The sequence below is a fragment of the Martes martes genome, assembly GCF_963455335.1.
Source record: "Martes martes genome assembly, chromosome: 12".
Lineage (NCBI taxonomy): Eukaryota > Metazoa > Chordata > Mammalia > Carnivora > Mustelidae > Martes > Martes martes.
In genome coordinates, this window is record NC_137900.1 from 23,715,108 (window position 1) to 23,859,286 (window position 144,179).

General features: G+C 40.6%; 1 protein-coding gene across 1 annotated transcript; it reads right to left on the bottom strand.

Moving 5' to 3' along the window:
* Positions 1-23,268: 23,268 nt before the first annotated feature.
* On the bottom strand, positions 23,269-73,478 carry LOC308353304 (spermatogenesis-associated protein 31D1-like; the record flags this gene model as incomplete). The annotated part of the gene is given in 9 exon segments (XM_080820177.1): positions 23,269-23,541; positions 30,854-31,129; positions 31,133-34,832; positions 35,083-35,143; positions 35,693-35,738; positions 65,330-65,770; positions 65,863-65,968; positions 66,845-66,908; positions 73,394-73,478. Coding segments are annotated over 9 exon segments (5,052 nt in total).
* Positions 73,479-144,179: the final 70,701 nt, after the last annotated feature.

Sequence of the window (144,179 nt, forward strand, 5' to 3'; positions counted from 1 at the left end):
TGACAAACAATAAAAGCAATTATTTACCGCATGATGTGTGTGTGTGTGTGTGTGTGTGTGTGTGTGTGTGTTAACTATTGAATTCTGTCTGTGGAGAAATAAGAAGATAAGAATCAAGATTCTTCTCCAAATGCTCAGGGAATATCATAGCTCATACCAAGAAAATGTAGGAATGGAATTTTCCACAGTTGTCAGAAACACATATACACAGACTACTTACTTCAACCACAAAAATTTTCAGGACAGAAATATAGACATCAGAGTTGCAACGGAATGATAGCTATAACTCTAATTTGTATCTAATATCTTTTTAAGGGCAGTCTAGAGATAGCAAATGAGTAGATTTGCAACCTTGTGTCTTAGGTCAACACTTTGAGACACCGCTCTGGTTCCATTTCTTTTTATAGATTTAAGGCATTTTTGCCCCCTCCAAACTACTTACCTTGATACTGTGAATGAATTTATTTACCCTAGAGAGCAGTTTATTCTTAGAAAACAGTGTGCTTAGGTTTCTATAACATAGCTATTAGCTAATTATTTTATTGGATATATCATTTGTTTTTTTTTTTTACCCCATAGTTTTCCTTCAAATGGGAATCAGTGAACTAGATGATATACTTAAGTGCACAGCCAGCAGATGGTCAGGCTGAGATGAGAACATATGGTTGAATATATTGTTTGGTTCAGTCTTCCATTGGCACAGAAGGCATATCCATCTTAATATTCCCCTTTAGCACCTGGGTAAAGAAGGTAAAAGATTTCCATCGATTCTAGGAAATTTCTATGGTCATCATTGAAAGAACTTTACTATTTCACATCCAAAAAATAGATTAGAGTTGGGCATTTTAAAAAACCAACCACAAAGAAAGTCTAGTATAAAGGCTTTTTTCCCTTCTTTTAAAAATCAACTTACTGATTTATACTTTACATATAATAAAATTCACTAATTTTAGATATTTCAATTCCAATGAATTTTGACAAGTGAGTAGTCATATAACCACCACTAAAATCAAAATATGAAATAGTTCTATTATCCCAAATTCTCTTATTCCCCTTTCCAGCCAATTCCTTCTCATTACTTTAGCCCCTGTCAACCTGTGAAGTGTTTTCCGTCATTATGGTTTTGTCTTTTCTAGAATTTTATGTAAATAGATACCATACCATATGCAGTCTTTTGAATCTGGCATCTTTCACAAAACAAAATGTTTTTGAGATCCATCCATGTTGTTGTTTGTCTTCTTTTATTGCTGGGTACTTTTCCATTGTATAGATATACAGCGGCTTGTTTATATATTCAGCAGTTGATGGGTACTTGGGTTTTGTCCAGTGTGGATCTATAATGAATAAAGCTGCTAGGAACATTCATGTACAAGTATTTGTGATGATAGATGGAGAAACATGTTTTTTCTTTTTTCCCCCAGTTCCCTTGAGTAAGTACGTTAAGAGTGGACTTGCTGGGTTGAATTAATTTTCTTTTTGATCTTAAGGATTTTTCAAATGTGCTATGGTGAGTGCTGTGAAATGCATAAGCCTGATGATTCACAGACCTGTACCCCTGGGGCAAATCATACATTATATGTTAATAAAAATAATTTTAAAAAATAATAAAATTGTTATGAGAATAATGAAAAAATAAAAAAATTTAATTGTAGGAGAATGTGAAAAAAAATGAGGTGAAATTCACATAACACAAAATTAACCATTTTCAAGTAAGCGAGTCAGAAGCATTTAGTATATTTACAATACTATGCAACCACCAGCTCCAGCCAGTTCCAAAATATTTTCATCACTCCATATTATTCATGAGTCACTTCCCATGAACTCAACAACCACTAGCAGCCTCCTACCTGCTTTCTATCTCTATGGACTTAACCTAATCTGGCTATTTCATATAAATGGAATCATTAAAATATATGACCTTTTGTGTCTGGCTTTTCTCAACATGATTTTGAGAATCATCTCTGTTACAGATATATCAGTCTTTTACTCCTTTCTATGGTTGAATAATATTCCATTATATGTTTATCCATTTATCTGTTGATGGACATTTGGGTTAATTCCACTTTGAGGATACTGTGAATTTTACTGCATTAATGTTCATGCACAAGTATTTGTTTGAGTACCTATCTTCAGTTTCTTTGGTTATATACCTAAACGTAGAAATGCTGTCATACGGCAATTCTGTTTAACGTTTTTAAGAACCACCAAATTTTTATGTACTTTATATTCCAACTTTATGTTCCCATAAACAATGTAAGAGGGTTTCAATTTCTCCATATTCTTATTGGCATTGTTGTTTTCTTTCTTTTTTTTTTAATTTTTACCTTTCTAGTAGGTGTGAAGTAGTGTCTCATTGTGGTTTTGATTTGCATTCTTTCAATATTTCCTTCATGTATTTTCTATTGTTTGGTGTACATGATCATAATTTTTATATCTTCTTTATAGTTTTACCCTTTTATCAATATATGACTTTCTGAATATCCTGTAACAATTTTGACTTGAAGTTGGTTTTGTCTGGTAATAATGTAGACACTCCAGCTTTCTTTTGGTTACTGCTATAGAATGTCTTTTCCATTCTTTCACATTCAACCTATGTTTTGGTTTTGGGCCTAAATTGAGTTTCTTATAGACTGTATGTGGGTGGATCATGTTTTTGTATCCATTCTACCAGCCTCTATTTTTTAGTTGGTGAATTTAATGCATTTACATTTAAGGAGATTACTGTTAAGAAGTCTTTCTTTCGGGCACCTGGGTGACTCAATCAATTAAGCATCTGCCTTCTGCTCAGGTCATGATCCTGGAGTCCAGGGACTGAGCCCTGAATTAGGGCTTCTCCCTCTGCCCCTCACCCCGCTCTTGTGCTTGCTCTCTCTTTCTCTGTCTCTCTAAAATAAATAAAAAATCTTAAAAAAAAAAAAAAGGTTTTCTTTCACCATCTTACTCTTCGTTTTTATATGTGATATCTTTTTTTTTCTTCATTTCCTTCAATACTATCTTTTTTTGTGTTTGGTTAATTTTTTCTAGTCTGTCATTTTGATTCCCTTCTTATTTCCTTCTATGTGTATTTGTTAGTTATTTTTTAAGTGGTTACTATGAGAATTTAAATTAATATCCTAAATTTAAATAATCTAGTTTTGAATTGATAACAACTTTTCTTCAATAGCATATAAAAACTGCTTCTTTGCACCTCCATTTCCCCACCCTTTGTATTGTTATTGTCACAGATTGCATCTTTGTACCTGTGTGCCCATTAACATTGACTTATAATTACTGTTTTATGCATTTGTCTTTTAAATTGTATAGGAAACAAAAAGAATTCTAAAACAAAAATATTACTAGCTTTTATGTTTACCTATGAACTTACCTTTACTAGAGCTCCTTATTTCTTCATATAGCTTCAAGTTATTATTTAATATTCTTATATATCAAATTGAAGACCTCCATTAGCATTTCTTGTAGGACAGGTAGCTAGGAACAAACTCCCTTAGTTTCATATATTCAGCAAGAAACAAATGTTTATTATTGCAAAGCACTAAGTTTCAGGAATATTTTTAAAGAGGTGGAAGCAATCTAAGGGTCCATCAATAGATGAATGGATAGGGAAGATGTGGTGTGTACACACACACACACACACACACACACGATGGGGAATACTACACAGCTGTAAAAATAGGGTGAGATTGTGCCATTTGAGACAACATGGATGGTCCTACAGCGTATTATGCTAAGTGAAATAAGTCATACACAGAAGACAAATACTGTATGATTTCATCATAGATGGAATCTATAAAAACAACAAATGAATAAAGTGGTCTCAATGGGTAGGGGTCTGGGAAAAATGGGTGAAGGAGACAGGACGTGACAGGCTTCCAGTTATGGAATGAATAAGTCAGGGGAATAAAAGACACAGCATAAAGGATACAGTCATGTAATAGGACAGGTGGTATCTACGCTTATGGTGAACATAGCATAAGGTATGAACTTGTCAAATCACTAAGTTGTACACCTGAAACTAATGTAATATTGTATGTCAACTGTACTAAAAAAAAAACAACCAAAACACATTATGCAAAAATTGGGAGTAAGAATGAAATACAGCCATGACATCAACCTAAAATACGAAGCACTGGCTTTGGAATGAGGGAACTGTTTAAAGTGGCCTGGGAATGGCAACCCAGGTTACTTGGGGTAAAACATTTAGTAAATGTTCCTTCGAATTAACTTGAGACATTAGGCATGGAAGTTTTGAGGCAGGTTGTTGATAGGATGAGTTGATTGTTACTAGTTTTATTTGATATATGGTGCCAAAAGAAAAAGAGGATCTCAGGAAAAAACAATTGAAAAAGAATATAGAATGCTCAGAAAATCTAGAATTTTTCAGGTTGAGAAATGAAACTCTTTCAAGTCTCCACCAGTTGAAGATAAGATTAAAAAATATTTTGAGGGTGCCTGGGTGGCTCAGTTGTTAAGTCTGCCTTCGGCTCAGGTCATGATCCCAGGGTCCTGGGATCGAGCCCCATGTCGGACTCCCCACTAGACGGAAAGCCTGCCTCCCGTCCATAAGTTGCTTGTGTTTCCTCTCTCGCTGTGTCTCTCTGTCAAATAATAAATAAAGTCTTTTAAAAAAATATTTTGAGTTTAAAAGGCCTTCTAAGCCCTGTTTGGGGCTCCCTGCTCAGTAGGGAGGCTGCTTTTCCCTCTCCCTCTGCCACTCCTCCTGCATGTGCTCTCTCTCTCTCTCAAATGAATGAATAAAATCTTTAAAAAAATAAAATAAAAAATAAAAGGCCTTCTAAGACTCAGACTCATGGGAAAAACCCAACCGGAACTTTGGTTTTAAAGACACAGCCTCAGAGCAAAGACAAAATATGGATGTGGCTATGAAAACCTTTGGTTAAGAACTCTCCACAACTTAAGTTAAGGGGTCAGTAGATCATTACAGTTGGGCAAGATGGCATCTATAAAGGAGACTAAGAGTATAATTTCAGTGAAGGAAGATATGGTCAAAGGAGATGAAATTAAGTCAAGAAAGAGAAAGAGACATTTCCCCCGCCAAAACTATGGGTCTGACTTTTGGCATAGAGGACTGATCAAATTGAGAGATTAAAAAAAGAGGGGAGGGAGAAGGGGTTCAGAGAGCTGTTATTGACAAAAGTACATCACCCTCAATTTAAAAATGAACAATGGAAGAACACAGGGATTTCAACTTTAAACAGGTAAGAAACAAGCTAAGAAAGAAAGGAATGTTCTCTGATAGTCTTTTTATACTTGATCTTAGCCAAAAGGCCGAGAAGCGATCTGATGGTCTTTTCAAATGTGGCCAAGGCTAACAAAAGAAAACATATCACAGTGGGTAGATTCAAGAACCATGGAGAACAGTGGACTAAGGAGTTGTTACTGGGAAAATCATCTGGGGCCTAATTATGACATATTTACCACCTTCTGTAGGATTTTGGTTACTCCTATGTGCCTCCAATTCTTTTCTTTTCCAAATGGGGATGTTAACTGTAGTTATCCTGCCTCTTTTCATCACTGTGTATGTGTGTGTATATATAGAGAGAGAGCGGATGGTTTGACATTTTAATTCTTAAGTCTCTGGATCATGAGTTGCCACATTTTGGCCTGATACAGATATTGTCTTGAGATCCTGGGTGTTGACTCTGATTGAATATGACTCTTGGGGTATTCATAATATGCATTTGGAAGGGAAAATTGTGATAATAGGAAAGACTGTGTTTTATTGCAGGAGTCAGCAAATGCTAGCTAGAACATAGGCAAGCATTTTGTGATGCTTTTTATTATTGGCCCCTTTGAGAAAACATTTGAAGATCCCTAGTATATTGTGTTATTTGTCAAAATTTCTCCTGTACTACTCCTTCCCTGCAATTAATGTCATATAAGCAGATTTACTTCCTGTCTCATTGACTTTGGATTTGACCATGTATCTTGCTTTAGTCAACTAAATGTGGTGGTGGGGGCAGGGGGTGGCAAAGGCATGTACCAGTTCTAGGATGAAGTATTAAGAGACATTGCCCATTTCTGTTCACACCTCTTATGTTTTGACCATCCACCAAGACAAAACATACACTGGGTAAATGCTGGGCCCAAAATAAGAAAATACATGGAGTATATCTCAAACCAAACCACAACCTAGACCAAGCTGAAATGATCCCAGGTAAGCTTAGCAGAGACCCAACCTACCTATAGAAATCTCCATGAGAGACAATGTTTGTTTTTGTAAACTACTATGTGGTATAATAAAAATAAACATTTGATCTTTGTTCCCAGTTCCTGGCACAGAGCTCTCAAAAAGGTTGGAATTTGCTGTCTTTTACATGTTAATATGATCCGTGGTGGTAGGGGCTAGATAACTTTAGAATGGGGACTGATCAACAGAAAAAACAATCCTGAAATTAAATCAACCTCCAGGGAGGGGAGAGAGGCTGGAAATTGAATTCAGTCACCAATGGCCAGTGATTTAGTAAATCATGCCTACGTGGTGAAACCTCTCTAGAAACTCTTGAACAATGAGATTTTGAGAGTTTCCAGGTTGGTGAACACATTGGTATGCCAGGCGGGCAGAACACCCAAAGGGGCATGGAAGATTTTCTCCCTCCCTTCCCCCATATCTTGCCCTGTGCATTTCTTCCACTTGGCTCTTCCTGAATTATATATCCTTTGTAGTAAACTGGAAATCATGAATAAAGCACTTTCCTAATTTCTGTGAGCCACTGTAACAAATTACCAAACCTAAGGAGGGGAGTTGTAAGAACCACTGAATTTGTAGTCTTCTGATCAAAAGTTGGGGTAGCTTGGGCACCCCACTTGTGGCTGACAGCTGAAGTGAGGGCAGTTTTGCAGTCCTTGACCTGTGAAGTCTGTGCTACCTCCAGAAGTTAGTGTCTAAAGTGAATTGAATTGCTAGACCTCCAGTTGGTATTAGAAATTGATGTGGAGAAACAGCATGTAGTTGGTGATAGTAGAAAGAGTACACACACTGAATTTTCGGAATGTTTGTTACATGTTACTACTGCAACGTAAACCTAACAAATATAAAAGTATCTTCCATACCGAATTTTTTAAAAAAGCTACATATTGAAATAAAGCATTTGGCTAGCTGATCATAAATTTAGGCATAGATTTCCAGTGTTTTTAATGTGACCTCAATGAACATAGATTTATGTAAAGTTAGCTGGCTGCTTAGTCACAAAAAACCCAAAAAACAAAACAAGACTCCAAATTTCAGGAGCTCTGAAGTTTTATTTTATTAATACAACCAAGATTTAGTGATGTAAGTGTTGTGTAGGGATAATGAAATAATAGTTAAAAGTATTTTGTTATTTAGGTTTTAGAATGAGTAAACTTACAAGAGTCTTTTTAAAGGCTTTTGTTTTTTAGCAAGAACAAAGGGACGTGAGGGCACTAGATATGAAACCAGAAGAAGTTTGTTAAATGGGTGTTTTATACGGAACTCTGCTATGTTTAGTAGAGAATCCCTCTTGCTTTCTTTACATTTTATGTTTTTTAAATTATTTTCCTCCTCATTTTTCCTAAAATATTGTAAGTTTTCATTGAATCTTAGGGGCATTTTTATAGGTACTGCTAGTGTCTAAAACAAGATATAGTAGATGGCTGGCCTACCTGGAGAAGATTCTAAGTGCAAGTGATTTTGGGCTATGAATATTCAATCTCAGGTATACTTTTCTGTGGCATGACCATTTTTATCTCTATGGTAAGGGGTTCTAGATTATCGACACAAAGGAAGCTCCTTTAAGGTCAATATTCTCAGCAGAAACTGAAAATTCCATACAATTTCCGAAATCCATTGTAAAAAACAGGAATGATGGAGTCAAATCTAGTCTATCCAGGAACTTCAAGATAACAGTTTGTTCAATATAGAATGGAATTTGCTATAAATTTGGTTGGCCATGGACTCTATTTGACACATTATAATTAATAAAAACCAAAATGGCCTTTGAAAAAAGTGGTTTCTACCAAATGATTATAATACATCCTAATAGCATTATGGGGCTGAAGGAGAAGAATGTAACATACATTTGTTGACTGTCTGGGCCAGATATTATATGGAATGAAGTTTCTGAATAATTCATTTATTCTTTATGATATAACATCGTATCCGATATGAAAATACACTGAAATATAGAGATTAGTGGCAAGTAACAAGTGCCTCTTGGTTTTGGAAACAAATCCTATCTATTTAGTACCTGAGTTAGATGTACTAAGAGGTCTGAATGAAGATGATTCACATCTAACCATACTTCCATAGTTCAAATTTTGAGTGTATTGTGTATCCAAAAGATACTTAAGGATGAATTCATGACTAATTTTTTTATTCTTCAAATTCTGTGGAAACTTCTTTGCTCCACTAATTAGGTCTTAGTCTTTTGTTTTAATGGCCTGCCAGTGGTTTTCTTAGTCTTTATTCTGCTCTTTGAAATGGTTCTCTTAATCTCATATAAATGTCTTTGCCTTGGGTCAACCCTTTTGGGCCCCTTTGGAGAATAAATTCCAGTCCCCAATGCAGGGGCTACTCATTCATAGAAGAGTCAGGCCCCAATTTGGACACCTGGATCCTTCCTGAGAAGTACTGCTAAGTGGCATCTGCTATGGACATCCTACCCAATAGCTACTCTTCTGAGATCTAGAAATTCATTATTCTCAAGATGTCTGTGAGAACCAAAACCAAAATTGAAATCAGGTTTATTTTCTTCTTTAGAAATCTAGAAATTTCTGCAGACCAAATCTAATACATGCTTCTTCTTTCCTTGACACAATCGGATTTGGTTGGCTTTCTCTGCTATAATCTTAGAGAGTCTTGTTTCTAGCAGCCCCTCTAAGTTCTATGCAGGGGGCAGGCAGTCAGCTGTCTCTCTATTCCTCTGAAGGGAGGGAGATCATTTATTCTTGTTTCCAGAAACACATTTGTATCTCAAAGACCCTAAGGTGAGGGCCAAAGAGAGCCTCTTCTGCCTTCTGAATCTCAGTGGCTCTGCTGCATATACCCACCTGCATGCAAAAGGAAGTCCTGAGATCTTTATCTTTTTCTGTCTCAATAGCAGTTTTCTCCACCCACTATAGATACCCCCAAGATATCAGAAGAGAGGCAAAATCCAGCTAGTTTTGCCAATTTTAAGCAGGTAAGAGGTGACTTTTTACCTTAAAAAAAGTTTTAATTTAATAGTTTAAAACTGGCATGCAGTCTCCATGGCTGGAGTCTACTTTATTCCTCTGACATAGATGACTGAGAAGCCTTGGAACATAAATATATGCAATAAGCCAATAATTCTGCCTGCCTTTCTGCTGCTCCTACAGGGTACCTCAGTGCTGGCAAACAGAAGGGTAATGGGAATTAGAAGGAGGGGGGAAACAGCAATAAAAATATAAATCAAAGAAAGAAGGAAATCCATTTGCTCCTTGGCAGCAGAGACAGTGCTCGGCTAATCCATGCTGAGTGCAATCCAATACTCCTTTATATAATCCTGTAGCAGTGGAAGAAAATTAAAGTTTGATGCAATAACGGCTGACACAAATCACTTTTGTTGCCCAGAAGCAGATTAAAGAATAGTTAAAATCATACAAATCTAATTTCTTTTTTTGTTGTTGCTTTATTCTGTAACATCTTGATGCTTTAATCCCTAGCATCAGTTTTTGATTATTAAACATATATTGCCAACATAAGAGAGATTGTGGGAAAAACAGTGACAGCTAGGAAATGATTTGTGCTCAAATGGTACATGTTAAAGCTCTTTCAAAATCCATAAATTTTTCGTAGGTTCATAGAGGTCCGTGCCTTTAATCAATCTGTGTCAAGGGAATTTTAAAATAAGCATAAAGGTAATGGAATGCTATCAATCATAATTGGGGCTGGAAAGAACCATCACAGTCCATCAGCTATCACTGTTGTGTTGTGCGTGTGTGTGTGCATGTGTGTATGTGTGGTGTGTACACATGTATGTCAGAATGGCATATTATCATTCTCTATTTTTGATTACTGCTATTGATGGGACAATTTGAGGACCTTGTATAAAGGTAGACATGAATTTAAAAAACAAACAAACAATTTCATTGTGGCTATAATTTCTACCTTCCCCTGCTTATTTTACAGGAATTACTATCTCTGCAGAGACAGTGACTTGCTTCATCTGTGAAATAGACTTCTTCATCAGAACAGAAGCATTTTTAAAAATTACGTCCCCCTAACTTTTAAACTATATAAATGTCCCTTGCTACATACAAATGCTGCAGAGGGGTTGGAATTTCCCTACCCTATCCAAATACCCAGGACCAACACACCAAAAGGAAAATTCACACAGATTTCTCCATAACAAAATTTGATGAGGCAGAGACATTTTTGCAGAAACTCTTGCTGGAATGAAGTCAAACTTTTGTTTTAATGCCATGGATTTCAAGTAACGCTCCCTAGGGGTTTTCCATAAAAGGTCCTGAAATCATCTCTGTCCCATTTCATGGGAACTTTGTGGTTAATGGGTATTATCCATATTTAGTCATAGTGTCAACAAAAGATTTCCGAGGAAGAACATTCTGGATGCAGGCTCCACTTGTATTATTAGTAGGACTCAGCTCTCTCCTTGAGCTGAATCTTAGTGTATTTGTGTATATGTGTATATATGTTTTAACTTTTATGATGGAAAGTTGCAAACATAAAAGCAGAAAGTATGGGGCACCTGGGTGGCTCAGTGGGTTAAGCCCCTGCCTTCGGCTCAGCTCGTGATCCCAGAGTCCTGGAATCGAGTCCCACATCAGGCTCCCAGCTCCATGGGAAGTCTGCCTCTCCCTCTGACCTCCCCTCTCATGTGCTCTCACTCTCTCTCAATCTTTCTCTCAAATAAATACATGAAATCTTTTTTTAAAAAGCAGAAAGTATAATATCATTCAGTTTGAGTAATTATCCATTGATGTCCAATTATGTGTCATGTATACTTTTATCCCATTCTTCACCACCCCATTTGGAGCAAATCTCTGATATCATATCATTTAATACATAAATATTTCAGCATATATCTCTAAAGATAAGGATTCTTTTTAGAAACCAACTTAAAAATTATCAATACTTTCTAAATGTCATTAAACATCCAGTCACTATCCTAGTTTCCATGATTATCTCATAAATGTCAATTTTTTTATGTTTACTGGCTCATATAAGGATTAAAACAATTTTCCAATTATGATTGGCTACTATGCCTCTTAAATACTTTTTATCTTAAAGCCTCCCCTTCCTCATATTTTCATCTCCCTCTTTCTGTCTTCCTTTTCTTGCACAGAATTTTTCAGTTTCTCATTACCTGAGTTTTACTGAATGAATCCCCTGATGTCATTTATTCTCCTTGGTCTGTCTCATAACTTGCCAGTTAGTCTAGAAACTTGATCTGTTCCAGAACAGGTGTTCCTGGTTCAGTACTCTTACTCATTCAGATGTTGACAGAGCTTGATGGGAAGTACTTTTGGGCCAATCCAAGGTTGGTTTCAGGCACAATCATTTAGTGACCATGCCAAAATAACCACAAATAGTGAAGTCTTTTATACCAGGGTTGGTTTTTTTGTTGTTGTTTTTGTTTTTGTTTTTTCAGAAGAACGCATGTGTTACCGGGTTTCAGTAGTCGGTGGTTACCCCATATTATTTCCTTTCTCACTCCACTCATCTAAGAGCACTGTGAGCACATTGTTCAGTGAATTTGTAGCCACTTAGAATTTTGGATCTGGATATAATCATAGAAATTTTAACCCACATTACTAAACATGTATTTTTTGGAAGGACACTGAGACCAAGAGAGAATATTTAACTTCTTCAAGATTGTATGACTTTAAAAATCTAATTTTTAAAAATTCAAAAACAATTTTATGTTTTTACCACCCATCTGTGGATGACTTGAATTTAAAACTTTGAGAGCAGACCATTCCTGGTGGTGATGCTGGTGATTAATGTTCAGTCAGTTCACAAACACAAATGAAATGTGACTTCGACAAATATAAAAAAAGAACTTCAATTGATTAAATGCCTATTGTATGTCATGCATTATACTTGATTCTTTACACACTTCACTTAAATTAACACATATAAGGACTGTAAGAAGTGTGTTGTTGTTGTTACACTTTATGTGTGAAGAATTAAGCCTTACAGTGTTTAGACAAAGTTGCCCAAGCTTATACAGCTAATAAATGGAAATCCTGGGGTATAACCAGGGTTGACTGAGTCCAAATCACAAATCACATGGTATCTCTGCCATGATAGATTGCATTTGTAATGGTGGGGCTTGGAGTCAGAAGATCACAGCTCTGCCTCTAATTATCTATGAACACTCAGCAAATCACTTGTCCTTTCGAACTTAAGTTTACCATTTCTAACAATGGATTATAAAAAGAAGTTAAGTTTGTCGTTAGAATCAAAGGGCTGATATATGTGAATAACATTTTATAAATAGTAATGTGTTATACAAATGCCTGTCATTATAATTTGCCTGTTTATCTCAAGCACACACATGACAATTTTGCCTCTGTGGGCCACTAAAGGATTAGAGAAAAATGAAAACTGAAAATCTCTGTCTCAAAATCTGGGCTGACTTCATACATCAGTAAACCCTTGTAAATCTGGTGCATGAAGACTTGAAGGGTTTTGTATAGGATGTGTGACAGACGTGGAGAATCATGGCCCAGATTCCCATTTAAAGAACGATTTGTTGCCCAGCTCCTGGGAATGCTGTAGACAGTCAACCTCCAGCTCTCATCCTGTTCACAATTGCCTCAGCTGCAGAAAGCTGCATCACCCAAGAGAAGGACCTTTCTGGAGCAGTCCAAATGCAATGACTGACCACATCAGAGATATAAAGCCCATGTAGCCCACTGCAGGATACTTTTCATGAATGTACACTCCCATGGGATTGAACAAGGGTTTGTGGGCCTACAACATAGTTTGACCTCCCACTTTGATCAGTTCTCCTCCCTTCTCCTTCCTTCCGCGGTATGGATCCCTAATCATACCTAATCAATATACCATTTTCCATTTCATTCTCTGTTTCCAGAGGACCTAACCTGTGACAGATGTGTTTCCAGAGTTATTTTCTTTTCATGTTCCATTCAAGGGAAACAACTGTCTATTACAAAGTTAGAGTCTCTTTCAAAAGTAACTCCTTCAGACTTCTAATACAGTGCAATGTGTTTGAAAAATGGCAGATATTTTCTGATTTAGGTAGGGCATTTGGGGGCTCTTTCCTTGGATGACTTCAATAGGAATAAAAAAAAAAAAAAAGCTTTTCTACTCTGTGCTGCAATGCTTGAATATATCAACTTGATATCACCAATAACAATGCCCATACAAAGTAAGCATGTCAGCATTCAGTTCTTCCTTTTGAGAAGAGAGAAAGGAGTCTCTGTTGGTAGATTCGATGTTTTGTTTGCTGTGTGTTGGATTTAACTTTAAGAATATGATATTGTGACTAAGAACTGAACAGTGAAGGGTGATGATTTCAAAATATAGTAGAGAAAATGAAGCATAGGAAAACAATTGAATTAGAACCAGGCTAGATCATCGCCAGTGCTGTAAAATGTGCTAAAATCAGGTAAATGGGACAGAAGAGAAAGAACTCATTGTACAAAATAAGGAAAAAGATTGTTGTAAGAAAGTTTGGTTAGAAAGTGTGTATTCTCTTTTTTTTCTTTCAGTCTCACAGATTAATTTTAGTTTTCATAAAATGTGTTATTTTTTTTAAAGATTTATTTATTTGACAGAGATCACAAGTAGGCAGAGAGGCAGGCAGAGAGAGAGGAGGGGAAGCAGGCTCCCCGCCGAGCAGAGATTCCCAACTTGGGGCTTGATCCTTGATCCTTGATCAGGGTCCTTGATCCCAGGACCCTGAGACCATGACCCAAGCCGAAGGCAGAGGCTTTAATCCACCGAGCCACCCAGGCGCCCCTAAAATGTGTTAGTTTTTTAAATACAGAAAACATGTAAGGAAGAGGCAGCTTTTCATTTCACCACCCAGATAAGCCTTCCAGCAAGAAAAGAAAAAGAAAAAAGAAAAATATATAAAAGTGCAATTACAAAAAGTAAAGTTCAAAAATATTTGAAGAGTAAAGATAGCCATATTGTGAAAAGGAAAAGCTTTCCTTTCTTTTAAGTTTCTGTCCCTTAAAGAAGCCACTATTTTTTTTTAAGATTATTTATTTATTTATTTGAGAGAGAGACAGTGAGAGAGAGCATGAGAGAGCAGGTCAGAGGGAGAAACAGACTCCCCATGGAGCCAGGAGCCCAATGCGGGACTTGATCCCAGGATCATGACCTGAGCCAAAGGCAGTTGCTGAGCCACTCAGGCACCCAAGAAGTCACTATTAATAGTTCCTTATTAATCTTTTTAGGAAAAAATCCTGGGCATATATGACTGTGTGTGTTTGGGTACATTCATGTATTTAGCTATCTATGTGTGTGCCTGTGTGTGTATAAATGTGCATATATTATTCTGTTCTGATTATACTACTCAAACAAACTACCCCAAAATGTAGTGGCTTAAAACAAATAATACTTTTACTGGATCTTATGATTTTGTGAATTAAGAATTTGAGCAGGGCCCAGCCAGGCAATTCTTCTGCTCCTGGTGGCATTGATTGGTTCTCTAGGAAATATTCCGCAGGCATCTGGTCTGGTCTACAGTGTCCTTTCACATTGCAGCTCAGGAATCTCAAAGAGTAAGACAGAAGCCAAAATTGGCATAGGGTTACTATATGTTCTTTATCAGTTAATAGTCACAGCCTAGCCCAAATTCAAGGGGAGGGTAATAAGATCTCACAGTGTAATATAAATTTATCTCTTAAATTTATAAGATATCATTGAACTATAACTTCATATTTTATTTGTTTTTTTTAAATATTTATTTATTTATTTATTTTAAAGATTTTATTTATTTATTTGTCAGAGAGAGAGAGAGAGTGCACAAGCAGGCAGAGTGGCAGGTAGAGGCAGAGACAGAAGCAGGCTCCCTGCCAACCAAGGAGCCTGATTTGGGTCTTAATCCCAGAACCCTGGGATCATGACCTGAGCTGAAGGCAGTGGCCTAACTGACTGAGCCACCCAGGCGTCCCTTAAAAATATTTATTTGAGAGATAGCACACATGTGCATGAGTTGAGGGGGACAGAGGAAGAGAATCTTCAATCAGACTCCCCACTTGAGGGTGGAGCCCAATGCAGGGTTCCATCCCACAGCCTCTGAGAACATGACCTGACCTGAAACTAAGAGTTGGGTGCTTAACCCAACAGAACTCAATGAAATAGAAACCAAAAGAACAGTAGAACAGATCAGCAAAACTAGGAGCTGGTTCTTTGAGAGAATTAATAAGATTGATAAACTCCTGGCCAGACTTACCAAAAAGGAAAGAGAAAGGACCCAAATAAATAAAATCATGAATGGAAGAGGAGAGATCACAACCAAAGAAATGCAAGCAATTTTAAGAACATATTATGAGCAAATATATGCCAACAAATTAGGGAATCTGGAAGAAATGGATGCATTCCTAGAGACATATAAACTACCAAACTGAAACAGGAAGAACTAGAAAACCAGAACAGACCCATGACCAGCAAGGAAATTGAAGCAATAATCAGAAATTTCCCAAAAAACAAGAACTCAGGCTGGATGGCTTCTCAGGGAAATTCTACCAGACATTTAAAAAAGAATTAATACCTATTCTTTGGAAGCTGTTTTAAAAAATAGAAAAAGAAGGAAAACTTCCAAACTGTATCTAAGAGGCCAGAATTACTTTGATACCCAAACCAGACAAAACCCCACCAAAAAGGAGAATTATGGACCAGAACAGGTACGCCAAAATTCTCATCAAAATACTAGCCAACAGGATCCAACAGTACATTAAAAGGGTTATTCACCATGACCAAGCTGGATTTATTCCTGGGCTGTAAGGTTGGTTCAATATCCACAAATCAATCAATTTGATGCCTACATAAATAAAAGAAAAGATGAGAACCATATAATCCTCTCAATAGATGCAGAAAAAGCATTTGACAAAAGTACAGCATCCTTTCTTGATTAGAAGTCTTCACATTATAGGGATAGAGGGAACATACCTTGATATCATAAAAGCCATATACAAAAAGCCCATAGTGAATATAATTCTCAATGGGGAAAAATTGAGAGCTTTGCCCCTAAGATCAGGAACACAGCAGGGATGGCCACTATCACACTGCTGTTCAACATAGTGCTAGAAGTCCTAGCCTCAGCAATCAGACAACAAAAAGATATAAAAGACATCTGATTCTGCAAAGAAGGCAAGCACCCACTCTTTGCAGATTACATGATATTCTACATGGAAAACCCAAAAGACTCCATCCCAGAATTGCTAGGCCTTGTACATGAATTCAGCAAAGTGGCAGGATAGAAAATCATTGCCCAGAAATCAGCTGCATTTCTATACACTACCAATAAGACAGAAGAAAAAGAATTTAAGGAGTTGATCCCATTTATAATTGCACCAAAAACCATAAGATACCTAGGAATAAACCTAGCCAAAGAGACAAAGGATCTCTACTCTGAAAACTATAGAACACTCATGAAAAAAAATTGAGGAAGACACAAGGAAATGGAAAAAAAAAAAAAAAAAACATGCTCATGGTTTGGAAGAACAATTACTGTTAAAATGTCCTTGCTACTTAGAGCAATCTATACATTCAATGCAATCCCTATCAAAACACCATCAATTTTTTTTTCACAGAGGAGGAGCAAATAATCCTAAAGTTTGTATGGAACCAAAAAAGACCCTGAATAGCCAACAGAATGTTGAAAAAGAAAACCAAAACTTGTGGCATCACAATTCTGGACTTCAAGCTCTGTTACAAAGCTGTCATCATCAGAAAAGTATGGTACTGGCACAAAAACAGACACATAGATCAGTGGAACAGAATAGAGAACCCAGAAATAGACCTTCAACTCTAAGGTCAACTAATCTTTGATGAAGCAGGAAAGACTATCCAAGAGAAAAAAGACAGTCTCTTCAACAAATGGTGTTGGGAAAATTGGACAGCCACATGCAGAAGAATGAAACTGGGCCATTTCCTTACATCACACACAAGATAGACTCAAAGTGGATAAAAGACCTAAATGTGAGAGGGATCCATCAAAATCTACAGGAGAACCAGGCAGCAACCTCTGGGGACCTCAGCCACAGCAACTTCTTGACACAATTCGACGTGGCTAGACACATCTCCAAAGGCAAAAATGAACTGTTTGGACTGCCTCAAGATAAAAAGCTTTTGCAAAGCAAAGGAAACAGTTAACAAAACCAAAAGACAACTGATAGATTGGGAAAAGATATTTGCAAATGACATATCAGATAAAGGACTAGTATCTAAAATCTATAAAGAAGTTATCAAACTCATCACCCAAAAAACAAATAATCCAATCAAGAAAGGCAGGAGACATGAACAGACGTTTCTCCAAAGAAGACATACAAATGGCCAAAAGACACATGAAAAAAATGCTCCATATCACTTGTCATCAGGGAAATACAAATCAAAACCTCAATGAAGTACCATCTCACACCAGTCAGAATGGCTAAAATTAACAAATCAGGAAGTGACAGATGTTGGTGAGGATGCAGGAAAAGGGGAATCTCATACACTGTAGGTGGGAATTCAAGCTGGTGCAGCCACTCTGGAAAACAATATGGAGCTTCCTCAAAAATTTAAAAATAGGCCCTTTGACTTAACAAATACTGGGTATTTACCCCAAACATGTGAATGTAGTGATCCGAAGGGACACCTGCATCCCAATGTTTATAGCAGCAGTGTCCCCAATAGCCAAACTATGTAAGGAGCCCAGATGTCCATTGACAGGTGAATGTATAAAGAAGATGTGGTACAGACACACACATGTGCGCCCGTGCGTGTACGCGCACACACACACACACACACACACACACACACAGGAATACTACTCAGCCATCAAAAAAATTAAATCTTGCAATTTGTAATGACATGGATGGAACGAGAGGGTATTATGCTAAGTGAAATAAGTCAATCATATAAAGACAATTATCATATGATATCACTCATATATGGAATTTAAAAATCAAAACAGAAGATCATAGGGGAAGAGAGGAAAAAATAAAACAATGAAATCTGAGAGGTAGACAAACCATAAGAGACTCTTAATCACAGGAAACAAACTGACAGTGGCTGGAGGGGAGAGGGAGGTGAGAGGATGGGGTAACTGCATGAGGGATATTAAGGAGGGCATGGATGTAATGAGCACTGGGTATTACATAAGACTGATGAATCACCGAACTCTACATCTGAAACCAATAATACATTATATGTTAATTATTTGAATTTAAGTAAAAAAAAATTGAAAAGTAATCTACTTTGAAGGATTGTAAATATTAAATAGGATTATATACATAAAAGCATGTCTTGCAAAATTGAAGTACAGCAAGCAGTACCTAATTTTTCTAAATTAAAATAAATCTGGCTCAGAGACCCCATGTTAAAGGAAGGTATACAATATTAGTCATTACTGGCAATGGGGATGGGGGAGAGGCTTTTGCTATCAGGCAAATATTCACAATCAGGCAAATATGTAAGAAAGAGACTCTGCCCTTGAGTCCGTTGTGGTTGCCACTGGGATTTTGATTGTGCAAGCTCCTTTGGCCCATTGAAAGGCCAGTGGTTGTATAACCTCTATGCCAACTGTGGGCAATCTAATATTTTGTTGCAGCTCCCAAGGTAATGCAGCGTGATGATCATTCATCTCAGCAAACATCATTTCATCCCTTAGAAAAATTGTGCTATTACTGAGTATTTACCCTAAAGATATAGATGTAGTGAAAAGAAGGGCCATATGCACCCCAATGTTCATAGCAGCAATGTCCACAAGAGCCAAACTGTGGAAAGAGCCGAGATGCCCTTCAACAGACAAATGGATAAAGAAGATGTGGTCCATATATACAATGGAATATCACTCAGCCATCAGAAAAGATGAATACCCAACTTTTGCATCAACATGGATGGGACTGGAGAAGATTATGCTGAGTGAAATAAGTCAAACAGAGAAAGTCAGTTATCGTATGGTTTCACTTACTTTTGGAACATAAGGAATAACATGGAGGACATTAGGAGAAGGAAAGGAAAAGTGAAGGGGGGGGGATTGGAGGGGAAGGCGAACCATGAGAGACTAGGGACTCTGAGAAACAAACTGAGGTTTTTAGTGGGGAGGGAGGTGGAGGAATGGGTGAGCTTCATGGTGGGTATTAAGGAGGGCATGTATTGCATGGAGCAGCAGAGCAACAATGTTACATATAACAGCAGTGTTATATGTAAACAGTGAATCTTGGAACACTACATCAAAAACTAATGATGTATAGTCACGAACATAACACAATAAAAATTTAGAAAAAAACTCACACACAGAAAAAAGAAAGAAAGAGAAAAGAAAAATTGTGCTATCTCCTAGAGACTTCCACACAGAACACACTTAGGAACTCATCTTTACACCATTAGTATCAAGTCACTAGAGCCCCTGGTACCTTTAGGTAACTCTCCTTTCAACCCAGTACCTATGTCAACCCCTGTCTCCTCTCTCCTGGGAACACCTGGTAAAAATTTTCCTCTCATGTAAGAGTCTGGACAGGACTATACAACAGGAGTCTCACAACTTCTCTTTGGGGTCAGGAAATATGAAAACCATTAATAACCCATAAGACCAGAAGCTCCGAACTTCCTCTAAGACAAAAGGGAAAGTTAACTTTTATTCCTTCTGGAGTCCCCTCTGGCAGGGAATAGAAGCAGTTATCAATAGCTTAGTAAATTATCCTACCTCAAATGAAGGCTGCTTAAAGGTGGGAAAGAATCCCTACAGAGGAAAATTACCCACTCTTGTCATTGCCTGCCCAACCTCCTCTCCACAAGGAAGCACTCCTACACTTATATAAGAATCGGTTCTGGGGTGCCTGGGTAGCTCAGTCGGGTAGGCATCTGCCTTGAGCTCAGGTCATGATCCCAAGGTCCTGGATTGAACCCCGCGTTGAGCTCCCTGCTCAGAGGGTCTGCTTGTCCTCCTCCCTCTGCTGCTTCCCTGCTTGTGTGTGCTTTCTCTATCTCTCTATGTCAAATAAATCTTAAAAAAAAAAAAAAAAAAAAGAATCAGTTATTTCCCTGCTTCCCCACCCCCACCAATGAAGGAAAGAACAGACCTTGAGTCTCCTGGAAGAAATAAGGAGGCAGCCTCTACAAGTCTCTGAACCTGCCACTTGGCCTTCCTAATAAAAAAACAAATGTGGCCTTGTGACCCCAGTAAAATAGCCTAGTTTAGGCTCTGATCCAGGGCCAGTGGAAGCTCTAGGCGAAAAGCCTCAAGAGAAGCGCCCCTTCAGATAGCCTGGGCTCCTTCACTGCAACTGCCAATTGGGGCACAAATCTGTGTTAATCCTTCTGATGGCTGCCTCAAGGAACCTGATTGCCTTAGACACCACCTGACACCAGAGAAATGCACAATGCTTGAAGCTGGGATCTGGGGTCCCCATGCCCAGTCAACATCAAGGTACCAATCCATGCATTTTTGTCCACCCTGACATTCGGTTTAGAGTTTAAGCTTGAGGTTGAAAAATTCAGGTAATCCATTCCCATTGCATTATATGTCAGGGACAATTCTTTGGGCACCAGACTATATCACTAATGTGTAAATGACACTCTCCTGAAATTTCATAACACTGTGATCCTGAGTGTGGGCACAAAGCACATCTTTTTCTAGAGAAATTAATCCTCATCTCTCCAATCATTTTTCAGCTAATATAATTCTTACTTTTTATGATCATGATGCTTTCCCATTGGAACAGGAATCTGGAAGAAAGGAAAACAATCCTAGAAGCAGAACAAATGTATGAGATCACTCGTGGATGGTATTATCATGTAATTTGTACAGATGACTTCCTATACGTTCTGAGTGTGCAAAGTCTGTCTCATTACATCATCCAGTGTTTCTCTGAATGGAAACAATAGACATTAGATATGACTTGTTATGTGACCCAAGGCCATTAACTCAGCCCATTTGAGCCTTCACATCTCCCTTGGTTAGAAGTCTTCAAGCCATAAAAACAAGGAAAATATCTCAAAACCAGAGTTACATACTCTGAGATCCCTAGTACTCGCTTTTCCATCAATTGGGTGACCCATTCTCTCTGATGTTCAAGCTATAAGAATTTAATTTGAAATGATGGATGTACTGTATTAAATATATTAATAAGAACAGAACTTAAACCTTGCAAACTGTAGGGTTTCCTTCCTCTATAAGTGTGGCCAGGTCTACAGAAGCTGAAGGTTACTTATGTAGACTTATGGTCTGTGACCTAGGGCAAAGTGAAGAGACTGTGATAGAGCCAGGATGAACCATATTACACCTAGTTTTTCCTCTCCTCTAAGTCTGAATACTGGTAAGTCAGATGGTTCTGAGGGCTTATTTTATTTTACCATTCAGGATGAACCCATACTAACTTTACCTCTCTGTACTACCTTTTCTTCCTTCTTTGGATGCTCCAGTCTCTTTGTTGTTTACTTGCCAGCTGCCACTCCATTTAGCCATGAAACAGTTTTGACCTTGATGACTTGGATATGAATGAGGACAAAAATCCACATGGCACCTTTGGCCACTTTTGCTTCAGCAAACTGAATAGGGTGCCCAAGAAGAAACCCTTGCATTAGGAAGATTTCTAAGAAGATTCCAATCATCCCCACTTCCTGATGTTCACACTCTTATGTAATTACCCCTCCCCTTGAGCATAAGCTGGACTTAGTGATTTGCCTCTGACTAATAGAAAAAAGGAAAGGTAATGGGATGTCATTTCCATTAGTTTACAAAAGATCATAACTTCTGTCTTGTTTGCAGACTCTCTCCTTGCTTTGATGAAGTAAACTGCCATGCTGGAGAAGCCCACATGACAAGGAACCATCGAGATCCAGCCAAGAGCCAGCAAGGTACTGATGATCACATTCCAGCAGACTTTGAGGAACTGCATCCTTCCAGCAACTGTGTGGATGAGTACAGGAGTTGGTCCTTCCAGAAGGATCTGGAGGTCCTTCTCATCAGCCTCCAGATGAGAATGTAGCTGACATCTTAATTGCAGCCTTGAAACAGAGAATCCAGGTAGGCCTTGCCTGAATTTCAGACCCACAAAAGCCATGACATAATAAGTATGTATTTTTTAAGCCACTAAATTTTGGAATATCCATTACACAGCTATAGATAATTAATGCACCCCTCAAATACTGTAACCTTGGTATAAAATGTTGCATGTCTGGGAAGGCAGGCACCATACAGGATGACAGTGTCCCTGGCAACATCCCTGGACGTACTCTCTTCATGCTCAAAGACTATACCATATGCTCATATGTTGAAATGGTATCATTGGGCTGTAATAAGCCTGAGTATCCTCCAGGAGGTGAGGTCTAGATGACAGTAACTCATCCCACTCAACAGGTAATTTGGGAGCTGATGAAAAGAGTTTGAGTCAAGTTCTACACTGTAAAGGTTTTTCTCACTATTTGTAAAGGCCTGAAGGTTTTCAGAGTTAAGCTCTTTGTACTTTTTATGAAAAAACAATACAAAACAAAGAAAACAAATTTTAAAAAAAAGTAAATGTTTTAAATATAGGACATCAGAGCAGGATCAAATAACCCCAGGATGAAACTGAGAAGGCTACTGTCTGGCTTCTTACAAGGGACTGGTGCACTTGTAGAAGCCAAAAGAGTTAATCATTAGGAGTTGAATGCACTGCTTCCTTTCCCTGAGTGCAAGCCCCAGCCCCAGTCTCTGTGCAACACACAGAGAACACCACTCTCTATTAGAAGAAACGTTTATTGAGGAGGATTAATATTCTTGCTTGTACTGAAGGTTGTTCTCATCAGAGGATATATTGTCATGAAAACTGTGAGGCTTTCTCAACAAGGACTGAATTATTTCTTTAGGGAAATTTTTCTCCCTGGAAGTGCTGGAGAAGCATTTTCTGCTTGAGTAGAAGAGTGAAATTGCTAAACACAGTACTTTTGTTAGGGGCACCCCTGGTGGCCCAAAGGACCTGGCATACTTGATGCACACAGGTGGGGCTTGGATGAGGCACAGATTCCCCAGAGGCCAGAGAAGAAGGGGGTTGACTCTGGCATAACAGCTGATCTTTGAAGGCCTCAGCTTTCTGGGGATGTCTGACCTTGTCTCTGTTCTGTCTGACACTTGTAAGATGGTTCTAGTCAGCACAGAGAGCTTCTTGGCTGCAGGACTTGATACTTGCCTGTTTCTCTTGCTGTGGGTCAGAGAGAGTCTGATAAGTGGAGGGATGTAACTTGTCAGGCCCTATTTGGGCCTGTACATCCTCCTGCTGCTGGCTTAACTCTGAGGCCTCACATCCATACATATGTGCCAGCTTCTTTTCTAGGACCTTCCCAAGTGAGCTTGTGAGCTTCAGGAAGCTGATCACTCCCAAAAGTAGCCACATTTTCAACTGGGTCTTGGTGCTGTGCTAAGGTGGACATGAACTTGGCTTTTTGCTAAGGACGTTCTTTTTTTTTTTTTTTTTTTAAGATTTTATTCATTTGACAGACAGAGATCACAAGTAGGCAGAGAGGCAGGCAGAGAGAGAGAGGAGGAAGCAGGCTCCCTGCTGAGCAGAGAGCCCAATGCGGGACCTGATCCCAGGACCCTGGGATCGTGACCTGAGCCAAAGGCAGAGTCCCCAACCCACTGAGCTACCCAGGCGCCCTGCTGAGGACTTTCTTGATGCCCTGTGATTTTTTTCTTGGAATTGATCCACTGAGAAAATTGCCTCATCTTTTTTCTGAAGTAACTTCAAAAGGAAACTGTTCATTTTGTGACAGAGTTGGGGAAGCACTCTCTCATTTTCTGTCCTCAACGCAGTGGCTCTTCTTTCTGCCTACAGATGTCCCTACTCCTGAGTCCTCACTTCTGCATTTTCTTGCTTTGGGATCCTGAGGTCTCACTTTCTTTGCACATCTTTTTTTTTTTTTTTTAAATTTTTAATTTATTTTCAGCGTAACAGTATTCATTTTTTTTGCCCCACACCCAGTGCTCCATGCAATATATGCCCTCCCTAATACCCACCACCTGGTTCCCCCAACCTCCCACCCCCCCCGCCCCTTCAAAACCCTCAGAAAAAGAAAAAAAAAAAAAACAGAGAAAGAGGGGAAGAATAGGTATAATGAATAGCAAAATAGTATGGACAAGGTAGAGATTTTAATCCAACTATATTTAAAAATCACCAAATGGAAGTGGTCTAAATTCACCAATTAAAAGAGGAGACTGTCAGAGCAGATTAAAAAAAAAAAAAGACAAGACAAAACAAAAAACAAGACCCAATTATATGTTGTCCATAAAATACCCACATTAAATACAAAGATATAGATAGATTAAAAGCAAAGGGACAGAGAAAAATGTACCATGCTAACACTAATGAAAAGAAAACAGGAGTCACTCTATTACTTTTGGACAAAGCAAACTTCACAACAAGCAAAATTATCAGGGGTAAAGAAGAGCATTACAAACAGCAAAGAGGTCAATTCTCCAAGAAGATAGGACACTCTTTAACAGGTACACATGTAACAACATAGTGTCAAAATATGTAAGGCAAAAACTATTATAATTGCAAGAAAAAATGGATGAATCCACTGTTACTGTTGGAGATTTCAACAGCGCTTATCAGAAATGGGCAGATTCAGCAGGCAGAAAACCAGTAAAGATATAGTTGCCCCAAACAACATCATCAATCAACTTGCTCTAATTGACATTTATAGAATACCTCATCCAACCACAGAATACACAAACTTCTCAAGTTCACATGGAATGTTCACTAAGATGGACCATATTCAAGGCCACAAAACACACCTTAACAAATATAAAATAGAAATCACACACAGTATGTTTTCAGACCATAATAGACTTAAACTAGGAATCAACTACAGAAAGATAGCTGGAAATCCCAACATGTTTAGATTAGATTAAAGGACACACTACTAATACACAGGCCAAGAAAGACTCAAAAGAATAAAACTATTTTAAACCAAATGAAAATTAAAATACAACTGAAGGGGTGCTTAGGTGGCTCAAGCGGTTAAGCATCTGGCTCTTGGTCTCAGCTCAGGTCTTGATCTCAGGGTCATGAGTTCAAGCCCTGTCTTGGGCTCTACACTGAGCATAGAGACTCATAAAATAAAATAGAATAGAATAAAAAAAAAAACAAAATACTTAGTATTTGTAAGATTCAGCAAAAGCATCATTTGGAAGTTGTTTTGAATTCATCTATTTGAAAAGAAAGGTTTAGTATCTCTGAGGGACTTTACTTACATGATTGAATTTCTGTTTCCAAAATACTGGTAAACACAGCTTCCTCTTTCGGTAGCACAGCACCAGGAGGAGGAAACCCACCCGACCCAGGAAGACAAGGATGGGAAGACTGAGCAAGTATAACTGGAGTTCAGCCATGGTGCAATAAGGCTTCTCAGACAAAGATGATTCACATCATTGCAAATGCACTGCTGCCTCAGGCCGCTGGGCATGGAGAATCCATGTGCTAGACTAGAGTTCCAGGCCCACATCACAGGGCTTTAGTACAGACACCAAAGACTCCTGAGTGTTGGGGAGGAGACAGCACAGGAGAGAGAAACTCACATGCAACCCTTCCCCCACTATCCAGCCCAACAGATGTGTCCATCCTTCCTGGCCTGTTAGATGCCTCCAGCCTACCTTCCTGCTCCATCTAGTCCCAAATCATATATTTACATTAGTGAAATGTTCTCGGTCCCCTGTTACCCTGATATTACCTGAGACCCTTCTCACTGCTTGGTGATCTCACTTTGGACCTCAATTCATCTCTGAAGGTTTGCTCTACCCCGGGATTTACATTCTCAAGATCTACTCTGCCTTCAGCTGCAGATCTCCCTCAAGCATTTTTTCCCTGTATGATGCCAGAAATAGACTCAGCAGCAGCCCCACCCCCATAGCTCCTCAAAAGTATTCAAAAGGTTCACTGAAAAGCATGAGAAAGCAGAATAGCCTGTTCCAAGGAACAGAAAGCATGACAAAGAGGGAGACAAGGACACGACATATCCATGGAACTGAGGCAAACAACTTAAAAACTTTTAGTAATTCTTTCATTTCCCCAAATCCCTCTTAGGCTATTCACGCCATATAGGTTCTCTTCTACACATATAGTGTCTCTCCCTGCTGCTCCCTCTTTCCTCTCTGTCCAGTGCACCTTCTCCACCCAACATTTTTTTTTCTTTAAAGATTTTATTTATTTATTTGACAGGGAAGGAGATCACAAGTAGGCAGAGAGGCAGACAGGGAGAGAGAGGGGGAAGCAGGCTCCCCACTGAGCAGAGATCCTGATTTGGGGCTCGATCCCAGGACCCTGAGATCATGACCTGAGCCGAAGGCAGAGGCTTAACCCACTGAGCCACCCAGGTGCCCCCCCAACATTTTTAAAGGTTCCTTTATTTTACAGAGCAAGTGTGCTGCATCACAGCAGACCAAACTCACCTTGATTTAGGAAGTGGGCTCCTCTATCATAATGTCTAATGAGCACAACTGTGACGATACCTAGCAATACCTTTTGGATTTTTGAATGACACCTATGTTTATTTCTTCCATGAAAAGTGTTTTTCCCACATACCTTCTACCTTAACTTTTCACCAAAATACCTTATTGTCATCTCTACCAATTTTAAATGATAATGTCATTTTTTGATGGTTATATGTATTTATTTCTTCTCCCCATGCTACCTAGTCATTTAATAGTTGAAACCATTATGGCTTCATTATTTAAATTATAAATTGTTGAGATTAAGCCCTGTATCATTTCCTTACTTGACTTGCCTACATTCCCTCCCTGATGAATCAGTCTTAGCCCTAGACACCCAATCCTTTCCCTCCCATATGAGGAGGGTTTGCCAATAATGACAGCCTTCTTTTCCTCTCTTAACCTGTGTCCACAGCTTCACCATTGTCTCTCCCAAAGGAAAGTACACTTCTAGCCCGCCCACTTCACATACACTCCCTTGACTGCAGGATGCATGTCTGTTAAGAAAAATCCCTCCACATATTTTTAAATTACTGGAATTGTTTTCAAATAGGCCTCTAGGATTCACAACTATAAAAACATACTTTAAAATCTGAGCAAGATAAGTTCCACCCAAAAAAATTTCCAGGTATGAAGGGGTTATAAATATGGCACACTGAATTGATTTTTCAAACCTGGCCTTGTTCTAAAAGAGGCTGAGAAACTGATCCCAATTAAAGGAAACTAAAGATACACAGCAACTGGATGTAGTATGTGATTCTAGACTAAATCCTGTAAGGAGGTTTACACAAACACAGACACACACATGCACAGGACATTACTTGATAAGTTGATAAAAATGGAATTGGAGTGGGGCAATAGTTAAAAGTTTTACATCAATGTGAAATTTACCGAAGGAGATAATTGTGCTGTCAGAGAATATTCTTTTTCATAAGGAATACACTATGAAATAGTCAGGGAGAAAGTGCATGATGCATGAAATGTATTCTCAAATATTCAAGAATGTATGCATAGTTTTCATAGACATATATATGTCTTCCTATATGTAGAGAAGGGGAAGGAGAAAAGGAGAGAGAGATTGTAAACTGGTCAAAATCTTAATAGGTACATCTGGATAAAGGGTATATTGCTTTACCATCTATGGCTTTTCCATCTATGCAACTTTTCCACAACTTTATTTTCAAATACATTTTAAAAATGAATTTAACCCAACCTTTGAGACTTCTGGCTTTGATTCCAGAAGCTACTGCCTCCACCATACCCCCAACCCCAGATGTGTGCAATGCCAACTTTAGAATAGTTGTCTCAAGTTCTGTCCAATGCAAGAAACGTGGAATCTTCTCTGCACATTTGAAACATGCTAACATTTCAACAAGGTTTTACAAATTTGGCAAAGAGCACCCCCACTCAAAAAAAAGATTTTAGACATTATTTGCAATATAAAACAAACAACAAAGAACAAAAATTCAACATCAACATTGCTTACTAACATGGCACACTTAATTTCCTTTTTCTCTAGTGCCAACAGGTTGCTCCTCACCTGGGTTTTGCAGTGTGGATTGATTTGCCAGCACTTTGTTTGCTCTGCTAGTCAATTACCAGTCCTCCACTAGACTTCCATCTTCCAAAAATGTGTTGACAACCTTTGGCCTTTATGCTCCCCTTCTTGTCATCTTTAAGCATTTATTTTTAAATGCTTTGTTTTAACAGCTTCATTGAAATACAACTCACATATCATAAAATTCACCCATTTAACATGTATAATTTCTTAATTTTCAGTATATGCTTCACCACAGTCAATTTTAAAACATTGTCATGACTTAAGAGAAACAAATTTGCAGCTTTCGCTATTATTCTCCTCTCCCCTCCTCCGTCCAGCTCTAAGATGAACTACTTTCGGCTTCTAGATTTCCCTATTCTGAATAATTCATATGAATAGAATCATATGTGGTCATTAGTGACTGGCTTCTTTCATTTAATATGTTTTCAAGGTTCAATCCCTGTTGTGACATGGATTGGGCTTTTTTATTCCAAAAAATATTATATCAAAGGGATATGTTATAATTTATTTGCCCATTTCTCAGTTGACAGATGTTTGAATTCTTTCCATCAACTGCATCGACTGCAGCTACCACATGTCACGCTGTTACAGGACCATGGACTCTATTTCCTATGCTGGACTGGTGCTTTTTACATGTTGGTTACCCGACAAGCCATCAGTGAGGAAAGGAAGAACAAGGCCTTGCTGGATAGGCAAGAAGTGGAAAGTGGATGATGTGGAGTCGAAAAATTAACAGGGACCTATAAGCTGGAAGGACAGGGGCATGAGGCAGAGGCACAGAGTGTCAGACTACGTGGTATTCCCGATGGCAGAAGTATTGCCGGGAATAAGCTCTACAGGGTGGCACAAAGTGCACTGCATTGGCCATAATGGACTCTAAAACGAGATTATGTAGGAACCGGCAGGCTGGGTTACTGGCTGATCTGTCCGCATAGATGTTAGAGCCTCCTGTACCCCCGCCTCACCTCTTCGGGTTCCCTGCCCGGGGCCCCTTCCCATCTATTGTCCCCCTCAGTGACTCCACAGCGTCAGATCTGCATTCTTTCTGTGACCCCAACATTCAGGTAGTGTAGGGCCAATGATAACCGGGACAAGAAGCTGCACGTGTGGTAGTGAGAGAGGTCATGGACATCTGGCTTTTTGTTTTAGCACTGAGCAGTCCTGAGACTGTCCAGAAGACTACTCAGGTGTTCTCTAGCACACTCACCCCATTTTGAGTCCCGGTCTGAGGTGGAGTTCCCTTCCCTCCAGAGCCCTGTTTTAAGTGTGGGAATGTGTGCCTTCTTGGCTACCCTCCTCCCCCCAAAAGAAAGCATTCCACGGAGTTCCATGATAAGTCTCCAAACATCTGTATCCTGGTACACAGTCTAGAACTCACCTCTGGTTCATAAGTTGCACGTCTTCTGGGGAAGAGCTACCAAGGCTCCACTAAGGCCGTGAATATTGAAGGTGGCATACCGCCAGCCTAGCCATAGTAAAGGCAGTATCTTATATATTGCCATCGAGTGTGGATGGAAGGCAGCCACCGAGATCACCTTCCCCCAAAGGGGATGCCATGCCTGACAGCCTGCAGGTATTGCTTGCATACTCAAGGAACAGAACCATGCCTTTTTGGTATAAGGCATCGGTAGGCTGTGCCAGAGTCCAGTCTGCCTTAAAGTGGCGGTGCCTGGATCAGACTGAGGAAGGAGGGGAGCGGGACAGGGTCCTGAGAAGGGGATGATTAGACATAAACTTTTGTTCTACCAGCAAGGTCCCTCTTTCACCTTTCACTTCTTCAAAGGTGTCTTATCCTGGAAGGTGGTAGCTGCCTTGTCAACATTGCTACCACTAACAGCTAAGTGATGCTTTTGTTCTGCAAAAAACATCCTCAGTCCAGCAGCCTGAGGACACACCCAGGGAAGGGAAGCACTTCCAGTGGGAAACCTCAATGTCAAGTGTAACGTGACTCACAGGACAGATTCTTCAGCAGCATCTAGGGTATTCTTTGACGCTACCCCAACCAGCCCAAGATCAAGCTGAACAACACCCCGCCCCCCGAAAACACTCCCATTCAGAGTTCATCCACCTGTGGGATCCTCGGACCACTGACTTCTAAGTAATGATTAAGCTACTGTAACACAATAACAGTGAAGTAACAACTGTGTCTTAATCATTATTTTCTGATAACTATGCCTGTCTTTGATCCTCCTCAGATATAGAAGACTTACTGTAAAGGGTGTGAAACATTCAATGAGGGGAGAGGTGTGAGCTACTATACATTTTCAGTAAGGCTAAGCCATGGGACAGGTGAGCCCTCCCATCTCCGCAAACTTCATCAGAGAGGGAATGGGCTTTTGGGGGCTTTGGGGAGCACATGATACATATTTCCCAAGAGGTCCAGGAGATTAGATTGGTCACCTTTTAGAAGCCGAAGGAAGCAATCAGTAACAGCTGAACTGATTTACCCCAAACCCATGCTCCCAAGACAGTACACACAACAGACATCAGTTTACTAGAGAAATATTGATTCCTCACAAGGGATTATTTTGGGGTAGGAAATGCCCCCCCCCAACCCTCTCCCTGGAAATTCTGGAGACGTTTCCTGTGTAAATAGTAGAGATGCAGTAAATGGTAGAGACACATCTTTGCCCACAGTGCCTGCAGGAGTCGTGAGAGTGGCTGGAGGCCACTGGGCAGCCTGATGCCCGCAGGTGGTCTTTCGCTGGGGCGCAGGCTCCCTGAGGGGCACGGAGAGGGGATACTTCTGATGCGGTAGCTGCTCCTTAAATGCCCCAACGTTCTGGGGCTGTCTGTCCTTGTTTCTGAGCTGTCTGTTACTTCCAATAAGGCCTTGGCCAGCAAAGACAGCTTCTTGCTGGCAGGACCTGGTATTTGTCTCCTTATGGGCGGGAACCCGGTAGTTGAAAGGATACCCCGGGACAGGCTGTGCCTGGGCCGGCACTTGTGCTTTCTGCTAAGTTTTCCCAAACTTGGTTGGGGAGGGAATGGGCTGCTGAGGGCAGGTGCTGCCTGTTGCACGCAGACGCCCCATTCTCTCCTCTTGGAACTTCCCAACAGCTGTCATGATTTTCGGAGCTTCGGGCGTCCCGGGAAAGGCAGCTCTACTGTTAAGTAGGCCTCTGCTTTCCACAGATGATAGGGGACTGCGCTTCTCCTGGGAGTTTTCTTGCCGTCTGTGTTTTATAACAGGAGTAAGCCATTGTACAAAATCCCTCATCTTTTTTCTGAAAAGGCTTTCAGAAGGAGGCTGACCCTTCTGGGAAAGGCTTTCAGGAGGCAGCTGACCCTTCTGTGATAGGGTCTGGGAAGGCTGGCTTCCCAGCTTTACCTTCCATACCGCGTCCTGAGTAGGGAACCTCTTCTTCGATGCCCCATCTTCAGTAGGGAACCTGTTCGTCCTCGGTTGGCATGTTCCCAGTCCTGCATCCCCTCCACCACGCTCTTGTGCCTTGGAACCCGGAGGCCACATGGTCTTTGCAGCCGGTGGGGGATTCTTATTCTGGCACCTCCTTAAGACATGCTTAGGGACCCAGGGCTCCTGATGCTGTTCCATAGTAATTCCTGTGTCCTCTGGATGGACATGCAGCACCTGGGAAGCTCTCGTGTCCCCGCGGGAGACACCCTGAGTCAGTGAGGCCTTATAAGGCAAATGATCTGAGGCAGGGGGCAGGCCAGTGTATGGGGCTTGGGCCTGGCTATGCTCCCTGTCCTCCCGGGTAAGATTGAACTCATGCAAGAGCGGTTCTTTGACATGCGATGATTTAGGATCGTGCGGAATGGGTGTGTTTGGTGGGATGGTGGTTTTGACCGGATGCTCATTCCCTTGTATAATTTGGGAGCTAACTGGCTTGTCGGTTGTCAAGATGCTAGGTTGAGATTGATGTGTATGAAATTCCTTGGTCCTGAATATCTCCCTGGACTCTGGGGGCACAACAGCAGGTTCTGGATTCTTCAAGTTTGTGTCTTGTTGCTGTCCTCTTCCCGCACCAGAATTGGCACTCTTACCCTTTGGCCCACGTCTCAGTGCCCCTTGCCTTGTAGGCAGCCTTGGGGGCTGTCTGTTGCCTATGGTGTCCTGTCTGACCGATGTAAGAGCCTGGCTGCCGTCCTTTGTTTTCAGAACATCCTCTGCCAACTGATGGGTGATATTAGAGGGCGATTGCCTCCGAAGTCTCTGTTCTTCCTTGCCCACAGTGGAGGTGGCAGGGAGAGGATGATCCGGGATGGGGGCTGAAGTTGCTGTTCCTGCTTGGTCTCCATGGAGAGATTTCAAGCTTCCACCAAGGGAGTATGTGGACTCTTTCGATTTAAAGTGCTGTGTGGATTCAAGGACCCTAGGGGGAAGGCCCCAAGTCACCCTCTTCTTAAGCCTTTTAATATGGTCTTCCAGCTTCTGGGCTGCACTAGGTTCAACAAAGGGACGCTCCTGGAAGGAATTCAGGGAGTAGTCCTCAACCTCTGATGGTGGCAAACTTCCCCGTTTTATTTCAGTCTGGGATCTCTCAGAAAGAAGTGGTGTCTGCTTCAGAGTATGCCATGAATTATGCACAGTCCCAGGCAACTGACCCTCACTGATTTCCTCAGACTTTCTGCGTAAATGTATCTTCAGGGCATTTTCAAGTTGTCTCTGACCCATAGTCTCCACAGACACCGTGGAGTTTTTCACGGATGGGCTTCTAAGTTCTTTCTCAGAACCATACCCCATATCATTCTCTGGGTTGTGTCCCTGATCCTTCTCCAGGTCATCTTCGTACTTTGCCAGGCCACCGTCCTCTGGCAGAATTCCTTCTGGGTCCTCCACATACACGCTTTTTGACATAGTCCATCTGATCTGACTCTTATTAGAGATCTCCGAGCGTCCGCCATGGCGCTGAGACTCAGGGAGCTGTGGAAGAGTCCTCGGACCGCTCATCAGTGCGAGACACTCATAGATCCTGCGGGGCAGGCGCCACCGGTGTTGGATGAGCCTCTTTCGAAGGTGACTCTCTAGTTTTCTCCGAAGCTCTTCATTCAGGGGAAACTGTCCGGGAGGGACAGAGATGACAACTTGGGCCTTGGTGGCCTTGTGGCTGAGGGAAGGGTTAGGAGCTGAAGGACAGTAGTCCTCCTGGGATCTTTGGACTACAGTGGGTAAACCCCACACATGTTTCTGTACCTTCTGCAACACGTTCCATTCCCGATGGTGCGTTTCTGTTGACGTGAGACTCTGGGGTTCATTCTGAGGTCTGTGAACACGCACTCCACAGATCTTGATGTCGGGTAGAGGGCCAGATGGCAGGATTGGGAGTGGGGATTGAAGGTGGGCCTGGGGCTGGACATGAGGGCTGGGTAGGGGCTGGGTTTGAGGCAGGAGTTGAGGCGGGTTCTCAGGCAAGGATGGAGGAAGTGGATGGGGAGCTACTGGGGATTCCTGCTCTGGGGAGACATTCGAGATGTTATCTGAGGCATCAGCAGCAGGGGGAAAGGACTCACTGTGCGGGGTTTGGAGACCCCAGAAGAACTGGATGGGGGTGTGCTGTAAATGGCCCTCCTCCAAGGTTGTAGGATATGGGCGCTGCTGATGCATAGGCAGCTCCTTTGATTGGTCTTTGCTGCTCCAGAAAGGAAGGGGGGATGCCAACTCGTGCTTATCAGCAATTCTTTCCCTTGGAAAAGAACCCTTTGTTTCCTTCCCCCTGACGAAGTCACACCTCTTTTGGACTTGTTTCTCTAGAAGTGCCGGGGCATCAGGGCTGAGAAGCGAGAGGTTACCAGGCTCTACAAGGTTGGCTGCAGGCTCTCCCCTGGAAGAAGCCTCTGAAGAATGGAGGGCTTGATGGAAATTACGTGGAGCCAGGGTTGAAGGGAAGAAGTCTTTGGCATGAGTTTGCCAGTGAGGGAGGTCTAAAACTGACAAGCTGGAGGGGTCAATGCCTGTGATTGCTGGGACATAAGTAGACAACCCACCAGAGCTCTGTGGGGGTGAGCTCTCTGGCACAGGCTTCCTTGAGATGGAAATCGGTTTAGATTGAGTCACAGTTAAATGACAGTCTGGCGGTGGTGAAGCAGACCGGGTTGGTGGTGCTTGATGACGAGCAAAGGTCTCGGTGGGATTCACCCTCTGGGACAACTCCCGTAAGGGGCTGACAGCTTGGGAAAGGGTAGGTTCCGGAGAGAATACGGTATTTAGAGCCACTGTCTCTGTTTGGACACCACGGTCCACTGAATGGGCATGATGGAGTGGGACAGGAGGTGGAAAGGCAGGGGGCTGGGCTGGGAAACGGTCCAGTGGGAATTTGGAATCCAAGGGAGGACAGGGCTCTGGTGGCAGAGAATCACCCGGTGGTGAGGGTGGAAAGAAATCAGCCACAGGGATCACTGGGTTAGGTGAGACGATGGAGGCAGGTGGTGGGGAAGGCTCAGGCAGCGAAGCTGGGATTAGCTCTCCTGGAGGGACTGCTGAGAAGTCAGGGGAGAGAGTGAACGATGAAGAAGTCACAGGAGCTGTGGAAGCCAAGGGAGTAGACTCTTCCAGAGCCTGCAGGAACAGCAGCCGGTTGATCTCAGCAGTTGTGCTATTACATACCTCACAGGAGGGGTCTGGACATAACCGTTGACGAAACTGGATGGTATCATGATGCCGGCCAAGGGGGCTGCAGGAGACAGGAGGTGCAAAACTGCAGCCAGGACCAGAACAAGGGGAGGAGGCCATGCAGGCCTGACAAGGGAGGGGCCACCTGAAGCCTGCTGCCCCTTCACAATGCCCCACCTTTATGACTTGACAGTGCACTCAGTAGCCTTCTCCCCAATATCTGTTCCTATGGCTAACCCCCCCACCCCCCATGGCTATGACAGACTGCAGTGAATCCTTCAATTGCATAAAACGTGCTCTAAGAGGCAATAGGATCAAGGGGAAAAACTGGTCACCTTCTTAAAATGGAGATCAGCTTCCGGGTCTCCTCCACTTCCCGTTGGTACCATCTGCCGTCTGGGGAAACAGAAGAGTGAGTTATCCAGTGAAAGTAGACACATAGGTATTAATACAGGAGTCCCCTTACAGCAAAGCCTTGGGATGTTGGACTCTGAAAGCCCCAATAATCAATCGATGAGGGCAAATGGCCAAGGATGTGAAGCTGGCTAGTAATCTAGCTTCCTGTATAAGGTACTTTCATGTAAATTATCCATGTGATGATCGGACCACCTCTGTGAAGCAGAGAGGTCGGGGAAGACTCCTGAGTATCCATGATGTCACAGAGCTTTCACAAAGTCAGGAGACAGAAGTTCTGACTCTTGTCATCTCACACGGCCACCTACTGGGCAGCACTCATTGTCCAGATCCATCACTGCTTCATGCTCAGTCATGGTCAGAGCAGGGAATCTGAGAAGGGTTTTGCATTCTGCCTGCACTTCCATGAGCCTCTCCTCTGAGGGAATGTATCTAGCAGCTCGCACCCTCAGAGATCCTGGACTGGGCCCTCATGGAGAGGACAGCAAGGATCAGCCTTGGAGAGCTCAAGTGGAATAGGTAGAACCTTACCTTCCAGAGTCCCACCTTTCCTCCTCCTCTTGGCTCTTCCCTGATGCTAGAAGAAAAATGAAAAGAATGAGGGCGGGGGGGGGGGGGGGAGGGTTGGGACCGATGTCTTACTCTTCTCTCGGAAATGGAAACATTCTTTATCCAAGAATTCTAGGACTTTAACAGAACTTTGTGTTCCTTGCTTTTTTCAGTTTTTATGGTGATAAAATGTTGTCAAGCTTTACTTCTTCGAAAAACTGAGGGGACGACTTTGTCTGGGAGGCCCACACTTGGTATTGCCAGTCAGAAGTCCTTTGTTCTATGAGGACATGGAAAAGGACGCCCAACAGTCACATCTGTGCTGCCTCAGGTAGGACCCTGTATCCTAGGTCATAGCTCAGACCCCACTCTCTTCTCAGAGGCTTAGCAGTGTTCTCCTGATCAGCCCAGCATGAAGGAAGGCTTGATCGAGTGATGCTGGACATGGGAATGTGACTCGATATGATCGAGTGCTGGGAAACTTTGTTCACTTACACAGACCCCATCCTCTCAAAATACCCCAATCCAGGACTACAGATTCCCTGTGTTTGGGATTTTATCCATACCCAGATAGACTGTAGTTTCAAGTAGAAAGCTTCGTCCTTTCTTAACACTTACCCCTGCCAGGCCTCTTTTCCTAGAGGAGTGAATGTCTGTTCTCTTAAGACTTCCCGTTTTAGGTGTTTCTCCCACTCTACCAAACTCCTTTTAAAACCTGGGATTAGGGTTCCTGGATGGCTCAGTTGGTTAAGTGTCTGCCTTGGGCTCAGGTCAGGATTCCAAGGTCTTGGGATCTAGCCCCACATTGCACTCCCTGCTAAGCTCTCTGTCTGCCCCTCTACCCCACTTGTGCTCTCTTGCTTTGTCTTAAATAAAATCTTAAAAAAAAAAGGTGGGGGGGGAAATTGGGGATTAGAAATGGAAACCGTAATAATCTATGTTGAGTCCTCCCCACCCCCGGCCCAAGAATTTCTTACCTTTTGGGTGGTTTTGGTCTTCCAAGTTGGAAATGGAATCCCCACCAGGTAGCACAGGAACAGAAGGAGCAATCCCAACCCACACAGGAAGGTGAAGTTGGGATCAGTCTCTAAGCATGTTGAGCCAAAGCTCAGACATGGTTTAGTATCGCTATTCAGAAATGAGAGAACATTCCAGTGTTTGAACTCCATTGTCTGAATCGCAAGACAGCCTATACTGTGCACACGCTGAATATATATCCTCCCCAGGCTTACATCACAGAGCACTGTCACAAAGAGTTTCTGAGGGTGAGGGAGGGGACAATTGAACAAGGTGTGTCCACAGCCCCTCCCCACCTGCTAGCTCCGAAGGCCCCTCCATCCTCCTAGTCCTTCAGGTCTGCCATCCTGTTTTCCTACTCCTTTTCCTCATCTATGAAACTTGTGAAATTTTCTGTCGTTCCATGTATAATTCATATATTACCTGGGTCCCCCTTTACCGTTTGAGACCTTGACTTGGGTCTTACCAGGTCCGTGCCTTGAAAGTCTGCAAGACTACCTGGAAGTTTTGCTTGTACCCTGACATTGACACTCAGGATCACATAGGTCCTCAGATCCATCTTTCATATAGAATGTGTTTGCCTGGGACACCCGGGTGGCTCCGTCAGTTTAGTAACCGCCCTCAGCTCAAGTCATGATCTGAGGGTTCTGGGTTCAAGCTCCACATCTGGCTCCTTGCTCCACAGGGAGCCTGCTTCTCCCACTCCCTCTGCCCGCAGCTCCCCTGATTGTGTGCTCTCTCTCAAATAAATAAAACCTTTAAAAGAAAATGTTTTTGCCTTCCGTGAACCCAGATAGAGACCTTAAAGTTCTTTCACACTCACTTAGTTTTGTACATGTTGCACAGCACATTTCAATTTGTGTTTCATTCGGCCTTTAGTATCTTCTGTCAGAGAGGCTGACTCAACGAAACTCAATAATGCATTATTCAATAATCCCAAAACTAAAATCATTATAAAATGAATGTAAATAACTAAACCTTCAAATGGTCTTGGGGGTAACTCTAGCACTCGTATTCCTAAAGTTAGTGAAGCGAAACTGCATAAAAGGTTTGGGGACAAGCTAACACACACACACACACATACACACACACACACCCTTTGACAAAACAATCCAGTATATTTCATATTGAAGAATAAAGTGTTTTCTCCTTTTATTTCAGTCTTTCATAAAATATTGACCCCAGGTCTTCTTACTCTACCTAAAATACTGTGTCCTGTACATCAGTACCCTAATAGGTGTACAAATCCCTTCTCAGTGAGTTGCAGCCCTGTAACAAATGCCATAGACCGGGTGGCTTAAACGACACGCATCTATTTTTTATAGTTCTGGAGGATGGGAATTCCAAGATCAAGGCACCGCAGATTCAGTGTCTGTTGAGACCTTCCTCCTGGTTCACAAGCAGGTGCATCTTCTCCCTGCAACCTGACGTGGCAGAAAAAGTGGGTGAGAGGTTTCTGGGGTCTCTTTTCTAAGGAGGCTAAACTCATTCATGAGGGCCCCACCCTCATGACCTAATCACCTCCCAAAGTCCCCATCTCTTAATACCATCACATTAGGATTAGGGTTTCATCATGTGCATTTGGGGAGGAGCACAAACATACAGTTCATAAACTCCCCAAAGGCCAGGAGAGGTTACAGGCTGCTAAGTAAGCTATCGATCCCCTCCTCTGGTGGCAGGGTGGGACCCAGGAGTGTCACAGCCTTCCTGGAGAATGTAGTCTTGAAGATCCTCACCTGATTGCCCTTGTGGGCCTTGTATATCCTTTCCCAGGAGTGCCTTGCCATGAAAAGGGGTTGAGAAGCTCCACCCTATATTATCATCCCCACGTATGTTTGAAAATCAACTACCTGTGACAGTTTTTCCAGGTTCCTTTTTGTCAGGTTTAAATAATCCCAGTATTTCCCTCCACTCTTCCTCCATCTTCCTTTCTAAACTCTTCTATCTTCATGACAGCTGTCCTCTGAACTGCCTCCTAACTTCTCATGTCTTTCTTAAACTGGGATGCGATGCCCTTTATTTGACACCCCTGGCCTAGCATTATTAGCTTGGTCATCTGTGAAAGGGTAGGACAGCCTTCACCCTGGCCCAGCAGAGTCTCCTTTCAGTTCTGCAGGAACAGGTCACCTGTCTGGAAGATCAGACCTGCCAAAAGGCACCGCTTCTTCCTCATCCTGACATGCAGTCTCAGCCACGTTTTCATTTAATCAATAGTTACTTTTGCAAGCCAAGAGATGCCTGGTACATAGCCTTCAGTGAAACTTAATAATTTTGATGAGGAGAAGGGGGAGGAGAAGGGGGTAATGTTAATGATTATGGTAATAATGTCCTAATTTTAATGTGAATAGAGAGAGATAGTCTTGTACTGTACTGAATACATCCTGTTTCCCAATCACCTCCATGCCATGAAAAATGGCAACACTTTAGAAATGGCAGAGAGCAATAAAAGTCATCTTCTCCAATCTGAAGCTGATATCATGGTCTTATTAAAAATTTTCTACACTAAAGAGGATGATGCTATAGTATGGGAGATTTTCTCTAAAGTTAATATTGGCATCCTCAACTATGTCAGACCTTTCTGTCCACTCTAGAATGTCTAGAGCCCTGAAGCTTGGCTTTGACACAGTGTATTTTCATGTCAATGCTCTACTCCACTGTGCCCTAAGAATAAAGTGCAAGTATAAAAATGATGGCTGGTCGCCCTACTTTGAGAATTGTTTTCCAGGTGCAGCGATCCAATTTCAAATTAATTGTAGCATAGCATAACAAGAGGTCCAAGCATGAGGATATACCTTATCCAAATGTTGCCAGTCACTTCTTGTGTTACCTTGAATACATTCCTTAACTTTTTGGTATCTCTGCACTTCCAAATAAGTTGGAAGTAATTGTAGAGGCCACTTTCAGGCAATCAACTTGAACAATGGAAATGTGAGTCAGGCCGAAGGGCCCACAGTGACACACGGGCTGAGTTCGAACAAGCCCAATGGGTGATCCACATCAAAATATCCCTAAGCCCTAGCTGATCAGTAAGTTACTTACACCCAGACACAGGTACCAAAAAAGGAAAATTCTGTATGTTCCCATACCTCCTCACCTTCCGCCTATAATGACAGCCTGCCCCAGTCTCTGTTCTGCTGTCCTGCCTGCTGCTCCCTTGCAGTGTGTTCAAGGTGTGTTCTATATCCTTTGTTTTGCCTTAGGTGAATTCTTTCACCACCTGTGCCCTGCAGGCTTCCACCAGATGGGCTCACCTCACATTTGGGGGCCCCCATCCAATAGGGCCCCATAGTAATTAGGCTTGTAAATACTTCTTTTAGTGCTACACTGAAATCAAAAGAATGGTTGTGGTTCCTACTTTGAGGTCGCTTTGCTGTTACTGGCCGTCTCGCGAAAAGCTGAGAGTCCTGCCTTGTTCTTGAATCAGATCCCAAGACTATAATATTTAAAAAGACCTGTGGCCCCTAGGTGGCTCAGTTGCTTAAGGTTAAGCATCAGACTCATAATTTCCACTTGGGTCAGGATCTCATGGGTCTTGAGATGGAACCCCAGGTGGGGCTCCCCGAATGGCAGGGAGTCTGCTTGAGATTCTCTCCCTCTCTCTGCCTCTCCCCCTACTTCCATGCACATGTGCACACTCTCTCTTCCCAATGGGTGAATAAATCTTGAATGAATGAATAAATGAATAAACCTGTCCAAAAGAACTATACTTATACCTGTGGTGAACACAGCATAATGCAAAAACTTATCAAATCACTAAGTTGTACATCTGAAACTAAGGCAATATTGTGTATCAACTATATGCAAATAAAAAATAAAAATGAAATAAATAATGTAAAAAGTAAAAAGAACTGTTCATTCATGTGAAGAAAGCATCCTGCTTAAAAATCAACTTTAGTTTAGGTAACTGGATGTATCAAAAGAAAAGTAGTAAATTGAGGCTTTTATTCCCTTTCTTCTGAAAAAAAAAAAACAAAAAACAAAAAACAAAAAACAAAAAAACAAAAAATAACTTGGGAGATACCCAAATCTCTAAATGCAGTCCCACAAACTGGTTTGGAGATCAGACATAGAATCAGCATAATTAGAAAGGAGAAAAATGAAGGAAAGAAAAGTAAAAGGGATGTAGGGGGAAAAGGTAGAAAAACCCGAAAACGAAACAATCTATTTCATACCACTCAAAGTGTGGTCCTTGGCCTAGTCACATTGGCATCACCCAAGAACTGTTCTAGAGTATGGAATCTCAGACATCCCGCTGATTTGTTGTAGGGATGGTATTGGTGCAGGGACCTTTTCATTTGCCACTGTGCCCATCCTTTAGCTGCCACAAGTGCTTGCTGCTAACAACTCACAGCTGACCCTTTATCTAGAGAGTCACCCCTGGCCAAACAGGAGCTTCCTCACTTGGAAAGCTACACAGTACCCACTCAACAAACTTCAATTAACAATTGACTGGTACCAAGGGATGAAAGAAAGCCTGGTTCCTCATCTTAGTGTGAGATTACTTAGTGCAGGATGTGTTCCAAAACTTCCTCCTGGGTTCAGACTAAAGCTCATCTTTGATCAAGACCATATTCATGATTAGCTTTTATGGCCTGCTCTGTCAGGCACTGTTCACTCCTTTTCTCCTGAGAATACTCCTCTAGTGACTTGACTAAGAACCCCCATCTCATGCTACACTTTTAAGAAACTCAACCTAAGTTGGTTTGTTCTAGAGATAGATCTGAGAAGCAGATGCTAAGGATAGAATTTTGTAGTTAGATCTAACTTGCCAGCTGGATCACAAGTGGTAGGTGATGTCCTGATAGTCTTTGGGATGCTGTAACAGGCAACTACTAAGACTTTCACTTGAGGGGAATGGGATGAGATGCAGGTGGAGGGGATGCACTAATTGGCACAATTTCTCAGGCACTGGAGAGATATGGGGAAGTAGCAACTCTAAAGACTGTGAAATTGAGTGGCTGTTGCTAGGTACCATTGACTTAGTGAAGAAAGAAAACAACAGGTTCAGACCTCTTAATAATTCAAAGTAAAGCGTGAGTGTCAGAGGCCTCCTTGGTAGCTTTTGAAAAGATTCTCATCACCTGAAGCCAGAGGGTGGAAATGGCTGTAGACAGAGAACTTAAGTGTGATATTGGCAGAGCTTTGAAGAATTCTTGGCCTCAGCAAATCTCCCATAACATTACAGGACCTAGAGAGGGAAAGAGTGGACACATACATTGATTGCCATAATAACTAAATGATAAACAGTTACTCCCATTATTTTTTCTCCAAGGGAAACTGGGGTTTAAAGGAATTAAGTAACTTATTCAAATTTGCATAATTAGTAAATGGCACTGTGAGACTCCACACCAAGTCATCTGGCTGCACATCCTATGTTGTATTTTCCCCAATGGGAAACTGGTTTTAATCTTTCACTTGCAACATAAGTAGATAAGGGTACCCTAATTCTATGGAAGTTTGCCTCCTGTGAGGGGAGGGGTTGGGTGCCATGGGATGCATCAGAGGACAAGGACACAAAAACAGCACTTTTGACTCCAGCCCCTGTACCTGTCTAGTGAGCCTCTCATTTCCTTTTTTTTTTTTTAAGATTTTATTTATTTATTTGACAGACAGAGATCACAAGCAGGCAGAGAGGCAGGCAGAGAGAGAGGAAGGGAAGCAGGCTCCCTGCTGAGCAGAGAGCCTGATGTGGGGCTTGATCCCAGGACCCTAGGATCATGACCTGAGCAGAAGGCAGAGGCTCTAACCCACTGAGCCACCCAGGTGCCCCAAGCATTTCATTTCTTAAGAGTGTCCTGTTTCCTTTAGAAGAGGGAAAAGGGAGTAAAAGGCAAACAATGCCATTCTTGCTGCTAGAAGTGCACCCTTTTTTACGGGCACCTACTGCTGGCTTTCATGCAAATCAAGCAAAGCATTCCGAAATGCTTATTTGCTTCCTTGGAGTAGCCAGGCAGGTAACCTGTGGTGGTTTCTGGAAATAAAACTCTAGAAGAGAAGACCCTGGAAGTGATTTTTGTCTCATGAGCTTGAAGGGTTGTAAACTGACTCTCCAAGGTGACTTTTGACATTAAACAACAACAAAAGAGATTAATAACAAAGAATATAAATAATACAAATAACAAAAAGTTAAAATATAGTTACCGTCATATCTGAGTAGGTTTACATTAAAAGCCCTTCCCTGTTATGAAAGTTGAAGCTGTTCTTGCTCTTGCAAAAATTTGACAATGATTTTTCAAATAGCTTTTCAGTTAGAAACCTCTTTATTCTGTGTCTTGATTTTGATACTTAAAAATACTTAAATGAGAGCTGCAAAAACATTTGAGCTTTATTTGAACTCTGGTCATAGAAATCTTGCTTATATTATCTTTAATACTTTTTAAAATAACTCTCATGATCAGATCAATCTATGGAATTCTAGGTAAGACTAAACTTGTTTAAATACTTAGAGCTCATGATAGTTAACTAAGTAGACGTGGGGGGCAGTGTAGACAGATCTCTATCTCTAGGAAAGTAAGACTTGGGCAAAGGACAATGTGGTTTGAATTGCGTCGGTGTGTGCCTTCTTTGTAACAGCAATTCCATTGAAGTGTCCTTTCCTCTCAGCTACTCAGTTAAATATGACACTAATGTTTCCCCATATAGAAACACCAACTCTTGATCTGCTAGCTAGGAAAGGAGAAACTGAGTGTTCCCATTTATGAAAAGCCCCTACTAAATCCTTTTTACTTAAACTCTACAGGTATCTCCATGTGAGTGAAAACCGACAGATTACCAATGCAGGAATCCACATGTTGGCAAGAAGCTGCCGCCAGCTCAAACATCTAGACCTCAACTCTACAGGAATAAGCAAAAGAGGGTAGGGAAATGAGATTGTCCTTTTTTTTTTTTAAGATTTTTTTTTTATTTATTTGACAGAGATCACAAGTAGGCAGAGAGGCAGGCAGAGAGAGAGAGGAAGGGAAGCAGGCTCCCCGCTGAGCAGAGAGCCCGATGTGGGGTTCGATCCCAGGACCCTGAGATCATGACCTGAGCTAAAGGCAGAGGCTTTAACCCACTGAGCCACCCAGGCGCCCCGAGATTGTCTTTTTTATCCAGTTGCTTTACAAAACTGAATCATGAGTTAATTATCCATTTCAGTTCATCATTTTAAGGGCACCTTAAATGCAGCCTATCATGTAGACCATGATATGGTAGGCCAAAAGGAATCTGAAACTGCTTATGGCATTCCTGGGCCCCAACCAAGTCAAGGGATGTGACAAAATGCCTATTTCAGTGACTGTTAATATTTGATCACAGTTAATAATAGATAGATGATATTCTATCATTGTGGTAGCTAGCTCCCAAACTAGCCCCCGATGATTCCCAGCTCCTAGCATTAATGCCCTGTGTAGGTCCTTCCAACACTGTATTAGCATTAGTCTCTGAGACCCACAGAACACAGCAGAAGTGATAGCATCTCACATCTGAGACTAGGTGATAAAAGACTGAGCCTTCCATCTAGGGCAGCTTTCTTCTTTCTCTCTCTCTCTCTTTCACTCATTATTTCTTGTGGGAGAGCCAGCAGTTACATCATAAGGACACTCAGGCAATCTGGGAAGAAGTCCACACGGTGAGGAACTAAATTCTCTGGGCAACAACCAGAAAGGAACAATAACCATGTGAGTGAGCTTGGAAGGAAATTTTCCCACAGCCAAGCCTGTAGATGAGACTCAGCCCTCCCAAGTCTGACTACAATCTCATGAGGCACCTTGAGCCAGAACCACTCAACTAAGTTGTACTTGGATTCCTGAGGCAGAGAAACAGATATTATGTGATTATTATTTTAAGCAAAGTTTTGGGGTAACTTGGTATACACCATGTAACTAAAACTCATGAAGAAGTGTTCAGAGCTGGCATTATTTCCACTTACTGAGTAAGACACTGATGACGGTGCTTGCCTAAGCCCATATATCACATCTGGTTGCTTTTATAGCTGTATACCTTAACAAATATATTCTTGAGCTCTGAATGGGCCATCTTGTAAAAAAATGACTTTAAGGGATTAATTGTACTTCATTCCATCTCTCATAACACCTAATACATTTAGTACACCACAGGGACATCAGTGGGTTAGCTCTAAATCAGGGTTGGTTACTTAAAACATCTTCTTTGCCGAAGATACCTGAAAACATTTTAAAAAATAAAAGCAATAAAATAAACATAGAGGGGATATTGGTTTGGAATGTGTACAAATATGAAGGTTCACGCACACTTTAATAATTACTGTCTGAAGTTTTGCAACATTGTAAAGGATGCTTCAATTATTTTGTCTCATGAAAATTGAGATTTTATATCTATAATTTAGAATAATCAAACTTACAGAGAATCAAATTTTTAATGATTATAAGAAGTCAACAGATTCTCCAGCTTCTAGATATTATTACTATTACAATTTTTAGTTTGCAGGGAAGTTGGAGGACAGGGTAATGGTTTACTGGAAGCATTTTATTTTCCTGGAAACATCAAATAATGTTCTTGTACCTATTTGCTCTTACTGGTACATATCTTTAAAATTTTTCAAATAAAAGATTGCTTTGTGGTTAAGTCTTTACTCCTTAGAATCACAAGAGCTGACTATTCCGGGAGTAGACGCAACAAACTCCTGTCATCGAGTTTAATTGGCATACTTTAAATAGATAATAAATTCAAAATAATTAGGTGAGCTGTTTGCAGTAAGGGATAGAAAACAATATCCCAGACAAGTACTTCCTTCAAGGTACTTATCACCTAATTTAAGAAAAGTATCTCTCTCTCTCACACACACACACACACATGCAAAAATCTAAAAACCCTCTTACACTGTTGGTGGGAATGTAAACTGGTGCAGCCACTTTGGAGAACAGTGTGGAGATTCCTCAAGAAATTAAAAATAGAGCTTCCCTATGACCCTGCCATTGCACTACTGGGTAGTTACCCCAAAGATACAGTTGTAGTGAAAAGAAGGGCCATCTGTACCCCAATGTTTATAGCAGCAATGGCCACGGTCGCCAAACTGTGGAAAGAACCAAGATGCCCTTCAACGGATGAATGGATAAGGAAGATGTGGTCCATATACACTATGGAGTATTATGCCTCCATCAGAAAGAACGAATACCCAACTTTTGTAGCAACATGGACAGGACTGGAAGAGATTATACTGAGTGAAATAAGTCAAGCAGAGAGAGTCAAGTATCATATGGTTTCACTTATTTGTGGAGCATAACAAATAATATAGAGGACAAGGGGAGATGGATAGGAGAAGGGAGTTGAGGGAAATTGGAAGGGGAGGTGAACCATGAGAGACTACGGACTCTGAAAAACAACCTGAGGGTTTTGAAGGGGTGGGAGGTGGGAGGTTGGGGGAACCAGGTGGTGGGTATTAGGGAGGGCACGGATTGCATGGAACACTGGGTGTGGTGAAAAAACAATGAATACTGTTATGCTGAAAATAAATTAAAAAAAAATCTAAATAGCATACACATCCTTTAAGAGGTGGGTGACTTCTGAGAACGGTTTAACCTCAGATAATCCTTGAAGGATTGGTAGGATTCCGGTGGGCAGAGGAGAGGAAAAGGAAGTCTAGGCAAGAACAAAATCTTTCACATTGTGATTTTTTTAAAAAAGAGGTTATAGAGGATGTGGAGAAAGGGGAACCCTCTTACACTGTTGGTGGGAATGCAAACTGGTGCAGCCACTTTGGAGAACAGTATGGAGATTCCTCAGGAAATTAAAAATAGAGCTTCCCTATGACCCTGCAATTGCACTACTGGGTATTTACGCCCAAAGATACAGACATAGTGAAAAGAAGGGCCATCTGTACCCCAATGTTTATAGCAGCAATGGCCACAGTCGCCAAACTGTGGAAAGAACCAAGATGCCCTTCAACGGATAAATGGATAAGGAAGATGTGGTCCATATACACTATGGCGTATTATGCCTCCATCAGAAAGAACGAATACCCAACTTTTGTAGCAACATGGACAGGACTGGAAGAGATTATGCTGAGTGAAATAAGTCAAACAGAGAGAGTCAAGTATCATATGGTTTCACTTATTTGTGGAGCATAACAAATAATATAGAGGACAAGCATAGATGGAGAGGAGAAGGGAGTTGAGGGAAATTGGAAGGGGAGGTGAACCATGAGAGACTATGGACTCTGAAAAACAACCTGAGGGTTTTGAAGGGGCAGGGGGGTGGGAGGTTGGGGGAACCAGGTGGTGGGGATTAGGGAGGGCACAGATTGCATGGAACACTGGGTGTGGTGAAAAAACAATGAATACTGTTACGCTGAAAATAAATAAAAAATTTAATTAAAAAAGAAAGAGGTTATAGTTGCCAAAAGCTTTCTTACAAATCACTTAATATACTTAAATATGAATCATCCCATAAATATAGTCTTGTTTGTCCCTTTTCCATCTAAACTTATGCCACATTCTCCTAATGAGCCATTAATTTTCAAAAATATTATTCTGATGTTTCTTTGATATCCCATTACATAAATATGATATACTTAATTGAAAAATTATCTTATTGTTGGGCGTAGAGATTGCTTCTGATTTTTTTATAAAAAATAACATAGTAAAAAATATCCTTGTATGCAAATATTTGCATCTTTGATTATTTCATTCATAGAAAGCCCTAAAAAATAGAATTACTAGTTCAAAAAATTAGGAAATTAACATTTTTAAGGCTTTCAAATTAATATTGCTAAAGTGCTCTCGGAAAGGGTGTACAGTGCATTCTTCCAACAGCGGTGTGTGGACCTGCCTGCCTTGCCTCACCAGTGGAAACCTCAGTGCTCTGGTACATATAGAGCCAATGCTATGGACAGCGTATCTTATTTTGGTTTGTTTTGCTGATGCTTCTTGACATTAAATGTTTTTAATATATATTTTTAAGATTTTTATTTATTTATTTGAGAGAGAGGGAGAGCACGAGCAGGGGGAGCAGCAGAGGAAGAGGGAAAAGCAGGCTCCCCTTTTTTTAATATTCTTAATGGTATTTTGCATTTATTTATTTCTCTGTTGGGGGGGTTCCCTTTGTACTATTGAAACATATATCTTGGGGGTGCCTGGGTGGCTCAGTCAGTTAAGTGGCTGCTTTCTGCCCGGGCTGTGATCTTGGGGACCTGGGACTGAGACCTGCTTGAGGCTTCCCGCTCACCTGGGAGCCTGCCTCTACCTTTTACTCTGCCCCTCTCCCTATGCATGCTCTGTCTCTCTCTCTCTCAAAAAAATAAAATCTTAGGGGTGCCTGGGTGGCTCAGTTGGTTGGACAACTGCCTTTGGTTCGGGTCATGGTCCCAGGGTCCTGGGATCGAGCCCCACATCGGGCTCCCTGCTTGGTGGGGAGTCTGCTTCTCCCTCTCCCTCTGCTGCTCTACCTGCTTGTGTCTCTCGCTCTGTCTGTCAAATAGATAAGTAAAATCTTTAAAAAAAAATAAAATTAAAAAAAAGAAACATACATATGTGTAGCTTCATAGATTAGGAAATATTCTTTATAGATATTATGGTATTAATGATCAGTTTTTTTTAAATGTTGTTAAGTATTTGTTCCAGTATACCATTTCATGAAAATTTTTCCAGGTGATTCTCAGGTTTTCTTGATACACTGAATACATTTTAAAGTGGAATACATGAATATGTATAAAATACACATACTTTACAATGTGTTACAATGATAAATACATACTGTCCTATTTTTCTAGAGCTAAGCTGCTTGATTTACTTATTATTTTTTTTATTGGAGTTTAACTGATAAATAACATTATATGAGTTTCAGGCATACAACATAAAAATTCAGTATTTGTATATACTGCAAATTATCACCACAATAAGTCTAGTTAACATCTATTGAACTTAAAATCTCTGATTAAAGATAATATATGAGACAATCATTTATCAATTTGGAAGAGTCACACATGAAGCCCTTTTTATCAAATTCATTTGTTCTACGGTGGTATTTTAGGGTGTGACTCCCTGTTGTTCTACAAAAAATATAAAGGTTATACTTGGTTTCCTCTTGTGGAACTGCATGTATATACTAGATACAGGGTCTGGAAATGGGCCCAATTGGAAATAAGAGGGGCATGTAAAATAGACATGAATTCAAACTACCCTGGTCTTTTCCATTCATTTATGACAGTATTTACCACAGATCTATGCCCTTGGATTAGCAGACCACTGGGCCCACACACACTTCTGTTAGATTTACAGAACCAACATGCTTCCTCTCCTCTTTGCGACTTCACCAATATCATCCCTCTTGCTAATCACGTCTGTCTATGATCTTCATAATGGATGCCGCAGTTGGCAGACGGAGGACGCTTATCAGATCCTACATATCTCTACATGGGAAACATCAGTAGAATAGAATAGAAAGGAAGACATCATAAATGTACTTCATTATAGCCTTGAGGCCTACTTTTCCTTCAGGCCCAATTTGTTATTTATGCTTAAGCCATGTTGCAGATGGAAACTTCCCCCCCACCACCCCCCACTGACCTTTCTTTCATTTTGTCTTTTATCTGTGAGTATCTGGATAAAGACTGTGCTTATGATCCCGCTGATCAGCTTACTATACGTGTTTGGATTTCACTTATAAATGTCTGACTGAAATATAACAAAGAAAAAAGTGAATATACAGTGCGCTGGGGCTAATGATAAGCCACTGTTAGCTTTTACTGATTTTGTCTCTGAGACAAAAGTCGCTCTCTGGGTAATACAGAACTAACAAAAGTGTGACTTGACTGGAACCCGAGTCTTTCCTGTGTTACCGTTGGCAATGGGCCTGCATGAATGATCCACAGCTCAGGTCAGTTCCCTAATTAGGAGACTACCTTCATGGTAGAAGGGTGCTGTGTCTCTAATTACACTGATATGTACCAGAGGCTTCACTTCAGAGAGGGTTTCATAAGGCTAGAACCTACTAACAGGCAGAATTAAAGACATGTTTTTTTTTTCATTCTGGCTTGTCTCCAAAGGCTGGATCATACTAATTAAAGTACAGAGGAGAGAACAACCCCAGACTTGAGAGCTTATTTTGCTGGTTTTCACTATCTTACCAACATGGAGATTGTAGGCTCTCTCTGTGTGTGTGTTTATTGGTAACTATGGCCACACCCCCATTTTTGTTGGCTCTCCTGGCACTCTTATTGGATTATCTGCTTCATGCCACCTCAGGATCTTCCTTTTCTATTTTACTTCATCTCCAATAAAACATTCAGTTAATTCAAATGTGAATTCAAAACCAGTTAAGTTGCCTTGTTTACTGCCCCCAAGACAGCAGTTCAGTAGCTTAATTCAGAGAGAGGTGATCAAGTAGGCAAATATACGACAGGCTTGGGTGTCTGATTGTTTTACTGCATCTCTCGGAGCAGAGGTACCTCTACAGCAGAGCCTATCAGAGCAGGATTTATTCGATTGTAAGAGAAAAGAATGTTCTATTCTGAAAGCGATGGGGACTTCCAAAAGTGGTTGAATAACCTGAGAGAAATATTTACAGCAATGTGAAACCTGTCCTTACATTGCCTTCCTCACATTAGTGAATTTGTTTTCTTAGAGGAGAACATGAAACACTGTTCTCACGCTCATGAAAACACGCAACAGAAACCTGGGTCTGTGTCCTGTGGTTTTTATATTATCATTGAGGTTTGGACCAGAAATGAACAGGAACAATTATCAAACAGAGTCTTGCCCACTCATTTACTAATAGACTCTCAGGAATGAGAAGCAGATTACTTTTTTTTTTTTTTTTCCTGTGAGGAGATAAGATCTCTAACTAAAACGTTCAGGAAAACACTCATTTAATTCTTCTTGTGCAAGTAATCTAAATCATTTGTTTCATTTGAGAGGCAGGATTGATTTAGCATGGACTTTGGAGCCCAATTCCCTGGCCCAAACCCCAGCTCTTTTATTAGCTGGGTGACCTTGGATGAGATACTAAACCTTTCTGTGCCTCACTTTCCTCATCAGTAACATGAAGATGAAAATGATAGGTCCTGCCTCAGGGTCTTCGTGGGGACTAAGTGACTTAACTCAGGAAAAGATTTAGGGGCTCAGAATATGAAAAGCACTCTGTGTTAGGCATTATTATTTGTTTATAAATACCATTAAAATTATTTTTATTCAAATAATAAGTATTTTTTTTTAATTTTTTATTTATTTTCAGTGTAACAGTATTCATTGTTTTTTCACCACACCCAGTGCTCCATGCAATCTGTGCCCTCCCTAATACCCACCACCTGGTTCCCCCACCCTCCCACCCCGCCCCTTCAAAACCCTCAGGTTGTTTTTCAGAGTCCATAGTCTCTCATGGTTCACCTCCCCTTCCAATTTCCCTCAACTCCCTTCTCCTCTCCATCTACCCTTGTCCTCTATATTATTTGTTATGCTCCACCAATAAGTGAAACCATATGATACTTGACTTTCTCTGTTTGACTTATTTCACTCAGCATAATCTCTTCCAGTCCTGTCCATGTTGCTACAAAAGTTGGGTATTCGTCCTTTCTGATGGAGGCATAATACTCCATAGTGTATATGGACCACATCTTCCTTATCCATTCATCCGTCGAAGGGCATCTTGGTTCTTTCCACAGTTTGGCGACCGTGGCCATTGCTGCTATAAACATTGGGGTACAGATGGCCCTTCTTTTCACTACATCTGTATCTTTGGGGTAAATACCCAGCAGTGCAATTGCAGGGTCATAGGGAAGCTCTATTTTTAATTTCCTGAGGAATCTCCACACTGTTCTCCAAAGTGGCTGCACCAGTTTGCATTCCCACCAACAGTGTAAGAGGGTTCCCCTTTCTCCACATCCTCTCCAACACACGTTGTTTCCTGTCTTGCTAATTTTGGCCATTCTAACTGGTGTAAGGTGGTATTTCAACACGCCTCTCTCAGAAATAGACAGATCATCGAAGCAGAAAATCAATAAAGAAATAAGAGCATTGAATGACACATTGGACCAGATGGACCTCATAGATATATACAGAACATTCCACCCTAAAACAACAGAATACTCATTCTTCTCAAGTGCACATGGAACCTTCTCCAGAATAGACCACATACTGGGTCACAAATCAGGGCTCAACCGATACCAAAAGGCTGAGATTATTCCCTGCATATTCTCAGATCACAATGCTTTGAAACTGGAGCTCAATCACAAGGAAAAGTTCAGAAGGAACTCAAATACCTGGAAGCTAAAGACCACCTTGCTTAAGAATGCTTGGATCAACCAGGAGATCAAAGAAGAACTTAAACAATTTATGCAAACCAATGAGAATGAAGACACTTCACTCCAAAACCTATGGGATACAGCAAAGGCAGTCCTAAGGGGGAAATTCATAGCCATCCAAGCCTCCCTCAAAAAAATTGAAAAATCCAGAATACACCAGCTGTCTCTACACCTTAAAGAACTGGAGAATCAACAACAAATCAAACCAACTCCACACGTAAGAAGGGAAATAATCAAGATTAGAGCAGAGATCAACGAGGTAGAAACCAGAGATACAGTAGAACGTATCAACGAAACTAGAAGCTGGTTTTTTGAAAGAATCAATAAGATCGATAAACCATTGGCCACACTAATCCAAAAGAAAAGAGAGAAAGCCCAAATTAATAAAATTATGAATGAAAAGGGAGAGATCACAACACCAAGGAAGTAGAAACAATCATCAGAAGCTATTATCAACAGTTATATGCCAATAAGCTAAGCAACCTAGATGAAATGGATGCATTCCTGGAAAACTATAAACTCCCAAAATTGAACCAGGAAGAAATTGACACACTGAATAGACCAATATCCAGTAACGAGATTGAAGCAGTGATCAAAAACCTCCCAAAAAACAAGAGCCCAGGACCTGATGGATTCCCTGGGGAATTCTATCAAACTTTCAAAGAAGAAATAATACCTATTCTCCTGAAGCTGTTTCAAAAAATTGAAGCAGAAGGAAAACTTCCAGACTCTTTTTATGAAGCCAGCATTACCCTGATCCCCAAACCAGGCAAAGACCCTACCAAAAAGGAGAATTTCAGACCAATATCACTGATGAATATGGATGCTAAGATTCTCAACAAGATCCTGGCAAACAGGATCCAACAGCACATTAAAAAGATTATCCACCATGACCAGGTGGGATTCATCCCTGGGTTACAAGGATGGTTCAACATTCGCAAATCAATCAATGTGATAGAACAAATCAATAAGAGAAGAGAGAAGAACCACATGATCCTCTCCATTGATGCAGAAAAAGCTTTTGACAAAATCCAGCATCCGTTCCTGATTAAAACGCTTCAAAGTATAGGGATAGAGGGAACATTGCTGAACTTCATCAAATCTATCTTATGAAAAACCCACAGCAAATATCATCCTCAATGGGAAAAAGCTTGCAGCCTTCCCATTGAGATCAGGAACACGACAAGGATGCCCACTCTCACCACTCTTGTTCAACATAGTATTAGAAGTCCTAGCAACAGCAATCAGACAACAAAGAGAAATAAAAGGTATCCAAATTGGCAAGGAAGAAGTCAAACTCTCTCTCTTCGCAGATGACATGATTCTTTATATGGAAAACCCGAAAGACTCCACCCCCAAACTACTAGAACTCATACAGCAATTCAGTAATGTAGCAGGATACAAAGTCAATGTCCAGAAATCAGTGGCTTTCTTATACACTAACAATGAAAATACAGAAAGGCAAATTAGAGAATCGATTCCATTTACTATAGCACCAAAAACCATAAGATACCTCGGAATAAACCTAACCAAAGAGGTTAAAGATCTGTACTCGAGGAACTACAGAACACTCCTAAAAGAAATTGAAGAAGACACAAAAAGATGGAAGACCATTCCATGCTCTTGGATCGGAAGAATAAACATCGTTAAAATGTCTATACTGCCCAGAGCAATCTATACTTTTAATGCCATTCCAATCAAAATTCCACCAGTATTTTTCAAAGAGCTGGAGCAAATAATACTAAAATTTGTATGGAATCAGAAGAGACCCCGAATTGCTAAGGAAATGTTGCAAAACAAAAATAAAACTGGTGGCATCATGTTACCTGATTTCAAGCTTTACTACAAAGCTGTGATCACCAAGACAGCATGGTACTGGCATAAAAACAGACACATGGACCAGTGGAACAGAGTAGAGAGCCCAGATATGGACCCTCAACTCTATGGTCAAATAATCTTTGACAAAACAGGAAAAAATATCCAGTGGAAAAAAGACAGTCTCTTCAATAAATGGTGCTGGGAAAACTGGACAGCTATATGTAGAAGAATGAAACTTGACCATTCTCTTACACCGTACACAAAGATAAACTCGAAATGGATAAAAGACCTCAACGTGAGACAGGAATCCATCAGAATCCTCGAGGAGAACATGGGGAGTAACCTCTTTGATATCAGCCACAGCAACTTCTTTCAAGATATGTCTCCAAAGGCGAAGGAAACAAAGGCAAAGATGAACTTCTGGGACTTCATCAAGATCAAAAGCTTCTGCATAGCAAAAGAAACAGTCATCAAAACAAAGAGGCAACCCACGGAATGGGAGAAGATATTTGCAAATGACAGTACAGATAAAAGGTTGATATCCAGGATCTATAAAGAACTCCTCAAACTCAACACACAAAAAACAGATAATCATATTAAAAAATGGGCAGAAGATATGAACAGACACTTCTCCAATGAAGACATACAAATGGCTACCAGACACATGAAAATGTTCATCATCACCAGCCATCAGGGAGATTCAAATCAAAACCACATTGAGATACCACCTTACACCAGTCAAATAATAAGTATTATTCAATATGCATACACTCACACTACTTACTTAAGGTGGTTATTTCTTATAAAGTAAAAATTATCATTATTCGGTTTGAATAAATGCATTGTAAAGAACTTTGAGTTTGCATAATGATTATAGGGAAGACTTTAGAGCACTGGCCTAATCATTCAGTGGGACCCAAAGAGATATCAGAATTTCAATATTTATGGATATTATCAAGATATTTAAAGCCCTCTGATTTTTCTGTTATTAATTGAAAACTAGAGAAAGTGTTCATTTTTTTTTTTAAGATTTTACCTATTTATTTGTGAAAGAGACAGAGAGAAAGGGAGAGAGCATGTGTTGGGGGGGGGGAAGGGGCAGAGGTAGAGGGAGAAGGAAACTCCTAGCCAAGCAGTGAACCCCGATGTGGGACTTGATCCCAGGACCCCGGGATCATGACCTGAGCAGAAGGCAGAGGCTTAACTGACTGAGCCACCCACGTGCCCTAAGAAAATATCTATTTTAAAGATGAGGACAGAAATTGTGGAGTTTTTTGTATGTGTAATGTTCTTTTAACATTGAAAAGCACAGATTTCTTACTACAGATACGTGCTTTCACCAGCATGAAACATGGGGAATTATTTCAGGGACCGTCTAAGGAAGCTTTCCCCTTGCCCTTGTTAACATTAGGAGACTCTCCGTGGTATGCTATGTGAAACATTCAAAACCCCAACCAGATCATCTTTGATAGTGAGTACAGGCCACACATACTATCTGGGTCTATATCTGGAGAGCAAAGATGATAATACTTAGCATTTAAGTTTGAAAGTTCCTTTGCCTTTAACATTGTAATGGCTTTATCTCCATGGGACTATCTCATGTTTCTGACGTTGATGACTGTCCCATTTCCCAACAGTTCTGGGGATGGGGGAAATATGTTTGCTGCAAACCTACTTGCCCTAACTTTCCCCCTTCTTGCTATTCTCCATTCTTACCTGCCTTCCTACAGTCCCCCAATTTTAAATGGAAACCTGGTAACTAGCCTAACAGAAGAGTCTGAAATGGACAGAAGAATTAATGCTTTTAGAGGGCACAAATACTGAACATGGATTCTGTTAAATCAGAATTACTATTTTTAGGGACCCCAACTAGAAGGTCAGTAAAAAATCCTGCTTACCAGAGATTTTTTACTTTAATCTATAGACTTATTTTCAGTAATGTTTCTTAGAAGTACAATTTGTTTAGATTGGTAGAATCACTGACAATGATTCTCTGGCATCCATATTTGCTAATCATCGGATCACAGGTGGATCTGCTGTGTGGCCAAGGCTGTGAACCATCGTTAGGATTAGTAATTCTCAAATTTTTATGTACATCAGGATCACTCAGAAGACTTGTTAAAACACAGACTGGTGTGGGGCACTTAGGTGAGCATCCAACTCTTGATTTCAGCTCAGGTCATGATCTTGGGTCATGAGATTGAGCCCCACCTCTGGCTCTGTGCTCAGCGCAGAGTCTGCTGGAGCTGTTCTTCCTCTCCCTCTGTCCCTCTTTCCATGTGCTCTCGCTCTCTCTCTCTCCCTTTCTCTCTCAAATAAATATACAAAATCTTGAAAACACACACACACACCCCTATATACACAGACTGGTGAGCCCCAACCCTGTAGTTTCTGATTTAGTGGGTCAGGAGTGAAGCCCCTCTCCCCCAAATTTTCTAACAATTTCTTAGGTGATGTTGATGCTGCTGGTTCAGGAGTCATCCTTCGAGGACTAACAATTTAGGTTATACATGGATCCCTTGTCCTGGGAGAGGACATTTTACTCCCGAGATCTATGTAACCTCTTCAAAGTTACCAAAATTCCATGCTCATGATTCTGACAAATCCTGCGCTGGGACTTACACTCTCAGGTCTCCTCCTGTCTTGTGCTTCTTGGGGCCCTGCTCCCTCTCACATGCACAATGTTGACTCAGCCTCTTCTTCTATCTCAGTTCTGAGTGAAAATAAACCTCAGTAGAAATGTTTCAGGGAACCCTAAGAAAGGTCACAACAAAGAGAACACCTTCTCTCAGCCTCAAGGGTCCCATCAACTTCACCTCACCCCATTTTTCTCCCTTCTGTCTCTCCCCACTCCATGGTCTTTATCCACCTGTCAGGAGGAAGAAAAACCCATCCCTGTCCATGAAGAGCTGGCAGAACTATCACGTGTTGTTCTGCAGGCCCTTTCCTCCTACAAACGTCTAGCACAGTATTAGCCCAAACAAAGACAGGTCCCTTCTGGGAATAAGTCTGGTGTCAGATGTTAAGATAACGATCATTTTTACTTCATTATTACTAAATACCCATCAAAATGACAACACCATAATAACCCTCTGGATCTATCTACTATTACCCTTTCTCTAAGTATCTCCAAATAGAATCTGACATCTTTAGATCTTTGCCCCTGTCATCTTTACTTTTTTTGTTTTGGTTTGGTTTTTGGTTGGGAAATTTTATTAGGTGTGTTCATTGTATGTGCTGCTTTTAGGGATCTATGTTTGCAGTCTCTGTCTGGATGGGAGGGCAGGACTGGTAGGGGAGGAGGGATAGCATGGGGTTAGTGAACGTGCAAGGCCAAGGTAAATTTGGGGGCTGAGTTTTTGAAAACTTCATAAAAAAGTACACTTCACTATCTATTCTCATAACTTTTTGTTCTCTGTCTCCTTTCCAGAGTTTGTTCATTGGCTAATTATTGTCACATTAGTTTGGAACATGTGAAACTCAGTTTCTGCAAGAATGTCACCCTGGATGTGGTTCAAAAACTGCGAAAACTGTAGATGGTAAGAGAATGTTGATTTTTCTCCACTTGTTTCTCTTTCAGTCCTAAATGTCATCACAATATGAAAACTTGATATCAGCTGTGCATTGGTTTATTATTTAATGTTTATATTATTATTATTTATAAATTCTCAGTGTTGTTTCCATTTTATCAACACAGAGTTCTAGCTATCATTAAATATTTCCCAGAAAATAGCTTCTGGTAACTTTATTTAAGACCAAACCAAGTTTTCATGAATTCTCATATAGCACAAAAATTATATTAGTTCCTTGGTACTTTGAAATTCATTGAAAAGTTCAGGAAAAAATACTTGGGGGACGTTAGATACTTTTCAGTTACATTGGCCTCTGTCCTTGGGATACCATTTACCTGAACGATATACAAGCCAGGGAAAGAAAAAACATTTGAGGAGTTTCTGGAGTTGAAACTACCATTTCAGATGTCCCATATTTCAAGAATTATTTGATTAATCCTAGTCTCCTCTGTGAAATCTGAACTTTTTGGAGGAAATCTGAGATTTCTGTAATGAGTTAATCTTTCAGGAAATAGAGGAATCCATAGAACAAATACTTCTGTATGGAGCCCTGGAACTTTTTAGGTTTCAAAACGAACAAAATAATGGAACAGTTTGAGGAAATTCAATTTGCTGATCGTCTATGTCTTATAAAAATTAATAATTTATTACTAAAAAATATGAATTGAGAACTTAGAAGACATAATGGAATTTACATTATTTTCCAAAATCCTGAAGGTATGGCATTCCTCCACAAATGTGTTGTTGGGCAATGAATTCTATCTTCTTCCAATATCTCATTGCATGGTGCAAATGTGACCTCTTACTTTTTTTTTTAAAGCTAGATTTCACTTTATTCACCCATCTTCTTTAACATTAAAGATTTGCAAATTAAAGAATACGTGTAAGAGTGTTAGAAATCCTGATTCTGTATTTCCAATTACTACATTAGTAAAAAATTAGTGTCCTAGTTCATTGCTAAGCTGAGACTCTGGGGTATTGGTGAAAGAGCCTTCTTTGAATATCTCATCCTTTGAATACTGAGTTATAGAATAGTTTCCAGAGGAATAGGAAGGGTTTTAGAGTTTTATAGATCTCTATCTGACTGATCTAGTTTGTCTCATTTTGTACTTCTGGGAACAGGAGATTTAATCTTTCTTAGTCTAACAAAAAGATTAATATTTTAACATCTCCTCATATTATAGAATTGGGAACTTCCATGCCACATAGAAATGTACATTTCTCCATTATTTTCGATGAATATAAATGTGTCTCTGATCTAACAATGCACATATTGCATTCCCTGGGGCTAAAAGTAATTTTTGAGCATTTGAGATCAAATTCATAGGATTTCCCAAGAAGAAATCTGTTGTGATCTTAGAACATGATTTGTCTTTTGTTAGAATGTAAGTTTGGGGAAAAAGTTGAATGTGTCCTAGACAGTTCTAAAACAATTAGTAAATTGGGGCACCTGTATGGCTCAGTCTGTTAAGTGTCTGCTTTTAGCTCAGGTCATGATCCTAGGGTACTGGGATCGAATCCCATGTCCAGTTCCTTCTTCAGCGGGGAGCCTACTTCTCCCTCTTCCTCTGCCTGCTGCTCCCCCACTTGTGTTTGCTCTTTCCCTCTCCTTCTCTGTGTCAAATAAATTTAAAAAAACTTAAAAAAAGTAGTAAACTAATAAGGAAATACTGACATGATTATTGTTCCAATACCATCAACATTAAAATGCACACAACTGCCTAATAGTTGTTTATAATTATTCCTAATTTTATTTTATTTTATTTTATTTTTTTATTTTTTAAAGATTTTATTTATTAGAGAGAGAGAGAGAGAGAGCACAGGCAGAGTGGCAGGCAGAGGCAGAGGGCGAAGCAGACTCCCTGCCGAGCAAGGGGCCCGATGTGGGACTTGATTCTAGGACGCTGGGATCATGACCTGAGCTGAAGGCAGCTGCTTAACCAACTGAGCCACCCAGGTGTCCCGATTATTCCTAATTTTAAATCCTGCCTCTTTTCCAAAGGCTTTAGGACTTTTTTTTATAGGTAAATACACACACATAGATGAGCAAACATTGAAGACTTCTGAGGCTAGGTTGTAAAAAGCCTTGCAGCCTTGGCCCAAGACTCTTTGAACACTCATGGTTGGAGCCCTGAGGCACCATGTAGGAAGTCTAACTGTCCTGCGGGAGGGGCCATGTGAAGAAGCTGTGAGACCCCACAAAAGTAAAAGCTGGACTAAAACTTGAAAATTCATCAATATAATTCATCACATTAACAGGATAACGGAGGGGAAAAACCATTACCTTCTAAATAGATGCTGAAAGCATCTAACAAAATGCAAAATCCATCCATGATAAATATTCTCAGCAATGTAGGAATAGAGGAGAAATTCCTAAACCCTATAAAAAGCATCTACAAAAACTCTACTGTTAACGTTACAATCAACAGTGGAAGAGTGAATGATTCCCCCATGATTAGGAACAAAGCAAGGAGATCTGTTCTTACCACTGTAATTCTACATTGTAGTAGAAGTCCAAACCAGTGCAATAAAGCAAGAAAAAGAAAACACATTCAGATGGGAAATGAAGAAGTAAAACTACCCTTTTCTTCCCACAGATGACATGACTGTGTAAGGAGAAAATTCTAAGAATTCTACCAGATCACTATTAAAACTAGTAAGTGAGTTGAGCAAAGTCTCAGAATACAAGTTCATCAAAATTCCAAAATCAATTGAATTTTATGTGCTGGAAACAAATAAATGAGGGATACAACATGTTTATTGACAGGCAGACTTAATATTAAGATATCAATTCTCCTAAAATTGATCTACAAGATTCAGTACAATCACAATGTCAGATATATAAGTATAAATTGAAAAACTGATCTTAAAATTTATATGGAAATACCTAAGACCAAGGAATATCCAAAACAATTTGGAAAAAGAATAACAAAGCTGTAGAACTTATCCTACTTGATTTTGAGACTTACTATCAAGCAATGTGATCAAGACCATATGGTGTTGGTGAAAGGATAAATGTACGAGTCAAGAGGACAGAATAAAAAGTCCAGAAATAGACCCAAACATGTATGGTCATTTGATTTCTGACAAAGGTAATTCAATAGAGGATCATTTTTTCAATTTCAATCAAACCAACTCTATAGTGTTCTAAACAGTATAAACACCATTTCACAAACCAGAGCAGGGTAGACATTCAATACTAATTATCTATAATTCATGATTTCCCAAAGTCTGATAACATGTACACACACACAACAATGCTGTATACTGATTATAGAAACAATATGCAATCAAAGAGGAAGTTCATTTGGATGGATCCATAATGCTGTATTTTCTAAAAATAAAAAAATCTGACAAAAATGTTCATATTTGCAATTTTGGGCATATCAGTGTTGCATTATTCTTTTCTCTTTTTTCCAGGTTTACTTAAAGAGCAAGTAAATTACTATGATGTAAATTTGTGGACACATTCTTTTTTTGTAAAATCTTCAAAATTTTCTTGTAACTTCCTTAGGAACAGCAAGCCATGGCAGATATTCATGACGCAGTAAGACTCAAGGTCTTGCAGGGGTGCCTATGTTTGAGAAATTTCTGAACCTCCTAATTGGTCCCTCAGTGGTATGCCATTACTTGGATATTTTGTGCCATCTCAACAGGCTCATTGGATCTTTCTGGGGCAGAGTAACTGGAGTGTTAAGTGACTCTGAGGAAGGCTGTTGTACCTGAAGGAAATCCTATAGGGTAGATTACAACAGGCTTCCACTAAAAGCCTCTCCCATTTTACTGAGTGAAGAGGAGGTTAGGGGGTCGTGCTCATTCCCCGTTATAGGAAATTGGGTCAATTTATGATATTGGGGCAAAGGAATAATTTCTCATGACTCATTACTCTGGTCATTGGTTTCCCAAAGAATGTTCTCAAGATCACTAACTTGGTGGAAAGCCCTCAGAAATTGAAACAAAAACCAAACCAAACCCAAAACCCTACTTTCATAGTCAAATACATTTAGGAAATTCTAGCTTAAGCAAGTATAAACCACTTTCTTTATCTTCTCCAAGAAGGGGCAGAATGGGATTCTTTTCCAAATTTATTTGTGTTTTAGAAGTGTATTTGATCACATAATATCTTTTCACTGTTTTGAGAAACACACTCTAACAAGATTATCTCTGATTTTTAAAATCCTTGGGTAGCCACAGAGCAAGCTGATCTTTCTCAAAGTCATGCTAATAAATACAGGCAAGCTCTCTTTACCTACCAATTCATTGGCTCTCAAAGGTTGCTCTGTTATCTCCAATTTCTCACTAGCTGTTTCTGGATGCTAGAACAGAAAAGAAATGCTTCCTATTTCTTTCTTCTCTCTCTTTCTTGAAAAACTTAGAGACAGATTACATAACCTTGGCCTTCCCCTGAATATATTGCTGAAGATACTCAGAAGCATTCCTCAGCAACTCGTGAATGGGTTTGCAGAAGCATCACATGTTTTAGATAAACTGGAGGTTCCTTACTCTTTCTATAAATCAATTATTTTCTCACTGATTTACATGACAATTTCAGATGGTTGTCAATTTGTACTTGTGCCTAATGAATTAGTCTTAAGCTTCATTACCTCCTCTTCTGTTTCCCCTGATCTCCTCTGCCATAGGCTTAATGATGTATAAAAAAACACTTAAAATATGAAAGGCAACCCACTAGGAACTTAAGGAATCTTTTTATAAGCTCAAGAGTTCCTTCAAAATGTGATTCCTTAATAGAACTGACTAGAAAGTCCAGAAATAAACCCAAATACAGAGAGGAATTGAGTATATGCCAAAAGTGACATTTAAATCCATGGGGAAGGGACAGTTGAATAAACAGTGTTAGAACAACTAGAAAAATAGTAAAGTTAATTCTACAACTCATACCTGACCCAAACCAAATTCCAGACAGAAATAGAACTTTAACTTGAAAAGTAAAACCATGAAAAAAAAAGGGCATTCCTGTGCCTTGTTTATTTGAGCTGACATAATTTATACTAAGTAATGTCTTTGTGAACAGGTCACAATGAAATTGCGGAAACTTTGGTAGGAACAGAAGGATTCAACTCTTCCACGAAGGCTGGGAAATGGTTTGGTTAGACAGAAGAGGGGAAAATTAAGTTTGATATTCACATTTTGCGATGATAATAAGGAGCTATTATGTTAATTACACAATCCAGGGGATAGTAGGAGTGCTGATGGGATCTAAAGGGAGAGATATTGGGTATATGAAGTGGGACCAGAGGATTCTGAATGTCCAGATGAAGAGTTAACCTCTTGGTTCTCTTTTTATTAGGGGAGCCTCTGGGAATTTATGGGCTAGGATGTAGGTTTTCTTAACCATTATTGACATTTTTGGCCAGATAACTCTTTGTCATGGAAAGCTAGCCCAGTATATGACAGGATGCTTTGCAGCATCTCTGGTATCTACCTACTAGATGTTAGTAGCATCTTTCCCTTGACAGATTTTGACAACCAATAATGTCTCCAAACATTGCCAGATGTCTCCTGGGTAACAAAATTATCACAGATTGAGAATAACTGGGCTCTAGGATGACAGAATAATTGGTGTTTGAGAAAGACTGTCCAATTGTGGTTGTATAGAATAAACAGAAGAAGGTTGGCAGGACAGGAACCCAAGAGAATGTCTTAGAGACTATCCCAGTACTTTAACTATGATACATTGTTACAATAAGGGCCACTAATAAAGTACAAGTCCGTCTCTCTGTGATCCTGTATATAGTCCCTCCCACACTGAGGGTATGTTGGCTTGCCTTGTTGGCCATGTTGGCTTGCCTTGATCAATGGAATATCAGCACCCATGACATAAGCTGAGGCTTGAAATGCATTTGTGTGTTGGGACTTAGCCTCTTGGAACATTTTCCCCATGTAACAAAGCCCATGATAGCCTTTTGAAGACATATGGTCCAACTAACAACCAACACCAACTTCCAGAGATGAGTGAGGCCTTCTAACACCATGTAACCACAGTGAAACCACCATGACTACATAATCTTAGGCAAGCCTGCAGAAAAACTACTTACCCAACCCTGCCCAAGTTAATGACCATGAACAAATGAAATGGTTGTTGTTTTAAATGACTAAGTGATTGTTGTGTTGTTATGCAGTGGTAGATCACTTAGAGTGGGTTTGGAGTTGATCATTATCACGGGAAATGAAAAGATGTGTACACAAGACATTTGCAAGGATCTGTATTTCTTGATGACTTTTTAGTCAAGGGACTCAGTGAAAGGGCAAAGCAGGTCAAAAAATACAAGAATTTAGAAACTGAGGGCAATGGTCAAAGTGAATTCAGGAATGAAGTTGGAGGAGCAGTCTTCAAGAAAGCACTTCTGTCTAAGCAGTTAAAAATATTAACTCATCTATTTTGAAAACTACAGATATTTAGTAATTACTAACAGTATAATGATAATAATACTTGAAAGGTTGAGTTTAACAAGTCTATTTCTAAAGCTTTAAGGGCATCATCTAGCTAGCTACTCCTTCCCTTATATGGAAAAATCAATCTTTAGAATAAACAGGAAGGCACATAAACTCAAAATCAATAATAACTTATATTGCAATAATGATAAAATTCATTTTGAAGTGTTAGCTGTCCACTTGAATGGAACTATATTCACTTAGCAATTAGACTGCTAAGATCAGGGCCTCTAATGGAATGCCTCTCATAATTTACTAGTTAAATTTATAGATGATAATTATCAGTGATATTTATGGCTTGATAGATGCTGAGCATTGACTCTGTTTATTGTACTATTCAAGAATTAACAGTTCCTCAGATGGTTAGCACTTAGTCTTATGTTTAAGAACACCAGCCTGGAGGGATGTCTGTCAAATCCCCTACTTTATTTTAATCATAATAAAAAAAATCAAAGTAATAAGCAATGAAGAAAATCCAGAATGAGATAAAAATGGAAACACAGAGTCATAACTAAAAGGAATGGCTGTACATAAATGAAAGTCTAAAGGGTGGAGAGAATGGATAATGTAAATACAGTAAAAATAACCCAAATGCATTTTCACAGGCTATTAGAATCACTGGAGGGAACATATGCATAAGTCACATGACAGAGTGAGGAGGGTCTCTTGGAAACAGGGTAAGATTGAAAAAAAAGTAAGATCAAAATGATCGAATTTTTAAGAGCTTGTACCCATTAAGCAGTCAGTATTAAAGAAACAATAGCACTGCTGAAATAAGTGTTTAAAATCAAAGGGTAACATGCACTTGGACATAAGATTTCTCTAAGATTTATCTAGAAAAAATAACAAAAATCACCCTAGTTTATAACTATCGCTGCCTGCCAAAGGATTTTGATTACTAATTCTTTCTCAGGTTGTGGAGACAAGGACCGAGAACAATTATTCAGATGCAGGGATCTGGAAGATCTATATGATTTCTGATGTGTATTAACCAGTTGGAACTTAATGTTAGGAGGACATGGATTAAGGAAAGTCAGTAAAATCAGAAAATGGGGTGTTCTGGTAAATCTCGTAGATAAGTTTGCAAGAAAGCTTGTATATGCAGACGTTTACCAAAATTCCGGAATAACAAGAGACTGAAATACGCATAACGTTAACCAATTTGGAGTCCTACCCCTATCTTCCTTTATTCCTTTTGTCCAGTTAGCTTTGCACACTCCTACTAGTTTTTTTTTTTTTTTATAATGAAATAGAAATCTATTCAGCTTTTTTTTTTTTTTTTTAAGATTTATTTATTTATTTATTTGTCAGAGAGAGAGAGAGAGGAGCGAGAGTGAGCACAAGCAGACAGAGTGGCAGGCAAAGGGAGAAGCAGGACCCCTGCTGAGCAAGGAGCCCGATGTGGGACTCGATCCCAGGGCGCTGGGATCATGACCTGAGCCGAAGGCAGCTGCTTAACCAACTGAGCCACCCAGGCGTCCCACTCCTGCTAGTTCTTGGCTTTACCCGAGCAACCAGTGTTTTACTCCAAAGATCCTGGCAAACGGTACCGCTGAACCCCCGATTCTGGCCGGGTATCCCAAGTCCAAGAGGCCAGAACTCGGTCTCGGCCGGCTGGAGCCTGGCGCAGAAGAGACAGCGGGCTCCGGAGGCCTGGGAGCTCCAGCCACGCGCCCTCCTACCTGGCTGGGCGGAGCCGGGCCCAAGCAGAAAGGGTGAGGGCCGCCCCGCGGGGCGCTCAATCTCGGGCGGCGGCTGCTGTGCTGTACGCGGAGTTCCGCTCCCGGGCGGGAAAAGACCACACGCGGGACTAGCGTAGGAGCGCCCCGCCCTGCGCGGACATTCCTGCAAGCGGCCGAACCAGCCAGACGAGGCCGACGGGGGCGACGGGGACGCACTGGCAGCCCCCTGGGGTCGGGCGAGCGCCAGCCAGCCTTGGCAGGACTTCTAGGCGCGACTTGGAGACCAGGCCAAACTCATTCCCAGGTGCGTGTGTGGGTTGGAGGGCGGGAGGTGAGGATGGTGTTACCTGCCCTCACCAGTGCGCTGGCATCTCCCTCTTCACCCGCAGAGTGAGCAGACCTATGCGACCCAGCTCTTCTTTGAGTTGCTTTTCTCCGTCCAACTATTCCGAGGGGAGATCCCCTAGAGTTGAAGAAAGGGAGTGCGTTCAGAGTCAGGGTTTGGGGAGAAAGTTTCCCCTGCTCACTTCTGAGCCTTGCAAAAGTCACTTTATTAATTACTGGGGCCGCAGTGAAATCCGCAGCATCAAGAGTTTGTTCCCAGAGTTTAGGAGCGCCCTCCAGATCTCATCGCACCTTCTAGCAGGGGCCCCTCGCTGCACCCCGCAGCTGTGAGCTGTGGATTGTCAAATTGGCATCCCCGATATGTAGTAGTTCTTGTATTTGTTGTTTTTCCTACAACATAGAAGACGAAACATGTTGGGCATTTGTATTGTTGGACTTACATACTCATTGATACCTACCATGTATTAGGCATTTTACAGAGTTCGTTCATTTAATTTTTGCAACAACCCCTGGATGTGGATTTTTCTCGTTTCTAATTGGAGAAATTTAGACCCAGAAATATAGACCCATGACTTTAAGGAACTTGACTGATTAATGAAAGAGCAGGGATTTGATCCCATATGTTGTTGAACTGAAAAACTCTGTTTTATACAATGGAATAAAATGATAAAGTTATATAATAAATTCTCTATGGCTCCGACAGAAATGATATCAAGTTACTAACTTAATTCTCGGGGGGAAAGGAAATGCCTGCAGGGCCAGGCGTGGAAAGATGCTTAGGTTTTATTCAAGAGTAATTTGTGTCTGTGCTTTCCTCCTGTCATGGTGTGTGTGTTGAACTGCTGTATTCACTTCTTCCTCAGACACTCTAAACATGTTAATGCTGTAAAATGTATTCCTGCTGTTTGGATTATGGATGAAAGGCAGCTTGCATATCTTAGACATAAAACTCAGAAAACCAAATAGCCCTGGGAGGATCAGTGGTCTTACTCACCCATTCACAGCTTGGACCTGCTGGCTTGGGAGTCCCACCTCCTCCTCCTCCCAGCTCCTACCTCCTGTTTGGAGAGTGAGGCATGGAGAATGACTCACTGGAAGTATGAGAAGGATGGTGTAGAGAAAGTGGGTGTGATACTCACCTTTCCTATTATTTACAAATGAGTTAAAATACAATCTCTCCACTGGGGAAGTTGTAAGCATCGCTATAAACTATATTCTTGGAATTATCTTTTATCTGTAACTTGGTTTAGGTCCAACTAATTACAAAAGGCAACAATTTTAAGAATCAGGGAAGGTGAAGCCACGCGGTGTTTTACTCACGAACCTACACCATATCTATTTTTTACAGTTGTTAAGTCTCAGCAGCAAATATTTGACACTTAACCTTGAAAGGATTAGGATGGTCTTCTTAGTATAAGTATAGAAACGAGGTTTTAATATTACTGCTGATATTGTTATTATCATGATGCCTTTCCAAACTCTTCAAAGGTTATTAAATTTAATAGGCACCAGTGTCACCTGGCAGACTTGTATTTTAAGCCACACCCCCTTGTGATTGGAGATTAACAAGTACAATATTTGCCTTCCTGTGCTTGTTCAAGTGGAAAAGAGCTAAACTGAGTTGCTTCATCTGATTGTTACCATGGCAGCCAGTAACTGTTTTTGGTAAATCCGATTGCTTCTATTCCACTTCCTCATACAGCTGTTCACCTTCCCTTCCTCTCATCCGAATGCGGTAAAAAGCATTTATTATCAATAATGCTGTTGGCATTATTTCAGCCAAATTAATTCTGCAGACGTTAGTGAGTGCTTATTTTGTGTCAGACACTGTCGTAGGTCCTGCCCTAGGTCCCTGGGGACAAAGAGAAGGATGAGATGTAGTTCATGCCTTCAAGAAGTTTATAGTGTGGGTGAAACATTTCTCAAAAATTTCATCAAAGAACATTTAAAGATAAGAGGGTTATTTGCAAGAAATTCCATATATAGCAAACATAGCCCAATAGTAACCAGGAGCCGTCTTTGAAGCCTTGAGTTTTTATTTGTAAAAAGTTCATGTGTTTGTTCATTTTAACTCCATGATATATTGGGGCTTATTTTAGTACAAAATATGTTTTCCTCCACTGGGAAAATTGTTTCTCTAGGAAAGTGTGCCACTTCATCTGGTGGCTTTTTTTCTCATCTGGCATCCCTGGTGGCTTCTTGTCCAGTGCTTATCCGGGGGGTTTTCATGTCCAGGTTGAGAAGATTAGTTATCAGATATTAGAATGTTTGGCTCCTATAAGGCAAAATGTGGTAGTGTTGACAGAATTTCCAGTTGTAAGACCAATCAAACTCCTGGTTTAAAAATATTAAACACGTTTGGGTTAAACTCCCTAGTCATCAATATTGTGGTCTTAGAGAAGAAATAAGGTTGCACTGTAAAAGGATGAAAATGGTCTCTGGGATGTGTGTCAATTCACTATTCAGTTGGTTTTTTTTGTTTGTTCGTTTGTTTTTTTGTTTGTTTGTTTGTTTGTTTTTGTAGAAGATAGAAAGACTCCTTCCCCTAAAGGGGAATGTCTTCAGTAGTCAAGTGACTGTTAGCCTGAGCTAGGCAGGTGTAAATCTTCTTGCGGGGCAGGATGGCCATCACCACTTCCTGGTGACCTGGAATTAGGTCAGGCAACGTTTGAAACCACAATGGGCAAGGCAATGTGGTTATAGAAGAGAATTCAGGAAGGAAGATTGTACAAGGCCAAGAACCCTCCATGAAGTGGGGAGAACATGTTGGGTGAGAGAGAACAGACTTGTAATAACCTAGTCTGGCCAATTTTTGTGTCAGTGGTGTTATGAAAGGGAGTTTTGTACCTAGTAGATACTTAATATATGTGCTCAGTAAATGTTTGCAAAATGAACAGAATAAACTGATGTTCTTTGATTCCTTGATTCCTATACTGAGAATGCAGTTCATGGTATGTGTATTTTCTTTATTTCTTTTGTTGATTCTCCTTTTTTTTTTTTTTTTTTTTAACATTCTGCTGTGACCTGGTCATGGTGTTCCAAGTTTGGCAAGAAAGGAGGGAAATGGGGTGTGTGTGTGTGTGTGTGTGTGTATGTGTGTGTGTAAGTGTGTAAACATTTTACCGGGGTAGTGGGATGGCAAACCTCTCACCTCTAGTTGGACCTAAAATTTTTCAGAGTTTTCTCAACTCCATCTTTTGCAGTTGTAAATAATATTTGTGAATTGATTTCACTTCGATAAATCAAGTTAGAACCGCATGTTTTTCACAAACAGAATCACGAGGATCCGGCTGGCACGAGTGGCACCCTGGATTTGTGCGTGGACGCAGGTACGGCCACAGTGGCCAGATCAGGGACAGACCCAGGCTGGTGCTTGTAATGTAACAGGCGTTAGTGTGATTGGTGACCTGCCAGGCAGGGCTAGGCTGTTTGTTGTTCAGATACCAAAATCTATCCCCTCTACTCAGCTGTTTCTCTTGGTTTCTGATCTTCACATGCGCGCACGTGCACGCACACACACACGCATACACACTGTTGAAGGGGAGGCTTTTCTTTTGATCATGTAGAAACTGAATTTAATTGAGAAGAACCAAAATTACCCACTTGTGATCTGTGTATGGGTTGTCAAAAACAGTGTACTTCAGCATATTCGTGTAACTGTAGTGATGATTATAAAAATCAGGAGAAAAAGATCAGTGGCTGAACACCAATCCCACTTATGCAGGACATTTTTAAAACATGTAGCTACAAGTAAGCAGAAGGATAGTTTCCACACTGGTCAGGGTTTCTTTTACATTTCCCCCTCTCGGGTTCCACATTAGCCCTTTCCAGTCTGATCGCCTTTTTCCCTAATAACATGGTTGCTTCACGAACCCCCTTCTCTTCCGTTATGTGCTTCCTAAAATGGGAAGGCAGAGGGCAGATAAAGGCAGAGAAACAGAAACTCAGAGGGCTGGAGATGTGGAGCGGGAAGGGTGAGGGGAAGGAAAAGACAGAGATCAACAGACAGATGGACAGATTGGATAGTGCCACAGTTTCCTGTCTCTTTCCACTGAACAAGTTCATTGCCATGAGCCACCTTGTGATGGGGGAGGCAAATCAGCTCTGCTCTAGTTGATTTTAGCTCTTGAGTATCCTCAGAATGTGAGCATCTTGATGCTTTGGATGGTGTTTGTAGTATTTGAAGATACATTCTTCACTCATTTGGCAGGAGCATTATCTGGTGTTCATCCAAGGAGGTACAGACTTGTTCCAGCCTTGAGGCACGGCAGTGGGTTGGCCCCCAGTCCTGGAAGAGGATTAAGCGTGTTTTTGCCAATGTGTGATATTTACCTCTGGCCCTGGCTTTGGGATCTCTCAGTGTTCTGACTACATTCTTTCCAGAATTCTCTGCTTTTTCTGGGTTCAGAAGTGGGGTCTTTATAGATACATATCTTCTAACTGTTGTTGGTCTGCTGCTTTTCCTTTTTTCGTCTTGAGTGTATTCTCTACTATAATTCTGAGTGTCATTACCCCACTGCTGAGTAGAAGAAACCCGTCTGTTGAGAAGACCACAGCTGTGCCTTAGACCTTATGGGCCTTGCTCCTGGGCTTTGTAGGAGTCTGTACATGGCTTGGTTTTTATGAGCTCTACTTGTTTGTGGTCTCTCCTGGTTTTGATATTTGAATTTTATTTCAAGGTAATGATTTCATTTTGGCCTCCTGGCCCCAGAAACATGTTCTGGCCATCCCGTCCTTGGAGGATTATCTGTCTGACCGGATGGTTACGGGCCCTGCTCAGACTGTGAGTTCAGTATTTTGTTGTCAAGTTCTTGATAAGAGATTATTTATCCTTTCCTTATGGTGTGGACGCAAAGAAAAAGGCTTAAAGTGGGGTATCCTGGGAAGACTGCATTCCAGGAACCACAGACTGTTCTCTTAACTGTCTTTTAACCTGAAGTTTTGATTGACTCCTCTCCTAAATCACTGATCAAATTCATGGTCCTAGTACTACTCTGTCACTTTGAGAATGGAAACATTTTTGCCTGTTTCTTCATTTCTGTCTGGGTTACATAATCTTAACTTCATGTGGGAAATGGAAGTAGCCGTATCGCGCTGATCTGCCTTGAATGGAGCTTTGGAGGCTGCCAGCAGAAACGGGACCCTGTCGGGGATGAGAAAGAGATTCAAATGCCTGGGGTTTTTTTCCTTCTAAAATGGTGTATGGAGTATACATTCTTGCTTCATGGGTAACTTGTTAAATCTTGGCTAGCTCCCCATTGCAGTATGTAGTTGGACGGGAGAGATGGGAAGAGGTTCCTCATCATGGATATTCAGCCTCCTTCTATCTGGTGATATTAGTCTTATATCAGGTTGTAAAATAGAAAGCAAACACTATATTCCAGAGGAAAGTTGTCACGGGGGAATATATGTATGACACATGATCTCCTTATTAGTTCCTCAAAAAGGAATTCCATTGCTTCAACGTGTAAATATTGGGGATTTTCCAAATTATAATTGCTTTTGTCAGAGCAGTTATAAAAGGAGCACAGTGAATTTTGACCCCTAAGGGCTTTGTATGTCTTATGAAAAGATCTACAGATGCAGTAGTTTGAACATGTTTCTTCAGTTCTTTTTCTCATTCACCCAATGTGCCTGCCAGCATCCTAGGCACTAGAGAGACTTTGTAGACTTGACCCTGACCTCCAATGAGCGTATTGTCTCAGTTTTTTAAGTACATGGGAGTTGATACCTGAAGGACCTAGGATTGCAGTATAATCAATGAAACTATACCTCCTGGTGCATACCCCAGCCTAGGCACATTTCTCTGTGGTTCTCAGATCAGGGGCTACAGACCTTTTGGGGTCTTTACATGTATACTTGGGAATCTTAGAATACCGTACGTTTTAATTTTCATTTTGACGTAATAAAATACAGACTAATTTGCACACATTTGGAATCATGTGGATGACTCATAGCTTACAGAAACTCCCATGGTCATTGTAGCATTATTCACTGTAGCCAAGAGGTGGAAGCAATCTAAGTGCCCACTGACAGATGACTGGATGAAGAAAAGATAAATACCTACAATAGAATATCATTCAGCTTTAAGAAATAAGGAATATCCTACAATAGGCATCATAGATGAACCTTGAAGAATTACACTAAGTGAAATAAGCTAGTCAAAGAAGGACAAATAATGCATGATTCTATTTGTATGAAGTACCTTAGTAGTCAAACTCTTGGAAGGAGAAGTAGAAAGGTAGGTGTAGGGGCAAGGCGAGGGGAGAATGGGGAGTTGTTGTTTGATGGGTATAGCTTCTCAGTCATTCAGGATGAAAGGAGATTTGCTTTACGAAAATGTGTCAACAGTAGTGTCCTGTAAAAGTTTTGTTAAGAAGATAGATTTCCGGGGTGCCTGGGTGGCTCAGTGGGTTAAAGCCTCTGCCTTCAGCTCATGATCCCAGGGTTCTGGGATCGAGCCCCGAATCGGGCTCTCTGCTCAGTGGAGAGCCTACTTCCTCCTCTCTCTCTCTGCCTGCTTGTAATCTCTGTCTGTCAAATAAATAAAATCTTTAAAAATAAATAAATAAAAAGAAGGTAGAGTTCCTGTATGTTTCTCACCACAAGAAAAAAACTTAAAAGAAATAGGAATTTTTTTTTTTACAGAGATGAGAAATTGAGAAGGTACCAAAGTTCTATGTCTTAGCTTTTGTCTTTTGTTTTTGAGCTGTCCAAAGTACAGGTTCTTTCAAGCTTTGTCCCTTTAATGCACCCTTACTTGCTGTTTGTGGGTGAGCAAGCAGAAACACTTGAGATAATGACACACTCTTATTTATTCATTTAAAAGATTTTATTTATTTGAGAGAAAGAGCATGAGCAGGGGGGAGGGGCAGAGGGAGCTGGAGAGGCAGACTCCCTACTGAGCAGAAAGCCTGATGTGGATTCGGGGCTCTATCCCAGGACCCTGAGATCATGACCTGAGCCAAAGGCAGACACTTAACTGAGTGAGTCACCCAGGGACCCTGAGATAATGACATATTTTAAGGGCACCATCCCTACACACAGACATACATATCAAGGGCAACCACTCCCTTCAATTTCAATTTTTTAGAATTTAGTTTTGGGACATTTTATGAGAAGGTTCAACCATGAAACCCCATTGTGATTATTTATAATTCTAAAAATACGGAGCATGTTCAAGTGGCTGTTTTGTTATAGTGATATCTTTGATCAAGAGTATTTTTTAAATGTCTGGATATAAAGCAAAAAAGCACAAGTGAGTTATTCATTCGAAAACCCGCGTGCCAGGGTGAAAGTGTCGCCTGCTGTCAGCGGTGTCAGCCACTTCGTAAATCTTGCCTCCACAGAACAGAGTCACAGTTTGCTCTGGGCTGGGCTGGACGAATTCCAGAAGAGTCACCCGACATTTGCTTAGAATATCCATGTTTGAGGACATTCGTATGTCATGTTTTCTGACAGAAATGTTATAAACCAGTGTTAGTGTTTGTGATGCAAAATACTTTTTCTTTCCCTCCTCAGGGATACATGGCATAGCACATACCTCCGTCTGGCAGATAATGTTTGCTTGGGGATGTTAACAAATGAATTACAGTGCAGGCATTCTTGTTCGAACATGGTGCATGCATTCCCGAAAAACGTAATATTCTGCAAACACACAGGACATATGAAAAAAAAAAAAAAAAAAAGGATGGGGCTGACCACTCAGTATTGTACACCTTTGTAATGGGAACACTCAAAAAAACAGTAACAATCTTAATAAGATACTAGGACAATAAAAAAAAAGTCATGTTAGAGTCTTAACAGACACACAAATATAACAGTCTAGGAATCCCTGTAGATAGTTTTAAAAAATAAAAGTACAGGATTTTGTAGTTAATTTTTTTGAAGATGAAGGAAGCTTGATGAAGAAGGTGTGTAGGTTGTGGCTGCTGAGTTATGGGGCGAAGGACAAAATGCATAAAGCTCTGAGAGAACCAAGACAAAGCACGTGGACAGTCTGTGCCAAAAGGAAGGCCCCAAGTCAAGTGGACATTGTGTCCCACACTGTATTTACTGCAGTCTGCTGCTTCAGCTTTGGGAATGGACTTGCATTTGGTGGCTGTTACTGGGCGGGAGGGAGAGGCACAGCATTAATATGTTGGGAAGTACAAGTTCTACTTTACCATCACTCACCTATGAGCTAATTAATGCTCTAGGAACACAACTGTGGCAGAGCAGTCCTGGTCTTGAGTACAGATTCACGAGGGGCTAGAGCAAGGCACAAAGCCAGGATCTTGAGTGAGGTTGGTTCCGTGTGTATCGATTTGGAGGCTTTGTACTGGTCTAAAGGGATAATGCATCACCTTGCTGCTAATAGATTACAGTGAATAAGCTGTCTCCAGGCCAGTGAAAATCTGTCAGTCCGCAAAAGTCTGCATATCTTTCAGACAGGTTGTTACAATCCTAATGAGCCCTGGCAACAATTAAAAATATTATGATCTAGCTGAGCGTTTGGGCCTTAAAAAGTGACCTACTCCGCCGAATGACACTTAAAGTTGTTGCTCAGCAACTGAAAAGTAATTCAGTTCTTATTGAATTCAATTTATTCAACTGAGTAAGTTGAATAATCTTTTTTAATTCTTTTAGGCAGTGCTAGTTTGCATATAATGTGAAGCTGGTAAATTTTTGTGTGCGTTTTTAGCACCAAAGTGCAATGATTCAAATCACCATGTTATTTAGGGTTCCCTAGAGAAACAGAAACAATAAAGTGTGTGTGTGTGTGTGTGTGTGTGTGTGTGTGTGTGTGTGTGTGAGGGAGAGAGAGAGAGAGAGAGAGAGAGAGAGAAAATTTATTTTAAGGAGTTGGCTCATTGATTGTGGAGGCAGGCGAGTCCCAGCTCTGCAGGGGGGTAGACCAGGAGGCTGGAGACCAGGGAAGAGTCAGTGTGGCCCCGGAGTGTGATGGCAGTCTGCTGGCAGAATGCCTTCTTCCTTGGGGAGGTCAGTCTTTATCTTACTGTCTTCAGTTAATGGGGTGAGTCGTGCCCACATTATGGAGGGTAATGTACTTTACGTAGAGTCTACTGATTTAAATGCTACTCTGATTTACAAAATACCTTCACAGCAATATCTAGACATGTATGACGAATACTTGAGTACAGTAGCCTCACCAGGTCGACACGTAAGAAGAACCACAGCCACTAAGAAACTTTTTCAGATATTCTAAGTTTTTGAGATTACTTGTGTCTTGGGAATCAGTTTTGAAAAGATCAAAGAGCATTTTTAAATGCTTCTAGGGTGTAATATATGTACCAAAAACCTTTCAGTTATTTAGCAGAATCTAGAAATATCCCTGTACATCTCTTGTACCTCCTTCCAAATGCTGAAACACTCCAAAACAACATACCACATTTCTGTGGCAACTTTAAAGTTACTATCATTTTTCTATCGGCCAAGAAAAGGCTTGCCCTCCATGTATTTATGGCTCTGAGATGGGCCCTGAAGAAATGAGCTTATTTTTCTTTTCTTTCTTTTTTAAAAAGATTCATTCATCCATTTCAGAGAGAGTGGGAGAGAGTGTATGCACGATCGAGGGGAGGGACAGAGGGAGGTGAGGGTGAGAAGTAGACTCTGTGCTGTGTGGGGAGCCTGATGTGGGGCTCAATCCCAAGATTCGGAGATCCTGACCTGGGCTGAAACTAAAAGTCAGACACTTTACCACCTGAGCCACGCAGCTACCCCCAGATGGGCTTATTTTTCAAGTTCATCTCTACCCCTCCATCCTTTCCCTGCAGTCCCACTCTTTACCTCAGTATCTCTAAGTCTGAACTGAGCAGCTGACAGAAGAGGCATTTTGGATTGAAGCAGCCTTTGCCCCGTGGCAAGTTATGCCAGCATTGCACACTGCAGCCCTTGCCTGAGCAAACCATTGCTTGCTTGCTCACTTCTTTCTTCCTTCTCCCTCATCCGCACCCTCCCTCCTGAAAATGCTATGGGAAAGACATTATGCCAAGAAGCCCAAAGGCTGAAGTTTTAATGAGAAACAGTAGGAAATTCCTTAGAGCAGGGACATGTTCTTTCTTTACCATTTCCAACTATTAGTATAATAATGAATGAAATAATAATATATATAATAATATATAAATGTATATGTAATATATATAATATATAATATAATATAACATAATATAATATAATATAATAATAATGAAAACACAACTGTTCAAAATCTGTGGGACACAGCAAAAGCAGTCCTGAAAGGAAAATATATAGTGATACATGTCTTTCTCAAGAAACAAGAAAGGTCTCAAGTATACAACCTAACCCTACACCTAAAGGAGCTGGAGAAAGAACAACAAAGAAAACCTAAACCCAGCAGGAGAAGAAAAATAATAAAGATCAGAGCAGAAATCAATGAAATAGGAACCAAAAAAAAAAAAATAGAACAAATCAATAAAACTAGGAGCTGGTTCTTTGAAATGATAAAATTGATAAACCCCTGGCCAGACTTATCAAAAAGAACAGAGAAAGGACCCAAGTAAATAAAATCATGAATGAAAGAGGAGAAATCACAACCAACACCAAAGAAATACAAACAATTACAAGAGCATATTATGAGCAACTATATGCCAGCAAATTTGACAATCTGGAAGAAATGGATGCATTCCTAGAGACATATAAACTACCACAACTGAACCAGGAAGAAACAGAAAACCTGAACACTCATAACCAGTAAGGAGATTGAAGCAGTCATCAAAAATCTCCCAACAAACAAGAGCCCAGGGCCAGATGGCTTCCCAGGGGAATTCTACCAAGCATTTAAAGAAGAATTAATTCCTATTCTCCTGAAACTGTCCAAAAAAATAGAAATGGAAGGAAAACTTCTGAACTCTCTTTATGAGGCCAGCATCACCGTGATCCCAAAACCAGACAAAGACCCCATCAAAAAAGAAAATTACAGACCAATATCCATCAGATGTGAAAATTCTCACCAAAATACTAGCCAATAGGATCCCACAGTACATTAAAAGGGTTATTCACTATGACCAAGTGGGATTTATTCCTGGGCTGCAAGGTTGTTTCAACATCTGCAAATCCATCAATGTGATACAGTACATTAATAAAAGAAAGAACAAGAACCATATGATACTCTCAATAGATGCTGAAAAAGCATTTGACAAAGTAAAGCATCCTTTCTTGATCAAAACTCTTAACAGTGCCGGGATAGAAGGTACGTACCTCAATATCATCAAAGCCATCTACGAAAAACCCATAGCAAATATCATTCTCAATGGGGAAAAACTGAAAGCTTTTCCCCTAAGGTCAGGAACACAGCAGGGATATCCACTATCACCACTGTTGTTCCACATAGCACTAGAAGTCCTAGCCTCAGCAATCTGACAACAAAAAGAAATTAAAGGCATCCACATCGGCAAAGAAGTAAAACTATCACTCTTTGCAGATGATATGATACTTTATGTGGAAAACCCAAAAGACTCCACTCCAAATCTGCTAGAACTTGTACAGGAATTCAGTAAACTGCCAGGATATAAAATCAATGCACAGAAATCAGTTGCATTTCTCTACACCAACAGCAAGACAGAAGAAAAAGAAATTAAGGAGTCGATCCCATTTACAATTTCACCCAAAACCATAAGAGACCTAGGAATAAGCCTAACCAAAGAGGCAAAGAATCTGTACTCAGAAAACTATAATGTACTCATGAGGGAAATTGAGGAAGACACAAAGAAATGGAAAAACGTTCCATGCTTATGGATTGGAAGAATAAATATTGTGAGAATGTCTATGCTATCTAAAGCAATATACACATTTAAGGCAATGCCTATCAAAATACCATCCATTTTTTTCAAAGAAATGGAACAAATAATCCTAAAATTTATATGGAACCAGAAAAGACATTGAATAGCCAGAGGAATGTTGAAAGAGAAATCCAAAGTTGGTGGCGTCACAATTCCAGACTTCAAGTTCTATTTCAAAGCTGTCATCATCAAGACAGTATGGTACTGTCACAAAAACAGACACATAGATCAGTGGAACAGAATAAAGAGCCCAGAAATGGACCCTTAACTCTATGGTCAACTAATCTTCAACAAAGCTGGAATGGAAAAAATGGAAATGGAAAAAAGACAGTCTCTTCAACAAATGGTGTTGGGAAAATTGGACAAATACATGCAGAAGAATGAAACTGGACCATTTCCTTACACCACACACAAAAACAGATTCCAAACAGATGAAGGATCTCAATTTGAGAAAGGAATCCACCCGAATCCTTGAGGAGAACACAGGCAGTAACCTCTTCATCCTCAGCCACAACAACTTCTTCCAAGAAACAGCATCAAAGTCAAGGGAAACAAGGGCAAAAATGAACTATTGGGACATCATCAAGATCCAAAGTTTTTGCCCAGCAAAGGAAACAGTGAACAAAACCAAAAGACAACTGACAGGATGGGAGAAGATATTTGCAAACGACGTATCAGATAAAGGGCTAGTATCCAAAATCTATAAAGAACTTATCCAACTCAACATCCAAAGAACAAATAATCCAATCAAGAAATGGGCAGAGGACATGAATAGACATTTCTGAAAAGAAGACATCCAGATGGCCAACAGACACATGAAAAAGTGCTCCACACCACTTGGCATCAGGGAAATACAAATCAAAACCACAACAAGATACCACCTCACACCAGTCAGAATGGGTAAAATTAACAAGTCAGGAAATGACGGATGTTGGCAAGGATGCGGAGAAAGGGGAGCCCTCCTACACTGTTGGTGGGAATCCAAGCTGGTGCAGCTACTGTGGAAAACAGAATGGAGGTTCCTCAGAAAGTTGAAAATAGAGCTAACCTACGACCCAGCAATTGCACTACTGGGTATTTACCATAAAGATAAAAATGTAGTGATCCGAAGGGGCAAGTGCACCTGAATGTTTATAGCAGCAATGTCCACAATAGCCAAACTATGGAAAGAACCTAGATGTCCATCAACAGATGAATGGATAAAGAAGATGTGGTATATATCTACAATGGAATACTATGCAGCCATCAAAAGAAATGAAATCTTGCCATTTGCAAAAATGTGGATGGAACTAGAGGGTATTATGCTGAGCGAAATAAATCAATCAGAGAAAGACAATTATCATATGCTCTCCCTGATATGAAGAATTTGAGAAGATATGTGGGGGGCTTGGGGGGTAGGGAAGGAAAAAATGAAACAAGATGGGATTGGGCAGGAGACAAACTATAAGAGACTCTTAATCTTACAAAACAAACTGCGGATTCCTGGGGGGAGGGGGGAGGGAGAGGTGGTTGGGTTATGGACACTGGGGAGGGTATGTGCCATGGTGAGTGCTGTGAATTGTGTAAACCTGGTGATTCACAGACCTGTACCCCTGGGGCTAATAATACATTATGTGTTAATAAAAAATAAAAGCAAATTTTTAAAAATATTATAAGCAAACTTTATCTAGCAAACATATAGAGAGAATTTTGGTTTTTTTTTTTAAGATTTTATGTATGTATTTGAAAGAGCGAGTGAGCTCGAGAGAGCATGAACAGGGGGAGGAGTAGAGGGAGAGGGAGAAGCAGACTCCCTCCTGAGCAGGGAACCGGACACAGGGCTCAATTCTGGGACTTTGGAATCATGACCTGAGCCTAATGCAGATGCTTAACCAACTGAGCCACCCAGGTGCCCCCATATAGAAAGAATTATACACCATGACCAAGAATGGGATATATCCCAAGAATACAAAGTTGTTTAACATATGAAAATCAGTAAATCTAATATATGATATTAGTAGAATAAAGTATAGAAACTGCATGTTCAACTCAATAAATGTAGAGAGGATATTTTAAAAAAACTTAACATACTTTTGTATAAATAAATATTCAATAAACTAGGAAATGAAAAGAATCCTCTTCAACTTGATAAAGACTATCTATGAAAAAATCCACAGCTAATATCATACTTCATGGTCAAAATCTGAATTATTTCAACCATACTTTTCTTGGGGTTGTGCTAATGTCCAGTGAGCATGTAAAAAAACAAACCAAACCAAACCTGATTTTCGCCAAGACTGGAACAAGACAAGAAGGTCTCTCTCACCACCACTATTTGACATTGTACTATAAGTTCTAGGCAATTAGGCAAGAAGAAGAAAAGACATCCAGATTGAGAAGGAAGGAGATGTTGTAATATAGAAAATCCTAAGGAAGGGGGGTGCCTGGGTGGCTTAGTGGGTTAAACCTCTGCCTTTGGCTCAGGTCATGATCTCAGGGTCCTGGGATCAAGTCCTGCATTGGGCTCTCTGCTCGGCAGGAAGCCTGCTTCCTCCTCTCTCTCTGCCTGCCTCTCTGCCTACTTGTGATCTCTGTCTGTCAAATAAATAAATAAATTCTTAAAAAAAAAAAAGAAAATCTTAAGGAATTCACAAAAACCCTATTAACCTGACAAACAAATTTAAAGTTATAGGATGTAAGATCAATATATAAAATCAATTGCATTTTATACACTATTAATAAATAACCCAAAAATGAAATAAAAAATAATTCAATTTATAATATTATTAGAAAGAGTAATACTTGGCAATAATTTTAACAAAGTAAGGACAAGCCTTATACACTGTAAACCATAAAACATCATGGGGAAAAAATTAAAGATGACCTAAAAAAATGAAAAGAAATCCTAGAAGATTTAGTACTCTTAAGATGGCAATATTTCCTAAATTGATTTCCAGATTAAAAACAATTCTTATCAGAATCCCTGTAGCTTCTTTTGCAGGAATTGATGAGCTGATCCTAAAATTTCATATGGAAATGTAAGGGATTCAGAATAGCCAAAATAATCTTGAAAAAGAACAACAAAGTTTAAAAACTTTTGTGTTCCAATTGCCTCAACACACAAAAAAGTGAAAAGAAACCCAACAAATGGGAAAAAATAATTACAAATCACATACGTGTTAAGGGTTTTACTTCATAATAAAGAACACTTAAAGCTCAATAATAAAAAGACAACCCAGGGTGCCTGACTCAGTCAATTAAGCGTCTGACTCTAGATTTCAGCTCAGGACATGATCTTAGGGCTGTGGACTGAGCCCAGTCCAGTATCAGGCTCCAACCTGGGTGTGGAGCCTGCTTAAGATTCTCTCTCTCCCTCTACTCCTGCCCCCCTCCTTACCCACCCCCCACTGAAAAAAAGACAACTTAATTTTTTAAATGGGCAAAGATCACGATAGTCATTTTTCCAAAGAAGTTATACAAATGGCAAATATATGAAAAGATGCTTAACATCATTAGACATTAAAGAAATGCAAATCAAAACCACAGTGAGATTAACACTTCACACCCATGAGAACGGCTATAATAAAAAAGACAGGCCATAACGGATGTTGACAAAGATGTAGAAAAATTGGATCCCTCACACATTGCTGGTGCGAATATAAATTGTACAGCCAACTTGGAAAACTATTTGTTGGTTTTACAAAAAAAAAAAAAAGTTAAGCATAAAGTTAGTAAATGAGCATAAAGTTAGTAAATTAAGCATAAAGTTAGTAAATTAATAGTAAATAAACGAAATGTGATCCATAAAATGGACTTTGAAAACATGCCAAGTGAAAGACACCAGAAATAAAGGCTACATGTTATTTAATTCCACTGATATGAAATGTCCAGAATAGGCAAATCTATGGAGACAGAAAGATTACTGGTTTCTCAGGGCTAGGAGCAGGGAGGAGGGGGAGTGACTGCTAACAGGTATAGTTTTTAGGTGATGAAAATGTTCTGGAATTATGTAGTGGTGATGGGGAGAGTTGTACAACTGTGAATAGACTAAAGATCAATGGGTCATACACTTTAAATTGGTGATTTAATGGCGTGTGTATTGTATCTCAATAAAGTTGTTATAAAAATTACATTTGTTTATAGTTCCTTATGTTGTTTTTGTAATATTTTATAAGGGTTCATGAATTGAGTGGCTCTGCTATAACCACATCTTTCCATTTCCATCTACTTGTCATCAAGTCTTCTCAGCACTTAATTCTATCACAATGAGAAATAGGTTGATACTGAACCCAGATGTGCTTTAGCAGTAGTAGTATTTCTCCATGGATAAAGAATAAAGAATAATCTCATTTGTAACATTAAGAGATAAATTTCTAATAAAATTTTCTTTTTATTATTAAGCTATTTTAATAATTACTTAGTATATCCCTGATGAACATGGATGCAAAAATTCTCAATAAAATACTCACAGATAAAACCCAATAATGCTTTAAAAAAAATCATTCAACACAATCAAGTGGGATTTACTTCTGGGTTGCAAGTGTGGTTCAATATTCACAAATGAGTCAATGTGATATTCCATATTAGTAAAAGAAAGGGTAAGAACCATGTGACCATTTCAATAGATGCAGAAAAGGCCTTTGACAAAGTACAACATCTATTCATGAGAAAAACCCTCAGCAAAGTAGGGACAGAGAGAATACACCTCAACATAATAAAGGCCATCTACGAGAAACCCGCAGCTAATATCATCCGCAGTGGGAAAAACCAAGAGTTTTTTCCTCTGTGGTCAGGAACACGGGTGTCCACTTTTACCACTGTTAACACAGTACTGGAAGTCTTAGTCACAGCAATCAGACAACAAAAGGAAATAAAAGGTATCCAAATCACTAAGGAGTAAGTTGAAATTTCACTATTTGCAGATGACATGATATTATATATAGGAAATCTGAAAGACCCTACCAAAAACCTGTAGAACTGATAAATGAATTCAGTAAAGTCACAGGATACAAAATCAATGTACAGAAATCTTTTGCATTTCTATGCACTAGTAATGAAGCAGTAGAAAGAGAAATCAAGGAATCAATCCCATTCCAATTGCACCAAAAATGTAAGACACCAGGAATAAACCTAACCAAAGAGGTGAAAGACCTGTTCTCTGCAAACTGGAGAACACTCATGAAAGAAACTGAAGACCACACAAAAAAATGGAAACACATTCCATGCTTATGGATTGGAAGACCAAATGTTGTTAAAATGTCTATACTACCCAAAGCAATCCACACACTTAAGGCAATCCCTATCAAAATACCAACAGCATTTTTCACAGAGCTAGAAAAAACTATACTCAAATTTGTATGGAACCACCAAAGACCTGAACTGCAAAGCAACCTTTGAAAAAGCAAAGCAAAGCTGGAGGCATCACAATTTTGGGTTCAAGTTATATTACAAAGCTATATATAGGGGTCAAAACATGATGGTACTGGCACAAAAACAGACACATAGAACAAGAGAAAACTCTGAAATGGACCCACAACTATATGGTCAACTAATCTTCAACAAAGAAGAAAGAATATGGGAAAAAAAGAGACTTCAACAAATGGTGTTGGGAAAATTGGACCTCAATGTGCAAAAGAATGAAATGGGACCACTTTCTTACACCATACACAAAAATTAATTCAAAATGGTTTAAAAACCTTAATGTAGGGGTGCTTGGGTGGCTCAGTGGGTTGAGCCTCTGCCTTCGGCTCTGGTCATGATCCCAGGGCTCTCTGCTCGGCAGGGAGCCTGCTTCCCCCTCTCTCTGCCTGCCTCTCTGCCTACTTGTGATCTCTGTCTGTCAAATAAATAAATAAAATCTTTTTAAAAAAAACCTAAATGTAGGCTTGAAACCATAAAAATTCTAGAGGAGGACATAGGCAGTAAATTCTTTGACATCGGCTATAGCAACTTCTTATTAGATAGGTCTCCTGAGGCAAGGGAAAAAAAGCAAAAATGAACTATTTTATCCAAATAAACGCTTATGCACAGTGAAGGAAACAGTCGACAAAACTAAAAGGCAACTTACAGAATGGGAGAAAATATTTTCAAATGACATATTGGATAAAGGGGTTAGTATGTAAATCATATAGAAACTTGTAAAACAATACCCTAAAAATGAATTATCCGATTAAAAAGGGGCAGAAGATATGAATAGACATTTTTTCAAGGAAGACATACAGGTGACCAACAGACACATGAAAGGATGCTCAACATCACTCATCATCAGGGAAATGTGAATCAGAACTACAATAAGCCATCACCTCATACGTGTCAGAATGACTAAAATTGACAACACAAGAAACAACAGGTGTTGGTGAGGATGCAGAGAAAGGGGAACCCTCTTACACTGTTGGGAATGCAAGCTGGTGCAGCCACTCTGGAAAACAGTATGGAGGTTCCTCAAAACGTTAAAAATAGAGCTACCCTACGACCCAGCAATTGCACTACTGGGTATTGACCCAAAGGATACAAAAATTCTGATTTAAAGGAGCACATGCACCCTGATGTTTACAGCAGCATTGACTACAATACCAAATTATGGAAACAGCCCAAGGGCCCACATACTGATGAACGGATAAAGATGTGGTGTGTGTATACATGCATACGGACAGGCATATACAGTAGAATATAACTCAGCCATAAAAAATGAAATCTTGCCATTTGCAAGGACATGGGTGGAGTTAGCATAATTCTAAGTGAAATAAGTCAGAGAAAAATACTGTATGATTTCATCCATATGTAGAATCTAAGAAAAAAAAAATCAAGCAAAGGGGGAAAAAATAGAAGGAGGCAAACCAAGAAACAGACTCTTAACTATAAGAGAACAAACTGATGGTTACCAGAGGGGCGGTGGGTGGGGGGCTGGGGATTAAGGAGTGTGCTTGCTGTGAGGAGCACTGGGTGTTGTATGGAAGTGTTGAATCACTATACTGTACACTTGACTCTGATACTACACGGTATATTAACTGGAATTTAAATAAAAACATATTAAGAAAATATTGCATTTTTAATAAAAAATAACTGTAATGAGGATAGTGATGATTTAGTGCTTTTATAATAATGACAAAAAGCCAGAGCATCAAAGTGGTCCCTAAAAGGCATAATGAAAGCATCTGGTATACCTGGAGAAGAAACCATCGTAGTAGGATGATGAAGAGCTTGGGCTCTGAGACAGATGGCCTGGGCTCTAAGCCCAGCTTTGCTGTTCTAAGGTATGACCTTGGGCAGGTGGCTTCGTCTTTCTGTCTTGATCTCCTCACCTTTAAAATGACATGATTTATAGCACTTCTCTCAGAATTGTGAGGTTTAAGTGAGTTCTTATTTGTAAATCCTTTGGAAGAGAGCTGGACATACAGTAACTGCTTTAGAAAGGTTAGCTGATGGGGCATACAGTCCTGCACCCCCAGGGCATTGCAGACTCATGGTAACCTGGTCAGTTATCTAGAACCTTCTGTTCTACCAAAGCAACAGCATCACTGAAACAAAAATAACAAAATTGGATTTGGAAGTTTCAGAAAAAGGTATTAACCAAAGAATCAGAATTTGCTTTTTAAAAACAAACATCTCTTTTTCTTCTATCTCCACCTATAAATCAAACATTTTGTGATCTGTAAAGTCACATTGGATGCAGATGCATCCAAAAAGAGTTTTAATTCTTCTCAAAGTTCAAGTGCTAAGAATGTGTCCATAGCCACATAGTCCAAAACCATGGTACACTTGCAATTTTGGTATGGAATATGTCAAGAATAAGGGAGACTCTTCCACATTATGGATTCCTGTGGAATATTAAAGCACAAGATGGAGAAAATGTAATACATCAAAATTCCTTTCAGGAAGAAAACTATATTCATAAAGAAGAAATGCTTGGACAAGTTGTTTTGGGGCAGGGAGTGTGTTATAAAATAAAAGATCAAGTTACAAATGGAAGTATAAATGGCCTCTTAAGAGGCTGTCCAGCTGCTGGAACTCTTGGTTTCTGTTTGCCCAAAGTCTGGGGTAGAAACTGGGTCAGATCTCAACTACCCTGCAGAGTAAAGTGGAAGGTGATAGAGTTAGAGGTGGGGGTAGAGAAACTCAGGGAGGGTAAAGAGAGAAGTCAGAGGGGCTTGATGCAGTATCTCTATGAACCAGAAAGAAAAGTGAAAAATAAGAGAAGCAAAAGATGTTTTTTTTTTTTTTTTAAATGAAAGAAAAAAAGACAAGACAGGAAGCAAACGCTAAAATCTAAGTAACAGAATGGTCAAATAGAAAATCTGCAGAAACGAAACATTGTAGAAATGTATAGTTTTTTCTCTGGGTCACATGATCTCAGCTCCTACTAGTCTGAACTAAAGAATTTTTTTTTTTTTAAGATTTTGCTTTTAAAGATTGTATTTATTTTAGAGTGAGCGCAAGCACGTGTGCGAGTTGGGGGAGGGGCAGGGGAAAGGGAGAGAGAGAATCTGGAGCAGGCTCCCTGCTGACCATGGAGCCCCGTCACATAAGGCAGTTAAACTCCTGGTCCAATTATTCTAACACGTGTGTATCTTCGTCAGATTCTAATGCCTGCTTTAGGTTATACTTCAGGCTCCTCAGAGTATGTTTTTTAATTGCATTTTTATCAGGCTTTAAATTTTTGCTGAAAGTCAGATATGACATATCAGATAAAAACAAATGCCACCTGTGGATCTTTAGCATGAGTTTTATGGTGATCTGCCTGACAGTTGGGCTGGGTTTGATGTTTGCTGTAGCTGTAAGTGCCAGAAGATTCCACTTCCTCCAGTGTCCTTGTTTTCACCTGCCCTGTTTATAGCGCGTTGTCTTAAGTACCTCTCTTCACAGAGAGACCGTGTCTCTCTTGCTGCTGTAATTCACTATTATGATACTGGGGTCCTGTCTGTTGGTGGTACGGTATGGTGGAGGAGAAGCATTCTATAATATTATGGTTAAATCTCAGGGTTTTTTGTCCCTGGGCTGTGACTTCCTTAGCTCTTTTCTTCCTTAGATGAGACAGGGAAGCTAGAGGGGGTGAAGTGGGAGGAATGCTTTCACCACCTGGGATAAAGCTCTGATAAATTCTTTATTTCCCACCAGAGTAAGCCTTCGCTATAAAGAATGCTTCAGATGTATTTCCCAATGGTGACTCTTCCACTCTCATCACTAGAGACCTTTCGAAGTTCATCATAAGGACCTGATGGCATTTCTGGAGGGAAAGCCCACAAAATCATGAGAGCTACCTCTAGGCAAAACCTGGAGTTCTTCATGCTCATTTTGTCCACACTGAGCATCTGACAAGTTGTCAAAATCACCATTCCTACGGGGTTATGGCTCTGGTCGCTTTTGTTCTAGGCACACAGATTCTAGCTGTGACTCCAGATTCCTCTCCATCTCCATATTCCAGGTCCCATGACCTCAGTTCCCTGATGGGTCCTCTTTTAAAAGTTCCATTTTGGGGTCTTATTTTAATCTTGTGCATGATACCTATTGTAAAATCCACACTGTGCAAAATTTCTTGGACAGATGTGTATATACACTTCCTTTGATTATAATCAGAAGTGAAATAAACTCAGCCCATTAATAAAAGGAAGGGGGGAGAGAGAAAAAAGAGGGAGGAGGAGGAAGAGAAAAAGAAGAAAGAGTAACCTGTAAAAGTTCCAGTTTCTCAATATCCTAGACACCGGCTGGTATAGTCTGTCCTTCCAATTGTAGTCATTCTAATAGTGGGCAGTGATATCTCACAGTGATTTAATTTTTCATTTTCTTAAATGATTTTTTGTTGTTTAGCAAGAAAGAGAAAGAGAGAGAGAGAGAACACATGCAAGTGGGGCCAGGAAGCAAAGGGAAAGAATTTCCAGCAGGCTCCACGCTCAGCAGGGACCCCAGCTCGGGGCTTGATCCCATGACCCTGAGATCATGACCTGAACCAAAAGTCAATAGTCAGATGCCCAACTAACTGAGCCACCTTCATTTTTCATTTTCCTAATGACTAATGATATTGAGGATATTTTTATGTGTTTGCTTGCCATGCATACATCTTTTCTGGTGAACTGTGTATTCAACTTTTTCATCCAGTTTTTACTAGGTTGTTTGTTTTCTTACTATGGAATTTTGAGAGTTCTTCATATCATCTAGGTAGAATTACTTATCATATACACTTTGCAAATATTTTCTCCCAGTCTGTGGCTTATCTTTTTGTTCTCTTAACAGTACCTTTTGAAAAGTCCAAGTTTTAAATTTTAGTGAAGCACATTCTATTGATTTTTTTTTCTTTTATGTCTCACACTTTTGGTGTTATAGCAAAGAGGTCTTCACCTAACTGAAGGGCAGAAAGATCTGCTCCTATGTTTCCTTCTAGATATTTTATAGTTTTGGGTTTTACATCTTACCTCTGAGGTCCACTTTTCCTGTTGTCTTTTCTCTTGTTGGGGACTTCAGTTGCAAGTATAGTAGGCTGCTTATGCTCTTTTCATTTATTTAAATTATTTTTTTCTCTTTGGGTTTCCTTTTGGAGAGTTTCTATTGTTTGGTCTTCAAATTCACTAATTTGTGTTCTATAACATATGATGGCTATTAGTCTTACCAAGAATATATTGGTTTTTTATCTTATACAATGTAATTTTCATCTCTAGAAATTTTATTTTAAAGATGTATTTATTTATTATATATAGAGAAAGAGCATGCAAGCAGGTGGGAGGAGCAGAGGAAGAGGAAGAGAGAGTATCAAGAAGATTCCCTGCGGAGTGTGGAGCCTGATGCAGGGCTCAATCTCATGACCCTGAGATCATGACCTGAGCGAAAAATTAAGAGTCAGATCCTTAAACTGACTGAGCCACTCAGACCCCCTAGAAATTTTTAAAAATTTATCTTTCATAGCTCTACTTAATCTTTGAAAATATTAAAACACATTTAATGTTCTTAGCTTTGTTTTTTTAAGACTTTATTTGACAGCCAGAGAGAGCACAAGCAGGGGAGTGGCATGCAGAAGGAGCGGGAGAAGATGTAGGGCTCCATCCCAGGACCCCGGGATCATGACCTGAGCTGAAGGCAGACACTTAACTGACTGAGCCACCCATGCGCCCCACGTTCCTAACTTTTAATTACAACACCTTTGCCAGTTCTGGGTTTTATTTTCTCTTATGTGTCATATTTTCTTGTATCTTTATATGCATGGTAACTTTCTGAATGGTAATCTTTAATTGGATAACACTATGAATTTTACTTTCTTGGGTGCTAGATACTTTTGTATTTGCATAAATGTTCTTTTGCTTGTTCTGAGGTACAATTAGTTTTCTTAGAAATACTTTGAGTCTTTGGGTCTTGCTTTTGAGATTTGTTAGGAAAGAGGGGAGAATTTATTGTAGGGCTAATAATTCCCCACATCTGAAGCAAGAATCTTCTGTGTATTCTAGTGAAAGCCCCCCAAATTATGAGCTTTTCATCACTGCTGACGGGAACATGCAGTATTCCCTACTCTATGTGAGTGCCAGACACTATTTCTTCTAATTATTTTGGGCAATTCTTCTTGATTATTAAGTAGCTTCCTCACGTAATGTGTTGATCATTACTCTGCTGCATACTAGAGCAGGGCCCTCTAGAGATCTACTGGATTTCTTTTTCTGTGCAACTCTGTCCTATCTGGTATTTTGTTCTGTGTTATAAACAAAAACCAATACACATGAATTACTCAAATATCGCATCCAAGCTCAGGTAGGCAGGAAGTGATAGGGCTGTTTGGAGCCAGATCACCCTTAGTACCTGTCAGACCCAGACCCAGCACCAGGGCAGCCAGCAAGAGGGTGGGGAGAATAACAGGTTTAATTTTTATGGTCACTTGAGTAATGGTGAAAAGTGGGAGTAGAGAGCGGTCAGCCCTTAAATAGCAGAAGAAAGTGTGAAGTGTCAGCTTCTGATAGACAGGAGGTAATCCTTCTTCAAAAGACATATGGTCAGGAAAAACTGGGAAATTCATTTGCTAGAAGCTGAATTGCAGATAAAGGGAAACCTTCATCAAGCAAAGAGGCAGAGATCAAAGGAAGCCCAGTCCTGTTTATATGGACGGGAATGTCTGAGAAGAGTATAGAACTCGTGCCTTCCTCTGATCTTTGGAGCAGATGATGGTACTCTTTACGGAATTCTCCCCTGGAAGAACACACACTCTTTCCTTTGAGCTAGAATTAGCCTGTCTGCAAAAATATTTAACCAAGATTAGAGATCTACTTTTGGGGGAGGAGCCGGGGCAGCCCATGAGGGCTCCAGCAAAGGAGCAGTTTGCACCCAATTTAAATTTGATCTGGATATTAGGGACCAAACTTCTGGAAACTTAATCCTCTGGCAGGACCTGTGGGCTGGAGCCCAGAGATCTAATAGCCATGCTGTTTAGAGAAGCCAAAAATGAATGTGGTTGAAAAGATGACTGACGTTTAATGTTGTTGGGCCAAAGCAAAGCACTATGCCAAAGGGCCTCTGGGATGGCCAGCAGCTGGTCAGGGACAGGACTGCGTGCAAAGCTGTATATCAGAAGAACTAGATGCTTGGAGCCAACTAGGTGGTATTCAAGAATAGAAGGGAGAGAAGTCATGCAGTCAGGGAAAAGATATCCCAGGATGAAAGGCTAGTGCTGCTATGGGGAAGGGTAGGAGTGGGCAGATGGAAGAGGTCGAAAACCTAGAATAAAGGCAGTTGGGGGGGGGTGCCTGGGTGGCTCAGTGGGTTGGGGCCTCTGCCTTTGGCTCAGGTCATGATCTCAGGGTCCTGGGATAGAGCCCCGCATCGGGCTCTCTGCTCAGCAGGGAGTCTGCTTCCCCCTCTCTCTCTGCCTACTTGTGATCTCTCTGTCAAATAAATAAATAAAATCTTAAAAAAAAACTTTATTAAAAAAAAAAAGGCAGATGGGTATATTTTTATTGTGAGAAAACCATGAAGTAGGAAACTCTGAAAGACCCTCTGCTCAGTCTGTTTGCCCCACATTGAAGGATTTAGCATTCTTCCAACTCTGAAAAAATAAAAAATCTAAAGTTAATATTGGATATTCCTGTGTAGCAGGGTTATTTTTGAGTAATAATATGGGTACTTCGGGAAGATATAGCAGAGCTCAAAGAAATTACCCCAAGGAAAGAGAAAGGAAGTTTGGGGGCCAGCTGGACCCTCCTAAAAGTACTTAGAGGGAGAAGTACTTAGAGGCGTCGACAGCTACAGATTCTAAGATTTTCTAGGTAACTTCTCCAACTTATGGGAACCAACTCATACACCCAAGGTACAGAAGCTAAAATTTGACTATATAGTTTTTAATCCCCCTAAGTTCCCTCCTTCTCTATAGTCCCTTATATCCAAGGCTGCTGCTGCTTCTTAAGAATATCTTTTACCAGGCTCCATGTTGGAAGCAGAGAGACCTATACTCAATGTCTCTCCTGATCCAATTATGGATTGAAGCTCTGGGACCAGCATTAGCCTTCCAGGAACAATCCTGGCCACACTCTCAGCAGCGTGGTGCAGTGGAATAGGGGCCATTGGGAGTCTTCTTGCCGGATGTGGTTGTCCTAGCTTGGGCCTTCCTCCCCTGCCTTCAGATGGCTCTGCTACCTTTATTCTACCTGTTCTTTGCTCTTCAGTTCTGGGGCCAGAAGCAAATTAAGGTCTACAGCCGTGACTCAGGGCATGGATCTAAAAACTGGATGGCCCAAGACTGCTCTGTACCTCCCGCTACACACACACTCTGCCTGTCCCCAGTCTGTAACTGGAGGACCTACCCAGCTACTGTAGCTTCCCACATACCACCCAACCCCTCCTGTCACTGCCCTGGTTCCATCCTGCTCTTCACTCCATGTTTCTCTCCCAGACCCAACCCACAAGATTCTGACTCTCCATTTTTCTCAGTAAGTTGAGGTATTTCCTCCTTCATATGTACAAAGAGGTTTCGTTAGTATCTATGACCTAAATAGAACCCAGGCAGAAAAAAGAAGGAAAGGGAAAGGGGAAAAAAAAACAACAAAAAACAACAACAAAAAACTATTTGTTGGTTTCCAAAAGTAGCACCTTGAGAAAATCCCAAATTTGGTGTCTTCTTTGGAAAGTGGTAGGAAGAGCAAAACTATGAAGCTCTGGTTGTTCTGACTCCCTGTAATGCACTCAAGGAAGAGACCTCGGCACCCTACCTTCTCCTGAACCCTCACCCAGGCCCTCAGATTTCTGCCTATTTTCCATGCTCTCCTTAGCCTCTGTTCCACAACAGGATAGCCACCATTCAATTACTTGACAAATATATTAGTCCTACTATGTTCAAGGCATTCTACCAGGCGCTGGGGATGGAGAGAAGACTACTGCACAGTGTCTCCCTTCAAAAGCCCACTGTCTGGTCATATATAAGAAAAGTAGTAAGGACACTTTCCTGTGCTAAGTGTTATGGAAGAAAAAGGCATCAAGTAGCTTGTACTTTTCCTGACCCTGTACCACTGGGGCAACATGTCTACATCCCACATATCTGGGGTAAAATCATGAAAGAAGCTATATCAAGAAACTATATCCTGTTTCTCACTCACAGTCTGGCTCCAGCCCTCTTCCTTCTGTGGGTGTCTATAAGTTGGTTGGTTTGGGCTCCTGATCCATCATCAAGGGCTACAGCCCTGGCTCTACCTTTGTTCTAAAGATCTCCTTTGGATGACTCCCCTGAGCAGCTACTTGAGAATCCATCCATTACCTTCCATCCACAAGTCCACATCCCATCTGAGCTGTCCATCACCCCAGGAGGGCAGATTTGGACAGACTGGAGCTTAAGGAGACCTTGGTTCTCTTTCCCCCAAGACAGGTGAGCTCCTTGCCTTCAAAGTGGCAACTCAAAATATTTCCTAAAAATGCAATGTTGGGCCCAGTTGTCAAGTTTTCTAATTAACAATATATACCAACAACTTAGGGAAAATACTGTTCTTCTCAAGTCTTCTCTTTTGGGCAGTCTATCCTTCTAGTTGTTCAAACGCTGCTCAGAGACTCTCACATGCCATATTCAATTCATCAGCAAAACCCGCTACCTTCAAATATGTCTAGAGTCTAATCATTACTAACCATCTGCACTGCTACCACACTAACCCAAACCATCACATAATCTGAATTACTGCAATAACCTAATTGGTCTCCCTGCTTCCACTCTGGCCCACTTGCTGTCCATTCTTCAAAGAAAAGCTAAAAAGAAACTTCTAAATGATCAGGTGACATTGGTGGAATAACGACCTCTTAAAATTCTCTCCTCCATAAAAACCAACAAAAAAAAATCAGCAAAAATTGTCAGCATCGACTCTTCCAGAACTCTGGAAAGTAATCAAAGATTTGCAGCAATTTGGGGAGCATTTATTCAACAAAAGCAACAGTATTTAGGTGAGAATAAAAAGTTTTGTGGCATTTTAACTCCCACTACTCCCATCCTTCTTTTTCCAGTTCCATGGTGGTCTTAAAACAGCTTTAAATTATGATGAAAACCAGCAGCCTAGAAGCCATAGAAGGGCAGAACATGGGTAGACCTTCTTCCAAGCCTTAGTCTCAAAGAATTGTCATTATGTGACCTATCTAGTGGTTCTCTGGAAGACTCCACTTGAAATGCTGTTTTGATTTGCCCTCATGTAGAGTTTTCCCTGAGTGAGAAAAGTCTTTTTCCAGAACACTTGTCTAACACAATTAGACTCAATTGTTTAACTTCAAGTTTGCCTAAAATAGTGGATAACCACTGTGGCAAGAAATAGGCTTATCAAAAAGCTTTTAAGCTTTTAAGGAGACATAACTCATCTACCCAATACATAGAAAGAGGGACTTGTGAAAAATGTGGAAATATGTTCCAAACTAAAGAATAAGACAAACCTCAGGGGAAAAAATGAAATGAAACAGAGGTAAGCAACCCACCAATAATGAGTTCAAAGTAATGGTCATTAAAATGCTCAAACTTAGGAGAAGAATGGGTGAACACAGAACATCAACAAAGAGATAGAAATTATAATAGAGAATCTTTAGAGCTGAAGAATATGATAATAGATAAAAAAAATACACTAGAGGGAATGAATAGCAGATTAGATGATGCAGAGAACAACAAATCAGCAATCTGGAAGACAGGGTAGTAGAAATTAGCCAATCAGAACAGCAAAAAGAAGAATGAACAAATGAGGATAAATTTAAAGGCCTCTGGGACAGTATCAACTTGACATTCATATTTTAGGGGTCTCAGAAAGAAAAGAAAGAGATAAAGGAACAGAAAACCTATTTGAAAGAATAATGGTTGAAATGTCCCCTAACCTGGTAAAGAAAACAGACGTCCAAGTCCAGGAGTCACATAGGGAGTCTCCAAGAAGATAAACCAGGAGTCCCATACCAAGACACATTATGAACAAAGTGTCAACAGTTAAAGAGAGAAAAAACAGCAGGAGAAAAATAACTAGTTTCATAAAAGAAACACCCATAAGATTACCAACTGATTTTTCAGCAGAATCTTTACAGGCCAAAAGGGAGTGGCAAAATATATTCAAAGTGCTAAAAGGGAAGAACTTCCAACCAAACATGCTCTACTAGGAAGTTTTCCGGACATGCAAAAGCTTAAAAAGTTCATCAACACCAAACAAGCCTTATAAGAAATGTTAAGGGAACTTCTTTCAATTGAAAAAAAAAAAGGCCATTATTACAAATAAGAAAATTTAAAAACCTGGAAAAGGTAAACATATAGTAAAGGTAGTAGATAAACCACCTGCATAGCTAATATAAAGGTTAAAAGACAAAAGTAGTAAAAATCTTCTAAACCTAAATAATTTGTAAAGGGATACACAAAATAAGTTATAAAATAGGATGTCAAGAAATAGGATGTCAAAAACGTAAAAAGAAGTGGCAGGGAATAAAAATGTGCTTTTAGAACACACTTGAACTTAAGTAATAATCAACAATAGACAGCTATATATATATATATATATATATAGGATATTATGTGTGAACATCATGATATCACAGAACAAATATGTATAATAGATACACACACACACAAAAAAAAGGGATGCAAACATAGCACTAAAGAGAGTCACCAAGTTACAAGGGCAATAAGTACAGATCAATAATTACTTTAAATATAAATGGACTAAATGCTCCAATCAAAAAATAAGGTATCTGAATGGATTAAAAAAACAAGACTCATATATGCTACCTACTAGAGACTCATTTCAGATCTAAAGACATACACACTGAAAGCAAAGGGATGGAAAAGATATTCCATGGAAATGAAAAGAAAGCTGAAGTAGCAATACTTATATAGCAGACAAAATAGACATCAAAACAAAGGCTGTACTGCCAGGATGTCTGCTGTGCAGGGTGTCCCTAGAACACCCTGGACTGCACCTGCCTTGACTCCAGCCACCCCATGAGGATCACCCTGTGTAGAACACCCCAAACCATTGCATTGGGCTCTACCTCGGCTCTAGCTGCCCTACAAAAGCGTGCCCTGAGCAAACTTCTCCAGAGCCACCTGGTCCATGCTAGCCTGTGCTCCAGCTGACCTGACAGCCTGCCCATCTGAGGAGCTCCCTGGGACACTCCAGTTTCCACCCACTTCAGGTTCAGTCATCCTGCCAGCATGCCCTTTGCACAGAGATCCCCTGGGCTGCCCAAGCTGCACACAAAAAAGCTTTAGCTATCCTGCCAGAGTATGTTTAGAATAGAGAATGATAGCACCACTCTAGGCCATGCCCATTGTTGCTTCAGCTGTCCTCTTAGGGCACCCTCTGCAGCGCAAGTCCTGGGATTGCCCCAGTTTATGCCTATTTCAGCTCTAACCATCCACCAAGATGGCTCCAGCATGGAGTGCCAAGGAAAAACCAGTACATAATAGCCATAACTCCAGCTAGCCCTCTAAAGTCACCAGGCACACAGAATTTACACAGAGGATGCCCATCCACAGGACCATCCCCTCAAGTTTAGGATAATTAGTTGTTCTGCCTAATACATAGAAACAAATACAGGAAGTCATGCAAAATGAGGAGACAGAATACACTCCAAACAAAGAATGAGACAAAAACTCACAAAAAGAACTAAATAAAACAGAGATAAACAATCTGCCTGATAAAGAGCTCAAAGTAATAGGCAGATGCTCACTGGGATAGAGGGAACTGTGTATCAACTCAGTGAGAACTTAAACATAAGGAGAAAACAGAAAAAAAGAACCAAAGTTGAAGAATAACTGAAATGAAAACTACATCAGAGGAAATCAACAGATTAGAGGATGTAGAAGAACAGATCAGTGACCTGAAAGATAAGGTAATGGAAAGCACTAACTCTGAACAGCAAAAAGGAAAAAAAAGAATTAAAAAAAATGAGTATGGGTTTAAGTGACTTCTTAGACAACATCAAATGAACTACCACAGTTCAAGGTCCCAGAAGGAGAAGAGAGAAATGGGCAGAAAACGTATTTGAAGAAAAAATAGCTGAAAACTCCCCTAATAGGGAAGGAAACAAACATCAAAGTTCAGAAAGCACAGAGAGTTCCAAACAAGATCAACCCAAGGAGGTGCACACCCTGATACATTAAAATTAAAATATCAAAGATGAAAGATGAATACAGAACTTTAGAAGGCAACAAGAGAAGTGTCTAGTTATAAACAAGGGAAACCCCATAAAGTTATAGCTGATTTTTTTTTTTTTTTGGCAGAAACCTGGCAGGCCACGAGGGAATGGTATGATATACTCAAAATGCTGAAAGGAAAAAAAAAATCTACAACCAAGAATACTCTATTCAACAAGTTATTATTCAGAATTGAAGGAGAGATAAACAATTCTCCAAACAAACATTAAAGGAGTTCATCACCACTAAATTGGGCTTAAAAGAATATGAAAGGGACTTCTTTAAGTGGAAAAGAAATGGTTATAATTAGGACAAAACTATGAAACAAAAATTTCATGAGTAAAAGCAAACATACTGTAGAGTTGATCAAAACTTTAAAGTTAATATGACTATATTAAAAAAAGTTAATATGAAAGTTAAAAGTCAAAAGTAGTAAAATATATCTAAAAAATTAGTTCAGGAGACTCACAAATGAAAAGATGCAAAATATGACAACATATACAAAAAATGTGTGGGGGTACCAGGGAAGTGAAAATAAATATTTTTAGAACGTGTTCAAGCTTAATATACATGAATATATATATATATATATAGCATATATATATGCTATGATATATTTAGGATGCTGTCTATGAACCCCATATAAACTAAAAATTTGTAATAGACACAGGATAAAGGGAAAGGTAAGCTGAACACTAAAGAAAAATCATAATTCACAAGGAAAAAGAGCAAAAGAAAAAAGGAAAAGAATGATGAAAACTCCAAGAAATAATAAATAAAATGGCAATAAGTACATGCCTATCAATACTTACTTTAAATGTAAATAGTGTAAATGCTCTAATCAGAAGACACAGGGTGATAAAATGAATAAAAAATAAACAAAACAAGACCCATCTGTATGCTGCCTATAAGAGACTCAATTCAGACCAAAAGATACATACATACAGCCTGAAAGTGAAAAGATGGAAAAAGATATTCCATGTTAATAGAAGTGGGGGGGTGCTGAGGTAATGGTACTTATATCAGACAAAGGGACTTTAAGGCCAATATTATAACACAAGACAAAGAAGGGATTACATAATGGTAAAACAGATCAATCAAACAAGAAGATAAACAAGTGTAAATATTGATTCATGCAACATTGGAGCACCTAAACACATAAAACAAATATTAACAAGCACAAAGATGAAATTGACAGTAATATAATAGTCAGGAAATTTAATAACCTATATGTATTAAAGTATAGATCCAGCCAGAAAATCAAAAGGAAATAGTGTATTTGAACAACATGTTAGACAATATCTGACCACAATATAAAACGAAAACTCAGTTATAAGGGGAAAAAAAAGCATGAACATTTGGAGGCTAATCAACATGCTACTAAACCATCAATGAATCAATGATGAAAACAAAGGAAATTAAAAAAAAATACCTTGAGACAAATTTAAGGGAAAACATATAGTCCAAAATGTAATGGATGAAGCAAAAGCAGTTTTAAGAAGTTTCTGGTGATATGGGTCCACCTGAAGAAACAAACAAACAAAAAATACATCAAAAAAAAATCTAAATTTATACCGAAAGGACCTAGAAAAAAAGACCAAATCAAGCCCAACATTGGTAGAAGGAAGGAAATCATAAACATGAGAGTAGAAATAAATGAAATAAAGTCTAAATAACAATGAAAAAAAATCAATGAAACTAACAGCTGGTACTTGGATAAGATACAATAACAAAACTTTATCTAGGCTCATTCTAAAAATATAAAATAAAATCAGAAATTAAAGAGGAGAAGTTACAACTGACAACCCAGAAATACAAAAGATCATGAGACTACTAGGAAACAGATATATGCCAACAAACAGGACCACTTAAAGGAAATAGACAAATTACTGGAAACGTACAATCTTCCAGGACTGAGTCAAAAAGAAATAGAAAATTGAAAAAATTACCAATCATGAAATTGAGCCAGTAATCAAAAAATTCCCAACAAATAAGAGCCTAGAAGCAGATGGCTTCACAGATAAATTCTACCAAACATGTAAAGATGAATTAGTAACTATCCTTCTTAAACTGTTCCAGAAATTGAAGAGCCCAGAATGCTTCCATTTTCATTCTTTGAGACCAGCATTACCTTGATGCCAAAAATAGACACAGACACTACAACAAAATAATATTATAGAAAAATAGCCCTAATGAACACTTATGCAAAATTTCAACAAAATATAAGCAAACCTGATTCAGCAATACATTAAAAGGATCATCTATTATGACCAAGTGGGATTTATTCCAGGGATGCAAGGAGAGTTCAATATCCACAAATCAAAGTGATATACCACACTAAAAAAAAAAAAAAAAAAAAAAGGATAGAATATTATCATCTCAATAGATGCAGAAAAAGCATATAATTTGATATCCATTTATGATAAAAACTCTCAACATGGCATAGAGAGGGAACATACCTAAACATAATAAAAGCCATAATGACAAACCCACAGCTAACATCATACTCAATGCTAGGAATAGGATGTTAAAAAAAAAAAAAAAACAAAAACCTCAAAGTTTCTCTAAGATCAGGAAAAAGACAAGGCCCCTCTTGCCACTTTTATTTACATAGTACTGGAAGTCCTAGCCACAACAATCAGATGCCCCCCCCCCCAAAAAAAAAAGGAAAAAAAAAAAGACACTCAAATTGGAAAAGTTAAAAAGTGACTATTTTCAGATGACATACTATATTAGAAAACCCTAAAGATGCCACGAAAAACTATTAGAATAGAATTCAGTAAAGAAGCAGGATACATATTTAATACATAAAAATATGTTGCAACTATACACTAATGAATTAATATGCCACAAAAAACTATTAGAATAGAATTCAGTAAAGAAGCAGGATACATATATAATACATAAAAATATATTGCAACTATACACTAATAATGAATTAATATAGTAATTATTATAGCTGTACCAAAAAGAGTAAAATACCTCGGAATAAATTTAACCAAGGAGATGAAAGACCGGTACTATGAGAAGTATATGGCATTGATGAAAGAAATTAGAGATGATGCAAATAATGTGAAGATATACTCTGCTCATGGACTGGAAATATTAATACCATTAAAATGCCCATACTACCTGAAACAATCTACGGATTCAATATAATCCCTATCAAAATACCAATGTCATTTTTCATAGAACTAGAACAAAAAAAAATCTAAAATTCGTGGAAAACCACAAAAAATACCCAAAGAAGAGCAAAGCTTGATACGGTATCAGGCTCCCTACTTTCAAACTATACTTAAAGGTACAGTAATCAAAAGAGTATGATATTGGCAAAAAAATATACAGATGAATGGGACAGAATAGATTCCAGAAATAAAACCAAGCTCATGTGGTCAGTTAATTTTCAACAAGGAGGCAGGAACATATAATGGTGAAATGATGTCTTTTTTTAACAAGTGGTGTTGGGAAAACTGGACAGCTACATGCAAAAGAATGAAACTGGATGACTTTCTTATACCATACACAAGAATAAACTCAAAATGGGTTAAAGACTTAAATGTAAGACTGGAAACCATAAAACTCCTTGAAGAAAACATAGCTAATAAACCCTGGGACATCAGTCTTAGCAATATTTTTTTGAATCCGTCTCTTCAGGCATGACAACTAAAGGAAAATAAACAAAGAGGACCATATCAAACTAAAATCTTTTGCGCAATGAAGAAAACCAGCCACTAAAGGAAAAGACAAAGTATGGAATGGGAGAAAATATTTGCAAATGCTATAACTGATAAGGGCTTAATGTCCAAAATAAAGAACTCATACAACTTAATATAGAAATATCCAATTAGAAAATGGGCAGAGTAGACAGAATAGACATTCTCCAAAGAAGGCATACAGATGCCCAACAGAAACATATGAAGATGTTCAATATCACTAATCATTAGGGAAATTCAAATCAAAACCACAATGAGATATCACCTCACAGCAATTGGAATAGCTAGTATCAAAAATACAATAAATAGGGGCGCCTGGGTAGCTTGGTGGGCTAAAGCCTCTGCCTTCAACTCAGGTCATGGTCCCAGGGTCTTGGGACCAGGATCTCTGCTCGGCAGGGAGCCTGCTTACACACCCCCCCCACCGCCCTGCCTGCCTCTCTGCCTACTTGTGATCTTTGTCAAGTAAATAAATAAAATCTTTTAAAAAAATACAATAAATAACAAATGTTGGTGAGGATGTGGAGAAAAGAGAACCCTCAAGCACTGTAGGTAGGAGTGCAAAATGGTATAGCCATTATGGAAAACAGTATGAAGGTTCCTCAAAAAACTAAAAGTAGAATTACCATGGAGCACTTGAGTGGCCCAGTCGGTTAACTGTCCGACTACAGATTTTTGCTAAGGTCATGATCTCAGGGTCTGAGACTGAGCCCGGCATCAGTTGAGCCTGGCTCAAGTGGAGTCTGCTTCTCCCCCCATTTGCATGGGCTCTCTCTCAAATAAATAAAATCTTAAAAAAATATTATCATATGATTCCGTGATTCCTTCTCTGGGTATGTATCTCAACAAAACGAAAACACTAAGTTGCAAAGATATATGTTCTACTATGTACGTTGCAGCATTATTTACAATAACCAACATATGGAAGCAACCTATGTGTCCATCATTAGATGAATGAATAAAGATTGCCCCCACGTGCACACCTGGAATATTACTTATCCATAAAAAGAGTGAAATCTTGTCATTTGCAACAACAGAGAGACACAGTATCATGTTATGTAAAATAAGTCAGACAGAAAAAGAAAACATACCATATGATTTCACTTATCTCTGTAACCTAAAAACCAAAACAAATGGAAATAAAAAAGGGAAACAGACTCATAGATACAGAGAACCACCATAGGGAAATGTGGTGAGGCAATGAGTGAAATAGATGAAGGGATTAAAAGGTACAGACTTTCAGTTACAAAATAAATAAAACATGAGAAAAAAAAAACAAAGTATAGGGAATATAGTTAATATTGTGTAACTGCTTTGTATGATGAATGAAAGTAGCTTGATGAATCATAGAGATTACTTCATAATGTATTTAACTGCTGAATCATCATGTTGCACAATCAAAACTAATATTATACGCCCACTACACTTCAATAAGTTGAAAATAGATTAGTAATCTTATACCTAAAGGAGCTAGAAAAAGAACAGGTGAAGTCTAAAGGAAATAATAAAGATTATAGTAGAAATAAATGATACAGAAACTAAAAAAAAAATAGATCAATAAAACCAGGAGCTAGTTCTTTGAAAAAACTAATAAAATTGATAAACTCCCAGCTAGATGTATCAAAAAGAAAACAGGAAACAAACAAAATCACAAATGAGAGGAAAAATCACAATCAACACCACAGAAATAAAATTATAAGAGGGTATTATGAAAAACTGTATGTCAACTGGACAACCTAGAAGAAATGGATAAACTCCTTGAAACATATAAACTACCAAAACTGAAAAAAGGGAATAGAAAACTTGAACAGACACATAATCAGCAAAGAAACTGAATCCATAATAAAAAAAATTCTTCCAACAAACAGAACTTGCAAAGGCAAGTTTTACCAAACATTTAAAGAAGAGTAAATACCTATTCTTCTCAAACTATTTCAAAAAGTAGAAAAAGAAGGAAAACTTCCAAATTCATTCTATGAGGCCGGCATTACCCCGATACCAAAACCAGATAAAGATTCTACTAAAAAGAAAAAACTACAGGCCAATATCCCCGATGAACATGGATGTAAAAATTCTCAATAAAATCCAATGGTACATTAAAAGAATCATTCACCACAATCAAATGGGATTTATTCCTGGGTTGCACGAGTGGTTCAATACTCACAAATCAATCAACATGACATACTGCATTAATAAAAGAAAGGAGAATAACCATATGATCCTCTCAATAGATGCAGAAAAAGCATTTGACAAAGTGCAACATCTATTCCCAATAAAAACCCTCCACAAAGTAGGTACAGTGTCCCTAATTCACCAGAACCTGGCCCTTCAGGTATCTTGTGTGTGTTGCTTATACTCTACTCTTGTGTCTGAGTCACTTTTCCTGACTTTTAAAGCTCCAAGTTCCATGTCCCACTACTTACAAAAACTCATGGAATTCTGTCCCAAACTCGAGGAATTCAGCCCCTCTGGTATGTATGTATGTATGTTTTTTATGTATTTTTAAGATTCTATTTATTTATTTGTCAGAGAGCAGGAGAGCACAAGCAGGGGGAAAAGCAGAGGGAGAGAGAGAAGCGCACTCCCCGCTGGGCAGGGAGCCCAACATGGGGCTCAATCCCAGGACCCGGGGATCACGACCCAAGCCAAAGGCAGATGCCAAATGGACTGAGCCACCCAGGCTCTCCACTGGTTTTAAAAGCCGAACATTATGGGGATTAGTGTTCCTTGTGTGAGCTCCCTGGTGCCATGGCCTGTTTCTCTGTCCTCTGTATGCACACAGTTCCCCCTCCTGCTGACAGCTTCTATTAATTTTTATTTAGTCTATTTTGTCTGATATCAGTGGCTACACTAATTGTTAATAGAAACAAAGAACGTTTTATAAGGATAAGAGAATCCATCCATCAGAAGATACAGCATTTACAAATGTACACATATTTACCAATAAAGCCCCAAAACACATGAAGCAAAAACTGTCAGATCTGAAAGAGAAACAGACAATTCAGAGACTAATTGGGGACCTCAATATCCCTAACTGTAATAATGGCTAAACCACTAACAGAAGATCAAGAAGGAAATAAATATGTGAATTCCATTATCAACCAGTTAGACCGTAAGACATTTGGAGAAGCCTATAACCAATGACAGCAGTATATATTTTTCTAAAAAATACATGTAGATCATCCTCCAGGATAGATCATATGTTAGTCCATAAAACAAGTCACAGTACATTTAAGGCAACAAAATTTATACAAAATTTTTTTTAAGATTTTATTTATTTTTTAATTTGACAGATCACAAGTAGGCAGAGAGGCAGGCAGAGAGAGAGATGGGGAAGCAGGCTCTCCGCTGAGAAGAGAGCCCGATGCGGGGCTCGATCCCAGGACCCTGGGCTCAATCTCAGGACCCTGGGATCATGACCTGAGCTGAAGACAAAGGCTTTAGCCCACTGAGCCACCCAGGTGCCCCGAGGTGGCTATTTCTATAATGCATAGAAACCAACACAGAGAGTCAAGGAAAATGAAGAATGAGGGCTATGTCCCAAATGAAAGAGAAAAATCTTATGATTTGCCTATATAGAATTCAAATTAATGGCCATAAAGATGCTCACCAAGCCCAGAAGAAGAATGTTGAACTTCTCACTGGATGAACCAAAGAGATATAAAAATATAAGAAGGTACCAAAGAGCAGTTACAGAGATGAATATAACAACTGAACTGAAAAATATGATAGAGGGGTTCAGCAGTGGAGGAGATGAAGCAGAAGAAAAATTCCATGAACTCTAGAAGGCAGCAGAGGAATTCACCCAATGAGAGCAGAAAAAGAAAAAAAGAATGAACAAGAGAGTAGGTAGGCTAAGGAACTTAAAGGACAATATGAAACAGACAAATATTTGCATTATAGGACTCCCAGCAGAAGAGAGAGAAAAAGGGGCAGAAAACTTACTTGAAGGAATAATGGCTGGAAACTTTCTTAACCTGGGGAAGGAAATAAGCACCCAGACCCAGGAATCCTAGATAATCCCAAATTGGGATGAACCAAAGGAGATCCACGTGAACAATTTGGACAACCTAAAAGAAATACATAAATTCCTAGAAGTCCACAACCTACTAAGACTGAATCATGAAGAAATAAAAGATCTTAATAGATCAATTACTAGTTAGGAGTGCTCATATAACAATAAAACATGATTCTGGCCAGCTGTGTGTGACCTACTTAAGTATTGATTATTTCTTACATGACCTTTTTTTTTTAAAGATTTTATTTATTTATTTATTTTTTTTGACAGACACAGTGAGAGAAGGAACACAAGCAGGGGGCGTACGGGAGGGAGAAGCAGGCTTCCCACAGAGCAGGAAGCCCAATGTGGGACTCCATCCCAGGATCCTGGGATCATGACCTGAGCTGAAGGCAGACACTTAATGACTAAGCCCTTTCTTACATGACTTCTTATTATAGCTCTTCTTCTATGATAAATAAGTAACAGGGCAAATTACCCAGGGGATGCCATGATCAAGGAGTAAGGTCAAGTTTCTTTTAGGGGCACCTGGGTGGCTCAGTGGGTTAAAGCCTCTGCCTTCGGCTCAGGTCGTGATCCCGGGGTCCTGGGATCAAGCCCCGCATTGGGTTCTCTGCTCGGCAGGGAGCCTGCTTCCCCTTCTCTCTCTCTGCCTACTTGTGATCTCTAACTGTCAAATAAATAAATAAAATCTTAAAAAAAAAAGTTTCTTTTAGCTTAATAATGGACTATGAAACATACACCATTCCATATTCAGAAAATGGTGGGCATTTCAGCAATTTTATCTCTTCTTTGGATTGCTAACAAATGATGAGATTACTTAAAATTGTGATCTTGACCTTGAATTGAACGTCTACTTTCAATGTGTGTCAAGGATGAGATTATTGCCTAAACCAATCATTTTTCCCTCCTGGCTTCATTCAAGTCCCTGGTAGAACTGCATTCTGATATGAATGGTGGCATAGGCTACCTAGAGAATGAGCAGGTGAAAACACACCTTGCTGTTACTATAGTGCTATTCAGTGTTGAAAGAGGGATAGGCATTTCTCTTCTTGAATTACTCTAAATAGATGGAAGAATTAGATCCATAATAATAGATATGTATACTAATATTTAAACTCTGGAAAAATAAATATAGATGAAACCAACTAATATGAAACTTGAAACATGCTAGCAATGATTCTATTATATTTAAAAAGTGGGGGGGGGAGTGGAAAATGAGAAAAAACATTGGGATGACTATAAACAAAAACACAACATATCAAAGTTCATGGATGCAACAAAAACAGGGCTCAGAGGGAAATTTAGAGTTATAAATGCTTATATTAAAAAAGATCTCAAATCAATAACCGAATCTTTCACCTTAAACTAGAAAAAGTAGAATTAAACCCAAAGCAGGAGGAACTGAGTACATAATATTAGAGCAGAAATAAATGGATAATTAATAGAGAAAACAAAACCAAAACTTGCTTCTTTGAAAAGATAAAGTGATTTTTTTTTTTTTTTTTTTTTTTTTTTGCCGATTCGGATGCCTTTTCTTTCTTTAATTTCTTCCATATTCTTTACTTCTTTTATTTCATCCAGCCGAGGCTAGGACTTCTAGTACTATGTACTATGCAGAATAGCAGTGGTGATAGTGGACAGCCCTGCCATGTTCCTGACCTTAGCGGAAAAGCTCTCAGTTTTTCCCCATTGAGAAAGACATTTGCTGTGCGTTTTTCATAGATGGCTTTCATGATATTGAGGTATGTACCCTCTATGCCTACACTGTGAAGAGTTTTCATCAAGAAAGGATGCTGTACTTTGTCAAATGCTTGTTCAACATCTATTGAGAGTATCATATGGTTCTTGTTCTTTCTTTTATTAATGTATTATAATGTATTATATCACATTGATTGATTTGTGGATGTTGAACCAACCTTGCAGCCCATGAATAAATCCCACTTGGTCGTGGTGAATCATCCTTTTAATGTACTGTTGGATCCTGTTGGCTAGTATTTTGGTGAGAGTTTTTGCATCTGTGTCCATCAAGGATATTGGTCTGTAATTCTCCTTTTTGGTAGGGTCTTTGTTGGGGGTCAAGGTGATGCTGGGGTCAAGGTGATGCGGGCCTCATAAAATGAATTTGGAAGTTTTCCTTCCATTTCTATTTTTTGGAACAGTTTAGCTAGACACACATAAGAAAAAAACAGAAAAACTCAAATTACTAAAATTAGGTGTGAAAGATAACTACTTCTAACCTCAGAAACATAAAAAGGACTAGAAGGGAATATCATGAACTATCAGAGTAGATAATGTAAATGAAGGGGATAAATTTCTAGAAAGACACAAAGTACCAAAACTGCATCAAGAAGAAACAGAATATGTGAATATGCCTATGACAAATAAAGAGATCGAATTAGTCATCAAAAAAACCTCCAACAAAGAAAAATCTAAGCCCAGATGTCTTCACTGGTGAATTCTTTCAAACACTAAAACAGAGTTAACACCAATCCTTAAAAACTCCTGCAAAAAATGTCTGAGGGAGGCACACTTCCCAACTCATTACCCTGATACAAAAACAGATAAAGATCTCACAAGAAAATTATAGGTCAATATCACTTAGGAATATAGATGCAAAATCCTCAATAAAATATAAGCAGACTCCAGCAACATAGAGTAGGGGTTATACCCTATGACCAAGTAGGGTTTATCCCAGGAATGCAATGTTGCTTTAACATATTAAAAAAAATCAATGTAATACAAAATATTAATAAAATACAGGCTGAAAAAACTCATATGATCATTTTAATAAAGTATCTGACAAAATGCAACATCTTTTTATGACAGAAACACACAACCACTAGGAAATATTTTTTTTAACTTTGTCAAGAGCATCTAAGAAAAACCCACAGTTAACTTCATACTGAATCACCAAGAACTGAAAGTTTTCCCTGCCCCAAAGATCAGAAACAAGAATGTCTTCTCTCTTGCCATTTCTATTAAATATTGTGCTGGAGGTTCTAGCCAGGAAAATTGAACAAGGAAATAAAGTAATAGGCATATAAACTGGAAAGAATTAAAACTATCTCCATTTTCATATGATATGATCTTGTTCACAGAAAATCCTACAAAATACACAAAAAATTATTAGAGCTAATAAATGAGTTCAACAAAGTTATAGGATACAAGATCAATATACAAAAAATTTGTTGTATTTCTACATACTAGCAATGAACAATCCACAAATGAAATCAAGAAAACCTTGTTCTACTTACAATACATAAGAGTAAAATACCCAGTAATAAATTTAACAAAAGAAGTATAAGTCTATAAGAGACTCTTAATCTCAAAAAACAAACTGAGTTTTGCCCAGGGAGGGAGGAAAGGGAGAGGGTGGTTGGGTTATGGACATTGGGGAAGGTATGTGCTATGGTAAGTGCTGTGAAGTGTGTAAACCTGGCAATTCACAGACCTGTACCCCTGGGGCTAATAATACATTATATGTTAATAAAAAATTAAAAATTAGAAAAAAAGAAGTATGAGTCTTGTATGCTGAAAATAACAAAACATCATTAAAAGAAATTAAGTAAGACCTAAGTAAAGGGAAAGACATTGCATGTTCTTAGACTGGAAAATTTAGTATTAAGATGACAAGACTCCCCAAATTGACTTCTGTATTCAAGGCAATCTCTATCAAAATTTCAGCTGCCTGTTTTGCAGAAGTTGGCAAGTGTTCCTGAAATTTCATATGAAAATGCAAGTGACTCAGAATGGCCAAAACAATCTTGAAAACAAAGAACAAAGTTGGATTCTCACACTTCCAGGTTTCAAAACTTAATACAAAAAGCTACAGTAATCCAGACAGTGTGCATTGGCATAAGATGGATTGATCTACGGAATATAATCAAGGCTCCAGAGGTAAACCCACACACTTATGGACAAAGATTTTCAAAAAGCGTACCCAGACAATTCAAAGGGGGAAAGAACAGTCTTTGACAAACGGTTCTAGGACCACTGGCTATCCGAATACAAAATAATGAAGCTGGACCCATTCCTCACAGCGCTTAAAACAAAAATTTAAAATGAGTCAAAATGGATCAAAGACCTAGATGTAAGAGCCAAAACCATAAAACTCTTAAAAGAAAAATAGGCATAAATCTTAGTGACCTTGAATTAGGCATTGGTTTTTAAATATAACACTAAATGCATTACCACCAAAATAAAAATGCGTAAATTGGAACTTAGCAAAATTAAATACTTCCATGCTTAAAGGACACCCTCAAGAAAGTAAAAAATATAATCCATAGAATGGGAGAAAATATTTTCAAATCATTGAAGTGATAAGAATCTAGTATCTAAAATATGCGAAGAAGCATTTCACCTCAACAATAAACACACAAATAACCCCATTTTAAGATAACAGATATATTTTCCCAAAGAAGTACAAATATCTAATAAGCACATGAAAAGATGCTCAGTATCATTAGTCTTTGGGAAATGCAAATCAAAGCCACAATGGAATACTACCTCACACCCACCAGGATGGCTATTAAAAAAAAAAAAAAACACACAAAAAAAAACAGATGGCAAGGATATGGAGAAATTGGGACCCTTATGCATTGCCGAAGTACGCCACTTGGAAAAAGTTGGGCAAGTTCCTCAGAAAGTTAAACACACAGTTACCACATAACCCAGCAATTGCACTCCTAGATCCATACCAAGAGATCAAAAACAAGTTCACCCACACAAAAATCTATACATCTGCATATGAGTATTTATGATAGTATTATTTGTAACAGCTCTAAAGTGGAAAGTACTCAAATGTTCATCAACTGAGGAATGGAGAAACAGATGTGGTGTAGCCTCGTTCAGACATGAAAACGACTAAGGTACTGATGCAGGGTACAACATGAATGAATCCTGAATATATGCCAAGGGAAAGAAAAATCAGGCCCAAAAATCCATACAGTATAGGACTTAATTTTGTGAGATGTCCAGAATTGCCAAGTTCACAGAGATGAAAACAGGTTAGTCATTTCCCAGGACTTGGGGGAGGGGAGAATGGGGAGTAACTGCTAATAGGTACTAGAGCTTTTTTTGGTTGGATGAGAATGTTTTGGAATTACATAGTGCTGAGGGTTGCACAACTCTAAGTAACTACAAGCACTGAACTGTATACTTTGAATGGGTGAATTTAATGATATGTGAATTAGATCTCAATATTTTAAGGAGCCCGATCATAACATTCTCCTCTAGCAGGCTCATATCTCAGAGAAAAAAAAAAAAAGCAAAGGAATACAAGGCTCTGTAAAGCCACGCTCCCCACTGCTTCTCTGACCTCACCTCCTATCACTCTCCTACCTGCTCAGTCAGCTCCAGCCACACTGCCTCCTTTCTGCTCTCCAAACCTGCCATCACACTCCCACCACAGGGCCTTTGCACTCGCTTTCCCCTCAGCCCTGGAAGACAATCCACCACATACTACTGCACAATTAACTTCTCCAGTTGTTGAGGTCTGTGCTTGAATGTCCTCTTTTCCAGGAGACCACATGCCCCAACACTTCTTTATCCCCCATCCCTGCTTGCCTTTTCTCTTCTGTATTGGTCACTATTTCATATACAGCATGATTTTCTTATATATTATTTATTTGTCTGCCCCTCCCATTAGAACATAAGCTCCATGACAGCTAGGGTTTTTATCTTCTTGTTCACTGCTATAGATTTCACACTCTACATGGCACACAGTAGGAGCTTATTAAATATCTGCTGGATGATCACAGAATGAATGAATGCCTGCAAGGGTAAAAAGTTTAGAGGACCCATCCTGAGAATCAAGAATTTTCAGGTTCAAACAACGGACATACAAATGACTTCGGGAATAAGCTTTTTTTTTTTTTTTTTAAACATGGGGTCCTGCCTGTTACCAAAGAGTTGTTGAACCCTAAGAGCAGGCAAGTCTTTTCTGACACCTGCTAGTTAATCATAATAAGCACGCAGGAAAGGAGCAAGCCCCAGGCTCGCTCTTTCAGCAGTGGAGGCTGTGAGCCTTGGCCACCTTCTCATCTTTGATCCTTCCCTTTCAGCTGCACTTCTCACTCGGTTTCACAGTGACACGGACTGCTGGCTAACTCGCGCTCTCTCTCCCTGGACATGTGTGCTTTGAGTCCGGCTAACTCTGCAGACTGAGAGACGTTCTGGAAGAGCCCGAGGATAGGAGGAGCCCTCCTCCAGCAGGAACTCCTTACGGCTGATCTGGCAGCCCCCCCCCCTCCTCCAGCTCCAGAAAGCCTCTGTTGTACTTAAATGGACCTTCCATAGGAGCCCTGCAGGAACGCACATGTTAGCGAGCATTTAAGAGGAGGCTCAACGGGCAGACTTATATGTTATTTTTAATGTCTGATTCATTCCCTTCAGGGATTCAGCCTTTCTTTGACTGTGAACTTGAAACATGAGAGATACAAATTTCCTAGGCTTCTGAAAAGTCATAATGCTTTCCAGAAATTGAGTCTTCGCATGAAGAAATCCCTCTGTATTTCTGCCATTTAGATTCTGTTTTGCAGATAAAATAGCTTTTTGCTGTGTCTGTGTAGACTGTGGCAGAAAAGATCAGAAACAGAGAAAAAGTTCAAAGACCCATATGTGTGTCACCTTCAAAATCTCCCTTTCCTCAAGTGGTTGAAACACGTGTCCTCTCTACCCCCCCCCCCCGCCGAACATTTTCTCCGCAGCTGACACTATTATGCCAATAATTTTCGGTAGCACCTGGGATCCTAATCAGTATAATTCAGAATCAGGATCCAATTTCACACCTGTGCTTGGTCCACCTAAATATCCCACAGCTTCTTTGGGTTTGGTTTCATTCTAGTTGAGGCTAACTTATTTTCTTTCCAATAAAATAAAATTGAAACAACAAAGCAAGGGGCACCTGGGAGGCTCAGTCGGTTAAGCGTTGGACTCTTGGTTTCCACTCAGGTCATGATCTTATGGGTCCTGAGATCAACCCCAAGTCAGGCTCCACGCTGGGGGTAGGAATCAGCGTGGGATTCTCTCTCTCCTCTCCCTCCGCCCCTTCCCACCCGCTGTGCATTCATCTATCTCCCTGTCTCTCTGTCCATCCCTAAATATACGTAAATTTTGAAAAATGCAAAAAACAAATTTATAATAAAAAAAATCCTTGTTCTTTCATTGCTAAGCCTAATTGCAGTACCTTCTCGCACTCAATGAAACCAGGAAACGCAAAGTCAAACTTGACTCTCCACTCGGACGCTATGGAAATTGTCAGTCATGAAGTCATTGCTTTGATGCTGTTCCAGCAAGTTTTCCAATTTTTCCTAACCATATACATCTTGAAAAAGAATTACTTCCTGCCCTCTATCAAGAGCTGACACTGGGGGGGCTCACTATTTGAGAGCGGACTACGGTTTCACCATTATTACTCAGCTGACCCTGGAAATAAAACCTGTTGTTCTGCCCAAGTCCTGCGGGCTCCCGTGGTGCTGGGCTAGGTTCTGCCTTGTACTAAGGAAGATCTGACTCTGAATATCAGCCCTGTCACTTTCTGCCTACTTAAGGCTGGGTACGGTTTTGGAATAACTTGTGTCGCTTTGTCTCGAAAATGGGGATAGACTGATACCTCAGAGGGTGGTTCCAAGGGGTAAAAAATACCAAGCGCCTGAAACATACCCATTAACATATCCCCCAGCAATTTAATTCTTTATCCCCTCTTTCTTTAAAGGTTTACTTATGTATTTATTTATTTGACAGATCACAAACAGGCAGAGAGGCAGGCAGAGAGAGAGAGAAAGAGAAGGAAGCAGACTTCCTGCTGAACAGAGAGCCTGATGCCGGGCTCCATCCCAGGACCCTCAATTCCAGGACCCTGGGATCATGACCTGGTCCGAAGGCAGAGGCTTTAACCCACTGAGCCATTCAGGCACCCCATCCCCTTTTTCAAATGACCTCTCCCATCCCTCTCCTGGAAGGCAGACCTAATCGATTTTGCCATCCCCATGCTGAGAAACCAGAAGCCCCAACAGCTCTGTACCATCCACCTTACACAAACTTCATGGGGGAGGTCACACTATTTCCCCAGCTGAATGTTTCCCAAAGGGGGTTCTGTGAGCATAGTTTGGTCTGCGAGTCACTCTCAGAAAGAAGGTGCCATGGGAAATAAGAAATGCTCATTGTTGTAGCTTTATCTTGAGAAATTGCAATACACACTAGCTCAGGAAAGCCCCTTGTGTAAAACAGCTTGTTGGCCTTACTCATCTCAACTCCCTCGCACTCATTTAGCAATAGTTCCGATTTGGAATTTGAATTGGGGGAAGTACATTCTAAGCTAATATAGAACAATCTGCCTTTACATGCCATGCACATGACACAGAAGTCCGATCTAGAAACAGGTTACCGTAATAAGGCATGGTAAATGCACGGGGTACTAGAGACCCGTAGATTATCCCACTCTAGGGAGCTCCGTTACTGCCCCATTCCTCCTAGGGAGACATTTCTCTCTGCATCCAAACTCCGCTTTCTAGAACAGCTGATATTAACGAGACTGCCACAGAAATTTTAAAAACACGGGGACCCCTTTGGCGGACGAACAGCAGCAAAGGACGAGGCTGCCCCCAAGTGGGGAACCCACAAAGAGCAGCCACGCTTCCAATCGGTTGACACTTCAGGTAAAGGAACTGAAGGGGCTCTGCCTTTCCAGCTCCAAGGACTCCCCCAAGCTAGAGAGCCGCTGGTGAGGAAAGTGGGTGCAGATTCTTTTACCACTACGAGGTGGTGTGTTGGGGGGGGCGCTGAGAAAAAAAGAACAAGAGAACCCGGTGTTCCCCCAACCTCCCTACCCTATGTAGCGCCTGGTTAAATCCAGATTCCGGGTCCTCGCTGCGGAGATTTTGATTCAGCAGGTCGGGAGCGGAGGCCTGGGGTCTGGGTCTCTAACCCGTGTGATTCTGAGTTGAGAAGCAACTTTCTGTTTCCAGTCCCCGGGAAAGACCCAGCTCTTGAGGGTCAAAGGAAGTCAGTAGCTTTATTCCCTTGGCGGCTCCCCGGCAGCCACTGCCCGACCCTCCCACCTGCCGCGGATCAGCCCCTCTGCCGCTGCGGTTTCCATGGCGACCCAAGCCGCGCCGCGTGAGGCTTGCTTAAGACCCAGCCCGTTTCACCTGTCTGTCCCAGCGCCCACCACCCTACGGAGAAGGAGATTCGGGTCCAGGACAGTCAGGCTAAGAAGTATCTTATTATTATTGCCACTACTATTATTATTGATTTGAGTATTTTTGTGCCTTATTTAAAATAAGCGTTAAGAGTTTTTTGGTTTCGTTGGGGGGTGGGGTGGGGGAGAAGAGGAATACAGGCTTTCCTAGTAGCTTTATGTAACATTTTACCTTCAGTTCAAATGCTTGGGACAGACTGACCCCCCTGGCTGTGAGAATCTGGGATTTCTACTTGCTTTAGCGATTTACCTTTGCACGGTCTTCCTGTGATGCACGAGGACACTCAGGCGTGTGGCTTATGCATTTGTGCCAGTAAGAGGCCACACCAAGGAGATTTCCAGAACCTGGACTTTTTGTCCCTTTCAGTCCTGCCTTTCTTTTCAAGGGCTGCTGCTTCAGCTGAACCAGATGGAGGTCAGGTTCTCAGGGCGGCAAAGTGGGAATGAAAACTGTGCGATCAGATACATCTGGGTTGAGCCTGGTAATTCTAATCAATGAGCCCCAGCTCATTCCAGTCAGTTTCCTTTAGAAGAGGGCCATAGCCTCAAAAAGTGCTGGGTTTTCTGTTGTCAACCCTTAGGCCTGAGCAACCCCTTAAAATCTGCCAAAGTATCTAGCTGGTAAGTGCGTTTCAACTAGTCCGGTCCTACCTTCCGGCTGGGGGCTGGAGGGTTGGGTGTCAGCTCTTATTTTTGGTTATTGATAAAAAACCATTGGTGCACTTCTGAAATGCTTCTTTAGGGCAGTTCGAGATGCCTGGAGACTACATGGAAATCTAGGCATCTCAGGAAACCAGTAGATTTATCGAGTAAGTGCCTCAGAGGAGAAGTGGGGAACTCTAGGAAGAAGTGTTGCTTTTTCCTTTTCTCAGTAACCCAGTGGGGAATTATTATCTCCGATTTAGCAAAGATGAGAATAAGGGACAGGCAGGGCTAGGTGGGAAGAGATTAGGTAGGGGATAGGTGACTAGGGTCAAGCAGATTGTAAGTAACCTGGCTCACAGAAATCCCAGTTTTGGAGAAATGTTATAGACAAGATATTAACCAGAGAGAAGGGAACATAACAAATCTACCTTGTTTGTCCTTAATGTTATAGACAAGATACTTACCAAGTTCCTTGGTCCATTTTCTATAAAAGACTGACCATAAAAACCCTTAGGGGCAACCCATTTGGGACTCTTCTCACTCTAGAGAGCTCCTTCCCTTTGAGTTCTTATCTTCACTTAGTAAACTTTGACTTGACTTCATTCTTTTTTCCCCTGAAAATCATTCTTTAACTCCATGAGACAAAAACTCTGTAACAAAAGGGAGGCACAGAGAATTTCAGAAACTTGCCCAGTGGTGGAGTCCAGAATTAAATCCACTCAGGGTCTGGCTTATGAGCTCACACTCAGTACTCTAAATTTAAATTCATTTTCTTTGCCCATAATGGAGCTTTATTCAAGCCTCACCCCCTCATTAATTTAAGCAAATTCATCTACTGATTCTACAGTGATCTGTTTCATTGTTGTCTCCACCCCCTTCACTGTAGTTCTATGGGGGACAGAGACAACCACATCCATTGTCCTACAGAAGTCTCCCAGGAAAGTTTGACAAATGAATAAACAAAAAAGAGAACAAGTGCTTCAGAGTTTTTGCATTTGTTGTATAAATTAAGAGGAACAGGGAACACAACTGAGCTTTAAAATGACCTCTTCTGGACCAAGAATCTGGAGTAAATATCCCCATTTATTTCTATACCATGTGATAGGGAGGTAACTGTTTTTCTACCTTTTTTTTTTTTTTTTTTTTAATGAATGAAGAAATTAGGGCTAAGAGACACTGATCACTTATGGAGCTAGAATTTAAACTATGGATTTTTTGCCAGAATCCCAAATCCACAATTTTCCCACATACCACATTGCCTGCTGGAACATCTAAAATGATGTAGTAGTGGCTAAGTAGTGGCAGTCCGTTAAGCAATCCTATTGGCTGCCTTGGAGAAAACCAGCATCCTCTTATGCCTGTAGATGGGACGTGCAGGCTGCAGTCCGTGGAGGGGCTGGGCAGTAGGGCTGAGTTCTTAGAAGATTTCAGTGGATTGCAAGAAACAGGATCGAAACAATGAAGCACTGGGGTCTTGAAAGAAAGCTTGACATTTACTAAGGAATGGGAAACAGACCTATTAAGTAGACATCTGTTATCTGTGTAGACTGCCACTGCCAGTTCTGCACCATGCTCTGAAGTCATTGCCGGCTGTGATTTTAAAACATTTGTTTTTTTTTTTTTTTTTTTTTTCAATTTGGCTTCAGATATTTTCTTTTCCATGGGCAGGCCGGCCTGTTTGTATTTGAATTAGTCACTTGTCAATTTGGGCTATTCATTGGTTATGTCAGTGCAGAGCCAACTAAATAATTAAGTTATTATCCAAGAGTTAAGAGCAAGAACTCTGACCCTTCCACTTATGAGCAGGGTGACCTTGGGCAATTTACTTGGTTTCTCTGTGCCTCTATTTTTAAAGCATTAAGTGCCCTGTGTTAGCAATTTTTGTTATTGTGATTACATGGTGGTCCATAGATGCCTAGGATTGATCATGATATAGGTATAGAGATACACAGCCCACACACCTAAGGGTGTTGTTGTTGTTGTTTTACTTTTAAGTTACTGGGTTTGGGATTTCTGATATAATTCACATATAATTTCCTGACAGTGGTGCTCATGCCATCATTGTTTATGGTCGAAAACCTGTGGAAAGAGAACTGGGCTTCCAGAATCTACAGGTTCCCTTAAAACTCGGCCACTACTGCCTGTGGGCATAGCTGTGGTCCTCCTCTCTCCAGATCTGAGTGTCCATCTCTAACAAGCAATGGGCAAGAGCCAAGTCCTCTTACCTAGGCCTAGGCAAGAGCCAAGTCCTAGGCAAGAGCCAAGTCCTCTTACCCTACTGTGGCCCTAATAATGCTCAATGTGCATCACAACAAAAATAAGGTCAATGCAAGGCAATACACAGGCTCATTTCCATAGTCCCAGTATCTCACTCATTGTTGGGTTAGTCCAGTGCTGCTAGGGTTTGTGGGACCAGCCTAGAATGAGTATGTTCTTGACTTCTAAAGAGAATGGAGAGGGGTGAGGGGCTGTGGAAGAGACAGAGTCTTTCCATTCTTCAGCTCTGCTAGCATGGGATCAACAGGCTTTGGGGGACTTTTGGTTGTTACTGAGAACAACTAGTTCAGTACCCCAGTAGAATCGTGGCTACCTTTACCTGCTCGCTGCTGTTGGTTGACCAGTTATTTATGGGGCAACTTCCACGAGGATAAACATGTTCTTGGTGCTCTACGCTTTCAGCATACAACGTGTGTTGCAAAGGAACTTGGACCCTAGCTTATCAGTGTTAGGTCCGTAATCAAAGGAACGAGGCTGATACAAAGCGAAGGTCAAGCAAAGCTTTATTTCGTGCCAAGCATCGAAAATCAAAACGACCAGTCGGGGCTGTCTCTTACAAAGAGGCGACCCCTCCCAGCCTCACAGACTAACTTTTACAGAGCAAAGGCCATGTGGTTGAGCCTGGCCACACACAGGTGGCCAATGAGATTGCAACACACAGAGAAAACTTCACAGTCATGCTAGGTCACACACGGGTGGCCAATTGAATTTCAATCTACCCTAGTAGATATTTGAACGAGCCTATCACCTTGGTCAGAATTGGCACCCAAAAGGCAGAGCCCACTCTCCTTGGTAGCTAGGGAGACAGTATGTGTGCCCCACTGTTTGGACGTCTCCACCTGGCCTGACCTGCCCTTGTATCTGGGCTTTGCTACCTGGGACTGATTTCCCGGACTTGTTTTTAAGTAAGTTCCTCTGGGAGGGGTAGGGTCAATCTAAGTTTACTGCACAAACAACAAAATGGCTCCTCTGGGAGGGGCAGGGTCAATCTAAGTTTACTGCATAAACAACAAAATGGCTCCCTCTGGCTAAGTAGGTCCTTACAATCAGAGAAACCACCTGTGGCTATCTTACAACGTCACTGAAGCCAAGGAGAGACTGAGGAACTGTTCCAGATTGAAGGGGACCAGAGAAACATGAGAACTAAATGCAAAGTGTGAATCAGAAGTGAATTTCTTTCTTAGAAAGGACATTGTTGGGACAGTTACTATACATGAATGGGGTCTGGGAATAAGAGAGTCATAAGGTGTCAATGTTACTTTCCTGCTTTTGATGGTTGTAAGTTATGAAGGAAAATGTTCTTGTAGAAAATCTACACTGAAGTATTCAGAGGTGGTGGAGTACCAGGTGGGCAACTTATAGGGGGAAGGAAAGTGTCTTTGAACTTGGAGTAACAACCACTCTGGTGTGCTTGGGACAGTCCCAGTTTTGGCATTGACAGTCCTGTGTTTGGGAAACCTCTCTGACCCAGGAAAATGGGGATGATTGGTCACCCTGTTTTTACTGTGCCAGCAGCTGTTCTGGAAATTTCAGTTGTTTCAAAATAAATGTTTTGGTAAAAAGTAAAATAATTCGAGTAATAATAATTCAAGTGACTCCTGTAAGCATGATTAAAGAAGCAGTACGTGGGGAGGAGTCAAGATGGCAGAGAAGTAGCAGGAGATCAGCTAGATAGCTTATCTAACCATTGCGAACACCTACAAATCCAACGGGAAATCGAAGAGAAGAAGAGCAACAATTCTAGAAACAGAAAATCGATCACTTTCTGAAAGGTAGGACCTGGGGAGAAGTGAATCCAAAGCGACGGGAAGACAGACCTCCGGGGAGGGGCCGGCTCCCGGCAAGCGGGCGGAGCAACGGAGCACAAAATCAGGACTTTTAAAAGTCTTTTCCACGGAGGGACATCGCTCCAGAGGCTAAACCGGGGGGAAGCCCACGAGGTCAGCGTAACCCCAGGTCCCGCGGGGTCACAGAAGGACCGGGGGTGTCTGAGTGCCGCAGAGCTCTCAGGTATTAGAGCAGGGAAGCCGGCTACAGTGACAAAGCCGAAGAGTAGGCTCTCAGCCCGGGGTTACCTTGAGCTGGTCGCAAGCTGGGTGGGCTCGGAGTGTGGCTGGAGGCCATGGAGATGGAAGCAACCGGGCACTTTTCTCCAAGTGCAGGCAACTGAGCGCTTTCCTCAAGGTGCGAACAGAGGCCAGGGAGACGGGGGCGGTTGGGCACCTTTCTCTGAGGGCACATTGAGAAGCGGGGCCCCGAGCTCTCGGCTCCTCCGCGCCGGAGATTGGGAGGCCTCCATCTTCATTCCCGTCTTCCGGAACTCTACGGAAAGCGCTCAGGGAACAAAAGCTCCCGAAAGCGAACCCAGCGGATTACTTAGCCTGGCTCCTGATAAGGGCAGGGCAATTCCGCCTCGGGGAAAAGACACTTGAGAATCACTACAACAGGCCCCTCCCCCAGAAGATCAAAAAGAAAACCAGCCAAGATCAACTTCACTCACCAAGAACAGCGGAATTCCAGAGGAGGAGAAAGCAAATCTTATCTGGACAAAATGACAAGGCGTAAAAAGTCACCACAAAAAAAAGAACAAGAGGCAGTACTGAAGGCTGGGGACCTAATCAATACGGACATTGGTAATATGACAGATCTAGAGCTCAGAATGACGATTCTCAAAGATCTAGCCGGGCTCAAAAAAGGCATAGAAGATATTAGAGAAACCCTCTCCGGAGAGATAAAAGCCCTTTCTGGAGAAATAAAAGAACTAAAATCTAACCAAGTTGAAATCAAAAAAACTATTAATGAGGTGCAATCAAAAATGGAAGCTCTCACTGCTAGGATAAATGAGGCAGAAGAAAGAATTAGTGACATAGAAGACCCAATAACAGAGAATAAAGAAGCTGAGCAAAAGAGAGACAAACAAATACTGGACCACAAGGAGAGAATTCGAGAGATAAGTGACACCATGAGACAACACAACATTAGAATAATTGGGATTCCAGAAGAAGAAAGAGAGATGGGAGCAGAAGGTATATTGGAGACAATTATTGGAGAGAATTTCCCTAATATGGCAAAGGGAACAAACATCAAAATCCAGGAGATGCTAAGAACGCCCCTCAAAATCAATAAAAATAGGTCCACACCTCGTCGCCTGATAGTAAAATTTACAAATCTTAGCGACAAAGAGAAAATCCTGAGAGCAGCACGGGAAAAGAAGTCCGTAACATACAAGGGTAAAAACATTAGATTGGCAGCGGACCTATCCACAGAGACCTGGCAGGCCAGAAAGAACTAGCATGATATATTCAGAACACTAAACGAGAAAAACATGCAGCCAAGAATACTATATCTGGCTAGGCTATCATTGAAAATAGAAGGAGAGATAAAGAGCTTCCAGGACAAACAAAAGCTGAAAGAGTTTGCAAACACCAAACCAGCTCTACAGGAAATATTGAAAGGGGTCCTCTAAGCAACGAGAGAGACCCTAAAAGTAGTAGATCAGAAAGGAACAGAGACAATATACAGTAACAGTCACCTTACAGGCAATACAATGGCACTAAATTCGTATCTCTCCATAGTTACCCTGAATGTTAATGGGCTAAATGCCCCAATCAAAAGACACATGGTATCAGAATGGATAAAAAAAAAAAAAAACATCAATATTCTGCCTACAAGAAACTCATTTTAGACTCGAAGACACCTCCAGATTTAAGGTGAGGGGGTGGAAAACAATGTACCATGCTAATGGACATCAGAAGAAAACTGGGGTGGCAATCCTTATATCAGATCAATTAGATTTTAAGCCAAAGACTATAATAAGAGATGAGGAAGGACACTATATCATACTCAAAGGGTCTGTCCAACAAGAAGACCTAACAATCTTAAATATCTATGCCCCTAACATGGGAGCAGCCAACTATATAAACCAATTAATAACAAAATCAAAGAAATACATCGACAGTAATACAAGCAGGGGACTTTAACACTCCCTCACTGAAATGGACAGATCATCTAAGCAAAAGATCAACAAGGAAATAAAGGCCTTAAATGACACACTGGACCAGATGGACATCACAGATATATTCAGAACATTCCATCCCAAAGCAACAGAATGCACATTCTTCTCTAGTGCACATGGAACATTCTCCAGAATAGACCACATCCTGGGTCATAAATCAGGTCTCAACCGGTATCAAAAGATTGGGGTCATTCCCTGCATATTTACAGACCACAATGCTCTGAAGCTAGAACTCAATCACAAGACGAAATTTGGAAAGCATGCAAATACATGGAGACTAAACAGCATCCTTCTAAAAAATGAATGGGTCAACCAGGAAATTAAAGAAGAATTGAAAAAATTCATGGAAACTAACGATAATGAAAATACAATGGTTCAAAATCTGTGGGACACAACAAAGGCAGTCCTGAGAGGAAAATATATAGCAGTACAAGCCTTTCTCAAGAAACAAGTAAGGTCTCAAATACACAACCTAACCCTACACCTAAAGGAGCTGGAGAAAGAACAACAAAGAAAGCTAAACCCAGCAGGAGAAGAGAAACAATAAAGATCAGAGCAGAAAGCAGTGAAATAGAAACCAAAAGAACAGCAGAACAAATCAATGAAACTAGGAGCTGGTTCTTTGAAAGAATTAATAAGATTGACAAACCCCTGGCCAGACTCATCAAAAAGAAAAGAGAAAGGACCCAAATTAATAAAATCATGAATGAAAGAGGAGAGATCACAACCAACACCAAAGCAATACAAACAGTTAAGAACATATTATGAGCAACTATACGCCAACAAATTCGACAATCTGGAAGAAATGGATACATTTCTAGAGATGTATAAACTACCACAACTGAACCAGGAAGAAATAGAAAACCTGAACAGACCCATTGAAACAGTCATCAAAAAGCTCCAAACAAACAAAAGTCCAGGACCAGATGGCTTCCCAGGGGAATTCTACCAAACATTTAAAGAAGAATTAATTCCTATTCTCCTGAAACTGTTCCAAAAAATAGAAATGGAAGGAAAACTACCAAACTCATTTTATGAAGCCAGCATCACCTCGATCCCAAAACCAGACAAGGATCCCATCAAAAAAGAGAATTACACGCCAATATCCTTGATGAACACAGATGCGAAAATTCTCACCAAGATACTGGCCAATAGGATCCAACAGTACATTAAAAGGATTATTCACCACGGCCAAGTGGGATTTATTCCAGGGCTGCAAGTTTGGTTCAACATCCGCAAATCCATCAATGTGATACAATACATTAATTAAAGAAAGAACAAGAACCATATGATACTCTCAATAGATGCTGAAAAAGCATTTGACAAAGTGCAGCATCCCTTCCTGATTAAAACTCTTCAAAGTGTAGGGATAGAGGGTACATACCTCAATATTATCAAAGCCATCTATAAAAAACCCACTGCAAATATCATTCTCAATGGAGAAAAGCTGAAAGCTTTTCCGCTAAGGTCAGGAACACTGTAAGGATGTCCGTTATCACCACTGCTGTTCAACATAGTACTAGAAGTCCTAGCCTCAGCAATCAGACAACAAAAAGAAATTAAAGTCATCCAAATTGGCAAAGAAGAAACCAAACTATCACTCTTTGCAGATGATATGATACTATATGTGGAAAACCCAAAAGGCTCCACTCCAAAACTGCTAGAACTTGTACAGGAATTCAGTAAAGTGTCAGGATATAAAGTCAATGCACCGAAATCAGTTGTATTTCTTTACACTAACAACAAGGCAGAAGAAAGAGAAATTGAGGAGTCAGTCCCATTTACAATCGCACCCAAAACCATAAGATACCTAGGAATAAACCTAACCAAAGAGGCAAAGAATCTATACTCAGAAAACTATAAAGTACTCATGAAAGAAATTGAGGAAGACACAAAGAAATGGACTAATGTTCCATGCTCATGGATCAGAAGAACAAATATTGTGAAAATGTCTATTCTACCTAAAGCAATCTACACATTTAATGCAATCCCTATCAAAATCTCATCCATTTTTTTCAAAGAAATAGAACAAATAATCCTAAAATTTATATGGAACCAGAAAAGACCTCAAATAGCGAAAGGAATATTGAAAAAGAAAGCCAAAGTTGGTGGCATCACAATTCTGGACTTCAAGCTCTATTACAAAGCTGTCATCATCAAGACAGTATGGTACTGGCACAAAAACAGACAGATAGATCAATGGAACAGAATAGAGAGCCCAGAAATAGACCCTCAACTCTATGGTCAACTAATCTTTGACAAAGGAGGAAGGAATGTCCAATGGAAAAAAGACAGCCTCTTCAACAAATGGTGCTCGGAAAATTGGACAGCCACATGCAGAAAAATGAAATTGGACTATTTCCTTACACCACACATGAAAATAAACTCAAAATGGATGAAGGACCTCAATGTGAGAAAGGAATCCATCAAAATCCTTGAGGAGAACGCAGGCAGCAACCTCTTTGACCTCAACCGCAGCAACTTCTTCCCAGGAACATTGTCAAAGGCAACAGCAGCAAGGGCAAAAATGAACTATTGGGATTTCATCAAGATCAAAAGCTTTTGCACAGCAAAGGAAACAGTTAACAAAACCAAAAGACAACTGACAGAATGGGAGAAGATATTTGCAAACAATGTATCAGATAAAGGACTGGTGTCCAAAATCTATAAAGAGCTTATCAAACTCAACACCCAGAGAACAAATAATCCAATCAAGAAATGGGCAGAGGACATGAACAGACATTTCTGCAAAGACATCCAGATGGCCAACAGACATGAAAAAATCCTCCACATCACTTGGCATCAGGGAATTACAAATCAAAATCACAACAAGATACCACCTCACACCAGTCAGAATGGCTAAAATTAACAAGTCAGGAAATGACGGATGTTGGCAAGGATGCGGAGAAAGGGGATCCCTCCTACACTGTTGGTGGGAATGCAAGCTGGTGCAGCTACTCTGGAAAACAGTGTGGAGGTTCCTCAAAAAACTGAAAATAGAGATACCCTATGACCCAGTGATTGCACTACTGGGTATATATCCTAAAGATACAAACGTGGTGCCCCGAAGGGGCACGTGCACCCGAATGTTTATAGCAGCAATGTCCACAATAGCCAAACTGTGGAGAGAACCTAGATGTCCATCAACAGATGAATGGATAAAGAAGATGAGGTATATATACACAATGGAATACTATGTAGCCATCAAAAGAAATGAAATCTTGCCATTTGCGACAACCTGGATGGAACTAGAGGGTATTATGCTTATCGAAATAAGTCAATCGGAGTACGACAACTATCATATGATCTCCCTGATATGAGGAAGTGGAGATGCAATGTGGGGGGGTTGGGGGGGTAGGAAAAGAAAAAATGAAAGAAGATGGGGTTGGGAGACAAACCATAAAAGACTTAATCTCAAAAAACAGACTGAGGGTTGTTGGGGGGAGGGGGGATGGGAGTGGGTGGTGGGGATATGGATATTGGGGAGGGTATGTTTTGATGAAATGTGAAATGTGTAAACCTGTTGATTCATAGACCTGTACCCCTGGGGATAAAAATACAGTATATGTTTATTAAAAGAAATAAAGTAATTAAAAAAAAAAAAGCAGTACGTGATTCATTTCCAAGCAATAGGACAGATAGGAAGCGGTGTAGTGGGCAGAAGTGATCAGTCAGTGGGACCCGCAAGGGGCAGGTGAGGGCCTGTGTGCGGTCTGTGAGCTCCTCATGGTGCCCCCCCCCCATGCGCCATTGTGTGCAGTGGATCCTGCACCCCATGGTCTGAATCCAGCTGACCTTGACCTTGTTGCTTAGTTATCCCATTCTTCAGTCCCCTCGTCTGTAAAATAAGAATGCTGTAGAATGTGGGTTTCCAACATTCTGAGAGGCAGAACCCTTTCCAGAAAGGCAGTCTTACTATTTAAGAGGCAATGGAACTGCTCTAGTTGAAGTGTATGAAGCTTGTGCCATCCTGCCAAACCACTGGCCTCACCCAAGCCTGCTACCTTTGTACTCTTATCTTCCCTGAAACCCTGGGGCTGGAGGAAATGTAATGGAAGGCACTGGGCAGGAAAATATTTCTTTGTTATTTATGATCACCTTTTTTTCTCTTCACATAGTTACTATTTTGTATGTGTGTGTGTTTGTGTGTGTGGTAAGAATACTTAAGATCTACATTCTTAGCAAGTTGCAAGTATACAATTCAGTATTAGTAATTATAGTCACTGTACTATAAATTAGATCTCTGGAATTTGTTAATCTTATAACTGGAAGTTTCTACCCCTTGACCAATACCTCTCCATTTTCCTACCTCCCAGCCCTTGGCAACCACAGCTCCTCTCTTTTTCTGTGAATTTGACTTTTTTGGAACCCATGCCTAAGTGATTTCATTTGGTATCTGTCTTTCTGTGTCTGTCTTATTTCACTCAACATCATGTCCTCTAGGTTCATCCATGTTGCAAATGGCAGGATCACCTTCTTTTTATGGCTGAATTTTATATATATATATATATATATATATATATATATATATATATGAATTATATATATATATTAAAAAATTTTTTTCTTATCCATTTATTCATCAACACCTAGGCTGTTTCCATATCCTGACTATTGTGAGTAATACTGCAATGAACATGAGAGCACAGATAATTTTTTCAAGATACTGATTTCATTTCCTTTGGATTTAGACCCAGAAGTGGGATTACTGGAACCTACAGCTACAGCACTTCTACTTTTATTTTTTTGAGAGGAAACAAACAAACAAAAAATGAAAAGGGAACCTATGGAGTGGGAGAAAATATTTGCAGACCATGTATCTGATTGAAGTTAATATCCAAAATATGTAAGGAACTCATATAAGTCAATAGCAAAAAATAAAATAAAAATAACCTGCTTAAAAATGGACAGAAGGGGCACCTGGGTGGCTTAGTGGCTTAAAGCCTCTGCCTTCAGCTCAGATCATGATCCCAGGGTCCTGGGATCAAGCCCCGCATTGGGCTCTCTGGTTGACAGGGAGCCTGCTTCCCTTCCTCTCTCTCTCTGCCTACTTGTGATCTCTGTCAAATAAATAAATAAAATCTTTTAAAAAAATGGACAGAGGATCTGAATAGACATCCCTTCAAAGAAGACATACGATGGCCAATATATGAAAAGATGCTCAACACCACTCATCATCAGGAAAATGCAAATCAAAACCACAAGACATAACATCTCACAGTGGTTCAGATGGCAGTTATTAAAAAACAAAAGACAGAAGGTGTGAAGAAAAAAGAACCTTTGTGCACTGCTGATGGGAATGTAAATTTGTGCAGCCACTTTGGAAAATGGTAGGGAGGTTCCCTTGCCTCCTAAGATGGATGGGTCCCTTTTCCTTAGAAAATTCCATGATGCAACATCTGTTACTTTCAGGACAGACATGGTATCTTCAGGAATCATTTCTCAAAGTACATACATGCATGTTTAAGAGAAAGTGTCCATTTAATACTATTTAGTATCAGCATTATTTGTATGACACTATAATTTGTCAGTTAGTAACAACTGGGAGTGTATTTATTTATGAGATTGATTTTCTATTGGGCAGAGAGTCAGATCAGCCTACAGACACTTAATGGAGTTGGAGAAGGGGAGGGTAGAGGTGAAGTCTAGGTCAATGGAACATGACTATTTGAATATAAGGTCCTGGTCCCAATCTGAAATTTTTTACTCCAAAAACAACCTGACAGTCATTATACTTTTAGGATAATGATTAAGAAAATTCACAATGTCAAAATACTTCTCTGGGCTCCGAAGTTGTTTTTATGTGACCCTGAATTCCAGGGTCATTTGTTTATTGCCCAGGGCATTGTCACATAAGCTCACATAAAGATTCTTCAACTACTTGTAGTAACTGATTCACCCCACTTCTGGGGTTCTGCAGCCTTCTGCTTGGGCCAAGAGTCTTCTGGCTAAACTTTCTCTTATCTGGAAGCCTCCCCACCTGCTGTTCTGTCTGCTTGGAACATTCTTCCCTCCGTTCTCTTGGCTGGGCTAACTTGGTACAATCTTCAGGCCTCAGCTGAGATATTATCTCTCCAGAAGTCTGTTGATATGCCTCTCCAATGACACCCCAGCATCTTGAGCTCCTATGGTTAGCTGGGATGATGTTCTGCATGGGGACAGATGGAGAGGTAACCCCTATTGACTGGGAAATAGTTGTATTCAGACAGCAGTGAGGATGAGACATTTCCTGAGAGGCCACAACTCAGCCACACTTCTGAAGGAAGTAAGGTTTTAGAGGAAACCAGACAGAGCTCACCCAGAGTTAGTTCTGGACTCCACTGACTGATAGCTCAGAGAAGGAATGTTTGGATGAACCTGGAGAAAGTAAAGGGACACCTAGAAGGTATGTTCTAGGCAGGCAGTGTAGAGGGTTCTCAGAAATTGCCTTATCTCCCACGAGTGACCGCATACTAGTGTCGAGAACCATAGGGCTAAGTGGTTCCCCTGCCCCTGGGGGTGCAACCTGCAGGCTAAAGTCAGGAAGGAGTGCAGAGGACCAGAACAGTCCCTTCTGAGGACCACCAAGGATGTCACAGTGCAATTCAAGGCTGACAGTTCCAGAGGTGAAGAGCCCATCCAGAAACTTCCTGGGGGTCCCAGTATAACCCCAGTCACAGCTCCAGTGGAAAGAGGAAGGAATCAGATAATGTGGGGTTCACTTTAGGGTCCCCCAAACTGATATTAACCACAAAAATGAATGGAAACATGCCATCACAGAGAGAATAGAAGGGACTATTGTGCCAAGAGGTGGTCCAAACAGAGGCATGCAGAGTTCTACTAAAAACAGTCCTTCTTCAATAACTCAGAAGCAATTTGATCTAACACATCCTGAAAGTTATTTGGACCCTGAAGTTGCCTGCCTTTCAATGAATGTGGCAGAGGGCTCCTTGGAGAATGCTGCTTTTCATGGATGTTCAGGTGTCATTGTCTTCCGTGGGCCCAGGACAGATGTACATGGTGCCCATGGCAGCACTTGGTTTACCAACTGCCACCCCCTAAGACAGAGGGCAGATCAGTACAGGTGCCCTGAGTGGTCACCAGACAAGGAACTCATGAGGAAATGGAAAAGATACTGCCTTCAACCTTACCCTATTTCCAGAGGTATTTCTATAACTGGCTTGAAAGGATCCTTTCCATTCCAAGATGATGGTGATGAGCAACTGTGTACACCAGAGCTAGAGGCCAATGTGCTGGAGACATATTTCTATTACGCATGTTGAACGAGATCAGGAATGTCTCTTCAGAAAAGAGGAACTCCTCTTTGCCTTTCCAGGCGCCTAGAATATATGAATCAGAGTCAGTAATCACACCTTCAGAAGGGAAGGGCAGGTCCAGAAGGGCCAGCCTGGACAGAAGACCAAGCGGTGGAGAGATGGGGTGATAGCATGTAGCTATGGAAGGTGAGGGGGGCCCCCTATCCCCAAGGACAAGGCTGTGCCAAACAGGCAGCTCTGCAGGAGATCTAGAAGAGAGAACCTCAAGGCATCTATGGTATGAAATCAAAGCTGGGGAAAGGGTTTCAAGAGCATCACATTTATTGACACTTGTATCACCTATCATGTGGCCGCTGGGGATAAGCCACAAGCTTCTGGCCTCATCATGTGCTTGATGTATTAATGTATTAATTCTTCGCTTCATTTTCCCTAGATATAAAATGGGGGTTGTCTTGGTCCCTCTGGGCTGCTGTAACAAAAATTCCATCTACTATGGAGTTTAAACAACAAACATTTATCTCTTATAGTTCTGGAGGCTGGGAAGTCCAAGACCAAGGTTTCAGCAAATCCAGTGTCTAGTGAGGGCCTTGCTCCTACATCTGTGCTATGTCAACGTCGCAGAAGCAGAAAGGGAAAGCAAGCTCTCTCATGACTCCTCTAAGGGCACGAATCCCATCATGAACCCCCCATGACCTCATGTAACCCTAATGACCTCCCAAAGGCCCACTTCCTGATACCATCATATGGCAGGTGGGTATCAACATACGAACTTTGGGGGGACACAAGCTCTCAGTCCATACCAGGGATAACTCGAAGTATAAACTGTCGAGATATTATGCAAATATTAGCTTTATTTTGGCAGACCAAAACCATTAGCTAATTAAAAAATAATTTCAGAAAATAGTTATTTGGAAAGAGCAAAGTGACAGCATTCTTTTTGGCTGAAGAGATCTCTCTCTCAGGTGCCTGCATTTTTTATGAGCAGGATGATTCTATTCATTCTGCTGTCGAGTAGTTTGTGTGGAAATAAAAATTTTATGCCTTTGATGTAAAATACATTTTAATAACCTAGCATTAGAAAATAGAATTTGCCTCTCCAATTTGAGGGCTGTGTAGACAGAAAATGATTAATGCATTTTCATTTCATAGAATAAGCTCAGATTAGGAATTCACAATTTGCTAGATCTTTATGCAAAAAAGAGATTCTTACTAGAATTCATTCTTTTTTGGGGTTTTTTTTTGGAACAAGGTTACATGATTGGTTATAAAGAGTAATAAAATAGAACACTCGAAAGCTATTTTGAGATACAGCTGAAATGGGAGAAGATACATATTAAAGTAGGCTTACAATATTCTTATAAGATCAGGGAAGCTGAATGGCATGACTTCCAGCACTGCAGATTCTAGAGGACACCTGTAAAATCTAATCTATGTGCTTAATATGAAACCTGATGGATTTGTAACTTTTTATTTTGTACTTTTAGGAAGGTTATGTTCTACTTCCCTCAAAATGACATCCAGAATGGTCAGCTATGGGAGAGATCAGGAAATGGTCCAATATTGCATGTTCAGCTCATAAATGTGGAGATGTGAAGCCAAGGTTTGACTTACCTTCTCTCACATAATATTATCATTTTAAATAGCTAAGTATCAATATGGGCAATCTTCTGAGAAATTAGTTCATACTCTAGCTTATACGATATGGTAAAATCAGTTATGTATTGGCCGTCTACCATGGCAAGATACAGGGTGTTATAATGGACACAGAAGGGAAGAAGAGATAGTTACTCTAGAATATGAAGTTCTCTAAGAGAAGTGCAAATAAAATGCCTGGAGAGCAAAAGGAGAAGTTGTTATGCTGGTGGAATCAGAAAACGCTTCATTTAGTTGATGGTAAGTGAGGTTTTGAAGGATGGGTAGGAGTTTAACAGGTAAGAAAAGGAATACCAGGAGTGCCTGGGTGGCTAAGTCAGTTAAGTGTCTGACTCTTGATTTTGGTTCAGGTCATGATCTCAGAGTTGTGAGATCGAAACCTGCATCCCCAGTACAGAGTCTGCTTAAGATGCTCTTTCTCCCTCTCCCTCAAGCCCCTGCCCCCCTCCCTCTCTAAAAAGAAAAAAGAAAAGGAAAGAAAGGAATATCATTTGGTGGAAATAGCATGACTGTAGTCAAAGATGTAAGATACTTGGATTTATTTTGAAGGAGCAGTGAGTTTTCTAATGCACTGGCTATATTTGGATTATTTCATTTGCAAGTGATGGAGACACTGCTCAGACTACTGAGGTAACAAAAAATGTATTGGTTTGCTTATTTGAAGATTTGTTATGGTTTCATCTAGCAATTCAACACAATGACATCAGCATTCAGCTTATTTCCATTTCTTGGCTTTGCTTCCAAGATGGCAAGAGCCCTCATCCATCTTTCCTATTACATTTGGCTATGGGGCAAAACTGTGTAGACGTGTCTCCTAAAGCAGACTTCTCCAAAGAGTTCCTCACTTGTTTTGTGACCTTGAACTAGTGCCGGAATACAGAAGCTGAAGTCAAAGACTTGAGTAGAAACTATGGCCCTGCCACTTCTTGACTGAGTGGCTTTGGTTGAGTTACTAAAACTCTCTGAGAGTCAGTTTCATCACTTATAAAATGGGTATGATATTTATCCTGTCTATTTGAATGGTTATTGTAAAAGTTAATTGAATAAAGTATATGGAAGTAGTTTGAACATTACCAAGTGCTGTGTACATGTAAGATAGGATTAGTAAAAGTAGTATTAATACTATGTGTATTTGATAAATCCCAACTTCTAGAACTGTCTTATCTTTTTAGCATATGTTTATACCCCTTTTATAAAATAGCCCCATGACTATCTTTTTTTTTTAAAGATTTTATTTATTTATTTGAGAGAGAGACAATGAGAGAGAGCATGAGCGAGGAGAAGGTCAGAGCGAGAAGCAGACTCCCCGTGGAGCTGGGATCCCGATGTGGGACCTGATCCCGGGACTCCAGGATCATAACCTGAGCCGAAGGCAGTCATCCAACCAACTGAGCCACCCAGGCGTCCCGCCCCATGACTATCTTAACAGTCCTCCTCCTCTTCCTGAAAACAGTGAATGTTTACAAAGTACTTACTTTGTATGTGCTAAGCATGTTTCATGCAGTGTTTCATTTATTCCTTCCAGCAGTCCATTTTACAGAAGAGGTCACTGAGATTAGGGAGGTGAGGATCTCGTCCAGGTTCCCCTGGTTAATACGTGGTGGAGCCAGTGTCTAGCCCCATCTGAGAACTCTTGCTTTGAATCCCTCCAATCTACTTTCTCTGCAGGCTGATTTTCTATAATCCTGTAGGTCATTAACACCACATTTCTTTTTTTTTTTAATTGATTTTTTTAAAGGTTTTTTATTTATTTATTTGACAGACAGAGATCACAAGTAGGCGGAGAGGCAGGCAGAGGGAGAAGAGGAAGCAGGCTCCCCGCTGAGCAGAGAGCCCGATGCAGGGCTCGATCCCAGGATCCTGGGATCATGACCTGAGTCGAAAGCAGAGGCTTTAACCCACTGAGCCACCCAGGTGCCCCCACCACATTTCTTAACCAGTGCCTGTATATGCCCAAGCCACCACAGCTTTAAACTCCTGTATGAAGGAGCCTGCAGTAATCTCTTCTGGTTTCCAGTTGTCCTGAATGCCATCCCTAGAATGTGACTGTGAACTTTTGGTTGAATATAATTTGATATGAAAGCAGCTGTATGTTGTGCCATGTTGACATATCCTTATGTTAAATTGCAGCCACTGTTCTCCATTAGATTATATGTTCCCATGGTTTGAGCTTCCGGTCGTGGAATCCATTTTTCTTGCTTCATCCAATGTCTTTGGAGAGTGCAAGTGATTTAATTCTTGATACCAAATGTATCAAAAGCACCTAAAAATTTCCCTTGGGAAGTTTTGGTTCTTGCCAATAAAATCTGTTGTCCTCTTCAGCTCCTATGTTCCATAACCAGTGGAAGCACAGGGCTTGAACATAATATCTTACCCTCAGACCTGATCACTGGACTCCAGACACAGGCCTACATCCTCCTGACTGACACGGCCACCCGAATGTTTCACTGGAGCTCCATATTAGGCAAGTCTAAAACTATATCCATGGGTCCCTGTTCCCCATCCCATGATAGCCCTGCCCCTCTGTAGTGTCTTCCATTAGTGCCTGGCACCCCTGCACACCCAACTGTCCACGTCAGAACCCTGACGGCCGTCCTGACTCCGCCCCCTTCTTTACCTTCCATTGTGGTGCCTTCCAAATCCCGCGAGTCTTTGCCTCCTGAATATTGTTGATTCTGGCTATTGTTTTTCTGCTCATACTTTGACCCTCTGCTCTCCCTGGAGGACTATAGTAACCTCCTACCTTGTTCCCCATAAATACTTTGACTCTCACTCTGATCTATTCCTCCTAGTGCCCTCAAAGTGATTTCTTTTTTCAAACATCTTAAAAGGTCACTCTGCTGTGGACTGCCATTGTCCTTAGAGTGAAGGTGACCTTCACTAACACATCCTCTGGGCTCAGCATGGCCCCACGCCTGCCTCTTGCCCTCTTCACTGCAGCCACAGTGCATGCTGGGTGCATTCAGTCCCTTGGCCACAGTGCTCTTCCACCCCCGCCCCTTTCCACTTCCCTCCGCACCACGAGCAACTCACCTACTTACGTGATAACCACTCCAGAGCTGAGCTTAAGGCCCCAGGGCCACTGTCCACCCCACCACCCTTAGACTAGATCAGGTCTATTAGTCTCTTTGCTCTCAAGACACCCTATTTTCTTCTTTCTAGGAACTTATCTAAAATAGAATGAAATAGAATGTAAGGAGAGTCTACAAGGGCAAGGTCAAGTCTGACCTCACTTGGAACTAGCACTGTGCTTAGCACTTCATAAGAGCTCAAGGAGTGCCTGGGTGGCTTAGTCAGTTAAGCATCTGACTCTTGATCTGGGCTCAGGTCTTGAACTCAGGGTCGTGAGTGCAAGCTCCGTGTTGGGCTCCGTGTTGGGCTCCATGTGGAGCCTACTTAAGTAATAATTGGGCACCTGGGTGGCTCAGTGGGTTGAAGCCTCTGCCTTCAGCTGAGGTCATGATCTCAGGGTCCTGGGATCCATCCCTGCATCGGGCTCCCTGCTCAGCAGGGAGCCTGCTTCCCCCTCTCTCTGCCTACCTCGCTGCCTACTTATGATCTCTGTCTGTCAAATAAATAAATAAAGTCTTTGAAAAAAATAATTAAAAAAGCTCAATATTTATTTATTGAATAAATGAGTAAATGAATGTAAAGTTTGTGGAAAGCTGACCTCATTTTTAGTGAATTGCTGTGATCTATCATCACTAATATATCTATGTATTATATGTGTAATATATACACATGACTATTATATGGTCTCTATATACATTTCCATTTTTGCTAGCTTAAAGAATTAAAAGTTGGGTCCGTTGAAGAAATAATCCAGATAACAATATTTTCCTCTTTTAAATACTGCTTCTTTCTAAAGCAATTTCTGTTTAAAATTTTTCTAAAATACATTACAAAAGCTCTCTGTCATTTCAACATATGCTGGTCATAGTTAAATACTGTCTTGACAATTAAGCTTCATTATTACCTATGGTTCTGTTTTCCCTTTTATTATTATCTTTCTCACCCCTGAATCATTTTAACAGTCTTACTATGATGTCTTTTTCCTAGCCTTATTTTCCTTCCAATCTGCTTTAGATCTAGAAATTAATTAAACATACTTGTTAAGCTTGTGCATTAAATAAGAGTTAATAAGGCTTTGAGTGAAAACCTAAGGAGCAAAGTGCATGGTTCTATGCGGCAGAGTGATTTTGGCTTCCTTCATGTATGTTCTGGGCTGGCTTTTGGATGCCCAGGACAGTCCGAGGTCTGATAATCTGGGAAGAGAGATATTACCATATTTATTCATGCATTTAGGAGCTAGAGTATTTAAAATAGAATGCAAATCACTTGATAAATAGAATTGAAGAGAACACAAACCAAGCATGAAATTGCACTAAGTAATTTTCCCTATCTACATACTAAGTAGAGCTAGATCTTTAGGAGGTAACTAATTTGTAGTTAGGAATGAGGAAGTAGAAAAAACATCCCATTAATATCTACAGTTACCCAACTGCTATATGTTGGCCCACATGACAACTCACGTTTTATTCCAAAAACATTTCTCAGAATTCTATTTTTTTTTAAATTATGAAATGGAGCTAGATTGCTTAAGGAATTGCCCCCCACCCTGTTGCCCTGGAATCGGATTAGTATTTGGAGGTGTCTCCCTTAGCAAGACCTGCAAAGAGAATACCCAAGCTATGATGATTTACAATTATTTCAGCAAGATATGATACTAGGAAGATACATTCTTCCCTGCTGTGAATCTTGAATGGGCCATTTCTTAGCATTCTGCTGCATGTTTTTGGTGCAGTTTGAGGCTGAAGGAAGTACGCTCTGTGGAGAAGAACCTCATTCCAGACAGAGACCTGAGGCCGGTGGCCATCCCATCAGAGTTAGGGTACAGTCAGCTGGTTTAACTTAGCAGGCAGGTGTCTTTCTTTCCCAGCTTCTCCAAGATGGTCCCAAACTTGTGCAACTGATGGACGTCAAAGACCTTCTAGGAAAAGGAGGGCCATCCTTTCATCAAAAGTCTGTGAGTAGCTGCATTTCCCTGTTAGAACTTGGCCTCAAACATGTTCTAGAGAGTGAAAGCCTTGAAGGACAGAGTCCCAGATTCCTTGGACCCACTTCTAGTGTGAAGTCAGTTAGAGATCATGCCCAAGGTGGCTTCGTCCCTGTCTCATTTACCTTGGTAGCCTTTAAGTAATTTCTAGGTCTTTGTACTTCAGGGAACATCAATAAGGGGAACATTTCATCTTAACTAATTCATGTAACAAACATTGAGTCCCTGTTATGAGCAGACAATGCCTCAGGCACTGGGGACCCACACACAACAAAACAGATAAAAACATCCCTCCCCTCATGAAGATGACAATCTAGGGAGTGAGGCAAAAATAAAATGCACAAATAAGTAAACCATGAAATGTGGCAGCTGACAGTAAGTGTTTGGGAGGAAAATAAAGCAGCAAAAGGGGATAGAGAGTGCTGGAGGGGTTGGGATTTTAAATATGGAGGCCAGGGGTGTCTTACTGAGATGAGGATTGACTGAAGAACTGAGAGGAGGCTCTGGGGGAGGAGCTGAACAGGGGCAATCACAAGTGCGAAGGCTCTGATCAGGAACCTTCTTTTTGGTTGGGTGTGCGTGAATCTTTTTGGAAGACTTTCCTGCATCCATATGGATACGTATGTGTGTGTGCGTGTATCCTTAACACATGTACACAAATGCCACCATTAAAGAGCATACTGCCTGCTATTTTCTTACTTAAGCACATCTTAGAGGTCCTTCCATACCAACAGACAGGTATGTCTCAGTCTTTGGCGACTCTACTGTGTTCCACGTCGCACGTGTGATATGTGTAGTTAATCAGTTCCCCATGAATGTACTAGTCTGGGGCTGGTTCCCAGCCCACCTCCGGGTCTGAGAACTAGAGAGGCATTTTCCCTGCCCATTTCTTTGTTCTTTTCTGTCACCCCTACTGGCCATGTGGTGTATCTTGGCGTCTCTCTTGCCAACTCCGGGGTCCTACCTGCTCTCATCCTTCCTTCTGACCTTCGGTTCAGGAAAGACCTGTCCTCCATCCTGCTACCTTCTGAGTCCTTCATACCGTGTCAGCTTTTGCTGACAGGTGTTGTCCTGTCAGTGTCTCCTTTGCTCCCTGATTTAGACGTGGAAGGAAACTCTTTGTAAGAGGATTCAGAAATGCGTTGTGCCGACCTGTCAGCCATGGCTGTGGGTGTCACTCTGAAGTCTCGGACTTCATTTCTTTCTTTTTTTTTTTAAATTTTTTATTTTCAGTGTAACAGTATTCATTGTTTCTTCACCACACCCAGTGCTCCATGCAATGTGTGCCCTCCCTAATACCCACCACCTGGTTCCCCCAACCTCCCACCTCCCGCCCCTTCAAAACCCTCAGGTTGTTTTTCAGAGTCCATAGTCTCTCATGGTTCACCTCCCCTTCCAATTTCCCTCAACTCCCTTCTCCTCTCCATCTACCCTTGTCCTCCATATTATTTGTTATGCTCCACAAATAAGTGAAACCATATGATACTTGACTCTCTCTGCTTGACTTATTTCACTCAGCATCATCTCTTCCAGTCCCATCCATGTTGCTACAAAAGTTGGGTATTCGTCCTTTCTGATGGAGGCATAATACTCCATAGTGTGTATGGACCACATCTTCCTTATCCACTCATCCATTGAAGGGCATCTTGGTTCTTTCCACAGTTTGGGGACCGTGGCCATTGCTGCTATAAACATTAGGGTACAGATGGCCCTTCTTTTCACTACATCTGTATCTTTGGGGTAAATACCCAGCAGTGCAATTGCAGGGCCATAGGGAAGCTCTGTTTTTAACTTCTTGGGAAATATCCACACTGTTCTCCAAAGTGGCTGCACCAACTTGCATTCCCACCAACAGTGTAAGAGGGTTCCCCTTTCTCCACATCCTCTCCAACACATGTTGTTTCCTGTCTTGCTAATTTTGGCCATTCTAACTGGTGTAAGGTGGTATCTCAATGTGGTTTTGATTTGAATCTCCCTGATGGCTGGTGATGATGAACATTTTTTCATGTGTCTGGTAGCCATTTGTATGTCTTCATTGGAGAGGTGTCTGTTCATATCTTCTGCCCATTTTTTAATATGATTGTCTGTTTTATGTGTGTTGAGTTTGAGGAGTTCTTTATAGATCCTGGATATCAACCTTTTGTCTGTACTGTCATTTGCAAATATCTTCTCCCATTCCGTGGGTTGCCTCTTTGTTTTGTTGACTGTTTCTTTTGCTGTGCAGAAGCTTTTGATCTTGATGAAGTCCCAAAAGTTCATTTTCGCTTTTGTTTCCTTCGCCTTTGGAGACATATCTTGAAAGAAGTTGCTGTGGCTGATATCAAAGAGGTTACTGGCTATGTTCTCCTCTAGGATTCTGATGGATTCCTGTCTCACGTTGAGGTCTTTTATCAATTTCGAGTTTATCATGATCCTCTCAATTGATGCAGAAAAAGCATTTGACAAAATCCAGCATCCGTTCCTGATTAAAACGCTTCAAAGTATAGGGATAGAGGGAACATTCCTGAACTTCATAAAATCTATCTATGAAAGACCCAGAGCAAATATCATCCTCAATGGGAAAAAGCTTGCTGCCTTCCCATTGAGATCAGGAACACGACAAGGATGTCCACTCTCACCACTCTTGTTCAACATCGTATTAGAAGTCCTAGCAACAGCAATCAGACAACAAAGAGAAATAAAAAGTATCCAAATTGGCAAGGAAGAAGTCAAACTCTCTCTCTTCGCAGATGACATGATTCTTTATATGGAAAACCCGAAAGACTCCACCCCCAAACTACTAGAACTCATACGGCAATTCAGTAACGTGGCAGGATACAAAGTCAATGTACAGAAATCAGTGGCTTTCTTATACACTAACAATGAAAATACAGAAAGGCAAATTAGAGAATCGATTCCATTTACTATAGCACCAAGAACCATAAGATACCTCGGAATAAACCTAACCACAGAGGTTAAGGATCTGTACTCGTGGAACTACAGAACACTCCTAAAAGAAATTGAAGAAGACACAAAAAGATGGAAGACCATTCCATGCTCTTGGATCGGAAGAATAAACATGGTTAAAATGTCTATACTGTCCAGAGCAATCTATACTTTTAATGCCATTCCGATCAAAATTCCACCGGTATTTTTCAAAGAGCTGGAGTAAATAATCCTAAAATTTGTATGGAATCAGAAGAGACCCTGAATTGCTAAGGAAATGTTGATAAACAAAAATAAAACTGGCGGCATCACGATACCTGATTTCAAGCTTTACTACAAAGCTGTGATCACCAAGACAGCATGGTACTGGCATAAAAACAGACACATAGACCAGTGGAACAGAGTAGAGAGCCCAGATATGGACACTCAACTCTATGGTCAAATAATCTTCGACAAAACAGGAAAAAATATCCAGTGGAAAAAAGACAGTCTCTTCAATAAATGGTGCTGGGAAAACTGGACAGCTATATGTAGAAGAATGAAACTCGACCATTCTCTTACACTGTACACAAAGATAAACTCGGGCTTCATTTCTCCCTGAGTCTGTACTCACCCGGAATCTCAGTGGGGCCTCAGCAGCATTGAACACGACAGTCTCATTCTGACCTCTAGTGGATGATGCTGTTTGAACACGCAGGCTGCCCATGTTGGTGAGCGATTTCCTGCTAGACAGGTGGCCTCAGTCAGTAGCTGCGTGCATGCTTGCTTTTGCTGAAAGTGCGTAACTCCCCCTCTCTCTTTTTTAAAGATATTGTTTATTTATTTATTTGGAGAGAGAGGCACAAGAAGGGGGAGCAGCAGAGGGAGAGGGAGAAGTAGGCTCTCCCCTGAGCAAGGTTCCCGATGCAGGACTTGATCCCAGGACCCAGGGATCATGATCTGAGCTGAAGGCACTCAACTGACTGAACCACCCAGGTGCCCCAGTGCAGAACTCTCTAGAGCAGATCTCTAGCAGGAAAATAAAACTGACTTTGCCCTAATATGTTTTCAGGGGTCAAGTGCTATTTTGTTTTGGGTTTTGTTTTTGTTTTGTTTTCTTTAGTCTATCCAGGTGCCTCCAAAATGTATGGGGTGGGGTGGGGGGGATGATAACTTCCCAGCCCCCAACTTGCAAAACTGTAACCTGGTTTTGTTTCCTGACCTAAAATCCTGCCAAAGTTTGTAAGAGGGTTGGATCTTTCTTCTCTTGCAAAGGTCTTGGAAATAGTTGGGGAGTCAACAAGCAGAGTAATTTGAGATGAAGGTGTCTCAGGGCTCAGACCAGGTGTCTAACATTTGTAACTTTTGGATGAGTTCTTCGTGTGCTAACCCCTTTGTGTGGCAATCCTCTTTGCTTCTTTCATTGTCTAAACACTTTAGGTGTTTATTTCCATGGCAAAGTGTTTTATGTTTATCCTTTTCCTCTGCCTATCTGTAGGTTTTTAAATCGTAGGGGAATAGAGAGCTACTCCTTCTGCCTTTTCTCATCCTTTGGACTTTGCTTTCTTCATCCCTGTCTACACAGGAGGCCACAGGGCCCCCAAACGCATGTGGGCTCAGGGAGGGGTGTGCTGAGGGGGGCATGGCTTTAGCTCCCAGGCCTGGCGAGCAGGTTTACTCTGCCTGAGACACTGGATTGAGGTGAGTGGTGGGTGGTAGGAGCCGGACGGAACCTGAGATCCACTAATTGGCCTCCTGATCTCTATGTGTGCCACATTAACTGGTCCAGTGGGCTAATGAAATGGGGCCACTGTCTGGGGTCTGCCAGTGGGGCTCCTGGCATGGGGGTCCATCCCCTATAAAAATGTGCAGGGTATGGAAAGTGAAAACCTTCCAAATTTGCATAAGGAAAGAGCTTTCCCCATGCATAATAAAAGGAGCAGAAACTGTTGGCATTGCATTTTTTAGACAGTAGAGAGGAAGGGGTGAAGTCCCTTACATTATCTTTTCCTAAATTGTGTGTTAGGTCTGTTTGCTTTGACTATAAGTGTCGTGTACTCATAGATTTCAGGTGGCTCCTTATTTCCAAATTATATGTCTGAGGGATTTAGCAAAGAATACGTCATTTGGGGAGTCCTGACATTACGTAGGAAAGGAATGATGAACTGTGATTACTTCATTATAAATAAATAAATAGGTCATTATCACTTCATTATAAATAAATAAATAGGTCCAAGAGGTCATTTGTTCCTGGGGCATCTAAGAGATGAGAGAGAGATTTTGTGAGGTGGGCGTGGGTGCGATGACTTCCAGGAGGTGTACACGTGAACTTGCAAACTACAATTCTCTCTCTTATACAAGAACAAAGCAGTGCCCCCATCAACCGGCTGAATTGTTTCCCTGTCCTTTTGTTGCTGAAGATCTCAAAGTATTTCCAGACCCAGCTGGGCTGAAGCAGAGGGGAGACTTTCCACTGGAAACTTCCCCGCCCCCCAGTGCTTTTGCTGTTGGTAGATGGCCAAGTAGTGAATATGCCAAGTGGTCAAATCTGCCAGATGGGAATAAAGAGAGAAATCGCATGTGCCAGACCCAATTAAAATGGAAAACCCGAGGGAGCTGATAGGCAGGGGTGAAGAAAGGGGAGCTGGGTGCATGACATGCAAACTGTTCGCATGTTAGCATCGTGTTCAGAGAAGCATTCGTTAACTCTGTGGTCTCAAAAATAATTTTCAAAGCTTTCCTTCAGAAGTTCCTTATTAGGGAATCACCATTGAACACCACCAGCATCACTTGGGTACTCTCTGTCGCTTTTCTTCCTCTTGCCACCACTTGAGGGAACAAAGGACGGGCTCACCCCAGCTGCTCCGTGTGCCCATCAGAACCTCGGCAAAGGCCCCTCTCCAGGTTGGTCTTTCTGTGGCTCCTGAGGGCTGCATTTACGCAGTATCAGGAGATGCTCCGTGAAGAGGTAGAACGACTCTCGTGACCAGGGAATGCTGGGTCCCAGAGGCCGACTGGGGCCATTTCGCTCAGTTCTCAGGGACGGCCGTCACAGAACAGCAGCTCACCCCTTCCTGTCTGGGGAACAACTCGTTCTTCACCGGAGGAGCAGCTCTTGAGAATTTTCGTCATTCCAAGAACTGGTGAAGATTTAATTGATGTAGCGGGATTAGATTTCCAGGTCTGCGGTTTGCTTTTTGGCCTCTCAGCTAAGATAAAGACTGATTTGCACATATCACAACCTCGAGGAAACTCCCACTGGGATGTCAGAGATCCAGGGAGGCAATAATTAACATCACTTTTTTCCCTTCCCAATTATGGGAGGACAGGAGTCAGACAGAGAGAGATGAAAAAGCCATCTTTAATATGCAGTAGCGCAGCTGTGGTTATGGGTACGAGCTGGCCTCAGACTCAAGATGCAGATAGGCTTTAATCTCATATCGCATTTAGGGGGCTTTACAGAAAGGTACAGAATGGGAGGTACAGGAGGTACAGCATCTCCATGTTCTCAAGAGGCCGGCAGCAGGCCAAGGACCGCTCTTTCTGCCCTGTCTCCCACAGGACTTGCGTCAGGCTGACACGGACGTGAATGGGAGCAGGGCGTGCGGGCTCACCTGGACCCACAGAAGCCAGAGTTCCACTTTCTACACGTGACTTAGATCATTCTAGCTCTGCAGGCCGAGACTTACACTCGATCTAGGTGCAGAGTCACAGGAGTGGGAAAGGAGTTCCCACAGATCGTAGCTGTTTGTAAGAATGTTCTGAGGGGGGCCGGGTCTGTGTGGCGCTTTCCGACACTGTTGTTCATACTTTCTTCACCATTACTAATGGATGGTGTCTCTGATTGAACTCCTGATCCTCTCCACCCCAACTGATCCTACACCCGTCCCTGTCTCGGTCAAGTCCAATTCTGCGAGCCAGTGGTGCAGACCAAACGCCTGGGAATCCATGGGTCCTTCTTTCTTCCATGTGCGACTCCTTCTGCTACCACCCCGGTCCAAGCCATCATCATCTCTGGCCTCGGTGACTGTGGGAGCCACCCAGCTAGCCTTCCTGCTTTGCCCTTTACCTTCCTACTGCCCAAGACTCCTATCAATAGGCCACTTTAAACTTGACAGTCAGAGTGGCCCCTAAGAAAAAAGAGAAAGGAGAGGAACTATTCCTCCATTCAAAGCCCACTAATGAGCACCCCCTCATTCAGAGGGTCATCCTCTCCTGGACCCCCTTTCCTCCTTGCTGGCTCTCTCTAGGTAGCCTGCTTTGTGCATTTCTAGCACTGCTAGCCCTCCGATCTTTACATATTGGTTCCTGCTTGTGATCCTTATTCCCCTGCAAGAATGTTAGCTCGATGAGGGAAGGAAGTCTGGTTTTCGTGTGCCTGTTTTTCCACTGCTGTATCACCAGTGCCTGGAACAACTTGTGTATGAGGTAAATACATACTTGTTACCCAAGGAACAAATGAATGCATGAATGACTGATTAACACGCCTTAGCAGCATGGCCAGGGTGCGCCTCCTCATCCTGAGACCAGCTGTCCCCACCCCACACCCTCCTGAAGGCATCAGGGACTGCTGCCTCTGCTCTTCTGTCAGACATGTTGGAAAGAGAGAGCCCTGACGGGGCTGAGGAAACTTAGTTCCCTCTTTCAAAATCACCAGATAATTCATTCTGCCTCTGAGTGGTAGAATGAATGGTTCAGGGTCCAGGCGAGCCCATGCACCTTGGCTCTTACTCATGTCCAGGGCAGAAAAATTCCTCAAACTGAAGTCCCACCACACGGAAGTGTGAAGTCCCAGACATGGGACAACCATAATTCAGTAAGAAGATGCTGGTGGACCAAGTCCATGCTCCAGAATAAGCCTCCAGGGGAGGCCAGGCCTGTCACAGATAGCTGGAATGTGATCTCCGAGTACCCAACCAATGCGGAACACCAGTGCATGGCTCTTCTTGTCTGACACCCTTCTCTGATCAAAGGAAGCCAGTCTCTGTGGAGAGATGACTGTAGGGCTGGGGCACAGAAGGGAAGGGGGGTCAGGAACATCCTCCAGCACCAGAGGGTAAGATTAAAGGAATGCAGGAGCCATCCCACCAGAGCTGACCAAAGCGGGAACAATTTGAACATGAAAATCAATAACCTCGAGTTAGAAATGAAAGTATAAAATATCCATGAGTCCATGCTGATAGAAATGAATGAATAAATAAATCAGTGGTGGAGAAGAGATTACATCTTCCTTGCAGAAGAATTTCAAATAATTTAGGTATTAATAATTTATATAATATGCAGGTGGAGGGACGCCTGGGTGGCTCAGTTGGTTGAGCGGCTGCCTTCGGCTCAGGTCATGATCCCAGTGGCCTCAGATCGAGTCCCACATGGGGCTCCTTGCTCAGCAGGGAGCCTGCTTCTCCCTCTGCCTCTGCCTGCCACTCTGTCTGCCTGTGCTTGCTCGCTCTCTCTCCCTCTCTCTGACAAATAAATAAACAAAATCTTAAAAAAAAATAAAATAAAATAAAACAAAAATATGCAGGTGGAGAGTAAGCTCCCCTCCCTCAATTCAAGACTGGGCTATACTTAGTGACTTCAGAGTATGGAAGGGGCAGGGGAAAGTAATCTTACAGTAGCGGAACTGGCAAGCTCGACCTTGACCAGGTGGTCAAGATCAGCATTATCAGTGATAAGTCATGGTGATAGACGGTGGTCCACGGTGTTTAAGAAGGGCACTTCACTGGCCCGCCTGGGTGCCTCAGTCGGTTAAGCATCTGACTCTTGATTTTGGCTCAGGCATGATTTCATGAGTCATGAGATCAAGCCCAGAACTAGGCTCCGTGCTTAGCAGGAATCTGCTTGAAGATGCTCTCCCTCTGCCCGTCCCCCACCTCAAATAAATAAATAAATCTTAAAAAAAAAAAAAAAAAAAAAAAAAAAAAAAAGTCCTGCAACTCTATAGTCTTCTTTTCTAAAGGCCAGAAACTCAGGTTAACTGTGAGGAAAACATCAGAACAACGCAAATCAATGAACATTGTACAAAATGCTTGACCAGTAGTCCTTAAAACTGTAAAGGTCATAAACAAGGGAAGTCTGAGAATCCCTCGATCCTTTGCAGGTGAGAGGAGCCTAAGGAGATCTGATGACTGAATGTACTGTGGTGTCTTGGATGGGATCCTGCGACAGAAAAAGGGCCTTAGTGGAGAAACTATTACACTCAGAATCAAGTATGGAATTTATTTAATAATAATTTGCCATGTTGGTTTCTTACTTGTGACAAATATTCCATGGTAATTAAGACATTAACAGGCAAAACAAAGGGGGGATATAGGAACTAGAGAGTTCCTTTTTTTATTTTATTGCCTTTGTGGCTTTTCTATACATCTAAAACTATTCTAAAAAGCGATGAGGAGTTAGTAAGCACTTCTATCTGCTGCCACCCAAGCTCATGCAGCCTAGAACCTCGTGGGTTGATCTTCCTTGATGCTTGGAGACGTGACTGAAGAGGCCAGTATAAAATGCCTTTGATGTCATCAGGCTTCAGTATAATTGTTTCACCTGTTTATACACATGCGCTCTCCCTTTCACCCCCGGGATGCTCTTCCACCACTTCCTGCCCAATTTACATTCTCTATCTTTATTTTTGATTTTAAATATGTAGGATTCTTCTTGTCTCATTTATCACATGCACTACCATAAAGAAATATCAATTTCGATTTTAATATATAATTCCATATATATGAGACCAGTTAAGAGGAGGAAATTAGCATTTATTGGATACTTCCGAGGTACCAAGCACTGCGTTAGATGCGGTTTCATTCAAGCAAAATAATGCAGGGGGTTTGCGTTCTGCCTACCTCAAGAATGGATTTTCTCTCTAGGGCTCATTGAAATGCTTAGAATTATTGGCATACAAATTTTGTGCGAAGAAGTCCGTTCATCATAGTGAGGGTGAAAGGAAGACATTCTATAGGGTCAGTGTCCGTAGTACTTGAATTTTCTCTGATCTTATATACCTGTAGGTATTTATACTGTAGACAAGGGAATAAACCCACTCTCCATTCTCTCTCAGCTTATAGCACCAGACTGAGTTTCTGTATTGCCCTCCTGTAGGTCTGGCTGTGGAGTGTGGTCCTGGTTAAGGCACGTGGGGGCTGCCCCCAGGGATGTGGGAGCCCCATTTGATGGGCACGCACAGGGGTTTTGGTATTTCCTCTTTATCTCACTTTGCAGTGT